Source organism: Taudactylus pleione, unplaced genomic scaffold (assembly GCF_031769625.1).
Source record: "Taudactylus pleione unplaced genomic scaffold, aTauple2 ptg000573l, whole genome shotgun sequence".
NCBI classification, from domain to species: Eukaryota; Metazoa; Chordata; class Amphibia; order Anura; family Myobatrachidae; genus Taudactylus; species Taudactylus pleione.
Genome location: NW_028284975.1, coordinates 406,618 through 550,796, shown reverse-complemented (window position 1 = coordinate 550,796; position 144,179 = coordinate 406,618). Strand labels below are relative to the sequence as shown.

Here is a 144,179-nt window from a genome sequence, read left to right as displayed (position 1 = left end):
TAACTACAGGGGGCTAACTACAGGGGGCTAACTACAGGCAGCTAACTACAGGCGGCTAACTTCTAGAAGGGGCACTACAGGGGGCTAACTACTAGAAGGGGCACTAGAGAGGGCCCTGCATAATGGGCACTACTACAGGGGCACTACTTTAATGGGCACTACTACAGGGGGCCCTGCATAATGGGCACTACTATAGGGGGCCCTGCATAATGGGCACTACTACAGGGGGCATTGCATAAGGGGCACTACTACAGGGGGCATTGCATAATGGGCACTACTACAGGGGACATTGCATAATGGGCACTACTACAGGGGACATTGCAAAAGGGGCACTACTACAGGGGGCATTGCATAAGGGGCACTACTACAGGGGGCATTGCATAAGGGGCACTAGCATAGGGGGCATTGCATTTTGGGGCACAACTACAGGGGGCACTGTATAAGGGGCACTAATTTGATACACAGTTTACAGGTTATAAACTATGTTCCCAATAATCTGGTTCTACACGGACATAAAAACTGTGCAACCTGTCTTGAGCTGAGGTGAGGGATTGGCAGAAGCAGAAAGGAGGGTTGGTGAAGTAGATCTGTCAGGGTGGGATGTAATGGGCATTACTGTTTGGCATAATGTGTATTTGGCATTACTGTGTGCACAATGTGCTATTAGGGGCATTACTGTGTGGCATAATGTGTAAGGGGCATTACTGTGTGGCATAATGTGTTGTATGTGGCATAATCTGTTGTATGTGGCATTACAGTGTGGCATAATGTGAAATAGGGGCATTACAGCATGGCATAAATTTGTTATAAGCGCTTTACTGTATGTCATTATGTGTTATATGTGGCATTATTGTGTGGGATGTGTAAGGGGCATTGCTGTGTGGCATAATGTGTTGTAAGGGGCACTCCGGTGTGGCATAATGTGTTGTAAGGGGCATTCCGATGTGGCACACTGTGTTATAAGTGGCATTACTTAGTGTGTCATAATGTGTACGGCACGTTGCTGTATCATGTAACCACACACCTTAAACGTAGTCTTTGGGTGTGTTTGATCTTTGGGTGGGGGGGGCGCCTGAAACTTTTTTGGCATGGGGGAGCAAAATTTATAGTTACGCCACTGAGCTGAAAGTTCTATTTTTCCCCTTAGTACACTGGAGAAATGAAAGAATGCACACTGTAGGTGAGTCATGTAATGGAACTTGCACAGCTTATTACCTTAGCAGTGTGAGATGTATGGGTCACAATGCTGTTAATGAAAGAGATGTTCCAAACATTCATATTTTTTCAGCATTTTCATAACAAGAACGACTATGGCTCTAGTTAACTTCATATAGACTGCTCTGGTTATATAATTGACCTCCTATGTTTCTTAGACCAGATATGACTTCACTAGTTGTAATAATCAGCAATCACCTTCATCCCTAAATACTACTACTGCCTTTAGAGTGAGGAACATTACGCCACTAGGTTTAATTCTAGTTCACCTGTTGACCAAGGTGCTCTGCGACTGTTGTAACAGCATTCATTATCTGTGTGTGTAAACGGGATCCATCCGCTTGTTCAACGTTCGTAATGTTGACATGCTGGAGATAGCCGTCAGTATGCCAGCGTCTATATACCAGCAGTTAAAATGCAGCTTAAAGCATTTTAATGGTGTTGGCAGTATAGCTAGATATTCTGGTAAAGCAGCATGATTACAGTTATACTGGCAACACTTAAAATGCTTTTGGGTCCATTTATCAAGGATCGCTTTTGCAAAGCAATCAGGGCATGCCAGTAACGGCCCTGATCACATTGCAAAAAGCGATCTCTTCGGCCGGCTGTATCATCCGGGACATGCAGGGACACGGGCTCCGAAAGGAACACATCCCTGCGATGCCTCCGGAGAGCTGCCGGCCAATGCAGGGGGTGGTGTGCATGCACAGTCCCGTGGAGGGTTCTGGCGGATCCCTTGAGCGGCTAATAGTGCGCGGTGTAGCCCAAAGGCTACAGTGGCTAACATCATCTTCAGATGGAGTTAGCTGCCGGGGCCAATATCTGAAATGCATCGCATTCCGGGATGTTGGTAAATTTGGCAGAATTGCATTCCCCATAGAAACCTATGTGGGAGGCGGTTTTCAGCGGCAATGGAGGGATCATAGCAGGAATCCGAGATAGTGATACCTGCTGCGGTCCCTCCTTAATACATCTGGGGGATACTTAGTATTTGAGGTAAACCCCCGAATGGGTGTTTTCAGGGATTTTACCTCTAATGCATTTTGATAAATGAGCCCCTTTAACCTGTATTTTAACTGTTGGTATACTGGTACCGCATACTGGTGACAATCTCCAGCATGTCCACATTATGAATGTAGATATGCAGACTTCATACCTTGGAAATGAGCTGCACTGTGCATGTAGTTCATCTTACAATTTAGATTTGAAATTAATGTGCTATACATTGTTGTGATTTCTAGTCAGCATCAATTCAGATTATACAATTGTATTTAGATTGTCAAGGCTGCCGACACTTGAGACTCCTGGGTGTAGGCAGGCCTACTAGGCACAATAAACTGGGGTGGCTTTAGGAATGACCTTTTCATGAAATCTCAATAGCACGGAATAAAAGGAAATAGAATTTATTCACAGGAGAACTATAATAGCAATGTCTCACATAAAGTCTCTTCAACACTGAGGTTCACATAAGCAATAATGAGTATAGGAGAAAACCCACCATATAGTCTTTAACACAGAAAAGTTAATATGGTAGGGAACCCCGAGTCCAGTATGAGGCTAACACCTCAGGATGGTAAAGAGGAGCTTCACCTGGGTGGAACCCTGTAGTGATGGAGATCCTGAGCAGAGTGAGCCCTGTGATGCGGTGAAAGATGGAGCAGAGTTGAGCCCTGTGATAGATGAAGTCGGAGCAGGGTTGAGCCCTGTGATGAAGTGAGGTCAGAGCAGGGTTGAGCCCTGTGATGCGGTGAGGTTGGAGCAGGGTTGAGCCCTGTGATGCGGTGAGGTTGGAGCAGGGTTGAGCCCTGTGATGCGGTGAGGTTGGAGCAGGGTTGAGCCCTGTGATGAAGTGAGGTCAGAGCAGGGTTGAGCCCTGTGATGCGGTGAGGTTGGAGCAGGGTTGAGCCCTGTGATGCGTTGAGGTTGGAGCAGGGATGAGCCCTGTGATGCGGTGAGGTCGGAGCAGGGTTGAGCCCTGTGATGCGATGAGGTCGGAGCAGGGTTGAGCCCTGTGATGACGTGAGGTCAGAGCAGGGTTGAGCCCTGTGAAGCGGTGAGGTTGGAGCAGGGTTGAGCCCTGTGATGCGGTGAGGTCGGAGCAGGGATGAGCCCTGTGATGCGGTGAGGTCGGAGCAGGGATGAGCTCTGTGATGCGGTGAGGTTGGAGCAGAGTTGAGCCCTGCGATGCAGTGAGGTCGGAGCAGAGTTGAGCCCTGCGATGCAGTGAGGTCGGAGCAGGGTTGAGCCCTGTGAAGCGGTGTGGTTCTGGAACAGGGTTGAGCCCTGCGGTGCAACTAGAATCCAGAGTGGGGTTGAGCCCCATGATGCAATGAAGGTTGAAGCAGGGTTGAGCCCTGTGAAGCGGTGTGGTTCCGTAAGAGTTGAGCCCTGCGGTGTGACTAGAATCCGGAACGGGGTTGAGCCCCACGATGCGGTGATAACTGTAACGGTGCAGTTGACAGCTGTAACGAAGATGGGTTCGATGTCCACAAGAGGGTAGAGGGCCCTGCTCGTAAGAGCTTACATTCTAATATATATATATATATATATATATATAAAAAACAAAAATCAGGCGGCACTCGGAGTCTTCATAAATCAACTACCCTCACCAGAGGGATTTATTGGTCGACGTTTCGGGGTGCACTTCACCCCTTCCTCAGGACAACATAACATGAGGGATTTATTGGTCAACGTTTCGGGGTGCACTTCACCCCTTCCTCAGGACAACATAATATGTTGTCCTGAGGAAGGGGTGAAGTGCACCCCGAAATGTCGACCAATAAATCCCTCTGGTGAGGGTAGTTGATTTATGAAGACTCCGAGTGCCGCCTGATTTTTGTGATTTTTACATTGTGGGGGTGCTGTCCTCCTTGGACGGCACCGGAGCAAGTTTTGGGCTATATAGCCCCATGACACGGAGTGCGGGAGTGCCGGTGCAGTGGATTGTATGTATGTATATATATATATATATATATATATATATATATATGACTGGACTGGCACTCTCTGATAAAGACAACTCCTTGGGTGGTTGGGTGGCCTCAGTAGTAAGATGGTCAGGCTTAAATAAAGACTTCGGCATCCCAAGATTATTGAAAATAACCATACATGTATTGGCATACACAACCAACATTTCAGAGCCACTTGTGGCTCTTTTTTCAAGGCAATCAAGTAAACATAGCCACAGGGGCTCTGAAACGTTGATGCCAATACAAGCATGCTTATTTACAAGAATCTTGGAGTGCAGTCTTTATTTAAGCCTATATATACAGACAGTATATGACTCACAGTGCCACTGCTGGTGCCAGTCGTGGCCGCTCACTTCCCTGAGTCTTGCGGTCACTGCTCTGCCCCATTCCCGGCTTGGTTACAGGGGGTGTGGCCACTCAAACAGGGGGCATACAAGCGGCATGGTTTTGAGACACTGTCCCCTTTTCATATACTTCAGCAATTTGCAGAGAATATTTGGCCATTCAAATCAGTCCCTTCCCCGGTAGAGCTTACCATCTATATTCTCTGGTAACACAAAGGCAAGGGAGAAAAGGGGGGGGGTTACGATACACCCTGGACACTGATTTATGGGACAGTGTAGATATGCAGTTAGAACTGTCCACATATGTGATTATATAATCTCGTTGGGATCTATAAATTATACTGTAAGTGGTGGTGCACCACTTACAGAGAGTAGTGTGTAATTATACAGGGGCAAGGAAAGAAACTCTTAGTAGTAGGGGCACTCAGACCTAATACAGGTATAAATTAAAATGTAGCATTTATTGTAGCAATTAAAATATCCCAAAATTTAGTGAAAATAACAGTGTGAGGGGATACTGTGCTCCAGCCGCTGCTTCTTGCTGTGTATGTCACCACAGTGACCAGAGAGTGAGCGGGCTCAAAGTGCAGTCCCCTCGCAGAATGTAGATAGTAGAGATGAGCGGGTCTGGTTTTCCAAGAACCCTCCGAACATTGAAATTTCGAGTCGGATTCAAGTCTACAGTAGCTCCAGTTTTCCCGCCTAAAAATGAGACAAAACGTCATCCTCCCGCTGTCGGATTCTCATGGGTTTTGGATTCTGTAAAGGTTCCAGTGATCAGCACCATTTTCACTCCAGCTGTGAAGAGTGTACAGAATAGATGTGCTCTATTCTTCTCTGTTGTTCAAGGGTGCAGTGTTGTAGTTGTTCAAGGGTGCAGTGTTGTCTGGCTGGGGCTGCAGTACATAAAGTGAGGAGTGCTGCTTTGTCACTGTCGTCCTGTCAATCAAGGGGCTAGGGCTGCAGTTTACAAATGGGTGCTGTGTCGTCCAGGGGTCCTCTGTCAATCCAGGGGTGCTCTTCACCAGTGTAAAAAAGTTAAAATTAATAATTATCATTCCACAAAAAATTAAAAATATATATATTTTTTTGTGTGTGCTAGCTATGCTTTTATTGTTCGGGGATACTGCCGGCCAGACCGCAGTTTAGCATCCACATATTTGTGACTCTGCAGGTGGCCCATCCGGACTCCGCAGGGGTGCTTTGTTGTCCATAAAGGGTTGCTGTGTTGTTCATCAAGGGGGTGCTCTTCCCCAGCGTGACAATAATTATTGTTCTGTGACACTGTCAGCCAGACAGCAGTTTATCATCCACGTATTTGTGACTCTGCAGATGGTCCATCCACACTACGCGGGGGTGCTTTGCTGTCCAAAAAGGGGTGCTGTGTTGTTCATCAAGGGGCTGCTGCCTCATCCAGGGGTGCTTTTTCCCAGTGTAAAAAAATAAAAGTTACATAAAATTAGCAAAATAAAAATAAGATAATTTTTTCATTTTTGGGGGGGGTGTGCTAGCTACACTATTATAGTTTGGTAACACTGCCAGCCAGACTGCAGTTTATCATCCACGTATTGTGACACTATAAGTCGTAATGCAGTGTGTTATTCTTATTCATAAAAAATATTGTGAAACAGTAAGTGGTAGCAAAGTGTGTTATTCTATTCTTGATCATAAAACATCTTGAGACATTGTAAGTGGTAGTGCAGTGTGTTATTCTTTTCTTATTCATAAAAAATATTGTGACACTGTAAGTGGTGGCGCAGTGTATTAAAAAAAATATTGAGACACTGTAGGTCATTGATATCGCAGTGTAATATTTAAAATAGGTACAAATTGACATGTGTACTGTACCCCACTTCATTTGTGTTTGTTAATATGGAAAACGATCAGTTGAGAGAAGAGCAGGAACCACATACTAGTGCTAACTCTGCTGCCAATGCCAGCAGTCATGATGATACTAGTCCATCTACGTTATTTACTGAAGCTGATGACCAAGGACATACAGGGCTTAAGTCAGGGCATCTAAGATTAAAGAACCAATCTTTTACATTGGTAAATAAAACATCAAAGGGAAAGTTAGCTACAGAAAGACATCAAATTGGCAATATGTCTTTCACCACATGAAGTGGCAAGGAAATGCTAAAGAATTGGCCTTTACTTATGACTGGTGGTGCTGCCTCTTATGATGATGTAAGCCCTTCTCCCTGTAGACATTTAAAAAAATGAAAATCGTTAAGGCACAGGAACCAACTGTGCGCTTAGAAATGTCACAAATCCCTGAGGAGAGTCTAAGGTCCTGATTCAGAGGCGCTCACTATTTGCGAGCGCTCGCTCTGAATCAGGGTGGATTTTCTGATTAAAAAATCTGCCTCCAGTTTGCTCGCATAGCTGTGGGTCACCACCTGCAGCTTGTGCGGGCGGCCTGGCGATGGTCGCGATTATCTCGACCATCAGGCTTGCGACGAGACCCTTGTGGTAGGGTCTCATCCACCGCAAGCCCCAGTGAACTTCCTGCTCTAATAGAGCAGGTGTCACAATTGGTGTCTGGAAGTTACCTGACTCAGGTGATGAACTGGATTCAGCGGAGACCGGCTTGACTGGAATCATGGATGACGTTAATAGCTCTATTGCATAACAATTGTGTAGCAGTGAGAACTGCCTTTGATGGTAAATGACAGGAACAGGAAACTTGTAACGCTGGAGTGGAACACTTGGAGGAACTGGACTGGGACCAGCAGGCTTGCTGAGCTGGACGGGGTACCAGTAGGTAGACTTGGTGTGGCTGGGAAGTGATAAGGAGAATGGTGGTAGCACCAGAGCTACTTGATGCAGCTGGGAAGCCGTATGGAGAATAGTGGTAGCACAGGAGCTACTTGATGTGGCTGGGAAGCCATATGGAGAATGGTGGTAGCACGGGAGCTACTTGGTGCAACTGGGAAGACGTATGGAGAATGATGGTAGCACGGGAGCTACTTGATGTAGCTGGGAAGCCGTATGGAGAATGGGTAGATAACTGGACTCCAGGTATAATGGAGGATGACTGTAACTCTGGTTAGGACCAGAGGGTAACTGGACTCCAGGTGTAATGGAGGACAACTGGATTATCACCGGATAGGATCGGCAGGTAACTGGACTCCACGTAATTGGAGGACGGCTGGTTCACTGGTGTGAACCAGTAGAATTTAGAAATGCGCCAGTTATAGCTATTAGCAGGACTGCTAGATGAACTGGTCTGGGAACCAGCAGGTTTTCTGGGTATGCCAGTTATTGCTGTTAGCAGGATTTCTGGATTTGCCAGGTATTGCTGTTAGCAGGATTTCTGGGTATGCCAGGTATTGCTGTTAGCAGAATTTCTGGGTATGCCAAGTATTGCTGTTAGCAGGATTTCTGGATTTGCCAGGTACTGCTGTTAGCAGGATGACTGGTCTGAGAACTAGCAGGTTTTCCAGATGCACCAGGGGCTGCTGCCAGCAGGAGCCTGGGATACACTAGTACACAGAGAGACAGATATAGCACAATCTGTACACCACAGGAAGTAACGAGATGTTCAGGCCCAGGATGCTATCAGAGGAGGATATATATACCCTCGGTCTGGCAGGAATTGGTGGATACGGTCAGGTGGTCTGGTAGTAGCACTCTGAGTGGTGGAGGGCACAACATGCAGAGGGAGCAATCACCTCTGCAGTACTGAGAGTCAGAACTACACCTGCGATTCCAATCAAAGCTGGCAGTGTTCACAGACAAAGGAGGGCCCAGGTAAATAATCACCGTGGAATGGAAAGCACAGTCCACACGAAGTGTTACAGCCAGTATGATGTAGAGCAGATCTCCCAGGTGAATTGCACACACAGATCCACAGAGCAGATGGCAGAGGTAAGTCTCAAGGCAAAAGGTAAAAACTAGCCAGGGTTGTGACAGCAGGAAGTTCACTACTGACATCATGTGATATGTCAGTAGGGCCGCCCACAAACAGCAGGCGTTCCTTCGGGAATGCCTCCATTTGTGCAGCCACCCCCCCCCCCCCGACCTGCCTACAAAATGTTTTGCTGCGAGCCCCGAGCAAGTGAAGTTGTCACTCGCTATAGGGCTCACGCACGCACAGTGCACACGACGCGCATGCGCATAGATGCCCAACCATCTATGCACTCGCAAGCGGGTCTGAATCAGGCCCTAAGTGTGTGGGAAGGTGCCATGTGTGAGCCTGACCTTTCCAATACTGTACTCAAAGGGGAGCCTCTTTTCACCACTTGTGCATCCTCTGCAAATGTGGGGATGAGCAGCACAGGTCAACATGGTGACATAGAAATTTAGGATGCTTCTGTGGAAGTGCACCAAGATGAGGAGGATAGTTGAGTAGTTGACGATAATAATGATGTTGATGATGAGGATGCTGATAATGAGAAGGATGTTGTTGATGAGGATGTTGTTTGTGTAAATCTGGCCTCAATGGAAACAGTTGTTGCCCATGATAAGGAAAAGCCCTTTGTCATGAATGGGCATGAAACAAAAAAATCCACTTATTATGTGTGGAATCATTTCTCCCCAAATTCGGACAACAACTATCAAGCCATCTGCACCCGTTGTCATGCCAGAGTAGGTAGAGGTAAGGACCATAACCATCTAGGAACCTCCTGCCTGTTAAGTCATCTACAGCAAATCCATCAAAAGTGTTTGCAAAATTCAGAAACTTTGGCTAAAAAAGTAGCAACAAGCAGTCCAGCGTTAGCTATATCCCTTCTCTCAGCTAGATCCAAGCACCTGGCATCTTCACTACCAACACCTTCATCAACAAGATCCTCAATCATGATCGGAAGTAGTCCTGCATCCAATTTGATAAGGCTAACTCAGTCCTCCCCTATCCTGGATTCCTCAGAAGAATTCTTGAGTGCTATGCCTGATGCTGCTGGGAGTGGATCTTCTTCCCAGAAGGGAACCAGGAAGACTACTAGTAGTAGTTCTAAAAACAATTGACTGTTAAACAATCCTTTGCAAGGGGGAGCAAGTATGACAGCAGTCATCCAGTTGCACAGCGGATCACTGACGCCATAACATGTATGCTGGTATTAGATGTGCATCCGATATCCACCATTAGTGCAGTGGGTTTTGGATAGTTAATTGAGGTCCTGTGTCCCCGCTACCAAATCTCATCTAGGTTCCACTTTACTAGAAAAGCTATTCCCAGCCTGTACTGGGATGTGAAAAAAAACTTAATTAGTGTCCTCCAAAATGCCATTGAACCCTCTGTCCATTTAGCCACAGATATGTGGACAAGTAGAACAGGGCAAATGCAAGATTACATGACTGTAACAGCCCACTTGGCGTGTGTATTGTCTTTAGTGGCTCCAACAGCAGCAGCAGCATCTAAGAAGCAGCAGCACATTCAGAGTTAGGCTACTCTGTGTGTCACCGGTTTCACTATGAGGCATACCACTGACAATCTCTTAGAAAACTCAGGGAAGTCATTGCAAAATGGTTTAACCCGTCTGAACTCTCCTCAGGATTTGAGATTTCTGACAACGCCACCAATATTATGAGAGCATTTTAGTAGGATGATTTCTAATATGTCCCATGTTTTTCTCACACAATCAATTTGGTGGCACAAAATAAAAAAAAAATGACAGGGCCATGCAGGAGATGCTCTCTGTGGCCCACAAAATTTCCATTCAGCAGGTGCACGTAGAAGATTACAGCACCTGCAAGAAATGTTGAATTTACCCTGCCACCAGCTGAAGCAAGAGGTAGTTACAAGGTGGAACTCCACCCTTTATATGCTTCAGCGGATGGAGGAACAGCAGAAAGCCATCCAAAGCTACACAACGAACTAAGACATAGGAAGAGGAGGGGGAATGTACCTTACTCAAGCTCAGCAGAAAATACTTTCTGTGTTGTGAAAAGTGCTGAGACCCTTTGAAGTAATCACCTGTGAAGTGAGTTCAGTCACTGCCAGCTTGAGTCAGGTAATTCCCCTAATTAAACTGTTTGAAAAGCAGTTTGAGAAACTGAAGAAGGAGCTGAAACAAAGTGATTCTGCTAAGCATATCGGACTTGTAGATCAAGTCCTTTATGCGCTTCGCCAGGATCCAAGGGTTGCCAGGATCTTAAAATCGGATCAATACATTTTGGCGACTGTGCTGGATCCTAGGTTTAAGTTATACATTGTGTTCTTCCCAGTGGACACAGACTTGAAGAGATGCAAAGAGCTGATGGTAAGGAAATTGTCAGCTCAAGTGGCATGCGATGCAGCGATTGCTCCTCCTTTAGCTTCTCTAGCAAGTGCGGCTGCCAGGAAACAACTAAACTTTCACAAAAAAAGAGCCACTGGTGATGCAGATGAGTCAACAGAACCAAGTTTTGACATCTGGTTGGGTCTAAAAAAATTGCCTACAATTAATGAGACCTCTACCATGACTCCATCTGATATGTTCAAAGAAAGATTGAGGACTATTTTAATGATAGCGTCCAAATAGGCATGTCAGACAGTCCTTTTCATTACTGGTAGGAAAAAAAGGCAATTTGGAGGTCCTTGCACAAACTGGCTTTGGTTTACTTGAGCTGTCCACCCTCCAGTTTTCAGCACAGCTGAGAACTTTGTCAGCGATCGGCGTAGGAGGCTACTTCCTCAAAATGTGAAAAAGATGATGATCATTATCTGCTTATGCCACATCACGTTGGGTCTCCTGTTTTGGGTTTGAGTCAGTACAGTATCCATCACCCCTCCCAGTTGCTTATGCCTCCTACTGACTGCACTCCCTGTGCACCCTGTGCTATGTTCCCAGTGGCGTAACTTCATCCCAGTTATCCGGAGGCAAGATAGATGTTGACCCCCTCCATGCCGACTCTTTTACTTCATAAAATTAATGACACACCCTTGACATCCTTATGAAAATAAGTTGTATTATGTGACTCAGTACTCCCAATACAGTTACAGCCCATTTCCCGCTAACCTGTTACTGCTCACGTTTACCCATTGTTGCAGATCCATGTGACTTTGGACTGCTATTCTGATGCATGCGCAGAGTGATATCTCAATAAATTACGCTTGTACAGTAGTGTAAAAATAGCTAATTCCATCTGCGTTCTTTGTGACCGCAAGACAACACGGAGAGCATTTTAATGATTGCCAGGCAATACAGAGAACATTTTAGTAACCGCCAGACATTACTCAGAGTATTTTTAATGAGTACCATACAATAATGATAGCATTTTAGTGACTGCCATACACCACTGGAAGCATTTTTGTTACTACTAGACAATACGGAGAGCATTTTAGTGACCACCATATAATGCAGAGAACATCACAGCAACCACCATATAATGCAGAGACCATTACAGTGCCCATCATATAATACAGAAACCATCAGTGCCCATCATATAATTTGGAGTATTGCAGTGCCCATCATATAATGCAGAGAGTTGTCACAGTGACCCCCATATATTGCAGACTGTTGCAGAGCCCACCATATAATGCAGAGTGTTGCAGTGCTCACAATGTAATGCAGAGAGAGTCACAGTAATCCCCACATAATGAGGAGTGTCACAGTGCCCACCATATAATACAGAGTGTTTCAGTGCCTGTGATGTTATGCAGAGAGTGTCGCAGTGACCATCATATAATGAAGAGTATCACAGTGCCCAGCATATATTCCAGAGATTTGCAGTGTTCACAATGTAATGCAGAGTGTCCCAGTGACCTCCATATAATGAAGAGTGTCACAGTGCCCACCATATAATGCAGAGTGTTTCAGTGACCCGTATATAATACAGAGTGTTGCAGTGTCCACCATATAATCCAGAGTGTTGCAGCGCCCACCATGTAATGCAGAGACCATCAGCAGTGACCCACATTTAACACAGATAATATGATTACACCACACACACACACACACACACGCAATATTAATACACCTTCCCCACAGCACAACACCTCCTCCACCACATACAGTATTACAACACATCACCTCCCAGGAAAAAAAAAATAGTGAAACACACACACATATATATATATTAAATATGACATATACTATATTCCACACAGTCACACATTTAGAAATATATATTATACCTACCACACACACTTATTTCTGATGCGACTGCTGCAGGTTGCTGATGGGCAGGAATAATCCCATGATTCGTGGGTAAGGGGGCAGAGCTAGCCTTATTGGGTCTGCCCCTGCAGGCGGGCAGTGTATTTGGAGGGCGGGTTATCAGGTAGTCATTCATATTTGCCTGTGGCTGCATGGAGCCCTGAGCTCCTGCTGTAGCTCGGCTCCCCCATGTGATGTCACCACTGATTCCAGAAAATGGAATCAGTTGTGCTGCTTCTGAGTGCTAATGCACAGCAGCTCGCCGCTGCTGGGTCAGTAAACAGCTGACTGCCCGGCAAGCAGCTGCACTGTGCCCAGTGGGTCAGTCCGACTGTGGCTAGGGTCAAAGGGCGGGGGTAGCACTGAAGGCACTTATTGTTAGGGGATAGAGGACGCTGTTTGAGATAATGAAGTGCCCCTTCATTAGTAGTGCCTGGAGACGACCACCTCCATTGTCTCCAGCAGTTCCTCCCCTGGTTCCTAAGTAGTTTCCTATCTGATGTGCCTGAGTCTACTGTTGCTCTCTGCCTGAGCTCTGGAACCCAATTGTCTGCAGACTGTCTGTGATATATGCTGTAAACTGGAACTTATGTTTCTGCCTGTCCATTGTCATGTCTGTATATACAGTAGTTTCTGGATTTTTTATGTAATATTTTGAATTGAAAGATTAATGGCAAATCTGATTGGAGAGTCCACACCAGGATCCTTTTCACATACTATAAAGTATTTTTAGAATATGTACAATTTTTTTTTTATAATTCTTTACTTTAAATTGTCAATCAAAGTTACAAAAGAAAAACAATGGCGTTATGGTATAAAAATAAATAATAATCAGCACAGAGATAATAAAGAAAAAGAGCCTTTGCTCATCCAAGGTAAAACATAGAACAAACAAATGTCAGAAACAATAGACTTTAATAGGTGACTAGTTTTTCCTCAAATGGGGGTGAGAATAGGGTGTGGGAACAAGGAGTAGGATGGGGTACCACAGGGTATGAGCAAATTAACAGTTACAAACCAAAGAAATAGGGTGATTGATAGAGATAAAGGAAATAAGATAGACTAGAGGATACCATCCTCATCACACATGGGTCGTCTAAGAGGGATACAGTGTAGATACGGAGGTAGATGGGAGTCTACCTTCCATCAAGAGCCAGGGAGCCCAAACTTGGTGGAGAACATGGCCTCTGTCATGAAGATGGTAGGTTATCTCATCCATAGTCGCCACATGCCAGACCTGATGTTTAAGTGTGGAGAGAGATGGTGGGGAAGTGTCTTTCCAGTTCAGGGCTATCGGGGATTTTGCCACTGCCAACTGTGAGCAGCTAGTTTTTGGGATCATTTGTTAAGATCCTGGGGAGGGTAACATAGTAAAAATTTTCAGGGATCTTATGCCACAGAGGTTTCAAAAAGGCAATTTAGTAGAGTATGGACCGAGTCCCAAATGTCACAGCCCTTCGGAGAGACCCAAGGATCAGACCCCGTCACTTACCTCTGCAGGTGCTGACCTGCGGCATCTTCCGGCTCCCACACTGTGCTGCATCGGCTCTGACAGGTCCCGCTGGTCTTCTCTCCTAGCGCCGGTGCCTGCGCTCTCCCTGCTGTAGCAGGGCCGGTGTTACACAAAGCTCCGGCAGCCGCTCTCCGAGGGAGGATGGGCATGGCCATCTTGGGTTTGCCCATGTGATGCTGCCTCCTCCAATGAGGCAGCTCCTACATGGTTTCAGCCAATCAGCTTCCTGCAGCCTCTATAAAGGAATTCCTGCTGCAGTAACAGGTTGCCAGTGCAACAGGACTCTTAACCTTGTCTAAGTGGACTTCCATACTGTGCTTCATTTGCTGATTCTTCAGTGCTACACTGCTGTGTGCATCCAGCCATCCTCCATTATACTTGGAGTCCAGTTACCCTCCAGTCCTGTATGGATAGCCAGCTGTCCTCCATTATACTTGGAGTCCAGTTACCCTCCGGTCCTGTCCGGGTATCCAGCCGTCCTCCGTTATACTTGGAGTACAGTTACCCTCCGGTCCTGTCTGGGTATCCAGCGATCCTCTATTATACTTGGAGTCCAGTTACCCTCTGGTCCTGCCCGCAGTTCCAGCCATCCTCCATTATACTTGGAGTCCAGTTACCTGCCAGTCCTAACTGGAATACAGCCATTTCTCAGTAACCACTCATAGGTCCCTGCTGTCTATTAGTTCCTTCATGCAAAGTAATTTAATCAAAAGTCTTCTCCAGAGAGCATCCGAGTCTAACAAGACAGATTCAAGACCCAGCGCGGGAACACAGCCTCAAATTCCTTCACCCGTGACAGTTTGCACTGGCCTGATGGACTCAGCAAGTTGTCAGGGATCTGGAGTAGATTCCTCTCAGGATGTTCTAATGTTCTATCATGTCTGGAAAGACAAGAAACTTCCCAAATACAACTTATACAATTCATTCAGGATATGTCGTCTCGCTTGGATAGCATTCATGCTCTATTGTCAAATCCTGCTCCAGTCAATGCTGAAGCTGTCATTTCTGCTTCTGAGTCATCCCCGCCCTCAGCACCTCCTACTGCTCAACTCCACCTCGCACCTCCAAGCAAGTTCGATGGCATTCCCAAACTGTGCAGAGGTTTCCTGAACCAGTGCGAGATTCATTTTGAGCTCCAGCTGGCCAACTTTCCAACAGCCAGAACCCAAATTGCATACATAATCTCTCTGGTCTCTGGGCAAGCACTTGATTGGGCCTCGCCTCTCTAGGAAAAATCAGATCCTCTACTGTCTAACTACCCTGAGTTCATCTCCATGTTTCGCAGGATCTTTGATGAACCTGGAAGAACCACTTCCGCCTTGGCTGATATTCTACGTCTCCGGCAAGGCAGCAAAACTGTCAGCCAGTATGTAGTTCAATTCCAAACCTTGGCTTCAGAACTCAACTGGAATGAGGACGCTCTCATTGCGGCCTTTTGGAGTGGGCTTTCAGAGAGGCTCAAAAATTATCTGGCTTCCCGTGACCTTCCACCCAAATTGGATGACTTAATCTCTCTATACAATAAGGTGGATCTACGACATAGAGAGCATGCTTTGGAGAGAGGCCGATTCAACCGTGGGAGACCACGCCCAATTCCTCGACTACCTTCTCCTCATGTGGGCGAAGAACCCATGCAGGTCAACTGCTCCCATTTGTCGGCTGAGGAACGACAGAAAAGACAGAGACAGAATCTTTGTATGTATTGCGGATCATCTCAACATCTAGTTAAAACCTGTCCCATCCATCTGGGAAATGCCTCCTAGTAACTTATGACAGAGAGGTTAAGTTAGGAGTTGACTCACCTAGGAAATCAGATTCCACCATTCAGGCTCAGTTGAAGCTTCCCCGAGGTCCTAAAGCTGTACTAGCTGCTTTGGATTCTGGAGCTGCAGGAAACTTTGTGACTACGGACTTTGTTCAAAAACATTGGATTCCCATTGAAGCATTGCCTCGAGTCATCACTTTAACCACCATCGATGGTAGTCGCATTTTTAGTGGAATCATCACTCACCGTACTAAACCACTTGAACTCACCATTGGGGTGATCCATTCCGAGGAATTGTCCTTCCTAGTGATTCCCAAAGCCTCTCATTCTTTAGTTCTCAGCCTACCCTGGCAACAGAAACATTCTCCACAAATTGACTGGTCAACTATGCAGATAACCTCCTGGAGTTCTGTCTCCAACGGGTAGTTTCTGTTCGATCTTCTGCTCTGCAAGTTCCTGAAGGTCTGCCTGAGCCCTATTTGGACTTCCACAACATTTTCAGTAAACAGAATGCCAATACTTTGCCTCCCCATCGAGATTGGGATTGTCCCGTGGACCTGATCCCAGGGAAAACTCCTCCTAGAGGACGAACTTAGTATATCACAAAAAATTTGAGTAAAGGTTTCATTCGACATTCTACCTCCCTAGCTGGGGCTGGATTTTTCTTTGTAAAAAAGAAAGATGGTGGTCTACACCCCTGTATCGATTACCAAGGACTTATTGCCATAACCATTAAGAATCATTACCCACTTCCTTTTATAACCGAACTGTTTGACAGGGTCAAAGGAGCCACTATTTTTACCAAACTTGACTTAAGAGGAGCTTACAATCTGATTCGTATACGTGCCGAGATGAATGGAAAACGGCCTTCAACACCATGGGGACTACGAATGTCTTCTAATGCCCTTTGGCCTTTGCAATGCCCCGGCAGTGTTCCAATTCTTTGTAAATTACATTTTTAGGGATCTCCTTTACAATTGTGTGGTCGTCTACTTGGACGACATTTTGATTTTTTCTCAGGATTTGAAGAATCATCGTATTCAGGTAAAAGAAGTCCTTCTGAGGCTGCGCTCCAATCAACTTTTCTGTAAACTGGAGAAATGTCTGTTTGAAGTTAATAAGGTACCATTTCTGGGGTACATAATCTCCGGAACAGGTCTTCAGATGGATTCCTCAAAATTGCAAGCTATTCTCGACTGGTCCCCTCCTTCATCTTTGAAATCTATACAGCCGTTCTTAGGTTTCACCAACTATTATCGCAAGTTCGTGAAGGGATTCTCCACATTGGTGGCACCTATCACAGCTCTCATCTGCAAAGGAGCAGATCCAGCCAAGTGGACCATAGAAGCCACCTCTGTCTTTCAACTTCTTAAACAGGCATTCATCTCAGCTCCTGTCTTGAAACAGCTGTATTTAACATGACCATTTATTCTGGAAGTAGATACCTCCTCTGAGGGTGTCGGAGTTGTTGTCTCCCAGCGATTCGAAGATGAGAAACTTCATCCCTGCGGGTTCTATTCTCATAAATTCCTGCCAGTGGAGAGGAATTATTCAATTGGTGACCAAGAGCTGCTTGTCATAAAACTGGCACTCGAAGAATGGCGATATCCCTTAGAGGGGGCTCAATATCCAATAACCATATACACAGACCACAAAAATTTATTGTATCTAAAGTCCGCAAATTGTCTGAATCCTCGACAAGCGAGATGGGCAATGTTCTTTTCCAGGTAAAATTTTAAGCTCTCCTATCACCCTGGATCCCAAAATGGCAAGGCCAACGCTCTTTCTCGCTCCATGGAGAGTGGTTCTGAGTTACCCACGGAACAGTTTCGTCCGATCTTGGACCCAACTACTTTTGCTACTACCAATGTGTCCACGATGCCTCCTGTTGGGAAAACATTCATCACTCCTAATCTCTGCAAGAAGTTATTACAGTGGGCACATGCTTCTCGCTTCTCTGAACATTTAGGAATGGACACAACTCTTGAGTTCATCCAGCGATCATATTGGTGGCCTTCAATGAAAATTGACTTAAGATCTTATGTTTCTTCATGTGTCAAGTGTGCTCAGCACAAAGTGCCCTGACAGGCTCTACCTGGGCAACTTCAAACACTAGCCATTATGCTACAGCCATGGACACATTTGTCAATGGACTTCATCTCTGATCTTCCTCCATCTCTGGGCCATAATACAATTTGGGTTATCGTGGACAGATTCTCTAAAATGGTGCATTTCGTGCCCCTTACTGGACTGCCATCTGCCCCATTACTTGCTCAAATCTTCATTAGGGAGATCTTCAGATTACATGGCCTACCCCAGGAAATAATTTCTGACAGAGGAGTGCAGTTCGAGGCAAAGTTTTGGAGGTCGCTCTGTTTGGCTCTACAGGTGAAATTTAAATATTTCACCGCATACCACTCTCAAACCAATGGACAAACCAAAAGGGTCAACCAGGACCTGGAGCAGTTCCTTCACACCTTCATTTCCTCCTTTCAAGATGACTTTATGATCTTCTCCCATGGGCTGAATTCACTCATAACAATCACTATCATACTACTACCAAGTCAACCCCTTTTCTCACGGTGTTTGGTCATCATCACTGGGTTCCAGAGTTCCCTCTACTCCCAGTTTTGGACATGCCCACTGACAAGTTATCTCTGCAACTATTTTCTGACATTTGGAAAAAGGTTCATTCTGCTATGACCAAAGCCTCGGCCCGATACAAGAGATTCACTGATCGCAAAAGACAGGCTGTTCCAAGTTTTCAATCTGGAGATTTGGTCTGGCTCTCTACTCTTAATCTCAGACTCTGAGTTCCTTCAATGAAACTGGCTCCCCGTTTCATTGGTCCATTCCCAATAATCAGAGTTCTAAATCCAGTGGCCTAGAAATTGAAATTACCACCATTTCTTCGAATTCCCAATTCCTTTCATATTTCTCTCCTGAAACCACTGATCCTAAACAGATTCCAGAAGGTTCTTCCCAAAGTTTCTAGTGTACACACTTAACGAGGAGAAGAATTCGAAGTTGAAAGAATACTGGACTCTCGTTGTCGTTATAATCGTCTCCAATATCTCATCGATTGGAAAGGATATGGTCCAGAGGAAAGAATTTGGATAAACGCTTCCGATGTTCCTGCACCTCATCTCATCAAGGCATTTCATGTGAAGTTCCCTTTAAAACCAAAAAAGTGTCCAGTGGCCACTCATGGAAAAGGGGGTACTTTCCGGAGAGACCCAAGGATCAGACCCCGTCACTTACCTCTGCAGGTGCTGACCCGCGGCATCTTCCAGCTCCCATGCTGTGCTGCGGCGGTTCTGACAGGTCCCGCTGGTCTTCTCTCCTCACGCCGGTGCCTGCACTCTCCCTGTTGTAGCAGGGCTGGCATTCCACAAAGCTCCGGCAGCCGCTCTTCAGGGAGGATGGGCGTGGCCATCTTGGATTTGCCCATTAGATGCTGCCTCCTCCGATGAGGCAGCTCCTACATGGTTTCAGCCAATCAGCTTCCTGCAGTCTCTGTAAAGGAATTCCTGCTGTAGTAACAGGTTGCCAGTGCAACAGGACTCTTAGCCTTGTCTAAGTGGACTAACAAGACAGATTCAAGACCCAGCCCGGGAACACAGCCTCAAATTCCTTCGCCTGTGACACCAAAAGGGGCAATAATCGAGCAAGTCAACCATATATGTAACATAGTACCACAACCACAGCCCTGCCAGCAATCAGGTGAGGAGGATGGGAACATTTGTTAAGTCATGATGGGATGTAATACCAACGGTAATAGATTTTATTTGAGGTTTCTTAGCTTTTGGTGAAAAAGGAGCTCTTAGCTATATCCAGTCTGATGTCCTCCTACGCATCTTCAAATAGTTCAAATATATAGTAAGTGTTGGAGATCTATCTCTGTCTTTCAATGAGGTGATGTTCTCAAATGGACCCGATAGAGCCAAATGATCATATTAATGGATCATCTAAGGAGGTACATCATGCTTTCACAGCATGTGTCTGTTTTCATATATGGACCTGTAAAGCTTAGCAGTGTCTCAATATGCGCATGTGTCCTTCTGTTAGCATTAGAACTTCTAACAAAAGTACACATGCACATATTGATACATAGCTAAAAGAGCTACATAATTTTGGTTGGTACTAGTTTATGCTTTAATGTGCTTAACATTATACATATATTTTATATACAGATGTGTCCTCGTGTACTGTTTCCTAAGTTATTACCTTTATTGGCTACTATTTCCACAATCTTGCGTCTTAGGGTCGTATTCAATTAGGCTGCGAAAAGCCATTCTCTGCAAAAAGGTTTCACCAATGACATAATTTTTGCCGATTCCACTTATCCCGGTATTCAATTTGTCCGACTTTTCGCTGGTGCGAAAAGTCAATGCATCAGAACCGCCGAAAAAGTTTCACCTATGAATGGGTGGCGAGAAAAAGTGCAGAATTGGGGTTTTGGGATACAAACTTCTAAAAACCACCCCGCACTCCTTTGACAGTCCCCCAAAGGTAATCTGTGTCAAACATTTTTAAAAAAGTACCTTAGGACACCCCAAAAACGTACTTTCGTTTTGTGAGTGAAAAAAACAAAGTTGGAGGACAAACTTCTACTCTAGTGATATTCACTCTGGGGGGGTCCCCAAGCATGCCTCAGGTGTTTTTTTGATTGCAAGTAGTTGCAGCAGATGGATTTTTCAAGTTTTTTAAAATTTCATATTAGCAACTTTAAAATATGCTTGTACCCATTTTCAAGTACCCCACATTTGATGGGACTACTTATTTTGGCAAAAAAACTCCTAAATGTTATTCTTCACCACCTTCTTAAAAACGCAAAACAGCACCTATTGAGACAGTTTAAAGACCCCACATACCTTTTAACAGGGCTATTCGGGTGTACCCATAGTGAACTCCCATGTCAGAGAATCTTTTGGGGAGTGTCAGGCTGACTTCACCAAAAATGACAGGACTTTTCAACGATTTCATTTTTGCCCGGTGCCGTTTTCGCCGATTTGGAATTGAATACGGGGATAAGCGGGGACGCGTGCGATACTTTTTCGCACCCAAAATATCCGATGTTGGCGATAAGTCCGGCAACTGACTTTTCGCTCCTAATTGAATACGGGCCTTAGATAGCAAATGGTATACTAGGTTTATTGTTGCAAAGAAATTGGTATAAAGTCACAGATTAAGCATAATGTTGCATTGCTGGGGGTCACTTGTATTGGAATTGTGCTGTGTCGTTTTTCCTCGACTTTGCTACATTTTTCTCAGCCTTGATTTATTTTTTTGAATACAGAATAATAAAAATGAACCGCGCTGAGTGTCACTAAATAGTGAAAATGAACTATTCAATATGAATAAATGAATAATACATATGATATCATAAATACTATTGTATTTGTTGTTGTGTGATTAATTACGGCTTAGTTGACATATTCAAGGATTATTTATTGTAAAAAACATATATTAAAAAACATTTTAAAAGGAAAAAAATAGTAATTCTCAATAAATAGAATTTGCAAATGCAAGTTACATAGGAACACCAGAAAGGTATTATATGAATAAAAATCCTTCAGCTGTACAAGATGAAATGTGGGTATCCAAATGATATGAACTAGTAGAGTGTATAGTCACTAGTAAAATAGGGATCCGGGTTATTGTCCAGCTCTTAATATAATTACCAGCCTTTATTGGATCATCACGTCCTGATTGTAAGGATAATATTGCAGTCGGCGTGGTTCCAAAATGATAAAGTCCGCTGGATAGTAATTGTAGATGCCGGTCCGGAGAAGATGATATTAGATCCAAATTGGAATGTAGTCAATGTAGGGGAACGACAAACGCGTTTCGATGTGGAATCACCCACACCTTCGTCAGTAGCAGTATCCCCTTGGTAGAAAACGATAACCTTATATACCCTCTAGGGGTGCCTCTGCAATGCACAGAAAATAAACAAGCCCAAAAACAAGCAACCTTATTTTTTTTACAATCAGGACGTGATGATCCAATAAAGGCTGGTAATTATATTAAGAGCTGGACAATAACCCTGATCCCTATTTTACTAGTGACTATACACTCTACTAGTTCATATCATTTGGATACCCACATTTCATCTTGTACAGCTGAAGGATTTTTATTCATATAATACCTTTCTGGTGTTCCTATGTAACTTGCATTTGCAAATTCTATTTATTGAGAATTACTATTTTTTTCCTTTTAAAATGTTTTTTAATATATGTTTTTTACAATAAATAATCCTTGAATATGTCAAATAAGCCGTAATTAATCACACAACAACAAATACAATAGTATTTATGATATCATATGTATTATCCATTTATTCATATTGAATAGTTCATTTTCACTATTTAGTGACACTCAGCGCGGTTCATTTTTATTATTCTGTATTCATCTTTATAGGAGGCTGACTACCTCATTTTGAACCAGCAGCGTAGTGACAGCGCCGTACTGATTTATCAATTTTTTTTTATATATTTTTTTGTTGTATTTCCCCCCTGAATCTTAAACATTAGGGCCTGATTCACAGTTGGGAATAGAGTAAGAGACAACAAGTACTGTAGGTGTTTACCTAGACAAACCATGTTGAAATGCAAGGGGTGCAAATACATAAATGTTTTTGTATGTGAGGTAAATACTGGCTGCTTTTGCATGTAGCCCACAAATGCTGGATAGCTTTATTTTTACACTACAATTTAGATTTCAGTATGGACACACCCCTCACAAATCTAAATCTCCCAACACATTGTACATCTGCCCCACCTGCAGTGCAACATGGTTTTGACCAAGTTGCACACAGTTACTTGCTCTTTCTTACTCTATACCCAACTCTGAATCAGGCCCTTAGTACACAAACAGTGTACTGTTTCCCTTTATTGTGCTACTTTTTCACAATCTTGCATGTCAGCTCACAAATAGCATACTAGTTTTTTTATCGCAAACTAATTATTAGAAAGTTGCAGATTAAGCAGAATAATTCATGGTGCGGGTTGCTCATATCAGATCTACGCTGTGTATTTTTTCCTCAGACTTGCTACTTTTTAGCTGGGAGATGGTAGCAAATAGCAAGCAAGCAAGGTGAACAGGACAACGGGGAGCCCTGGGGTGCAGCTGCTTGACCAGCCCAGGGTATCGGAGAGTGCCCAGATACAGTTGTAGGCAAATCGCAGCATCTCTACCTTGGTGAGCTTGACGTCCTCCCAACGCCGGTGCTAAGTTTTTTGGCGCCCTCCTACAAACTATAAATTGTGCCCTCATCTTGTTAGAAGGGGAGCAGATGTGACAACTCAGACGCAGAGAGGTGATGCCGAGACTCACAGAGTAGGAAACTACATAGCCGGCAATCTTTGTCTCCAGCTCCACGCTTGGAGCTTGGATTGAGGAGTTTGCTAGTGAAGTGTCCATCATACTGTAGCACCTTTGAATTTGCCATCTCCAGCTAGCTTCAGTGAATAAATGAATGACATCACCGTTGAATTGGTAGCACTTAACAGAAGAGGAGGAGACCGAGAACACTACTAAAAAGGGTAACCTTTTTGGATTCTCACGCTCAATACTTTGGTAACTGCCGGTCTCAATGATTGTTATGAGAGTATCCCATTAATATAATAAAAGGGCCACCCCTATTTAGTGTAAATTTTAGAATAGCTATTTGTTCAGTCTCTGTGGTCTATTCCTCACTATAGATTTTATAGATATTAAAGTGTTCAGTGTCTTAGAGATTTACATTTTACATTAATACATTTTAAGATCATGTGATATGATCCAGTACCATGTGTAGATATGTAGTGGCCTGAATTGTGCTATTGTTTAAGAAAAAAAAATTAATATGTGAACATGAAAGTTATATGTAAGTTACTGTTACTGTGCAATATACAGTTGTACCCAGTATAATTTTGGGATGAATGATGCTGTCCATGTTGTTGTTCTGTATTTAACATTGCGATTCGGACGGGATGTAGTCAGGATGGTGGTGGATGGGATGCCGTACTCCGATATCCTGACACCAGAATCTCGAACATGTGACAACAGAATCTCAAATCTCGGATGTCGGCATCCGGACCGCCAGCATCCTGAAAGTAAGTATTCATCTTACCTTTAGTGTTAGCCCAGGGATGGAGGGGGTCAGGTATAGGCACCCTCAGTGGAAGATTGGGGTTAGGCACACCCTCCCCCCTGGGAGGGTTTGGGTTAGGCACCCCCCAGGGAGGGTTTGGTAGGCTGTGGGGAGAGGGGGTTATTCACCCCTGCGGGGAGATTATGGTTAGGCACCCCCGGGGAGGGTTTGGGTTGGGCTGCTGGAAGGGGGGGTTAGGGTTAGGCAACCCCCCAGGGAGGTTAGGTTAGATTTAGGCACCACCAAAGGAGGGATTTGGGAGGAAAAATTGGGAGGGCTAGGGTACTTACCAGCTGTAGTCGTGATTTTCAACAGTCGGGCTTCCGGCATCTGTATTTGAACCGTTGGCTATTCAGCCGCCAGGATATCATACCCAACCTGATTCGGACTATGGGTATATTGTTTATTGAAATTGTGGTGTATTTTAATACCTATGATGATTGGGCAACTGCTTTGTTATTATTGGGCTCCATTGTCAACTAAGCCAGCCCTCTGATGAAGTCACCTGATGAAATGCATTAGGGCGTGGCTTAGTGGCGCACCTCCTGCTCATCTGGCGTCTCTTCCAGCTCCGTGGTATTTGGGTGTTCCTGCATGCTGTGGCTGTCCAGTGGTGGTCGTCAATGTGGTTTGTGAGCCCTGGCTGGATTCTGTGGAGGACGGTTGGTGATTGCCTAGGTATATATATATATTATTAATTGATCTGTTTGTTTGTTTGTCTGTCTGGTTATGCATTCAGATACCCCTGCACTGATTGGGTTGAAACCAATGCGAGGTAGCCCAGATGGATCCTGGCCAGGTTTGAGGGGGGTTAGGGTCCTGGTCCGACCTACTGTTAGTGTATATCGGGGAGCCTGTTCTGAGCCTTCTACTGTATGGATTTGGATGAAAACTTCACAGAGTGGAAATATTCAATCACAGAAGACATACTAAGGGGGAGGTTGGTGGTTGCCTGGGTGTTTATATACACATATGCTATGTGGTAACCAGCCCACAGTGTACTCATACTTGGTACGAGTTCACTCTAAGTACACACACTACTGTTTTTATATTTTTATTCATTAAAACTTTTATGCACTATGAAGTGCCCACTCTTTTTTGTTTTCCCTACTAGATACTTCACCCGTGGTATCCAAGATTCCTGTTACCAGAGGGGAGCAACGGCCTGATTATTGGATATTGGTGCTTCTTACACTTACATCCCAGTTGTATGGTGTTGGTGGGATGGATATTTGATCTCTCTATTTACAGCTCCAAGGATTACCATGCTCCTGCTGTTATATAACAGTGTATATATATATATATATATATATATTCATTCATTCATTACGAGTCCCTACTCTGTAATTTCTGTCAGACTTGGACCCCAAAATTAGTCAAAAAGCCATCTTCCCAGTGTCGGATCTTGTGTGTTTTGGATTGCATATAAACGTCCCATCATCGTGTTCAGGCGGCATTTCACAGTGGAGATCCGATGGAGAGGGTGTGGGCAGGCAGAGCTCTTAGTTGTGATTGTAAAAAAACAGTGGTTAGCAGCAGCTACATAATTACATGCAACATATGAATTCCATTGCAACAAATGCCTTGTAAAAGCAGTATAGAGAAAAGCAGCAGTATTACTGAACGCCTTTGACCTAAAAAAAAAATATTGTAACACCATGCTGACTTCAGCCGATACACTGGATCCAGAACGGTGTGCAATCTAGCTGGCAGATACAGAAACGACATCTGAGAAACTTTATGCTTGTGTAATAATGATGTATGGCAAAGCGCACTAGAGTTGATACTGCAGCCTCTATATAACATAACTGATACAATTTAATGAGAAAGTTGCTTGAATAAATATACAGGCAATATCATTACTGAGTTAATATAATTATTATCTAGCAGACAGACAAAAATATAGTGGGGGATTGACAGACTTTAATGCTACATTTGTTGCACTGGAATTCATATTCATATTACCCTATATAGGAACATCGTATAAATGTGAACTGGATAGATATTGTGATTGAGACTACAAACATCAAATGCACTGATTAAGGAGAGATCCCTCATTGCATGAACGGCCATAACTAGACAATTAGGTGCATACAATAAATACACATATAAACCATATTAAATGGGAGGTGTCTTTCCCTTTTGTATGTATACACCATAATCTTTATTAGATATGGTCAGCAAAAATAGACACATGCTATAGCTCACCATGGCATGTAATATAAATACATGCTTACATATACAGGTTGAGTCTCCCATATTCAAAATGCTTGGGACCAGTGGTATTTTGGATAACGGAATATTCCGTATTTTGGAATATTTGCATATCATAATGAAATATCTTGGGAATGGGACCCAAATATACACAAATAATACATTTATGTTGTATATACACCTTATACACACAGCCTGCAGGTCATTTTGTACACTATTTTCAATATTTTTGTGCCTTAGATAAAGTTTGTGTACACTGAACCATCAAAAATCAAAGGTTTCATTATATCAGTTATGCCAAAATAAGTAGTATCCTGAGCAGGTCCATATTATTAAAGTATATACTATCTTTCTAAAGTTGATCAATAATCCTTAAGATTGAATAGGATTATTTTGCATTATATGTAATTTTCACGCATGAATGTGTCATACATAGGCCCGTATTCAATTTGAAGCGAAAAGCTGTTTTCACGTGTTTTTGGCGAAAACTTTTCGCCAATGATGTCATTTTCGCCTGTTTTGCTTTTACTCCGTATTCAATTTGGAAGATTTTCCACCTAGGTGGAAAGTCAATGCAATGTAAAAGGCGAAAAAGTTTCGCCTATGAGTACCAGGCGGAAAAAAGTGCAGAATTGGGGTTTTGGGGTGCAATGTTGCGGGAACTCCTATGCAGCCTTCAGACAGTCTCCCAAAGGTAAACTGTGGCAAAAAAAAAAAACACTTAAGGATACCCCAAAAATATCACTTTGACTTTGGGGGTAAAAAAAAAATGTTGGTGGACAAAGATAAAAACTAGCGAACTTGACTCTGGGGGATGTCCCCAAGTATGCCCCCTGTGTTTTTTTCATTGCAGGAGCTTGCGGCAGGTGGATTTTTCACGACTTTTTCAACTTCACTTCAGCAACTTTTAAATATGTTGGCCCCCATTTTCAAGTACCCCAAATTTGCTGGGATAAGTTATTTTCTGGAAAAAAAAACCTCCTGAATACTATTCTGCACCAAGTATAGAAAAACGCTATTTAACAGCTATTAAGCCCTTTTAAAAACACCAAATACCTTCAGCAAGCCAAATCGGGGGGTACCATGTCAGAGAATCTTTTGGGGGGTGTCAGGCTGATTTCTCCAAATGTGACAGGACTTTCCGCCTGTTCAAGTTTCGCCAGGTCCTGTTTTCGCATACTTCCATATTGAATACGGGGTAAAGCCAGCACGGCCACGATACTTTTCTGCCTACAAAAGATGCAATGTAGGCGAAAAGTGTGGGAGGCGGAAAAGTATCGCGGATCCGCTCTAATTGAATACGGCTCATAGATGGTATATACACTATATTGAATAGAAGAAGCCACAATAAACAGGCATACAGTATTATAATTATTTTAGTTACTACTACTATAATTTTTTTTAGATTTCGCTATTTTTAACAAAATATGGATACATTTTAAGTCAATTTAATAAAAGTAAAATTTTGTTTGTGCGCAATAACAGATCTGTCTCAAATCTATTTCGTACTACATAATCTGTGGCAGCACCCCCTATCCTATATAAATATTGACGTATCTAATTTTTGGAAGTGAGGTTTTTTTTCTTCTTCTTTGGAAATTGATAAATAAAATCATAAGTTCCTGTGCAATAGACCCCCTCTCCCCTCCCCACTGTTTCTACAGCACTATGTCTGTGGACTGAGGGAGCATTGTGTTCAAGGAGCACTGAGTCTGTGTATAATTAAAAAACATGCCATTAGGAGCACATTGTGTGTACTGTTTTAAGAGTAGTGATTTTGGGGTCACTTGTTCATTATTATTTTTTTAAACAATTTTTTGTAAAAAGTTTGTGTTTGTTTAGTGCCAGTCATTGGCATTGTGTTAAAAAATAGAAAAATCAATAATCCTCAGTAGGTGCCGTACCAATAATATCAGTGCTGTGATTCGCTGTGTTGTGGTCATTTGTGCAAAAAAAGTTTAAAACATACATCCTTTTTTAAAAAAAAAACGTTTGTTTGTTCAGACAGCCAGGCAGTGGTACTGTGTTTAACAATAATGGTAAGTAGGTGCAGTGCCACCGCATTAATATTGGTGCTGTGAGTCACAGTGTTTTGGTAATTTGTTAACATTTTTAAAAAAAGTTTAAAACATCCTTTTTTAATAAAAAACAAACTTGTGTTTGTTCAGACAGGCCAGGCAGTCATACTGTGATTAACAACAATAACAGTCAGAAGGTGCCATGCCACCACATTAATTTTGGCTGTATGTCGCTGTGTTGTGGTCATTTGTTTAAAATTAGAAAATACAAAATAAATGCGCTTTGTGTAAGCAGAAAATCTCTCTACCTGTGGACTAGATTTATGAGAAAAAAAACATTGAATTATCCCTCATTCTCAGACTCTCCGGTGTACCTCCAGTTATGTACTACAGGGGTGTGTTACCTAATTATGAAGATGGAGGGGGGTAGTATGGCCAGCAGGTAAGCCTCCTAATATTTGTTATTTAGTTGCAATTTTGCAGTGCAACTATTAATTTTCTTGGCATCTTCTTCAACCCTTGTGAGCAATCCATTGTATTATTTAATGTCCTTAATTTAAATTTTCTTAATCAATCAATTTTAATGATCAAATTAATCAATTGATTAGTCAATCAATCAGTCATTTACCTGCCTTCCACTAAATACATGCTCCGCCTTAATTTTCCTGTACTGCCCTTGGGCCTCTGACCTAGTTCTCTATTAATGAGAACATTTTTGTTTATGAATGAGTTTATGAAACTGCCATACAGTTTGCCACTGTTGTGTGGCAATGTGTCATAAAATAGATTTGCTGTCCTATAGTCTTTTAAACTGCCGTGTGTTTGTGCCACTGCTCTGTTACTTCATTTAGCCAGCCAGCCATTGGACAATATTGTGAGCAGTGAGGTGTTCAAAATTGACTGGAAAAATACTGGAAATTAATGGTATTGAGATTAATGAAAGGCAAAGTTTAGTTTTAAGTTTTAGTTTATACTAGGCCATAATTGCCTACTTCCCTCTGGGAGAAGCATGTGGGGGAGATGAAGCTGGCCTTTGACTGGGGTGGGACAGGGCACTTCTTGCCATTAGGCCATGAATTGTGGGTCTACTAATTGCAAGTCTTGCCATAATCCTGTAAATTGTATGTATATAAAGAGAGAGTAGGACCAAAACTATGCCATTCTTATAGAATCACAGCATATTGGCCCTGCCCCTCCCCATGGAGCCACAAATCAGGGCCTTATGCTCCTCATTCTGGCCATTTAGCTAGCAAATGGGCGAGATGTGGGAGAACCACCTACTCTTCCAGCAGTCTGGGGTATCCATGAAAATTTTAGATTCTCCCATACATTCCAGGAGGGTAGGTAAGTATGCACTAGGCCAAAGTTATAAGTGGTGTACCAAAGGAATCAAAATTAAGATTTATATTTTTTTATCTTTTTATTAATGAGCTTGTACAGTACGTGGTCTATAAAGTGGCCCATATTTCCTGATGACACTAATCTATATAGGATTAGAAACACAGAGCAGGCTCATAGCCAGATTATCCATTTCACAACCTAGGCTCCTGCCTAGGGCCCGTTATGACCCACAAATCATGGCCTAATGGCAAGAAGTGAGTGCACAGACACACAGCTATGGTATGTGCCAGCTAGACCAAACCATTGAATTTTGGACCAGCCCAGCCTGCCCCTGCTCAGCGCCCCCTCAAATCTGACTCCTGGGGCATGTGCCCCCTCCTAGTTGCGGCCCTGAATATTACTCTAATCACATTTTAACCTTCACGCATACTTTGCCTTCACACAATAATACTAAGTATTTGCACTTCCCAAAAAAGTGCAATCATTGATAGATGCTGGGAGTGGCAATGCAGCTGAGTAATATTGTTAGTTGTATTTGCAAACTGCTACTACAGTCACACAGAAACCACTTGAGACTCCTCAATTGATATGGATACAACTGGGAAAGTAAGAAATACATTATGATATTTTGGAGCACAGTGAAAATGAAAGATAGATATTTACAAGACTGTTTAATGCAGCATTTGTAAATAAATGTCTAGTAGAGATATAGATGTCATTAAGGTAAATACAGACTAATTACATATAATAAAGAGAAGTTGATGGTGACTGTGTGCAATATAAATATGTAGATTTTATGTTTACTATGTATGTATGTCTCTGTCATTAGATATATAGTGCTGACTATTTGCACAATGCTTTAGAAAACAGACAATTCAAATAGCAGAAGATAAATCTATTTACCTGTCTACATAGCCATAGTATACACAGCTGCTAACTCATATCAACATGTGAGTCCAGACTCTCTCAGAGTCACTATTATGTAATAAGTTTGCTTTGTGCACTAGTATTAATTAGAGATGTGCGGGTTCGGATTTACTCGGTTCTTATCGCCACTTTACCGCAAGTTCGGATTAGTTCGGATTTATTTTATTGGCTATCCAAAACACGTGATAGCCGATAGCCAATAAAATGCCGTTTTGAGATCCGAGTAAAAACGAGTAAATCCAAACCCGCTCATTTCTAGTATTAATATGGTCAAGATTTGATAAGTATCTTTGTCGTATCCAAATGAACATACATATTGTGATAGTAAGTCAGTTTGCTAGGTAAGTCTTGTATTCAATTGTAGATGTACTGTGCTAATTATTATTTTATTACTGCATAAGATTAATTATTAAAGGGTTTTTAAATCTGGTGCAATGAATATTTGGTTTTAACAGCTGTATTTAGAAAAGTGTATGAGTAATGCTGGCCATACACGCTACAATTATCGGGACAATGCGCCCGATATCGGCTGATAGCCGCGATAATTGTAGTGTGTGGGGGGGGCGACCAAGGGTTAAATATTGCTCGGTCGGGCATGCTGGATTGTCCAGCATGCCCGTCCGATGCGATATTTAGCGAGTAAACTGTCGGCCGCATCGGGCAGTGTATGCCCAGCGCAGCCGACAGACAGACATTTCCTGTGCTCCTTCCTACGGAAGGAACAGGGAAATGTCTCCTCCCCCGGGGGCAGAGCGCAGATGTCTGCCGAATACACTGTGAGAGAAATCTCAGTGTATGCCGGCGACTTCTGCGGCTGGCAGCCGGCCATATAAAATGTCTGTCGGTCTGACAGACATTTTATCTGGTAGTGTATGCCCAGCATAAGCAAACATGTTTATTATAATAACATATGAATCTGTACATTGCAATGATTTAGAAATAGACTAAACACTTACAGCATATTCTGTCCAAAGAATATTCATCTTATTCTACTGCTAAGTGTGAATATTTCCATATTTTTATTATATGTGTAACATTTGTGTGAATTTTTTAATTCTAGTACTTGTAGTACACCTAAAAATTAACTTCTCTGCCAAAATCTGGTTACATTGGGTCTTTCCCCATTGTCCAAATGCACCAGCACTTTCCACATCTTCAATGTGCCTCACTCTGTCCATGCTAACTGGAGCCATTCCCTTCTGTTATAGGGGCAGATTCCACTACATTTTTGTGGTTATATGATCACTATTGTTACAATTAAGACTTTTCTTTTTAAGCACCACACTGGGTGTGGATGACTGCTGGAGTATTAGGTTCACTAGTGTACCTTGCTCCAGTGACTTGTGATTACTATTATGTATTGTGCTATTGCATGACACTTCTGTACAATATCAGTATACAGACCTAGGCCATGTTTGTGACTCCTCTCAGCTTTATCCCCATGGCTTATTCCTAACCTGCCAGTGTACTGAACTTTACTTTATTTGTGACTCTCCTTATAACCTATATGAGACTTCAAGCATACCAGAGCATGGTTTGCTGATTTTACTTAGAGTTATTTACCACCAACCTATCATGGTAGTAACCAGTAGTATGGGCTGTAACCTGCATACTGGGCACAGCAAAGTCTAAACCACCCTTAATACTGGTAGTGTAAATGTAATACCACACTTTGCAGCCAGGTACTTGCTGCAAGCAATTGTTGCTGCTTGGAAAATTCTTCAGGGCTGTTAGAGGATCAGAGGCATTTGCTGCTCGAATTCATGGAAGAAGATTAAAGGGCAGCTAAAGGATGAAGTCTTGGCCAAAACATAGGGACAATGGGCTTGGAGAACCACAGAGAACCTGGGAAGGAGGAGGGACTTGAGTTGGTGGTGCACCTTTGGGGAGAGAGGCGCTCGGGAGAGGCGTAGGAGAGTTCAGATGAGAAAGTAAGAGATAATCAAAGAATGAAAGGGAGGTCTTTGTTAGTAATGTGCAAAGAAGCCAGACCCAGAGAAGAGATAGACCTGCAGAGTGAAAACATGCAGCCACATTCCAGCTGTTCAGCAGCCTGATAGTGAAAGGATAGTACCGCTAATATTGAGTGCCAGGGTGATAGTGAACTCCTATTAACTATATAGACTATTTAAAGATCAGTCTTAAGTAGCAAACAACCCTCCAGACAAACACAATCCAGAGACTAGCACTTAGCCCTCCCAGAAATAGCTGCCACAAGCCTTCCAAGTTTTCCAGTGATAGGCTCTGCAATATGACCAAAGGGCAGGCTTGGACCAAAGGGCAGGCTTGGTAATTCCCCGGTGAGCCTCACTGCTTTAAGGCTCCGCCCTTTTCCGTAAGGGGGTGGAGCTTAGCGGGCCGCGATCGGGGGTAGGGGGCAGGCACTGGCAGTTTTGACACATTTTGTGGATACTAGTGTTGAGTGAGCTACTACTTTTTTTTGTTGCTTTTGTTATCCGCAAAGACAGCCTGGCCAAAAGATGACAGCCCGGGCTGTCACCATTCTGTTACCGGCTGCCTATTATGCCTAGTGCTGAGTGCAGCCTGTGGATCTCTGTGCAGTCGGATCACAAATTATGCAACTGGTAATGCCTGGGTCTCCTCTCCTGGTGTGTGATCCCCATCAGAGTGACAGTCTCAGTTTGCATGTGGGCACCTTGGGGATGCAGGAGATACAACGCAGTACCTGTTGGGAGGAGCTGTCAAAGAAGCTGCCAGGAAGGGACAATCTAGAAGGATGAGGAGCCAAACAAGAGAAGCCAAGGTAAGTAAAAATGTGCAGGGAGCTCAAGGGAAAATATGGGAAAACAATGATTTAAGGTGATAATATAAATAATATACTGTATACTGTAATGGGTGCAGGGGGGCCCCGCACCGCACACCCTGCACCCATAATATTACTTACCTCTCTGGAGTCCCACATCAGCACGGGGGTCCGGTGCTGCAAAAACGACTGGAAAATGACCGCCATTTTCCTGTCATTTGCGCATGCGCAGTACAGGGAAAATGGCCGCCGTGGCCATTTTCCCAGTGACCTGCGCATACGCTATAGACTCTGGAGGCACTCTAGTGTCCAGAGTCTATAACTCCGGCGCTGGCCGCGCACAGCTCAGTGCGCTGCTAACCGCTGTACAGAGAGGAGGGGGCCCATATCGGAGACTGCACATGGGCCCCCTCCTCTCTAGAAATGCCCCTGGGCTGAAGTTATGCCATTGTTTCATGCAACCAGTGTCGGACTGGGGCATGAAGGGGCCCTTACAATTCATGATGCAATGCTAATAAATACAAATGGTAAAAGCAAAGTTCTCCCATGTAATGGTACTTTATGCAGATATGAACAAAATGGCTTTACCTCACCAAAAGCAGAATTTAACTTCCCCTCCTAAAAGTGGAATACATTATCTGGGTTGTGGCCTAACTAGTCTCAGTAATGCTCTAGTCTCCCTTAGCCAGTGTAGGACTGGGGCATGAAGGAACCACCAGGGAAATGCAATGGCAGGGGTCCATAGGGGTGCGACTAGCCACTGGGTAGGTGTGGTCATCAATTAGAGGGGTGTGGCAATCCCACAAAGGACACAATATAGTCTTATAATTAGGGATGTGCAGGCTCGGATAGGTTCGAGTTTGCACGTGGAGTTCGGATTTTTCCCTCCAAAAAAACGGAACTCAGAACGAGGCAAAACGTCATCTTACATGGACGAACATCATCATTCCTGGACAAAAGACCAGGAATGATGATGTTCGTCCATGTAAGATGACGTTTTGCCTCGTTCTGAGTTCCGTTTTTTTGGAGGGAAAAATCCGAACTCCACGTGCAAACTCGAACCTATCCGAGCCTGCACATCCCTACTTATAATAATCTGTGTCCTTTTAGTCTACTAATAATATATACCCCCTAGTAAACATATGTGCCCTATTAAGTTTTAGAACATAGGGCCTGATTCAGACCCACTCGTGAGCGGCTGTCCGCTCGCAAGTGGGTCGATGTTATGTACTGAGCATGCGCACGACGGAGGGAGCTCCGTCGTGCGCATGCGCCAGACGCGACGAGCGAAGGAAAGTCCTTCGCTCGTTGTGTCCGATCAAAGGGGGCGTGCTGTCAATGTTGCTTGACAGCACGCCCCCTTTGGTGGGCGTGCCGGGGGCGTGCCTCCCTGACGGGGGCGTTCCCACGGGAACGCCTCCCGTCAAAAGCCGGCCCACTGACATCACTAGTGATGTCAGTGGGAGTGATTTTGGCTCTGATAGAGCCAAAATCACTCCGGAGCTTGCGGTTGAAAACCTCAACCGCAGGCTCCGGCTTGCAATTTCGATGGTCGCGATGGTCACGACCATCGCGGCCATCACAATGCACACTCGTATAGCCTGTGGGTGGTGACCCACAGCTATACGAGCGTCCAGGAGGACGCTCCATTTTCATGGAGCCCGGCCCTCATTCAGAGCATGCGCTCTGCTCAGAGCGTACGGCTCTGAATGAGGGCCATAATGTGCATCTCTATCAGTGTAATACACAGGTTCTCAAACTCGGATATCTCTATCTATCTATCAATCACAAAGGTAAGTAGATGTGAAGGGCATAAGCACCTTCAATGCAGCAGATGACAGCTCTGGGTATTCCTGTTGAACCAAGATCCAGACGTTTGCAAGAGGTTGTTCAGACTATCTCAGCTTCAGTGTCTCACCACATAGGGAGGTCAATTCATTTATCATCCAGTGAAAGTGACAAAAAAGCACTTGCAGTTGCTTCAGCACTGCAGGGATTCCTAATCAGGAAAGTACTGGTGAATATGCTGTTTAAAGGTGGCCATACACAGGACGATTTTTAACACAATTTTGGCAGTTTCTACAGGTTGGACAGACCAATCGTTAGAAAATAGTTGTAGTTTGAGTCTTCTGCGACCCCGATGCGCATCCCCGCCGGCGTCTAGATGGATCGCAGATCAGATGGTTTTGCAGAGAGATCTCAATTGATCGTGTATGATGTGATACACTTCTATGCATCTTATCCTATGATATTAATGATCAATCGTACACCATTTGACCACATCTTTTGAAACATTTCAAGGGAAGAATTTCAAGAGAAATCGTACAACTGATCTTACCAACTTTGAATCTCACCGTGTATGGGGGCCTTAAGGCTATCCAGATGGCTGATGATAATAGGTTGCAAATCATGTTTTGGAAGATCATTGTCATTGTCAAAAAATGTATCCAACAAAGAAAATTCTTCAAAATTACCACTTTCCACACAAGTGTACCACAACGACAGCTTTTTGATCCAACTATCAATCTTTTCAGTGGACAAAAATCTGTAATTTCTAGTCCTTGGAGGGAGGTATTGAGCACATTTAACCATCTAAAAATGTCTGCTTGGTAAGCTAGTATGGTAAGTCAATTGGCATCTACAATTATTTCAGCCAGCAGGGAATCTCTGTTTGAAAGAAAAAGATATACTTCCTCCCTAAGCTTCAACAAATTGTTGAGCACCTTTCCCCATGACAACCAATGTACTTGTGTGTGATAAAGTAACTGGTGATGTTCAGCTTCTATCTCCTCACACAAAACTCTTAACAGGCCTGCACTTGTTAAACTGCTCTTGAAGTTGACTGTGCATACAGCTTCATCAAGAACATTTTTTTTTGCAACTAGGGCTAGCCTATGTATAATGCAATGAGTTCAGAGTGCTTGCGATGCAACAACTTGCACTATGGTCACTAGCCCGCTGTTGTTTTCAGTCATTGCCTGAGCAACGTCACTGCAAATTCCAACACAGCACATTCCATTCCAAGCCAGAATCAGTGACAACAACATCCAAAGTACATAAAGCTGTTCCCCAATAGCACATTGTGGTAGTGGCTGGCAAAATAGAATTTCCTCATGTAGTTTTTCATCATGCCCAATGTTTATGCAGGTCAGAATCTGAGCAGCCCCTGACACATCTGTCATTTCATCAATCTGAATGGCAAAAAAAGCACTTTGCTTAATCCCGGTGGTGACTTGCTCTGTCACATCTCTTGCCATATTGTGAATCCACCTAGCAATAGTGTCATTAGACAAGGGGATCAAATCAAGCTGAGTAGCAGCAGTTTAGCTAAGCTTAATAGAAACCATTTCTTTGGAACAAGATAGAAATAACTTTCTCCAGTGTTGTGCGGTTCACCCATTTTTGCTATCCAGTGTGACACCACAAATCAGGCCTGATTCCATCCACGTTCTTGACACACAACGGTGATATTCGATGATGACATCTAACCTACAGTCTATAGAACTCTATGGCACAGAAGGTTAGGTCACCTTGGATTGGACAGTGTCCACACTCAGAAACCCTTGGATTGGATGGTTATAGAAATATCAGTGACTGATACAGAAAATCCCATCTGTGAAAGCTATATTACAGGCAAGCAAAGGAAAATCAGTGAGTAGTTTTGAGCTCTGGAACTGCTGCATGCTGATGTGTTTGGTACGATGGAGGTTAAGTTAATAAGTGGAAACATATATTTCCTTACATTCATCAATGATTTCACAAGACTGAAACACATCTACTTCATCAAAGTAAAGAGTGACATAGACAAATGCAGGGGGATTTCCATCTGCCTGGAAACCCCCCTTCCCAGCCCACACCATGACAACAATAGAAATAGTAATATAATAGAATTTTACTAGTGCTGCATGTTCTTCTCAGTGATACAAATGAAATAATTAGCACCACCTGTGGATCTTTTAACATGTATCAGCCAGTAGTAAATAACCTGTGCACCAACTAGATCTGGAAAACATTCACTGTTAGGGATGTGCTGCTATAGAGTCCAATATGTACATATATGTCCAGGGCTGTGCTAGGTTATTCTGCTGCTCCCAGACTTGCTCTAATACTCTGGAATGGTGCCCACATCTAAAATAAAAACATTCACCTCAGGCAGGATGGCCCTACTGCCGCATATAGGCCCTCATTCAGAGCCCACGCTCTGAGCAGAGCGCACGCTCTGAATGAGGGCCGCCCTCCATGAAAATGGAGCGGCCTCCTGGACGCTCGTATAGCTGTGGGTCACCACCCACAGGCTATACGAGCGTGCAGTTTGATGGCCGCGATGGTCGTGACCATCGCGACCATCGAAATTGCGAGCCGGAGCCTGCGGCTGAGGTTTTCAACCGCAAGCTCCGGAGTGATTTTGGCTCTATCAGAGCCAAAATCACTCCCACTGACATCACTAGTGATGTCAGTGGGCCGGCTTTTGATGGGAGGCGTTCCCGTGGGAACGCCCCCGTCAGGGAGGCACGCCCCCGTTGACAGCACGCCCCCTTTGATCGGACACAACGAGCGAAGGACTTTCCTTCGCTTGTCGCGTCTGGCGCATGCGCACGACGGAGCTCCCTCCGTCGTGCGCATGCTCAGTCCATAACATCGACCCACTTGCGAGCGGACAGCCGCTCGCGAGTGGGTCTGAATCAGGCCCATAATGGCTTACTGTGATTCCTGGTCCTCTATATGCTGGAATTATGACACACAATACACTTTGTATGACACAAATTAATGCTGGATAAGTGCTAATTCTACCCTCTTCATGGACTGGCCACACACACTCTAAAATCAAGCATTTGGAAACTCCCATCTAGAAATCCTGCATTTGCCACTGAGTGAAGTAATGAACAAGATTACAGACTATGAGGGGTATTCAATATGAAAGGTTAACTTCCCTGGCGAAGTTAACGTTTCATATCAGAGTTTTTTTCTGCGTAAAGGTATGGTGTGCGCTCCCGCTTATCCCCGTATTCAAAATAAAATTAACGAAAACGGGAAACTCCGAAGTTGGATTTGCTTTAAGTTACGAATTTTTCCTTAAAATAATTGTAAGACCCCCCTAAAGTTGTAAAAACATGGGGGAACACTATGGATACCTCAGTTTTAGCCTTTAATTGAAAGTTGGGGATTTAAATAGCCGCAGCATGTGTTTTTTTCCCGACATTGAAGAAGTGATGCAGAAGAGCACTTAGGTTATTTTTTTCGTTTTTTTAAGTGGTCCCATCAAATTTGGGGTACATGAAAATGGGTACTAGCATATTTTTAAGTCCCTAAAGTCAGTTTTTAAAAATTCTGCATTTGTGCACCTGCCGCTATAATTCTATTCTAGAAAACATCTGCCGCATACTTGCAGAATAGCCCTGAACCTATTTCCCTATTGTTTAACAATTTTTTCCCATTTTTTTTTTTTGCACCTCAATTTTTAAATTAATTTTTTGGGGTGTCCCTATTTTTTTTTAAACTTTTTTTGACACAGTTCTTTTCTAAATGTCAATCTCAGGGGTGCAGGCTATTTTTTTTAAGCCTGCACCCCCAAACCCCAATTCTGCACTTTTTTTCGACACCTATTCAATGGTGAAAAGTTATCACCGTTTTTTATCAAAGACTTTTCAAAACTGCGATAAGTCTTTGAAATTGAATACGGTGTAAAACTAAAACAAGTGATATTAACGCAAAAACGTTAAAAAGTGCAATATTAACGCAAAAAAATGATGTTATCGCACCCATATTGAATACCCCTATATAAGAAATTAGTAGATACACAAACCGGTTTATCAGCTAAAAGTCTTGAGCTCTGATAATGGAATACAATATCTATAATCTATTCTTGCCTCATGAACTATTTTTCATTTTGTTCAGAGAAGCATTTAGTTTGATTTATATTTTTTTAAAATATTTATTGCTTTTGAAGAAAACCCTATGCTTTCAGTCTGTTCTTTCTATGAATTGTTTTTTACCTATTGCTACTTAAATAAGTGTATTGGCTACCTTTAGCCATTTTGGTTAACAAAATTTCTCATTATTGCACTTCACATTGCACTTTTTTGGACATAACTGTGAATATTTAATGTGTACTGTATATATACTTTTGCTTCTCATTTATTTATTTTTGTATATCAAGTGTAGAAATAAATTATTATTTTAATTTTATGGTGATATATGTATTATTGATTACATTTATATAGCTGCACTGAAAGCACTTTTACACACGCTATATTGGTTTATACACGTTTTACACGTTTTTGCATTTGCTTATATATTACAAATATATATGAGTCATTGTAATTAAATAGTATGAGTAAGTGTTGGAGAGTCAATTTAGATTACTGTTTCAAACCAGCACTTTTGCACGCTTTGCACTTTATTAACACACAGGGTGGTTACCTGACTACAATTGGGTATGTATTAAAACACGCCAGTCACTTGAACCAGTTTTATTCATTCTATCTAATTATTTAGCATACAATTTAATGCAATAATCCTACTGGTTTAGCTGATACCTGGAATTTTGGAAGGAGTGCAGTTGAATAAATAATTTTGTATATTTATGCATTTTGATCATCTAATATATTTGGGGTATATTCTTGATTGGTGCTATTCCATACATATAATGTGTATATACATATATATATATATATATATATATATATATATATTAGTCAATGCATGGTCTGGCACTCACACAATAAGCTTAGCTCGGTGCCTCCACATTGCCAAAACCTCTGGATATATATTTATATGTGTGTATATATATATATATATATATATATATATATATATATAGGTAGTCCAAAGGAGCGGCACTCAGGGTCTGAAGTAAAATGGCTTTAATGTGGACAAGACAAACAGCTACAGCAACGTTTCAGTGCTCAACAGGTACCGTCATCAGGCTAAATAATACATATATACTGTATGTGTATATACTTTTTTTATTTTTCCTAGAGAATAAAGTGCAAGGCAGCAGTGTTGTGGGAGGCACATAACCCATTCAGCATTGAAGAGATTGAAGTTGCTCCACCAAAGGATCATGAAGTTCGCATAAAGGTAAATATTTAAATTGATGTCTCAATAATTATATAGTAATGGGAGCATCACAACATATATGCTACATAAGTCGCCAAAATGTCCCATTTCATACAGTGAAACATTGAACTTTGCATATTATTGAACATATCTTGACTTCATATAAATACACATTTAAAAGGTTTTTATGTGTAATCTAAAATATGTATGTGTGTATGTTTATGTTTCCAGAACATGCGTTGTTTATTACTTATAAAAAAACACAATATTTATTTATTACATATGGGTCATTTAGTTTACAAATAATAGGCAGAAACTATAGCAATCAATTAAAGATTACCTGTGGATGATTTGCAGTAGCACAGCTTAATCACTGGATAACAAATGTCTGATTGGTTAGAATAGGATATTATACAGTATATTTATTTTGAATGTGTTTTTTTTTTGTCCCTGCCACAGTGGAGCTTACAATACATATTAAAGATCGGCTACAGACCTTAGCAATACTTTTTAACTGTTATGGGGCCTTTATATACAATACTGTGCAAATGTTTTAGGCAGGTGTGGAATAAATGCTACAAATTAACAATGCTTCAAAAGTGTTAATAGTTTATTTTTATGAATTTATAAAATGTAAAGTGAATGAACAGAAGAGAAATCCAAAATAAACACCCAGGTTTTGGGTACACTATTTGCAAGTCTCTGAGTGCTGCCTCACACTTATGGATGATATGTTTGGGGGGCACTGACCACTGAGGAGGGCACCAGAGCTAGATCCTGTGCTAGGCGTGAGTTGGATACAGAAGTGCCAGGGCACATTGTGTTTGTATATATATATATATATATATATATATATATAGATATATACACTGGGAGTCCCCACCTCCCCTGGGATCCCCGATCTAGGCTAACTAGTTTGGGGTGTTGATGCTTTGGCTGGAGGACCCTGTGACAGGGTCCCCTGGCTGTGGCATTACACTCCGACTAGTTTGAGCCCAGTGCTGGATTTAAAAATATGGGGAACCCCATGCCATTTTTTTCTGTGTTTTTAAAACCAGGACAGGCTCACAGTGACCCCAACACATTTTGTCCCCCATATTTATAGAATCAGGCCTGACTCACAGAGCCATGGGGTGGTTATGCTTTTGGGGGGAACCCCACACTGTTATTTTTCATGTTTACTAATTTTTTTACACTATATACACATCCAGCCTACACATATCTCACTCATATGTGCAGGCTGCATGTTTTTGAGTGTTTGGCTGCACAGAAAACATGAGGGATAAAACATGAACACTAACACCATAGAAAAACACGATTCAGCAAAACGTGGTGTTTTCGGTTGTCAAATGTCTCCCATGTTCCTGCAATGCTATGCATGTTTAAAGTCAGGCAATCCCGGACAAGACATGGTTCTTACAATAATGAAATATGTTACTCAAAACAGTGCATCACTGCCTTCACACAGTCTAAAATGTTCAATCAAAGTTTCAATTCAGGAATAGAAAAATCTTACATTAAAACAGGTGATTGCAGTGTAAGATCAAATCCCCTACTTTCTTTCTCCACACACAAAATATTGGTATTGTGTATATGTAACTTTGTCTCCAAAAAAGAACATCAAACATGTGATTAGGTCGAATTCCCTTCTCTGTTCCTCCAAACACAAATATTGATATTGTACAAATGCAACTTTGTCCCAGTGAAAAAACACCTTGGATTAAAAAAACAGAACAGGATAAGTGCAACAGTGTTACAAATAAGGTTACACTTTTTTTCTACATCAAACTCACATTTTAATCATATTTAAAAGCACATAATCAAAACACAAGTGAGAAAACATCTTTGGTTAGCTGGCACCAAAGGTATACCCCATCTAACATGGCCTGATATGTGCAGACTATGGTCCCGGTCACATTTATCAGTACTCCCAGGTCAGCTTTCGGTCTTCCTTTTGGCAGGCATCCAGAGGTAGAGCGTCACCAGCCTAATGCATTTTGGACCAGTAGGTCCTTCATCAGAGGCATGATGACTTCACTGCTCTTTGCCCTATAAATAGTGTTACTGATTAACTAAGTGCCTCCCTTGTGTCCCGCCATGGCTTCCAGTCTCTGCGCAAACATTGCTAGCCAGAAATTACATAATCGCGGATAATGGAACAAGATGGCCGCTGGACTTCCTGTTTGCATTCCACTGTTCAGTCCAAATGTGTTCCATTTATGCTCCTTAATGTCTTTTAATTGGTAAGTATGCTAATTGCATGAACAAATAAAAAAAGCTCCTTCAAATTACATTTTTCTATTCTTTCAAGCAATAATAATAATAATAATATAATAATAAATATATATAAAACACTGAAAAATAATTCACATTAAAAAAGAGTTATATGCGGTTCAGCAGAAAGACAACTTAAAACAATTATTTGGATATCATCATAGGTTCAGCAAAAAAAAAGAATACAAATTGCTTAAAATATACTTAATAAAAAACAATTTAAAAGAGACATATTCTATAAAAAAAAACATTTTGTAAAAATTTTTTAGCTCAAAGTCCCCATTTAACCTTTTAGGGACTAGGGTTTTTAATTTGTATATCCATTTCATTTTGCAATATTAGAGTCTACTATCAAGATCTTCAAATCTCCAAGACGGTGCTATTGTCTGCATCCTCCAAAAATATTTAATATGCATTCTTTACAGTCGTGTTTCGATTTCAAATTTGCAGAAACAGTGTGGTTGTCTAGGCCTTTTTTATATAATATATATATATATATATATATATATATATGTTCGGATAAACAAGCCTTCAAATTTATACTAGTTTTGCCTACGTAGAGTAGGCCACATGCACATTCTAATAATAATTAGATTACATTTTTAGAGTTACACGTGATAAAATTTGTAATTCAATATGTTTTACTATTCACTTTGAATCGATTAGTTTTGCAAACATCCTTCACTGTTATGCATTCTTTACAGTCGTGTTTTGATTTAAAATTTGCAGAAACAGTGTGGTTGTCTAGGCCTTTTTTATATTATATATATATATATATATATATATATATATATGTATATATATATATATATGTATATGTTTGGATAAACAAGCCTTTAAATTTATACTAGTTTTGCCTACATAGAGTAGGCCACATGCACATTCTAATAAATAGATTACATTTTTAGAGTTACACGTGATAAAATTTGTAATTCAATATGTTTTACTATTCACTTTGAATTGATTCGTTTTGCAAACATCCTTCACTGTTTTGCACATCAGGCAAATACCACGTTGATTTAATAATTGACTCTGAACACTAACTCTTTTTGTTTCTTCTAATGCATTTTTAACTAGATTAGTTTTTAATGATGGGAACTTTTTGTAAATGAAATGTGGAACACTCTGGTAATTCTTTACCGATTACAGGGTCCCTCTTTAGTAGAAAATTTGAAAGAAAAGAAAGAACTAATAATAACAAAAAAAATTAGTTCTAATAAATGGAACACTCCGAAGGTTAAAAAGAATGTTTTTAGACAAAATCCTCATTTTGATCAATATAAATCAAACAGATACAATCAAAGAATGGAGAAATGGGAAGATCATGAAAGACCATTTTTAGAAAAATTAATAATAAATGGGGTGATGCTAGTCACTCAGGAGATAATTATAATGAAAAAAAGAACAAATAGAGGGTTCTGGAGGCACTATCATAGGGAGAAAGTAAATCCAATTAAATTACTTGAAATCATTTTCAAGTATTAAGAGAATATAATAACACAGAATCGCCTTTTTTAGATCAAGAGTGGAAAACTCAAGAGATTGTAGGAGAATTTGAAAATAAAAGAATAAAACTAGAAGGGGTAAAAGAGGAGGACTCAAATTGAATAAGCATAGAAAAACTAAAAGGTAATACTTTAAAAGGAATATAAATGAGAGAGAAGTCAGAACCCCATACAGATAATAAGGATTATTGTAAGATATTCAATTTGAGTAGTAGACAATAAACACAGGAAGAAATAATAGTTTTGAAAAAGGACTTAAATTTCCCCCAGACAAGTACTATAAAGCCTTTTGAATTGTAGATAGATATCCAAAAATTAAAAATAAAAACACTGTTACATTTTTTTTATATATTAAAGGAGAAGAGAGAATTGGAGAGGATAGTGGAGTAACCACCGGATCTTTGTTCAAACTCAAATCCTTGTTTTTTAGCCATATTTTATTTTTTAGTAAGGAGGGGGAGTGGTGGTCCTTATGGATAAATGTAACTATATACAGTCAGATTCATAAATATTGGGACATTGACAGAATTTTCAGATTTTGGCCTCTATTCACCACCACAATGGTTTTGAAATGAAACAAACACGATGTGCTTTAACTGCAGACTTTCAGATTTAATTTAAGGGTAATTACATCCAAATCGGGTGAACGGTGTAGGAATTACAACAGTTTCAATATGTGCCTCCCACTTTTTAAGAGGCCAAAAGTAATAGGACTATCAACTCAAAAGCTATTTCATGGACAGGTGTGGGCTATTCCCTCGTTATTTCATTATCAATTAAGCAGGTAAAGGGTCTGGAGTTGATTCTAGGTGTGACATTTGCATTTGGAATCAGTTGCTGTCAACTCTCAATAAGATATCCAAAGAGCTGTCACTATCAGTGAAGCAAGCCATCATTAGGCTGAAAAATCAAAACAAACCCATCAGAGAGATAGCAAAAACATTAGGTGTGGCCAAATCAACTGTTTGGAACATTCTTAAAAAGAAAGAATGCACCGGAGAGCTCAGCAACACCAAAAGACCCGGAAGAACACGGAAAACAACTGTGGTGGATGACAGAAGAATTATTTCCCTGGAGAAGAAAAACCCCTTCACAACAGTTGGCCAAATCAAGAACACTCTCCAGGAGGTAGTGTATATGTATCAAAGTCAACAATCAAGAGAAGACTTCACAAGGGTGAATATAGAGGGTTCACCACAAGATGCAAACCATTGATGAGCCACTAAAACAGGAAGACCAGATTAGAGTTTGCCAAACAACATCTAAAAAAGCCATTACAGTTCTGGAACAACATCCTATGGACAGATGAAACAAAGATCAACTTGTACCAGAGTGATGGGAAGAGAAGAGAAGGAAAGGAATTGCTCATGATCCAAAACATACCACCTCATCAGTGAAGCATGGTGGTGGTAGTGTCATGGCGTGGGCATGTATGGCTGCCAATGGAACTGGTTCCCTTGTATTTATTGATGATGTGACTGCTGACAAAAGCAGCAGAATTAATTCTGAAGTGTTTCGGGCAATATTATATGCTCATATTCAGTCAAATGCTTCAGAACTCATTGGACGGCGCTTCACAGTGCAGATGGACAATGACCCGAAGCATACTGCAAAATCAACCAAAGAGTTTTTTAAGGCTAAAAAGTGGAATGTTATGCAATGGCCAAGTCAATCCCCTGACCTGAAGCCGATTGAGCATGCATTTCACTTGATGAAGACAAAACTGAAGGGAAAATGCCCCAAGAACAAGCAGGAACTGAAGACATTTGCAGTAGAGGCCTGGCAGAGCATCACCAGGGATGAAACCCAGCGTCTGGTGATGTCTATGCGTTCCAGACTTCAGGCTGTAATTGCCTGCAAAGGATTTGCAACAAAGTATTAAAAAGTGAAAGTTACATTTAGGATTGTTTAGTTTGTCCCATTACTTTTGGCCCCTTAAAAAGTGGGAGGCACATATAGAAACCGTTGTAATTCCTACACCGTTCACCTGATTTGGATGTAATTACCCTCAAATTAAATCTGAAAGTCTGCAGTTAAATCACATCTTGTTTGTTTCATTTCAAAGCCATTGTGGTGGTGAATAGAGGCCAAAATGTGAAAATTCCATCAATGTCCCAATATTTATGGACCTGACTGTAGCTGCATTTAATAAACAACTAATGAAAGGTAAAACATACAGGCCCTTTAATTAATTGGTAAAGTATTACCATAGTGTTCACATTTCATTTATAAAAAGGCTCCATCAATAAAAACTAATCTAGTTAAAAGTGCATTACAAGAAGCGAAAAAACTAAAGAAAAGAGATAGTGTTTGGAGTCAAGAATTCCATTGATGTGCTATTTGCCTGATGTGCACAACAGTGAAGGGTGCTAGCAAAACAATGGACATCAAAGTGAATGTTAAAACATATCAAATTACATATTTTATAACGTGTAACTCTAAAAATTAAATCTATTTATTAGAATGTGCGTGTGCCCTACTCTGTGTAGGCAAAACTAGTAGAAATATAAAGGATTGTTTATCTGAACATATATATAATAAGAAAAAGACTAAACACCCACACTGTTTTTGCATTATTTAAGTTGAAACACAACTGTAAAGAATGCAATATTAAATCTTTTTGGGGATACAGACAATAGCACCGTCTTAGAGATGTAAAGATCTTGATATTAGATTCTCCCAGTGTGAAAAGATACAAATTAAAAACCCTAGTCCTCAATGGTTTAAATGGGAAAATTGAGATAAAATGTTTTTTATAGAATTTGTCTTGTTTTTTATATAATATATTTTAAGCAATTTGTATTTTTTCATGTATTTATATAAGTTTTTTTTCTGCTAAACCTAAAATGGTATCCAAAATTTTATTTTAAGTTGTCTTTCTGCTGAACCCCATATAACTTTTTTTAATGTGAATTAAATTTCTGTTTTCCATCTTGTCCCATTATCCGCGATGATGTCTTATCCGGCTAGTGGCGATTGCAGAGAGACTGGAAGCCGTGGCCAAACACAGGGGGAGGCACTTTATTAATCAGTAACACTATTTAGAGGGCAAAAGGCAGTGCAGTCACCATGCCTCTCACGGTTTGGAGGTGCAGCTACTCATCCTGCCAAGGACTTAAAATGGACTCTGCCTGTGAGTGTTCAATAACAGGGTTTTGTCCAGAGCCCCTGCTTTTTAGACCTGGAGTGACTCTCACAGCTACCTTATGGTAGGAACCAGGACCGGACTGGGACTAAAAATAGGCCCTGGCATTTAAAGAACACACAGGCCTACCTTGCGTCAGCATCTGGCTCCTGGCATAGACTCCTCCCCTAACTATTCCTGACCCCTCCCACTTCTTAGTCTATGCTCTTACAAATATAATTAATATTAGAACAACAGACAAGTACCCATCATTCTCTATTAAAATACATACAACAGAGCACATCCTGCTGGAAGTCAAACATTTGGTATTGTGTTGGTTCTGTTAAGTTGTGTAGACACCCTATAGATATATCTGTCCAATTCGTGTGGTGGGACAGAAAATCTGGGAACGTATGGGAGCAAGTAGCAATAGCAATATGCTCCCAGATGCTGGAAAATGGACCAGATTTTCTTTCCCACCAGACAGATTGGACAGATATCTATAGGTAAAGCTGGCACTTCACTGGTGTAGGTCATACACAAAGGAAGGGGAAGGCATTTTCCCAAGCCCTAGTTTAGCAGTTGTAGAAGATTAGATAGTGGTCACTATAGGACTTTTTTAGGACAGGGGTGCTGAACGCAGAGGACACATCTGTGCCACCAAAGCAGAGCTGTAACTGCACATTTTAAGAAGAGCGTTTGTGCTGCCAGGGAAACAGGGAGAGCGCATGCCACAGGGAGAGCACGCGCAAAAAAAATTCAGGTGTGGTTTTCACTGGGAAGGGGCGTAGCCACCTAATTTTTCACATTACGTAACTAAGTAGTGTCCCTTTTTCACATTACGTCACACGGTAGTGCCCCATAGTCACACTTCACTGCACGGTAGTGTTCCTTATTCATGTTAAATCACACAGTAGTGCCCTTTTTCACCTTTCATCAGACAGTAGTGTCTCTTTTTCACATTACATCACACAGTAGTGTTTCATTTTCACATTATGTCACATGGTAGTGCCCCATACTCACGTTACATCACACAGTAGTGTCCCTTTTTCACATTATGTCACACAATAGTGTTCCTTAGTCACATACACAAACATGAATATTTGCACATAACAAATATTATAAAAATAGAAATATAATAAAAAATATATTGTATACAATTAATATTAATATTACATGGATCTGAAGGTTTGAAATAGCAACATACTAAAAGAAATAGAGGGAGACAGGAAATAGAGAGGAGAAAAGGGGGGAGCCAGGAGAAAAAGAGAGAAGGAATTTGGGTAGCTGGGGAGAGAGAAGGAAATAGGGGACCCAACATAGGAGAATTAGGGAGAGCCAGGAGAGAGAGAGGAGGAATAGGAGGAACTGGGGTAGAGAGCGAGAGAATTTGGGGAGCCAGGAGAGACATAGGAGAAATATGGGGAGTGGGAAGAGAGAGAAGAAATAGGGAGAGCCAGGAGAGAATGAGAAGGTATAGGTTGAACCATGAGAGAGCAGAAAAAGGAAGAGCCATGAGAGAGTGAAGGGACAGGTTGAGCCGAGAGAAAGGGAGGAGGAACTGGGGAAGCTAGAGAGACATAGGAGAAATAGGGTGAGCTGGGAGAGAGAGTAGGGATTGGGGAGGCCGGGAAATACATACAGTAGGAGAAGGGAGCTGGGAGAGAGTAGTAAGGAATAGGAAAAGACGAAAGAGCGAGCAGGAATAGGGGAAGCCGGGAGAGACATAGAAGAAATAGGGGGAGCTGGGAGAGAGAAGAGGAATAGGGAGAGACGGGAGAGACATAGAAGAAATAGGGGGAGCTGGGAGAGAGAAGAGGAATAGGGGGAGACGGGAGAGACATAGGAGAAATAGGGGGAGCTGGGAGAGAGAAGAGGAATAGGGGGAGATGGGAGAGACATAGGAGAAAGAGGGGAAGCTGGGAGAGAGAAGAGGAATAGGGGGAGATGGGAGAGACATAGGAGAAAGAGGGGAAGCTGAAAGAGACATTGGGCTCGATTCAATTCAACGTAAATTCAATAGTGCCAGTAATGAGCTTCTGGAGAGCTCAAATCAGCGCGCTGCTAAGCCCGACTAAGGATTTCTTCTCGCATCTCTCCTGGGATGCAAGAAAAAATCTGACAAAAGTACAGGCGCAATGCTATTTTCTGCCCTTAGCGCGGCGGAAACAGCATCGTGCATTCTCCAACCTAACAACGCACAGAATTGAATAGCTCAGGGGGCTCATTCCCAGTGCTATTCAATTTGCATTGAATTGAATCAAGCCCATAGGAGAAAGAGGGGGAGCTGGGCGAGAGAGGAAGAATAGGGGGAGATGGGAGATAGAGGGGAGGAATAGGGGGAGATGGGAGATAGAGGGGAGGAATAGGAGGAGATGGGAGATAGAGGGGAGGAATAGGGGGAGCTGGGCGATAGAGGGAAGGAATAGGGGGAGCTGGGCGATAGAGGGGAGGAATAGGGGGAGATGGGAGATAGAGGGTAGGAATAGGGGGAGATGGGAGATAGAGGGTAGGAATAAGGGGAGATGGAAGATAGAGGGGAGGAATAGGAGGAGATTGGCGATACAGGGGAGGAATAGGGGGAGCTGGGAGATAGAGGGTTGGAATAGGGGGAGATGGGAGATAGAGGGTAGGAATAGGGGGAGATAGAGGGTAGGAATAGGGGGATATGGGAGATAGAGGGTAGGAATAGGGGAGATAGAGGGGAGGAATAGGGGGAGATGGGAGATAGAGGGGAGGAATAAGGGGAGATGGGAGATAGAGGGTAGGAATAGGGGGAGATGGGAGATAGAGGGTAGGAATAGGGGGAGATAGAGGGTAGGAATAGGGGGATATGGGAGATAGAGGGTAGGAATAGGGGGAGATAGAGGGTAGGAATAGGGGGATATGGGAGATAGAGGGTAAGAATAGGGGGAGATAGAGGGTAGGAATAGGGGGATATGGGAGATAGAGGTTAGGAATAGGGGAAGATAGAGGGTAGGAATAGGGGGAGATGGGAGATAGAGGGTAGGAATAGGGGGAGATAGAGGGTAGGAATAGGGGGATATGGGAGATAGAGGGTAAGAATAGGGGGAGATAGACGGAAGGAATAGGGGGAGATGGGAGATAGAGGATAGGAATAGGGGGAGAATGGAGACTGGAGGAATAAGGACAGGCAGCAGAGTTTAGGAATAGGGGGAGATGAGAGGGGAATAGGGGGAAACAAAAAAAAGATAGAATAAATCAGGGGAGACAGAAGAGAAAGTAAGGAGGAGGAATAAGGTGAGATGGGAGAAAGACAGAAGGAAATTAATGGCGGAGATGGCAGAGAGAGATACCGCATGTACAGTAGTTTTGGAGTGTGCAGAGGTTTTACCTAGTGTCACCATATGCAGGCTCCTCTGAATGGCGTGTCCTCCTTCCAGGCAGCCTGCATAGCGCTCCCCCACCCCAGATTCCTTCCCATTGCCATCGGGCTTGATCGCAGTACAGCCTCCCGGGCAGCGCCTTGCTGAGCAGTCAGATTTCAGGAATGCACGGCTGCGTCATGACGCGACTGCGTCATGACGTCATTACGCAATGACGCGGCCGCGCATTCGTGAAATCTGCTTGCTGAGCAAGGCGCCGCCCGGGAGGCTGTACTGCCGGGTAAGCCTGTGCTCAGCCAAAGTGGCCCATTTGGCCATCGGCCCTTCTGGCATTTGCCAGAAGTGCCCGATGGCCAGTCCAGCCCTGGTAGGAACTATCTATATTTTTTATGCTCCCTGCTTGAGCTAATTATACATGCTTTTATGCTTACTCATTTTGTAAGTAATGTATGCATTTTATGTTTGTATGAAGAAAGTATATTTGTTTTTAGATTAAATTCTTGTTTTATATTAAATCTTTTATATTCGTAAAAAAATATTGACACTGTTAGTGGATACGCAGTGTGTTCGTATAAGATATTGTTACACTGTATGTGGAAAAGACAGTGTATTCATAAAAAATATTGTCACACTGTAAGTAGAAAAGGCAGTGTATTTGTAAAAAATGGGGCCCTAGGCAAGATACTGGTTTGGGGCCCTCTTCCTCAAATAATCCTTTGCATATAGTATATTGCAGTAGGGGTCGCTGGAGCAAGATACACACATCATATTATATACACGCATCATTAAACATATATATATATATATATATACATATATATATATATATATACATATATATATATATATATATATACAGTATATCTAGATATGTATCTTGCTCCAGTGACACCTACTGTAATATATGCACAGGTACTACAGTCTTACTACTATATATATACATTTGGCCATCATCCTGTAAAAAAATATATATGCAGCAAACTGTGTATACACACATGTATGAAAGGAATGTGTGTCTGTATGTATATATACATATATATATATATATATATATACACTGTGCAGGGCAGGGGGGCTGGCAGCATTCACACTGGCTGGCTACAGCGGCACAGCCTGCAGTGGGTGGTTGGTTGGAGTAGGCTGCCGCTGACAAGATCAGCGCATGCTAGGGGTGGGGGGGGCTACAATGGAGGAGGGAGGCAACACATACTGTCACTGCAGGGGATGGCTACAGCAGTGCTGGCTGTAGGAGAAGGGGGGTTTGGAGTGGGCTGGCTAAAGCAGTGCCAGGTGCAGGAGAAGGGGGGTTTGGAGTGGGCTGGCTACAGCAGCGTCGGTTTTGGGAGAAGGGGGTTTTCGGAGTGGCTGACAAGTTTTGAGCATGCTGCAGAGAGGGGGGCTGGCTACACTGTGGGGGAAGGGGTGGCAGTGGAGGAGACTGGCTGAGCAACTCACTGTGTCCCCGGGCTGCCAGCTGTTTGACCATGCTGCTGCTGATATAGTGTAAGTGTGTGACTTATCCTCCACCCGGTGCCAGCAACAGCAGGCTACCCATGAACAGATGTCAGAGCGGGAGGCGGCCATGGGCCCATTAGGACCCAACGGGCCCTAGGCAGGTGCCTAGGTTGCCTTAAAGTAAATATGGCTCTGGTGGATATGTGTGATGTTCTGGTTTTGTTGTGGGCCCAGGGTGGTGATAGGAGCAAACACAGAAGCAGATTTAAATCAAAACGTGGAACTTTTATTAAGTGGTTTGGCAGACATGAACAATGGGAGAAAATAAAGTCCAGGGATGGCACTAAAGTGCAAAAGGGAACTGAGGTGAAGCAATGAGTAAAAGTCCAGGTAGTTGCAGATAGGAGCAGTCCAGTAATCCAGGACTTGTGAGGCTGTAATGAATTGCAGGTTGAAGTGAATTTGCAGGCTGTAGTGAATTGCAGACTGAAGTGAATGGATAATGTCCAGGGGATTAGCAAGTGGAGGCCGGGTGCAGGGTAACAGCTGACACAGGTACTCAGGCAAGGGAAAGGCAATAGGAGGAGGCAGAGGATTCCAGCAGGGTATTGAGCAGGTCAGGTAAGCAGGCTAAGGCAAAGATCCAACAGGCAGTAAGTGAGCACAGGAACTCTCTCTCAGCGGGGGCTGAGAAACATGTTGCACTGGCAATGAAAGAGAGCTCTCAACTCCCTTAAATACCCAGTGCTCTGCTGTGACAGGCCAGAGAGAGCATGTGACCTACCAGGATAGGGCGATTAGATCACATGGCTAGAGACAAGATGGATGCTGGAGCGGACGGAAACACTGCCAGACCAAACAAGCCCAGAGTGGCAACATGCCCGCACAGGATCACGCACAACCAATGCTCCCCGCCAGGCACCAGCACCACCACCAGACGCCCCCTGCCATAGCGACCTCACAGGTAATACCCGCCGACCGCTATGCCGAGAAACCCTGGTCGTGACAATATTCAGTGTATTCGTAAAAAATATTATGACACTGTAAGTGGAAAATACAGTGTATTTGTAAAAGATATTGTCACACTGTAAGTGGAAAAGGCAGTGTATTCGTAAAAAATATTGTCACACTGTAAGTGGAAAAGGCAGTGTATTCGTAAAAAATATTGTTAAACTAAGTGGAAAACGCGGTGTATTTGTAAAAAATATTATCACACTGTAAGTGGAAAACAGTGCATTCGTAAAAAATATTGTCACACTGTAAGTGGAAAACACAGTGTCTTCATATTGTGGCACTATTAGTGGAAATGCAGTTTGTAAAAAATATTGTGACACGGTAAGTGGAAAACGCAGTGTATTCATAAAAAATGTTGTCGCACTGTATTCCACATAGGCAGTGTATTCGTAAAAATTATTGTCACACTGTAAGTGGAAAAGGCAGTGTTTTCGTAAAAAATATTGTCACACTGTAAGTGGAATATGCTGTGTATACATAAAAAATATTGACAGTGGATACGCAGTGTATTCATAAAAATTATATTGTCACACTGTAAGTGGAAAAGGCAGTGTTTTCATAAAAAATATTGTCACATTGTAAGTGGAAAAGGCAGTGTATTTGTAAAATATATTGTCACACAGTAAGTGGAAAACGCTGTGTATATGTAAAAAATATTGACAGTGGATATGCAGTGTATTTGTAAATAATATTGTAAGTGGAAAAGGCAGTGCTTTTGTAAAAAATATTGCCACACTAAGAGGAAAAGGCAGTGTGTTCGTAAAAAATATTGTCACACTGTAAGTGGAATAGGCAGTGCATTCGTAAAATTTTTTGTCACAATGTAAGTGGAAAAGGCAGTGTTTTCGTAAAAAATATTGTCACACTGTAAGTGGAAAAGGCAATGTATTCATAAATAATATTGTTAAACTAAGTGGAAGTGCAGTGTGTTCGTAAAAAATATTGTCACACTGTAAGTGGAAAAGGCAGTGTATTTGTAAAAAATATGTCACACTGTAAGTGGAAAACGCAGTGTATTTGTAAAAAATATTGTCACACTGTTAGTGGAAAAGGCAGTGTATTGGTAAAAAATATTGTCACACTGTAAGTGGAAAAGGTAGTGTATTCGTAAAAATATTGTCACACTGTAGGTCATTGATACCGCAGTGTAATATTTTTAATTGACGTGTGTGCTGTACCCCACTTCATTCATGTTTGTTAATATGGAGAATGATAAGTTGAGAGGAGAGCAGGAACTACATTTTAGTGGTGGAGCTGCTGCCAGTGCCACCAGTCATGACGATACTAGTACATCTACTTCATCTACTAAAGCCGATGCCCAAGGGCATACAGGGCTTAAGCTAAGGCATCTAAAATCAAGCAAGCAATGTTTTACATTGTTAAAGAAAAAAAAATGAAAGCTAAGTTAGCTGCAGAGAAAGAAAAAATTGGCAATATGCCAGTGGCAAGGAAAGGATAAGGCCTTGGCCCTTATTTATGACTGGTGGTTCTGCATCTTGTTATGATAATGTAAGTCCTTCTCCCTGTAGAAGTGTCAAAAAAATTAAATCGCTAAGGGACATGAACCAACTGTGTGCTCAGAAAAGTCACAGATCCCCGAGGAGAGTCCAAGTGTGTCCGTGGTTGACATGTGTGAGCCTGACCTTTATAATGCTGTACTTGAAGAGGATCCCCCTTCCACCATTTGTGTGTGCTCTGCAAATGTGGGGATGAGCAGCACAAGTTAACATGTTGACATAAAAATTAAGGATGCTTCTGTGGAATTTCACCTGGAGGATAAGGAGGATATTTCTGTAGTTGGCGCTAACAAGGATGATGAGGATGTTGATGAGGATGTTGATGCTGAAGATGTTTGTGTAAAAACTGTAAATCAGGCAACAGTTGTTGCCCATAGTGGGAAAAATACCGTTGTTGTCATGCCTGCGCAAAGGACCAAAAAATCCACTTCTCATGTGTGGAATTATTTTCACCCAAATCCGGACAACCTTTGTCAAACCATCTGTAACTATTGCCAAGTAACAGTGAGCAGAGGTAAGGACTTAACCAACTAGGAACCTCCTCCCTGTTACGTCACTTGCAGCACATTCATCTTATTGAAAAGGCTTTTTCAAATTCAGAAACTTTGGCTAAAAAAATGTAATTACAATCAGTCCAGTGTCACCTAGCTGCTCCCTTCTCTCTGGATCCAAGTGCCTGCAATCTCCACCACCAACACCTGCATCATCATCAATATTCTCAATCGTGATCAAAAGTAGTCCTACATTATTATTATTATTATTATTATTATTATTATTATTATTATTATTATCCCTTATTTATATGGCACCACAAAGGTTCTGCAGCACCTTACACAGTACATAAATGAGCATGCAAGAAAAACAGTTAATAGTAATGCAAAACAATGCAGGACAAGGACATGGTTTATAAACATATTTGCTTAACACAAGCAGCATGGCCTCAGCAACCAAATGTTGGGTGCCAATTAGGGAGTTAGGAGTAAATGAAACTATAAGTAGGGATAGGAGAAGCACATGAGGGACGAGGACCCTGCTTGTGAGAGCTTACATTCTAAAGGGGAGGGTCAGACAGACAGGGGTGAACAAGTATGACAGCAGACACCCAGTTGCACAGCGGTTTACTGATGCAAACAGCAGCTACATCTAACAAATGCCAGCTCATTCAGAGGCAGGCTACTCTGTGTATCACCGGTTTCCCTAAGAGGCATACCGTGAGAACCTCTTTGAAAAACTCAGGGAAATCATTGCAAAATGGCTTACCCCAGGCTTGGACTCTCCTAGGGGTTTGTGATATCTGACAATGCCAGCAATATTGTGCGAGCATTACATTTTGGTGAATTTGAACACATCCCATGGTTTGCTCACACAATTCATTTGTGGTGCAACATTTTGTAAAAAATAACAAGGGCATGCAGGAGATGCTCTCTGTGGCCCAAAAGATTTTGGGACATTTTCTACATTCAGCAACTGTATGTCGAAGATTGCAGAACCAGCAAGAACTGTTGAATTTGCCCTGTCATCAGCTGAAGCAAGAGGTAGTAACTAGGTAGAATTCTACCCTCTATATGCTTCAGCGGATCGAGGAGCAGCAAAAGGCCATCCAAGGCTACACTACAGCCTGTGACATAGGGAAATGCACCTTAGTCAAGCGCAGTGGAAAATAAATTCAATGTTGTGCAAGGTTCTCAAACCCTTTGAACTTGCCACATGTGAAGTTAGTTCAGCTTGAGTCACGTCATTCCTCTAATCAGACTTTTGCAAAAGCAGCTGGAGAAACTGATGGAGCTGAAATGAAGTGATTCTGCTTAGTATGTCAGACTTGTAAATCAAGTCCTTCATTCGCTTCACCAGGATCCAAGGGTCGTCAATGTCTTGAAATCATCACTATATTTTGGCGACCATACTTGATCCTAGGTTTAAGTCATAACTTGTGTCTTTCTTTCAGATGGACATAAATCTGAAAAGATGCAAAGAGTTGTTGGTGAAAAAATTGTCAGCTCAAGCGGCACGTGACACCACAGCATCTCCTCCTTCAGTTTCTGCGGCTGCCAGGAAAAAACTACATTTTCCTAAGAGACCCACTGCTAGTGGTGAAGTGGATCAGTCAGCAAAAATTAATGACATCTGGTTGGGTCTGAAAGAACTGCCTACAACGAGTGACATGTCTACTGTGACTTTGTCTGATACGGTCACCATTCAGAGAATGGTGGATGATTATTTCAGAGACAGCATCCAAATAGGCATGTCACACAGTTAATTTCACTACTGGTAGGAAAAAGAGGCAATTTGGAGTCCCTTACACAAACTTGCTTTGCTTTACTTAAGTTGCCCACCTTCCAGTGTGTACTCTGAAAGAGTTTTCAGCACAGCCAGGAACCTTGTCAGTGATCGGCGTAGGAGTTTACTTCCCCAAAATGTGGAAAAGATGATGTTCATCAAAATTAATTACAAATTCCACAAGGAAGACCTTTACCAGCAATTAAGTTAAAAGTATACAGAAGCATCTGTAATGGTGTATTCCAGCGGGGACAAATTCATATTGTCTGAAGAAGAGGATGTAAACAATGATGGGGATGATGATGATGATGACATCTGATCTTACCTATGTTGTAAAGCCAATTTGTGTATGGGATCATTGCCACCAATGTCCACTGCGCATTGTCAGCTTGTTTTGTGGGAGGTCCAAACAAACCAATCATTTCAGCCATAAGTGGCAGTCCCTGTCGCTGAAGTGATTGGTTTGTTAAACTGTGAATGTCCTGTTTCATATTTACAACATAAGGGTGGGTTGGAGGTCCCAAGGACAAATCCATCTTGCACCTCTTTTCTTAATGTCCAGAAATTGTAATGGCCACAGACAGCATCTCCTGTATGCCTCTTTCATTGTTTTAAAGAAAATTATGAAGTAACAAATTGATGGGATGGGCAAATATGAGCAGCAGCACAGAACATCTTCCTGCCAGGATGTGTGCAATAAAGTGCAAATACTTTTAATACAAAAATGAGTTGTGGATATTGGTCACATTCATATAGATTTACATGGTACATACAGTGTGTAAAGCAAGCTGATGTAACCTGAAGCACGCCATCTGTTGTTGACAAAAAACTTTCAGTAGGCCCAGCACACACATCACAGAAGCTGGGAGTTCTAGTTCAGCCAGAGAACTACAGGCTGCTTTCCTCTAATGTAAACAGCAAGTCTTGGTCCCGTTATCCCTAACAATCTCCCTGAGTACAAAATAGTAAATGTCTGTTTACAGTATGTTCTAGCAGCACCTCCACAAGCAAGGCCACCTCATTTTTTTTATTAGATCATGATGTATAAAAAATTAAAAAACCTCCTTCAGTTCAAATATGTATTTTAGGAACTGAAGAGCTTGATCCTAGATTGATCTTCCCTGATAATTTATTTTAAAAATCAAAATATTAAATTAATTAAAAAATAATCAATCCTTCCGTCCTTTCCCTGTCTTCAGTCCATAAACATTCCAACTCCGTCGGGCCTCTGACCTAGTTAAGGAAAACATTCTTGGTTTTTAAAATTTCTAGGGGTCATATAGTTTATTAAACTGCCATCCTGTCTACCACTGCAATGTCACTCTGTGCCATGTTCGAAGTGGAGCTGCCACATGTTAGTGCCGCCCACTGCTGTCGCTTAGCTCAGTCAGTCAGCTAGCTGGATGCAACCTTTTTGCCCTTAACAAGATCAGAAAATCAATATTGTGAGAAGTGAGGTGGTCAAAATTGACTGAACGAGTGGAAATAAATGTTATTGAGGTCAATAATAATGTAGGAGCACAATTAAAAAACAAAACACACAAGGGCGCAAAACCAATCCATATCCAAAACAAGAGGAGATACAGATCCAAAACCAAAACACAGGGGTCGGCGCACATCTCTACTGTGATTCTGTATTGAAAAATTTCAATCTCGGGTTCCCGAGAAGGGAATGGGTATGAAATACCACCGGTTCGATTCCCGTCAGCGGCAGCCCGACAAAAGCAGAGTTAGAAGCAGCGGAAACCCGATCGTGGATAGGTGAGTATATACTAACCTAACCCCCCTAACCCTCCTTAGGGGTGCCTAACCCTAACTTCCCCCCCAAGTGCCTAACCCTAATCCCCCCTCTAAGTGCCTAACTCTAACCACCCCCTTCCTCGCTGCCTAAACCTAATTCCCCCGGGGGGGTGCCTAACCCTAAGTCCCCCCCGGTAGCCCTAAACCTAACTCTCCCCCCCGCGGCTGTCCGCTCGCAACGCCCGGCATCACTATGAGTGGGATGCCGTGTGCCGGTCTCCCAGCGCCGGGGAAATGCGGGTTTCTACATCTAGACGCCCGGCATTTCACCATTGCCGGGAAATGACAGTCGGGAAGCCGGCTGTCGGTTTCCCGATTGCTTCCCCCGAGAAGTTACTATTATTATTCTATGATCCCCAGAGTGTATCAGGTTGGTATTTATGATACTACAATGGAAATTTTATTTTATTTTTGCCCCTTGTTTACAACAATATGTCTACATATGGGCAGCTTTAAAAGGAAGATAATAAATGTCTGTGACAGGTGGACGCTGAAGGTTAGACACACACTTGTTATTGTGATCACTAGTCAAATGATTTATATTTGTATATACTGTACTCACAAGAAGCCACAGCCTACATCAGCTGACAGGGCAGTCAAAGCCTCAGATGAGTCACTCCAATGAGGCTGCTGCTCATTATCTCCAGAAATCAGAGGATCATGTGATGGGCTCCTCCAAACAGAGCTCAGCACATGGTCCTCCAGCAATGTGCAGCAGTGTGTCCTGATCCTCTGCATGTAGCTGCTGGGCCCCATTCACCCTTGTGACTCTAGCAGCCTGGACATTGCATGCTGTGGTGGTCGGCAGGCTGGCCCCTTTTACTAATCCTGTAATTTTGGGCTACTGCCTCCAATCCTGGACTTTTTTAGGCTAAATCCCAGGCTCCCACAGATCAGGATCCTTGGATTAGTCTCCCTACTTCTACTGGAAAAAGGAAAATTACACCCAAATATTTTCATTATATAATAGGGTTACCTGTTTTATATTTTAATACACTAAAAACATTGTTTCAGATGTATAATTTGTTACTGAATCATTTGTGAAGAGACCTACAGCACTTTAGAATGAATCAACAGCAAAAAGCTTATTATCAGACCTCCATCATATACCAGATGAGATCCATCATGCCCCTTTAAATGGCATTACAGCACCCTTAGATGCCCTAAGAGACTCCTCATGCCCCTTTATAAGGCATCAGAACCCCCTCATATGCCATCAGATTCTCCTCATTACTGTATATTGCATCAGAGCCCCCTCATATGACATAAGAAATCATCATGCCATTTTATTTGCCAAAGCCTCTTCATGCACCTTTTATGGCAACAGTCCCTCAATATGCCCTAAGAGATCACTCATGCCCCTTTATATGCCACTAATGCCAGCACTCTCTCATGCCCCTTTCTGTTCCCCTACTGCAAGAACATTCTCATGTCTCATTATATTCCACTAATACTAATGCCCCCTCATTTCCCTTATTCTGTATGCTATTAATGCCTAAATCCACTCATGCCATTTCATCTTTATTCTGTATGCATTTGATCAGAGAGAAGCCTGTCATCATATACTGTTTTAGCTATTATATTGAGCACTTGTACCAATGTATAATTTAGAACTCTCTCTCCTGTCTTAATATGTTGTCTGTAACCCAACCCAATGAAAACATTTTGTGGCAGTTCTAGTCCCTGTCAGAGTAACATTCGCTCCTTTCTGCCTTTGTATGCACACAGCCAGCATAGAGTGACCACAGTATACATGGTGTGATGTTTGCACTGGTACCTAGTCAAAGTCTCCAGAGGGGAGATTCCTCCATAACAGTCCTGGTTTGGATGAACAGGACTAACACGGATCTACTGTACAGCAAGCACTTTGTTTAACAACTTTTTTTTTAAATGTTAGAAAATTTATTTTTAAACATAGCTAATTAATTAGCCCCTTTAGCATTATAGTCCCTTTATAGCATTACATGATATACTGTGTCAATATATACCTTCTCCATTATGTCACCAAACCAGGCAGCAGGAAGTGAGCACCATCTGATTCTAAAGGAAGCAGAATCCAAATAATGAATCTCTGCCAGGCTTGCCAGTACTAGCACAGCCATTCATTGACTGCACAGTCATGTGGTGGCCTGAATTTTGAAGAAGTCAGAGGAGGCATGATGTGGGATGGGTGGCAGTACAGCAACAGGACTGAATTTCCGTACCTTGCTGTCCAGGATTGCCAAGCCTCTGGACTCTGGACATATCTTGTGATTTCCAGAGTGTCCTGAGGAATTCTGGAGAGGTGGCAACCCTAGTCCAAGAGTGACCACTCTTTTATCTGTAAGGTGAGAGGAGCAGGTGGGGGAACTATATTGGGTTCCACAGTCTGTATCACTGTGTGACCATAAAATGTCTGTGTGTATGTCTTTGTGACTCTGTGAATGTTTGTGCTGTGTGACTCACTCTTAAGTGCCCCGTTCATACCACTGTCATTAACTGACAATGTGGCTCGTGACCGCTGCTCCCCCTTCTTACCTGTCAGTAGTGGGTCCAGGGAGGCTGCTATTGAGTAGCAGCTGATTCCTCAGCCTGCAAGATGTGTGAGGATGAGCGATCACATTCATCATCCCTACTCCCCCTCCCCATGGCTTTGCCCCTAGCTGCACAGCCCCTCTGCCAGGTTTTTTATATTTTTGTAGGGAGCGTGACCATGACTCCGCAATTGAGCCACACACGATGACAATGTAGTTGTGTCATTACTGTTTTCGGGGCATCCCACCCCACTGTAAAAATGGGTCTGGCAGCCATTCTGCTCGACTATAGGGTTACTCAGAAGGTCGATAATCGACTGATCTGCTACTGATGCTGCATTTTTGTATACAGTCATTTGAATTCGCAGTCATTGGTGGGCATCTCAATACAAATCCCTGCGGCTGCGACATTTGCATATTTTTGCATAGCATCACACAAAATCGCAGCTGCTGTTGCATAAGCATACATCTCTGTATCAGGACCTCTATGCTGTATAGTATGTCACTAGAATGCTCCCAATTTTGGGTGCAGGTAGGCAAAGGCAATGTGATTTTCTTTTACACTGCTAGGAAATATTTATTCTAACCCCGCCATCTTCTCTGTTGCCCTGGGGATTTGCTAAGCCTTGGAGATAAAGTGAATGGAGACAAAGTACCAGTCAATCAATTACTAATTGCCATGTCACAGGCTACGTTTGAAAAATTACAGTTGCGAGCTGATGCGGGGTATTCATGAAAGCTTGGAGAGAAATAAAATGGATAGAAATAAAGTACCAACCAATCAGCTCCTGTCATTTTGCAAACACAGCCTTTAAAATGAGAGTTAGGAGCAGGTCGGTGATTCTTTATCTCTCACAATTTTATCTCTCTCCAAGCTTTCATGAATATCCACCTTTTATCTCCGTTCACTTTATCTCCATCCAAGGCTTAGTAAATAGACCTAAACTAGTTTACATAACTTATTCGTAATACAGTATGTCTTTGAAGTGTTGGAGGAAACCAACATGAACACAGGAATAACCTTTCATAACTAAAGGTGTAAATGCACATATAGATCCTTAAATTAAAAACCGATCAATACTCTAAACTGGCTTTCCCCGAAACCTTCAGGTTTTCATAGATGTGGTGTCAATAATTGCATACTGAAAGGAAAATTACTAATTTTAGGTCGTCTGTTTCCAATTAAACTTTTTTGATCAAGGACTTCTTGAATTGTAGGTCATCTTATTTCATATACATGGTGGAATGTGGTTGCGGCCTACAATATGTAGGCCGCACTACGAGACCCATACACACTAGGTTTCTGGAACATAGGAGGAATTCATAAAAAAAAGCTTAGAACGCATCCACTTTCCAAACATGTAGCCATCTGTCAGGGTGAGAGATTAGAAAAAAAAATCACAATTAAAGCCATAGATCATGTCAAATCCACCAAGAGGGGAGGTGACAGATTCAATGTTCTCTGTAAACGTGAGGCATATTGGATCTTTCCTTTGAAAACTATGATCCCACAAGGTCTAAATGATACAGTAGAACTTAATAATATAGACTAACTGAGCCTGCTATCTCTTGCTATGATTGGGTCCATTGGTCTCATATCGTGCCTCCTTTTTTACACAGATGTGGTTCGTTTGGCATGTTGATGCGTTTTACATGGACTAGGGCAGTTCCATGTTCTGTCATACTGGTGATCACAATTGGTCACGCACTAAGCTAGTGCCAGTATGCGCACATTTATGTAGATGTGTACACACATGTCAGTAGACACCTTTCTTTTGCTCCTGTCTTTCTTGCACCTATTTAGGTAATTACCACTATCTTCTTTTATATATCATACATTTAATTTCAATTATAATGTGTACCTATTAAGTCAGTAATTAATTTATTAAATTAGCTTCGGGCTCTGGATTTTTTACATGGACTAGGGCAGATCCATGTTCTGTCATACTGATGAACTTAATTAGTCACGCACTAAGCACTAAGCAAAATGCATAGATGTGCGTACACATATTAGTAGACACCTTTCTTTTGCTCCTGTCTTTCTTGCCCCTATTTCGGTTATTACCACTATCTTCGTTTATATATTATACATGTCACATTTAATCTCAATCATCATAATGTGTACTTATTAAGTCAGTAATTCATTCATTGAAACAGCCTCAGGCTTTGGATTTTTGACTGATGTGTAGGCTGTCCTACCTCTTTTAATATACAAGTCAAATGGGAACATTACGTTTACTATGGTATGGGTGGATTACTTCAACGGTAAAAAAATAATTATCTGTAGAATTCTATACACGCTTTCTTCAATGGAGTCGATATAAAATGTGTGCTATTGCACATTTTTGTGACATATGTTCATTCCAGTTATTTGTGTATGGCTATTGAATATAAAATATACGTGATGGTTAAATAACTATGAAATAATTATCTATGAGAGATTATAAATATATGGCAAAACCTATTAAAATATATGTCTATTAAAATATTTAAGTCGTAGTTCTGATTAATGACATGTTCTGTACTAGTGTAATCATATCTACTAATATTATAAAAATAACATCTTATCTATATTATAAGGGCACAGTCGTGCCCTTATATTAAGGCTGCATCTAAATAAATGGATTTCTCCATAGAGAATTCTGAAGGGGGGGGCAGGGTGTTCAAGGGGCTATACCTCAATAGCTATAGGAGATACGGATCTGAAATTTGGCACAGCTGGGTAGAACTGTAATTGTGTGTTGCATGCCAAATTTCAGGGCAAAAACATAAAAAATGAGGATTTGAGAGTAATCTAAATGCTCCAACTGTCACATTTTTCTGACATTCTCAATTTGGAACCTTTTTCTGCTGTAGTCTATGGGGGATTTTTGGGAAGGCAAAACTCAGGGTAGGGGTGGAATTTAGACTTGGGGTTTGTTTTATTAGGTAGCTATTGTTCCAGGGTACGTGCTTTTGGGGTTCAGGTAAATTAGAAAGTTACAGTTTTTAAACTATTACCTCAAGAATGCACCATTGTAGAGATAGGACTTTTCAACTTGTTGCGCAGCCGCAGTAGGAGGCTCCAGCAGGTGTAATAACAGTGGCTTCACTTGGGTGCAGCCAGATGGCCTTCGTTTGTGGGCGGTAGCGGGGGCCAGGACCGGGGGGCAGGAAGCCGGCGTTAGGTGCAGTGGGAGCCGGCGGAAAGGCGCAGGGGGGTAGCGGGTGTCAGCTGCGGCCAGAACCCGGGGACAGTAGTGGGCTTCAGCGGCGGCGCGGGCGGCAGTGCGGACGGCGGTGCGGGCGGCAGTGCGGACGGCGGTGGTGCAGCCGCTAGGACCCGGGGGAGGTAGCAGCACACTGAATGCAGGCTCGGATCTGGTAGATCCATGATGCCTGCTTCTGAGTTTAATTAAAAAAAAAGAATGACGTGGCCCCGCCCCCCCGAAGACAACCAGCCCCGGGCTTTGGAGGCCGAGTACTGGTTGTGCTAAATACAGGGAACAAACAATGTAGGGGGTCCCCTGTATTAAGCACAACCAGCACCATGCTTTTCAGAACCTGTCCTGGTTGCCAAAATACGGGGGACAAATTACGTATTTAGTGCAACCAGCACAGGGCTCTGAGCCGGTCCTGGTTCTGGAAATACAGGGGGAAAAATGCATAGGGACCCCTACATCGTTTATCCCCTGTATTTAGCACAACCAATACTGGGGCTCCAAATCCCGGTGCTGGTTGTTTTCTGGGGAGGGGAGGGATGGGGCTACACTTTTTTTTTTTACACATTCAATTTCTAACATAGATGCGTAGATCTCACTGCTGAATTTGTCCATCTGTGACTTATTGATTTGATTTTCTCAGGTGTATACCAGTGAGCCCTGCACTGCACCGCTGCCACTGCTCTGCACCACTGCTGCTGCCGCTACCTTACACGCCTATAGCCATCTCGCACTCTGCACCTCCCAAACCAACCTCCTGTGTGCTGTCCCCTCTTCCACCCTCTGCCGCCCACTGATGCCCCCTTTGCACTGTACCGCTGCCACTGCTGTTGCCGCTACCCCACATGCCTGCAGCCTTCTCACACTGTGCACCTCCCAAACCAACCTCCTGTGCTGTCCCCTCTTCCACCTGCACTAGTGTACCATTTTGTTTCCCTTCTGCCCTGCAGGTGGCCCGGTTTGCTCATCCAAACCCTGATAGTTAATAAATTTTAAAAAAGCTATGAAATTCCATAGACAAAAAACCTTACGGTTTCACATGTCCCATTAAGGCTGCTTAGACATGATCTGAAAATTCACAAAACCTATTGATTTTCTGCCACTCAAACTTCAAAAAGCAATGAAATTATGATCATTAAGGCTGACGCCTTAATTGATGTGTTCCTTGCGCAATACAGATATGGTATGCCATCACACCCTGTGGTTAACGGCAGATTCAGCACTCTCACAGAATGAGATTGCTCTCACTCACAAAATGGTGGAGCTGCTATTTCACAGAATAGTGTGCTCATTGGAATACACACATGCAGTCTATGCAACTGAGGTCAAAGCAGAGAATAGAGCTGTGCAGATGGTATAAAAGTGGTGTGGGTGGGGGGAGGAGACACAGCAGCGTGGATAGGTTAGACACAAAGGCATGTAGAGGAGGGAAGGTAAAGCAGTACAAGGGGGGGTAGCCAAAGTAATGCAGTTGGGTGGAAAACAGTGGTGCGGATGGGGGGAAACAGAGTGGCACGGTTTGGGGGGACAGCGATGTGGATGAGGAAAGAGAGTGGCATGGACATGGAAAGACAGAGCAGTGCAGATGGGTAAAGACAGATTGGTGCAGATAAGGGAATACAGACTAGCACTAACAGGAGAACACACAACAGTAGGGATTGGTGAAGACAGATTACTGTAGATGTGTAGGAAGACAGAGTAGTGCGGGTGGGGGTAGGAGACAGAGTTGCACAGTTGGGGGGGACAGAGTGGTGCAGATGGAGGAAGAAAGAGTGCCACAGAGGAAAGGAAGACAGCGGCGTGGCTTAGGGGAAGGCAGTGGTGCAGAAGAAAACAGAGTGGCACGGATGCTGGGCAGTGCAGATGGAGAAAGAGAGATTGGTGCGGATGAGAGAACACAGACTACCATAGTATGGAGACCACACAGCAGTAGGGATTGGGGAAGACAGATTGGTGTGGATGGGGAGGAAGACAGAGTGGTGCGGGTGCTGGGGGGAGACAGAGTTGCACGGTTGGGGGACCAGAGTAGTGCAGATGGAGGAAGAAAGAGTGCCACAGATGAGAGAGAGACAGCAACATGGCTGTGGAGAAGGCACGGATGCAGGGCGGTGCGACTGGGGAAAAACATTGGTGCGGATGAGGGAACACTATCACAGTTGGGAGACCACACAGCAGTAGGGATTGGGGAATATATAGCAGCATGGAAGCATATAGGGGAAGAAAGTGTACATGCATAGACAGAGTATGATATTTTTAAAAATAAGGGAGCTGAAGGTGTATTCTAAATGAGATACATGTATGCAGTGAGAAGGATGTTGGAAGCCAGTGAGATTGTTTTGGTGATCAAATGGGAAGATTGTGGGCTCTGAGTGGGATGTGGGAGCCACATAACTGCTCAATCCTCAGTTGCATAGACTGCATGTGTGTATTCCAATGAGCACACAATTCTGTGAATTAGCAGCTCCACCATTTTGTGAGTGACAGAAAACTCATTCTGTGAGAGTGCTGAATCCACCGTGTGATGGCATACCATATCTGTATTACGCAAGGAACACGCCCATTAAGGCGTCAGTCTTAATGATCATAATTTCATTGCTTTTTGAAGTTTAAGTGGCAGAAAATCAATAGGTTTTGTGAATTTTCAGATCATATCTGAGCAGCCTTAATGGGACATATGAAACTGTAAGGTTTTTTGTCTATAGAATATATATATATATATATATATATATCATTCTAAATTAAAACATTTTTAATGGTATACACACATCAGATTGAAGGATAGATTAATTGTTTCTATACATTTGGAAGTTTTTATTTTTGTGTTAGTGTTATTGAGTTGTATATTGATATATGGTTACATATATCGGAAAATCCAGTATAGCAGTAATGTACCATAAAGCAGATTTTTTTTGCGGTTTAATTATTGTACTAACTATGTTATAACCAATTGCTGTTTTGAGTAACAAACTGGCAACACATATGAGGTGATATGAGTGCAATACGGAGCACCCTCACTAATTGGTTTTAAACCTTAGGGGGAGAGTTAATAAAGCTTAGAGAGAGATAAAATTGGAGATAAATAGCACCAACCAATCAGCTCCTGTCAATTTACAGGCTGTGTTTGAAAAATTACAGTTAGGAGCTGATTGGTTGGTGCTATTTATCTCCAATTTTATCTCTCTCCAAGCTTTATTAAATCTCCCCATTAGTGCCAATCATGACTCATTTAATGCATGTCCAGAATGAGGCTTGTAACGCATATGAGAAGATGGATGAATAATACAGAGCCTTGGAAACACCTGTTGTGAATTGACGGCATGTCAGTATTTATAGTGGCTGCCGGGACTTGGTACTTTACTATCTGAGGAAGCCGCCGATGGGCTTAAGGCGGAGAAATGCATTATATGAGTGCCAACCTCTGGAGAGGTTTGAGGATGTTGGAGGTCATTCCCTGCTTCATCTAAAAACATTGTGACCAGTGAATTACCACTGCCATATTAAGAACACCTACACTGGGTAAAGCATGTCTTCTTTGAACTAAAAGACTTGGTTTAATATACAAGGGACACCACCAGGGATAGAGTCTTTGAGACATTAATATGTTATACATGCATGCTGTTTAAAAGTCTCCCTGCCGCACACGCCTAACAAATTCCACAGCTTTATTACCTCCAAACCGGAATCATTTATACATCCTCTTATTGGGACTGCTGTATAAAAGCAATGTATCAATTATACCTTTTCTGAGGACACTGTTACAGATACAGTCAGGTGCATAAATATTGGGACATTGACAGAATTTTCATATTTTGGCCTCTATTCACCACCACAATGGCTTTGAAATGAAACAAACAAGATGTGCTTTAACTGCAGACTTTCAGATTTAATTTGAGGGTAATTACATCCAAATCAGGTGAACGGTGTAGGAATTACAATGGTTTCTATATGTGCCTCCCACTTTCTAACGGGCCAAAAGTAATGGGGATATCAACTCAAAAGTTATTTCATGGACAGGTGTGGGCTATTCCCTCGTTATTTCATTATCAATTAAGCAGGTAAAAGGTTGACTCTAGGTGTGACATTTGCATGTGGAATCAGTTGCTGTCGACTCTCAATATGAGATCCAAAGAGCAGTCACTATCAGTGAAGCAAGCCATCATTAGGCGGAAAAATCAAAACAAACCCATCAGAGAGATAGCAAAAACATTAGGTGTGGCCAAATCAACTGTTTGGAACATTCTTAAAAAGAAAGAACGCACCGGAGAGATCAGCAACACCAAAAGATCCGGAAGACCACGGAAAACAACTGTGGTGGATGACAGAAGCATTATTTCCCTGGTGAAGAAAAACCCCTTCACAACAGTTGACCAAATCAAGAACACTCTCCAGGAGGTAGGTGTACATGTGTCAAAGTCAACAATCAAGAGAAGACTTCACAAGAGTGAATATAGAGGGTTCACCACAAGATGTAAACCATTGGTGAGCCTCAAAAACAGGAAGACCAGATTAGAGTTTGCCAAACAACATCTAAAAAAGCCATTACAGTTCTGGAACAACATCCTATGGACATATCAGACAAAGATCAACTTGTACCAGAGTGATGGGAAGAGAAGAGTATGGAGAAGGAAAGGAACTGCTCATGATCCAAAACATACCACCTCATCAGTGAAGCATGGTGGTGGTAGTTCCCTTGTATTTATTGATGATGTGACTGCTGATAAAAGCAGCAGAATGAATTCTGAAGTGTTTCGGGCAATGTTATATGCTCATATTCAGTCAAATGCTTCAGAACTCATTGGACGGCGCTTCACAGTACAGATGGACAATGACCCGATGCATACTGCAAAAGCAACCAAAGAGTTTTTTAAGGCTAAAAAGTGGAATGTTATGCAATGGCCAAGTCAATCCCCTGACCTGAATCCGATTGAGCATGCATTTCACTTGATGAAGACAAAACTGAAGGGAAAATGCCCCAAGAACAAGCAGGAACTGAAGACATTTGCAGTAGAGGCCTGGCAGAGTATCACCAGGGATGAAACCCAGCGTCTGGTGATGTCTATGCGTTCCAGACTTCAGGCTGTAATTGCCTGCAAAGGATTTGCAACAAAGTAATAAAAAGTGAAAGTTAGATTTAGGATTGTTTAGTTTGTCCCATTACTTTTGGCCCCTTAAAAAGTGGGAGGCACATATAGAAACCGTAGTAATTCCTACAACGTTCATCTGATTTGGATGTAATTACCCTCAAATTAAATCTGAAAGTCTGCAGTTAAAGCACATCTTGTTTGTTTCATTTCAAAGCCATTGTGGTGGTGAATAGAGGCCAAAATATGAAAATTCTGTCAACGTCCCAATATTTATGCACCTGACTGTATATCGAGACAGCGCTATATGCACTTTTCTTCAACAAAAAAGGATACAAATTACAAAATCTTCTTCAAATGGATTTATACTTGAACACTCTGATGTTGCAAATATTCTAACTATCTGTTATTCCTTTTTATGACATTTTTCTCTACAGAGTAGAACTGAATGGTGCTATATTAAGTGTAGCTATATATCTATGTAGCATTTATTCAATATATGTGGTACCTTACGTGCTGATTTTTGTTCCTGTCATTTTAATTTATATCTTTTTTTTATATATATATATATATATATATATATATATATATATAATTTTTTTTTTCATTTTATTATATAGTATTATTCGTTGTATAATTAAAAGACACCCCATGACTAACTAGCACCTTACATCTTTTTATATTGTTGTCTGACCTTTTTTGGGGGTGTATCCAGTATTGTGGAGGGCAAGCTGCCAGTAGGGTGGTGCTAATTAAGCATTGTAACGAGTTGGATAGATCTATCTAGGAGGTTTAGCGCTTGGTTGTTTGGCTTTAAATCCTTAAATTAGACCTGACCACCCACTGCCAAAGATCTGTCAAATGTAACCATACACAGATATCAATACAGTCTGGGACGGATTAAGGTGGGGGCAACAGGGGCAGTCACCAAGGGGCCCCACACAAAGAGGGACCCCCACACAGGGTTAATAGGTGAATAGAGAGAAAATAGGAGAATAGGTGTCCAGTGGCACCTGTTCCCGCATATGGGCTGAGCTGCCATGGGTTTGTGTTCTGAATCCAGCAGCACAGTCAGCACTGCTGCATAGAGTGCAGAGTGGTTCATGAGTTCCCTCATCGACGTCACATGACACATCATGTCTGTGACGCTGATCACTGATGTTAGGCCCCAGGGGCCACTTTGTGCTGTATGCAGCAGCATTGACTGTGCCAGAATCATGGGACTCAAGGCAAGTAATTTGCGGAGGGTTTGGAGTAGGCTTAGTGAGGCTGGAATGGGGGCCCCCACAACTTAGTTGCCCCAGGGCCCCCACAAACCTTAATCTGGCCCTGCATACTGTATGTATGGCCAAATCTAAAATAAATAGTACAGGTTTCTTCTTGAAGAATCTAACTAGTAATTAAAGACCAGAGCAATTTAGTAAATGTCTTCATGCCTCTTTCTGACTATAATTTAAAATTCTTTATTTATAGATATTATATACTGGAATCTGTCGATCAGATGAGCATATAACACAAGGACTCAAAAAAAGACAGAAGTTTCCCGTGATTTTAGGTCATGAAGCAGCCGGTATAGTAGAAAGTGTTGGTTGTGGAGTAAATGCAATCAAACCAGGTAAGTAAAACAATTATAATAGGATAGTTCACTTGACTGTGGAACAAAACCAACTAACAGACAATGGTCCTGATTCATTAAGGATCACTATTGCGATCGCAGCTCTGTAATCGCCCGCAGGTCTGCTGTGAAAATATGCTAATGAATGCGATCGCAATGTCGTCGCACTGCCAGCATAGAGACGCCCATTGCCTCCCACTACCACTATCTCACATCCGTAATAACTTGCAGTCCTCCGTATACATCGGTAACATTGAGTACCATCGGCCTCTCACGCAGAATTACAGCAGCTCTGACCTTACTTCGAAATTGCTAACTTCGTTGCACACAGTAAGTACTCAAGCTGTGTATGCAATCGCTATGGCTAATTTATGCACACCCATGCAACGGCATTCAATGGGACATGTACGTCTGCGTATCGCTGACCACCACCATGTCACCATCCCCAAACATTCACTGCCTGTCAATAACTCTGCGATGGCTCTCGGTGGACTCCGTGATCACAGTGGTGCCTTTGCGTATGCACAATACACAACAATAGGCTAACTGCATATATGCTTTAGCAGTTGTGATCCTTAATGAATCATATGACCACAAATTGTTACTCTGAGAAACACTCATTATTATTAACAAATGAGTAGAAAAGCAATAACAATCACTAAAAATGTGTCTTATTGTTATTTCCTATTTGTACTACAACATGTATATATTCAACCTTAAATCTTGTGTATAGAAGTGTCCTGAGCAAATACACAGCAATCATTATCATAACCTCCAAGCCTGTAGATGTTTTTTTCAGATGCAGAATTTACTCTTGGTAAAAAACATACCTCTGTAATGCTAGGGAAGAGTTATATTACACAACAATAGTTAATATAAATATTTGTTATGATATATTATTATTACACAAATATGTATAAAATATATGTACTTATACATAAATGGTGGTGTGGGCCAGAAACTGCGAGAAGGTTCAGGCTGCCTAGAACTAGGGGTGTGCACCGGCCACTTTTCGTGTTTTGTGTTTTGGTTTTGGATCTGGATCTTTCTTCGTGTTTTGGATCTGGATTGGTTTTGCCAAAACCACCCTTCCGTGTTTTGGGTTCTGGGTTTTGTGTTTTGGATCTGTATTTTTTTTAAAAAAAGCATAAAAACAGCTAAAATCACAGAATTTGTTGGTTTCTCTGCTCCTATGCTATTATTAACCTCAATAACCTTAATTTCCACTCATTTCCAGTCTATTCTGAACACCTCACACCTCACAATAGTGTTTTCATGTCCAAAAGGTTGCACCGAGGTAGCTGGATGACTATGCTAAGCGACACGAGTGGGCGGCACAAACACGTGACCCATCTAGGAGTGACACTGCAGTGGCAGACAGGATGGCAGTTAGAAAAACTAGGCCCCAAACTGTACATAATGCAAAGAAAAAAAAGAAGTGCAAGATGGAATTGTCCTTGGGCCCTCCCACCCACCCTTATGTTGTATAAACAGGACATGCACACTTTAACAAATCAATCATTTCAGCGCCAGGGTCTGCCACACAACTGTGGCTGAAATGATTGGTTCGTTTGGGCCCCCACAAAACAAGCTGGCAATTAATGTGTCCCTGCACAAACTGGCTCTACGGAGGCAAGATGTCATCCTCATCCTCCTCATCCACCGATTCCTCACCCTCTTCAGTGTGTACATCCTCATCCTCACAAAGTATTAACTCGTCCCCACTTGAATCCACCACCACAGGTCCCTCTGTACCTTCTGGAGGCTGGTCTCCCTGGAAGAGCTGATAATTCATTTTGATGAACATCATCTTCTCCACATTCTGTGGAAGCAACCTCCTACGCCTTTCGCTGACAAGGTTCCCGGCTGCACTAAACACTCTTTCGGAGTACACACTGGAGGGGGGGCAACTCAGGTAAAATAGAGCCAGCTTGTACAGGGGCCTCCAAATTGCCTCTTTTTCCTGCCAGTACAGGTATGGACTGTCTGACATGCCTACTTGGATGCTGTCACCGATGTAATCCTCCACCATTCTGTCAATGGTGACAGTATCATATGCAGTGACAGTAGACATGTCAGAAATTGTTGCCAGGTCCTTCAGTCCGGACCAGATGTCCAAACTTGGTCCTGCCTGCCCTGCATCACCGCCAGCGGGTTGCTTAGGATACCTAAGTTTTTTCCTGGCAGCCCCAGTTGCGGGAGAAAATGAAGAAGGAGCCGTTGACGTGTCACGTTCCGCTTCAGCTGACAGTGTGTTCACCAGCAGGTCTTTGCATCTCTGCAGGCTTGTGTCGGCCGGAAAGAGAGACACCACATAGGCTTTAAACCTAGGATCAAGCACGGTGGCCAAAATGTAGTGGTCTGATTTCAACAGATTGACCACCCTGGAATCCTGGCAAAGCGAATGAAGGGCTTCATCCACAAGTCCCACATGCCGAGCGGAATCGCTCCGTCTTAGATCCTCCTTCACTTTCTCCAGCTGCTTCTGCAAAAGCCTGATGAGGGGAATGACCTGACTCAAGCTGGCTGTGTCTGAACTGACTTCACGTGTGGCAAGTTCGAAGGGCTGGAGAACCTTGCACAACACGGAAATCATTCTCCACTGCGCTTGAGTCAGGTGCATACCCCCTCCTTTGCCTATGTCATAGGTGGATGTATAGGCTTGTATGGCCTTTTGCTGCTCCTCCATCCTCTGAAGCATATAGAGGGTTGAGTTCCACCGCGTCACAACCTCTTGCTTCAGGTGATGGCGGGCCAGGTTCAAGAGTGTTTGCTGGCGCTCCAGTCTTCGGCACGCAGTCGCTGAATGGCGAAAGTGGCCAGAAATTTTTCGGGCCACCCAAAGCGTCTCCTGCACGCCCCTGTCGCTTTTCAGAAAATTCTGCACCACCAAGTTTATTGTGTGAGCAAAACATGGGACGTGCTGGAATTTGCCCAGATGTAATGCCCGCACAATATTGGTGGCGTTGTCAGATATCACAAATCCCCAGGAGAGTCTAAGTGGGGTAAGCCACTGGGCGATGATTTCCCTCAGTTTCTCTAAGAGGTTGTCGGCGGTGTGCCTCTTACTGAAACCGGTGATACACAGCGTAGCCTGCCTTGTAACGAGCTGGCGTTTCTGAGATGCTGCTACTGGTGACGCTGCTGCTGTTGCTGCGTAAGGTGATACATCTACCCAGTGGGCTGTCACAGTCATATAGTCCTTAGTCTGCCCTGTTCCACTTGTCCACATGTCCGTGGTTAAGTGGACATTGTGTACAACGGCATTTTTCAGGACACTGAGGACACTTTTTCTGACGTTTCTGTACAGTCTCGGTATCGCCTGCCTAGTGAAGTGGAATCTAGACGGGATTTGGAACCGGGGACACACTACCTCCATCAATTGTCTAAATCCCACTGCACTAATGGCGGATACCGGACGCACGTCTAACACCAACATAGCAGTCAAGGCCTCAGTTATACGTTTTGCTTCAGGATGACTGCTGTCGTACTTCATCCTCCTCGCTAAGGACTGTTGGAGGGTCAATTGTTTAGTAAAAGTAGTGGTGTTCCTACTTCCTCTCTGGGATGATGAACGACTCCCAGCAGCAGCAACAGCAGCAGCGGCAGCAGTAGGCGTAGCAATGCAGGATCCTCCAGAGGAATCCCGGATAGGAGAGTCAGTCATGCCAGTGACATGGCCTGCAGGACTACTTCCGATCCTGACTAAGGAGGAAATTGACGAGGAGGGAGTTGACGGTGTGGTTTGCAGGCGCTTGGATACAACAGGACAACGGGATTTAGGTGTCCCTGGACTGCTTACGGTCTTAGCCAAAGTTTCTGAACTTGACAGTAACTTTTTATGAACGCGCTGCAGGTGCCGTATAAGGGAGGATGTTCCTAGGTGGTTGACGTCCCTACCCCTACTTATTTCACCTTTACATATGGTACATATGGCAAGACAGTTGTTGTCCGGATTTGGATAGAAATATTGCCAGACCAAAGAGGTGGAATGTTTGGTCTTCTGCCCAGGCATGACCGTGATGGGCTTTTTCATCCCACGGACAACAACTGTCTCCCCCGGAGCCTGATTTAAACAAACCACATCACCATCAGAATCCTCCTCGCCAACTTCCTCCTCAGCGCCAGCTACACCAGTATCCTCATCCTGTTGTACTTCAACAGTGACATCTTCAATTTGCATATCAGCAAGTGGACTGTGGGTGCTCCTTTCAGCACTTGCAGGGGGCGTGCAAATGGTGGAAAGAGCCACCTCTTCCCGTCCAGTGCTGGGAAGGTCAGGCATCGCAACCACCACCACACTTGGACTCTCCTTGGGGATTTGTGATATCTTCTTAGAAAGCACAGTTCTTCGCTGTGCTTTTGCCAGCTTAACTCTTTTGATTTTTTTAGTGGGAGGAGGGCTTCCATCGTCATGTGAAGCTGAACCACTAGTCATGAACATACTAGGGATCGACCTTAGCCGTTCCTTGCCACTCCGTGTCGTAAATGGCATATTGGCAAGTTTACGTTTCTCTTCAGCTGATTTAAATGTCTTTTTCAAGGTCATTTTCCTGAACTTTGCCATTTGGGATTGTATGTGCCCTCTACTATGACATTGGGCATCGGCCTTGGCAGACGACGTTGATGGCATGTTATCGTCTATGTCATGACTAGTGGCAGCAGCTTCAGCACTAGGAGGAAGTGGTTCTTGATCTTTCTCTATTTTATTTTTATCGGAGAAAGTTTGGTCCTCCATTTATGTTATATCGATTTGATATATACGTGCGGCTAAACACAGAAAATAATTTTTTTTTTGGTTTGGACTGGAGTGTACTTTGTGGGTTACAGCACCCTTTAACGGTCAAGCCAGCCGGCCCTTTACTTATGACACAGACGCACTCTTGGCACTACTTTGTTGATGCACGTGCGGCTACTGCGCACACAATTCACAAACACAGAAAATAATTTTTTTTTGGTTTGGACTGGAGTGTACTTTCGGGGGTTACAGCACCCTTTAACGGTCAAGCCAGCCGGCCCTTTACTTATGACACAGGCGCACGCTTGGCACTACTTTGTTGATGCACGTGCGGCTACTGCGCACACAATTCACAAACACAGAAAATAATTTTTTTTTGGTTTGGACTGGAGTGTACTTTCGGGGGTTACAGCACCCTTTAGCGGTCAAGCCAGCCGGCCCTTTACTTATGACACAGGCGCACGCTTGGCACTACTTTGTTGATGCACGTGCGGCTACTGCGCACACAATTCACAAACACAGAAAATAATTTTTTTTTTGGTTTGGACTGGAGTGTACTTTGGGGGTTACAGCACCCTTTAACGGTCAAGCCAGCCGGCCCTTTACTTATGACACAGGCGCACGCTTGGCACTACTTTGTTGATGCATGTGCGGCTACTGCGCACACAATTCACAAACACAGAAAATAATTTTTTTTTTGGTTTGGACTGGAGTGTACTTTCGGGGGTTACAGCACCCTTAACGGTCAAGCCAGCCGGCCCTTTACTTATGACACAGGCGCACGCTTGGCACTACTTTGTTGATGCACGTGCGGCTACTGCGCACACAATTCACAAACACAGAAAATAATTTTTTTTTGGTTTGGACTGGAGTGTACTTTCAGGGGTTACAGCACCCTTTAGCGGTCAAGCCAGCCGGCCCTTTACTTATGACACAGGCGCACGCTTGGCACTACTTTGTTGATGCACGTGCGGCTACTGCGCACACAATTCACAAACACAGAAAATATATTATTTTTTTAGCACTTGGGGGGGAGCACCCCTGATGGACAGAGCACCCCCTGGACAACACTACAGCACTCCTTTAGGACTGGGACACTGCACAGGACTTTGGAGTGGACACAGCCCCTATGGAGAACTGACTGCACAACACAGTCCAGCCAGCCCCTATGGACTTTGAAGTAGTGGACACAGCCCCTATTAACAACAGCAGCACAGCACAACACAGCCAGCCCCTATGGACTTTGAAGTAGTGGACAACAGCAGCACTACACTACACTACACTACACTACACAGCCCTAACTCCCACCCTCCCTCTTCACTGTCCACAGCCGAGTGAGAAAATGGCGCCGACGCGGGTACCTTATATAGGATCCAAAACCCGCGAGACTCGGAAGGCGGGATGATGACGTTTTGCCTCGATTTCAGATCCGAGTCAGGCGGGAAAAGTCGAGCCTGACTCGGATCGGACTCGGATCGGGGGGCTCGGGGGGGGTTCGGATTTCAGAAATCCGAACCCGCTCACCCCTACCTAGAACCTATTAGGGCCGCTGCTGCAGACTGTGCTCATGCTGCTGATATAAAAATGACAGTTGGAGAGAGGAGTCAGTTATAGCTCCTGAGGTAAGAGTGGAGAGAGGGATTTTGCATTGTATGGGGCAATTCAATTAGTTGCTGCAATTTACTGCGGCTAACTGATACCCCGGTGGGGCTATTCAGTTAGCCCTGAAGCCAGCATTCATTGGGGGATTTTTTTTCACCTGCCTGTTAATCAGACCCATTTTTGCAAAACAGATAGGTCCATGACCTTATCACAGATTCTATATGTTTTCACCCGAAAAAAAGAGCTAAAAAAATCTCGAAAAACTCTATTTTTTTGTGCCCGAAAAAATATCTAGGTTAATTGAATTTATATCAGCAGTACTTATCATTTGTAAGCAATATGTTTAATATTGGTTGTGCTGTTTGATATCATATACTTCTATGACATGTACCTATAGACCTGAGGCCTGTTTCAGAGATGGACGCAATGCCGATGGCATTGATTCTGCAGTTTGAGCAATTACCGGTAATCAGTGCATGCACTGCGCATATATCAAGTTACATTTTCGCAGTGAGAACTTATTCACAATGTGATTGACAGGCAGGGACTGTATGTGAGGGGGGTGGCGACTCAAACGCAGGCGTGTGACAAACATTTTTGGGGCATGTCTCTGCCTGCGACTGCGATCCCATACACAGTCAAAATGGCTTTGGTGTCTCAGTTCCTGCAGCCCTTTTGCATCTTTAGGGTCATTTAGAAGTCCGAAAAACAAACAGATCTGCAACCGAGCTGCATCTTTGTACACAGTCACTTGGATTTACATAGCTTCCGGTGGACGTCTCAATTCAAATCCCAGCAACCACGACATTTGCATATTTTTGTACTGACATGGCGTACATATTCACAGCTGCAACGGCATTAGCGTACATCTCTGAGTCAGGTCCTCACATACCTATTGCAATATCATAGATAAAAAAAATTATCTTTACTTTATATATTATCAACAAAGGTCTCTCCGGTAAATCTATGGGGCATATCCAATTGGGCGTGAGGTTTAGCGAGGTAAAAACCTTGCGCCCCTCACGCCCAATTTAGAAATTCCACGAGTATGCGCGCTCCCTATACCCACGGTATTAAACTCCAAAAATACTGGTTGCAGGGTTTTCAGTTCTGAAAACCCCATGGCGGGAATTTTTACTGAAAAAAAAAAACACCACTTACCTTTCCGGGGGGTCTTCAGTAGTCTCCGCAGCTCCCAGGGCCTCCCCTCTCTCTTCTTACTGGAGAGGGGGCTGCTGGGAGTCTGAGGGGCTGGTGGGAGGAGCAAGGGCTGCAGAGAGATGTAGTTCTCCCAGCGCCCATTCCGGGGGGCCACACTAGTACTGTGGTGGCACACTGACACCGGGACACACACACACACTCGTACACACTTACATACACCACTCTCACTAACATACTCACCACTGCTGAAGAAGAGCCAGCTCCCGACGCAGGATGCAGAAGACATCGCTGCTGGAGGTAAGTAATTATGGACTAATTAAGCTAATTGGATACTACCAATTGCTTAATTAGTCCTGGGGGGGGTGCTGCGGGGGTGTCAGAACAAGTGTCGGTGATTTAACCTAAAATCAACAATTTTAGGAAAAATCATGCTTGCTCGGGTGATGCGTGGAAAAAAACCTCCTGACGTGTGTTTAGTAAAAAATCACACAATAGAATAGCAAAAAACCCACACCTGCAGGAAAAACCTCGCAGATGCAGGTTTTTTGCTATTCTCACAGCTTATTGAATATGCCCCTATTTGTGTCTAATATCTCTCTATATACATAATTGTTGATGGTTGTGGTTCTGTGCTAGAGATTGCTTTATTCTGTTTAGATACTTAATTCTGCCTAGTCATAATGCAATAAGTTGGGCAATAAAAATATACTGTAACTGGTCAAACATAACACATCCTACAACTAAGACATCCTATAACTGTGGATTGTCAATATTATATCTATGCCACGTTTCTACAATTGGTGGCTGAGTTTATTTGGGGTTTCCCCTATTTTTGGTATGATCTTTTTCTTGATTATCACAGGTAATATACTGCACTGTCATTAAGGGCATGATTCTGAGTCGGACATAGTGTTGATGCCGCACGCAGTTGGCCGATGGTTTTCCCGGTTGCATAAAACATGCATCCCGCTGGTTAGCGCTCAGAGATACAGTACAAATTTGGATGCACAGTCAATAAATTTTAGTGGACATTCCTGTTCGGTTGAGTATGGGAGTCAGCTGCGCTCTCATGGGTATAGGACAAGGTGTTGTGGTATGTAGTGTGGACCAGGTGTAGTAATAAGGAGGCGGACAACAATGTTGGAGGCCAAACTGTTTATTGAGTAGACACAGTGCTGCTCCGGTGTGGTCTGGGGATGATGTGGTGGGGGCTGGCGTCTGTAGTGGTGGTGTGACTTGCTCAGGGAGGAGGTAGGTAGACCCTTTCAGGGGGCTTTTTAACGAGCAGTTCTGAATCGGCACGTCTTCCCTGCTGGACCTATGGTAAACAGTCTTGTGAGCAGTCTGGGTAGCTGTGTAACCAGTATGTGTTGTGTACTGGTGAGGCTGCTTCCCACACAGATGAGGGTAAAGTTCTTACCGGTAGGAGCACTGGGGTGTTTAGTTGCGGCTGGGGTATTTCTTGCTCGAGAAAGTCTTCCCTTGTCCTTGCAGGGATGGGTAACTCTGCTGCTGGTACCTCGGTGTGACTCCCATGTCCTGGTGTGAGACGGGACACGTAGGTGAGTAGTTAACCCCCACGAGCCTGTGGGGTTTTAGGTTGCTACTCCCTGGTGGTGCTTTAAGCTGCGTGTAGTGAAAGGTTTCACTCACCCTGCACCATGCAGAAGTGGCAATTGCTGGTGGTGTTTATGGCAGGCCTGAAGTGGTGAGGGTCCTTTCTGTATGCAGTGTCCGCAAAGTCTGCCAGTGAGTTACGTGGTGGTGCTTGTGGCTGGCTGCAGTGAGGGGTGTGCTCACTTGGTCCAGAGCAGGTAGACGGTCGCTGAGGATCCTAGCGGCCTGCCTGGACCAGTGAGTGCCCTTGTATTCAGTGGATACCCTGTAGCACTGGTGATGACCGCAAGTGGAGACAGCTGAGTGGTGTCTGTATGTACGGGGGACAGAAGGTCGCAGCCCTGGTCCCAGGTGCCGGTGAAGTCGTGCTCGGTTCTGGAGGTGAGGAAGGGGTCTGTAGATGTGGGGTCTCCATCGCGTTTCAGCTCATGAGCCTTCTTCAAGGAGTTCCTTTAAGATTACATGGGGGTGGCAAAGCCAACACAGGCATACCACTGAAACGGCAGCATGCATATACTCTGAACCATTCACAATGAAGCCACACTCAGACAGAGAAACTGCACCTGCTATGGGGCTGGTGCAAGATTTGGTTGTGGAACCAATGGTACAATTATGACATCAGAGTGCTTAAAATAGAACTATAAGTACTCTTGATACCTGGATTAAGGGTTACATATGCCCGAGGCAGAAAATGATAAGGGGCCTATTGTGAGGAGAGGAGCTGAGACCAGTGTTGTGTGGGTGTGGCAGTGCCATGTGGATGTGTATACCCCCTACAGTATCAGCACCAATGTCTCCTAAACAACAAAAAATTGCATTTTGTGAGGAAAAATAAATACTACTTTAATCCTTGTGATTTATGGGCAACCATGTGGCTAGCTGGGCGTCTGCTCAGCATCATGCTAACATGAAGATGGGCCTATTTTTAGGTGGAGGCATGGTGCTGTAGTCCCATCTGCCCCATTATTATTTATGCCCTGGATAATTTATTAGATAGAAGGCTCTTTAAATCAGAAGATCCAACCCACGTGGATCAATTTATCTATTGTACTATATCCCACAGAACTTCAATTTGCAATCATTTGAGCAATTGAAAGTTACAGTACACATCAGTAATTGTACCTATATGATTCCCCATGCTTTGGACACGACACTGCTTTCTATTTCTATTATTCACTGGAGTTAAGTAAAGGTACTTTATGAAATTTTGTACAGATTATTTAATAAAGATTAGATTTTAAAAGTGCAAATCTGTCTATTTCAATGACACTTAAAAAAGAGCAAGTTCTGGGAAAAAAAGCTTATGTACTTAAGATTTATATTGAACATTTTAAGAATGCAGGACTGTTGTGTTTTGTTAAAATATGATATTATTAATATTATTAATAATAAACTTTATTTATAGGGCGCCACATGTGGTCCGCAGCGCCATACAGAGGGTTTAACTATAAGACTGTATATGCTGAACCTGTTGTTAAATGTTTTCTGTTTTTCTAGGAGACAAAGTAATCCCAGTGTTTGCTCCTCAATGTGGAGAATGCAGAAGCTGTGTTGAACCGAAGAGTAATGTGTGTTACAAAGCAGAGTTAGTATTTTCCAAGATGTATCACATGTACTTGTTGCTTGAGGCAAGATGCCTGATTAAGAGATGTATGCAATGCCAATATCTTAACAGTTGAGCGTATTTCAGTTGACTGCTCATGCGCCAAGTTACCTTATCAATGGCGCTCACATGGAGAATTTCTTTGCAAAGTCCGGGAACGTTTGAGGGCAGGTTCGAGTGGCAGCAAAAACACAGGAGTGTCATTAATGTTTTTGTAAATAGCCTTTGTAAAGTAATGGTATGTTCACACTTCTTACAGCCTATGTAAAGAGAAAGCAGAAATTCTGTATATTGTTTTGGCTGCCCCCACTTTGACAAAACATTTATGTGTACTGATGATGATCCGATTCCTTAACACAGATTTTGTTTCACCTGTTAGAGTTTTAAATGCATTTTAAAAATGAGTGATCACTCTACCCCCCAATAAAGTAGAACCTTTATTAGATTATGTAACCTGAGCTGGTAACAGTAAAATGCGGTGGTTGAAAAAAGTAGTGAATCCACTAAAATTTCCTTTCAAATAGTCATTAGCATGGAAACCAGCAGTGTAGGGTCCCCTGCCATAGTAGCATCCAGCCCTGGGCTAGTCAACTCCTAGGAGGATCAGACACCCAAAGAAAAAATGCTGATAGCACTAGGGCTTTTTCCACAGTACTGGGTGGCCGGTGAGGGTTTATATTAAAAATAAATGGTTATGGGTTGGTTCAGTTACCTCTTCCCTAGGTATTTCCCCACTCGCTTTCCCTTCCCTCTTTTTCCTCCAGGGCATCACCATTACTCTAGGTTTTCAGCCTCCTTATCTTTCTATTCTCCATTTCATTATCTTACCCACTTTAGTGACTATGGTTAAATTCTTTCATTGAATGTCAAGTGCCTTAATCTTCTTACATGACGGATGTAGTTTAAATCCCAGCATTTCGGGATGCCGGAGCTTAGAATGCTGGCGCCAGAATCCAAACACTATTTAGAGTCCCAGCCCTGGCATTGCAATGGTAAGGTTAGGGGGTTAGGTTTAGGCTGCGCGGGGAGGGGGGGGCATAAGTTTAGGCTGCAGGGATGGAGGGTTAGGTTTAGGGGTAGAATTAGGATACTATCGGCCATCAGAAATTGTGGGGCCCAGGACTGACAAAAGAGGCCACTGCAAGTAAAACCCCACAGTGTCTTCCAAGCCAGCACCCCTTCTGTCTCCCCAGCCAGCACCCCTTCTGTCTCCATACACAGCACCCCTTTTGTCTCCCTAGACAGCACCTCTTCTGTCTCCCTAGACAGCACCCCTTCTGTCTCCATACACAGCACCCATTTTGTCTGCCTAGACAGCACCCCTTCTGTCTCCCTAGACAGCACCCCTTCTGTCTCCCTAGACAGCACCCCTTCTGTCTCCATACACAGCACCCCTTCTGTCTCCCTAGACAGCACCCCTTCTGTCTCCATACACAGCACCCCTTCTGTCTCCCTAGACAGCACCCCTTCTGTCTCCATACACAGCACCCATTTTGTCTCCCTAGACACCACCCGTTCTGTCTTCGTAGACAGTACCCCTTCTGTCTTCCTTGACAGCAGCCCTTCTGTCTCCCTAGACAGCACTCCTTCTATCTCTCCAGCCAGCACCCCTTCTGTCTCCATACACAGCAGTTCTTCTGTCTCCCTAGACAGCACCTCTTCTGTCTCCTTAGACAGCACCCCTTCTGTCTTCGTAGACAGCACCCCTTCTGTCTCCATACACAGCACCCCTTCTGTCTCCCTAGACAGCACCCCTTCTATCTCCATACACAGCACCCCTTCTGTCTCCCTAGACAGCACCCCTTCTGTCTCTCTAGACAGCACCCCTTCTGTCTTCGTAGACAGCACCCCTTCTGTCTCCATACACAGCACCCCTTCTGTCTCCCTAGACAGCACCCCTTCTGTCTTCATAGACAGCACCCCTTCTGTCTCTCTAGACAGCACCCATTCTGTCTCCCTAGACAGCACCCCTTCTATCTCCCCAGCCAGCACCCCTTCTGTTTCCATACACAGCACCTCTTCTGTCTCCCTAGACAGCACCTCTTCTGTCTCCCTAGACAGCACCCCTTCTGTCTCCCTAGACAGCACCCCTTCTGTCTCCCCAGCCAGCACCCCTTCTGTCTCCATACACAGCACACCTTCTGTCTCCCTAGACAGCACCCCTTCTGTCTCCCCAGCCAGCACCACTTCTGTCTCCATACAAAGCACACTTTCTGTCTCCCCAGCCAGCACCCCTTCTGTCTCCTTACACAGCACACCTTCTGTCTCCCTAGACAGCACCTCTTCTGTCTCCCTAGAGAGCACCCTTTCTGCCTTCGTAGACAGCACCCCTTCTGTCTCCATACACAGCACCCCTTCTATCTCCATACACAGCACCCCTTCTGTCTCCATACACAGCACCCCTTCTGTCTCCCTAGACAGCACTCCTTCTGTCTCCCTAGACAGCACTCCTTCTGTCTCCCCAGACAGCACCCATTCTGCCTTCGTAGACAGCACCCCTTCTATCTCCATACACAGCACCCCTTCTGTCTCCCTAGACAGCACCCCTTCTGTCTCCCTAGGCAGCACCCCTTCTGTCTCCCTAGACAGTACCCCTTCTATCTCCCCAGCCAGCACCCCTTCTGTCTCCATACACAGCACTTCTTCTGTCTCCCTAGACAGCACTTCTTCTGTCTCCCTAGACAGCACGTCTTCTGTCTCCCTAGACAGCACCCCTTCTGTCTCCCTAGACAGCACCCCTTCTGTCTTCGTAGACAGCACCCCTTCTGTCTTCCTAGACAGCACCCCTTCTGTCTCCCTAGACAGCATCCCTTCTGTCTCCCTAGACAGCACCCCTTCTGTCTTCCTAGACAGCACCCCTTCTGTCTCCCTAGACAGCACCCCTTCTATCTCCCCAGCTAGCACCCCTTCTGTCTGTTCAGACAGCCACTGCATTCAGCCCTTACAGCCCACAAACACTTACCCTCTCCTGTGTCCTTTGGCTGCTCATCTTCATGCTGTGGCAGCTCCCTCTGTCGTTGGTGATTTTATTTGTACCAGGGAGCTGCATTGCTCTTTCTCTGTCAACGATCCCTCCACTTTACACTCTGTATAAGTGACCCCCCACACATTCCCCACTGATACACACCTATTCTTTCTGTCTCTATGTGACTGGCACATACACGCACATACACCTGTCAGATTTATGCCACACACAATATAGTTCCCCTTACTCACTTACTTATCTTCTTCTTTCTCCCAATAAGCCCCGCTCCCTTAGCTTTTTCCAGCTCCCCCGCTCCCTTAGCTTTTTCCTGGGAAAGGAAACCTATCTCCCTATTGGTTGATGGCAGCCATCTTTCGGTTAGCCCCTGGTGCAGCCTCAGCCTAAGGGATGGCCATTGGTGGTGTTACCATCAATGGCAAAATAACAAGTAACCATTGATGGTAACAAACTATTCTATGGATGACCATTGGTTTCACCAACCGATGGTCATCCCTGTTTTTAAACTGAATGGCACGTAGGCCAATCAGACCTGGGGGCAGGGCTTAGTGGGTGCCGGGGGCGGAGATATGACAGTTATGTATGTACTATGTAGAGTTTTTCTTTTTTTTAAACAAGAAACTGCTATGCAAGTAGTAATAGACTTCTACATTTAAAATTGTTAGAAGACTATTCACAACAATCTAATTAAAATGTAATCAATTCACACAACTGTAGTGTTATAACACTTTCTTTCTTTAACAGTGTGGGCAAGAATGTTGGTTTGATGTCTGACAACACAAGTAGATTTACATGCAAGGGACAGTTGGTTCATCATTTCCTCAGCACCAGCACCTTCAGTGAATACACTGTGGTGGATGAAACATCTGTGGTGAAAATACATGATGATGCTCCCCTGGATAAAGTCTGTGTGATTAGCTGTGGGTTTTCCACAGGATATGGATCTGCTGTTAATGTGGCTAAGGTAAGTGCTGCACTGACTCAAAGGCAACATAACCAAATATCTAAAGGATATGAATAATTTAATAGTAACCAAATTACATTTAAGTAAGTAAGACTCATTTAGGGCAAAAGGTTGTGGTAGAGCACATTTGGAGGGAGGATTTACATTGTGCAATGTCAGTGGCAGCAGTTGTAGAATCTGGTAGTAGCAATGCTTTGAAGGAGGTGACATCGATGAGAAACTTTCAGAACAATATTTTCATCAAATATAGGGGTCTATTTACTAAGCAGTGTTAGGAGACAGAGTGAAAAGTGATAAGTCTGTGATAAAGTGCCAGCCATTCAGCTCCCACCTGCCATCTCACAGGCTGTGTTTGAAAAATGACATTTGGGAGCTGATTGGTTGGTACCTTATCACACTTATAACTTTTCACTCTGTCTCCTAACACTGCTTAGTAAATAGACCCCATACTGTCTTACTGTCAGTTTCACATAATTAATTATTGCTGTATTACATATTTGTTCCTGTGGTTGTGACAGGAGGCCCCGATTCAGATATGTACATAAACCTAATGGTTACTGATGGCAGCACAGACGGTGTAATGGTTAGCGTTACTGCCTCACAGCACTGAGGTCATGGGTTCAATTCCCACCATGGCCCTAACTGTGTGGAGTTTGTTTATTCTCCCTGTGCTTGCGTGGGTTTCCTCTGGGTACTCCGGTTTCATCCCACACTCCAAAAATATACTGGTAGGTTAATTGGTTCCCCACAAAAATTAACCTGTGTGTGTGCGCATGTGATAGGGAATATAGAGTGTAAGCTCCACTGGGGCAGGGACTGATGTGCATGGCCAAATATTCTCTCAGTAAAGTGCTGTGCAATATGTGTGTGCTATATAAATAACTGGCAATAATAATAATAATAAATATCTGATGGTGGGGTACATGTGCAGGACCAGTTTTGCGCATGTGCAGAACATATTTGTTCCTGTGGTTGTGACAAGAGGCCCCGATTCAGATATGTACATAAACCTGATGGTTACTGATGGCAGCACAGACGGTTGGGGGCAGAGAGGAGGCGGAGATCGGGTCTGTTCCACCAAAAGCAGGTGGGTCACCTCCATTATGTGGAAGTCCCAAAGTGGGTTTTTTCGGGTGATACCCACAAATATTTAGCATCCCCCAGATGTATTATGAAGTGATCACAGAAGATATCTCTGATATTTGCTGTGGTCCGTCCATTTCCGACATCAGCAGCAGCCCCCAAGCTCCGGAATGATGCAGCTTCGGATTTACCAAGCTCTGGAATTATGCCCCCCCCTCCAATGCCCGCCATGTATGCGTGCTCTGTAGACTGCACATGTGTAAGAGTCTGGCACAGGAGTGAAGAGCCGTGCCCAGATCACATTGCGTATATGATTATTGATAAATTGGCCTGTAACTTAGGTAATAGCCATTCCAGGTTAGATATATAATGTTTTCTTTCTAGCGATAAGTGTTTTAACTATAAAACTCTATGTGTGTTTAAGTGATACTTTTTAAATTTAGCATAGAAATAAAGAAAACTTATGAATGGTACTTTTACTTACTTATTTCTCCTTTATCACCAATTGTAAACAGCGGCATATGCTGGCTCTGTATAAGAATATGTTACTAATAATCATCTCCTAAATCTAATAAAATATAATATAAGGGCCTTTTGTGCTTGAAAATTCTTACAAGACTAAGCACATTATCAATTCCTGCCTGTCTATACCTTCTAAAATTGTCGCTATTTAGCGTTATGAGACGCACAAGAAATAAATGCTTTCAGACTTTGAGTGTGGTTCCAAAGCACAAAAAGTTATTATTCAATATAAAAACAGATGGTTACAAGCTGTGATCTAAATACAATTAGCGCAAATAAATCATACAGACCCAAGGTACAGTTGTTAAATATGCATGCGCTCTGGACCCAAATCCCGGCATCAATATAGAAACCTCCGTCAACAGCAAAGCAAGAAGACTGGCATCCAGGTTTAGAGAGCCCACATATATACTCTTACAGGGATAGGCAATACAATAGAACAGTTTGGTATGATTCCATTGGTTCTTCTTCCTGGTTCTTCTGTTACAGTATAGTTCATAGGTCAGTTCGTATGGACACAATCCATCCTCCAAAAGGCCGACATCAGCAGAGTTCCGAGCAGCGGAAGCCCGACAGCGCTGGAAATCCCGATCGTGGATAAGTGAGTATCTACTAACCTAACCCCCCTAACCCTCCTTAGGGGTGTCTAACCCTAACTTCCCCCCCAAGTGCCTAACCCTAATACCCCCTCTAAGTGCCTAACCCCAACCCCCTTCCCCGCTGCCTAAACCTAAGTCCCCCGGGGGGTGTCTAACCCTAAGTCCCCCCCGGGGGTGCCTAACCCTAACCCTCCCTCCCCCTAGCCTAACCCTCCTGGGTGGGTGCCTAACCCTAAGTCCCCCCCAGGAGCCCTAAACCTAACCCTCCCCCCTGCGGCTGTCCGCTGGCGGCGCCTGGCATCACTATGATCGGGATGTCGGGCGCCGGTCTTCCGGCGTCGGGGAAATGTGGGCGTCTACATCTAGACACCCGGCATTTCACCCTTGCTGGGATATGACAGTCAGGAAGCCAGCTGCCGGTATTTAGGCAGTCGGCTTCCCGATTGCTTCCCCTCCAACAGCCCTTTGTGTCCTTTTTCCCGCTGCAAAATAAATCTAAGCTGGTTACATTACAGAGTACATTTTAATGTTTAACTCTCTATGGTCCATAGTTTGCAGACACATGTTGCAATCTTCTCACTGATGGTACCGGAAATCTGCAAAGATACAGTGGATCAGTACAACACCAAACACGGTCTGCTTACCATGTACTAAACCTTAGATATCAAATTACATTTATTTCACAACATTAATAATACTGAATAAACCTTGAATATTACACTTTAATGCTAGGGAACCTTTTATGTAAGTGTGCAGTGTGTAAGTATTGGGGTTTTGGGAAAAGACGCTAGTTAGCATTGTGCAACTACGTGTTTGTGGAGTACACCATGGTACGTGTTTTGCAGGGTTGATCATTTTATATGTTTTAGTGACTGTTGGTATTTATATGATGAGGACTTTTAACTTCTTTCTATTGCGTGGGAATCACACAATGCTAAATAATACCATCGCCGTATGTACTTATAATGGGCGAGATTCACTAAAATGCCGCTGGGTGGTCAGTTGCAAAATGGTGTCTCATTGCCATTCGCAAAATGGCGTCGTACAGATTTAATTTTAAACCGATCCTTTCTCAGCCAATTATCGGGCTTCGACAGTCCACCCTCTGATTTTAAAATTAATTTAGGCTAACATTATGACATTATTTAATGTTATATTATGGGATGGCACAAGGTGGTTCTTAAACCATTGATAATGTGTCTCTAGGAAGGGGCATAAAACTACCCTTATACGCACACCGTGGATCTTGAGAGATCATGGGAAAGATGTGGGGATGCACCAATCCTATAAAGGAAGTCTTGAGGGGCAATAGGGACTTACATTATTTAAGATGTTTTAAAATAACATTTTAATAATACATTTTATGCATGTCTAAATCTTATACATCATATGATGGTACCTTCTAGTTCAGGGTTGTAATGCAGTCCTACATTTACCTCAGTATTCATATTGTTACTCCTGACCACCATCATAATTTCATTCTTTCGGTTTGCCTTATCTTTACATTTTCCACATTTCAACACATTAGGAACACACCTGACACATAAGCCAATTACTATGATGACAACCAGTATGAGGATCAGGAGTTTACCTATGCTCGCAATCATTTCCAGGACCCACTCTCCTAGACCTGAGAACCATATCACTGGGTTCAACCATGAAACTCATTCCTCTACTTCAGCCACTGAAGCATTATAGTTCTTTCGAAATTCCCATTTTAACTGCAGAATTTCATCCATCTTCCAGTCTATCACCTCCTTGGGGTCACTTGTATCATTTGTAATGTAAGTGCAACACTTTACTCCAAATTCGGTGGCCAAAGTTATGCAATACCCTCCAGTGATAGCTGTTAAATAATTTAAGACTAATCTGTGTTGCACCAGTTCTTTCTTGTAAGCTTGCAACTCCCTACCTGTATACCTGAATGTGTCATCATACATCTTGGTGATATTATCTATTAATTTAGCAAGATCTTGGATATATCTAAAACTTAGTGTATCCCGAGCGATCCTAGTGGGATCCAAATTTGAAAGCCAGTTGTCTCACTAAATAACTGTGTGGCTTTATGCACATCACCAGGTATCATATTTCTTTTGTCTCTGTGTTCATACTGTGTGTGAAGATATGGTGATGGTGTGTTTTTATGAATACCAAGCATTTCATCATGTGTAAGGGTCATAACTTCTGGAACTACTCTTCCCAAAGAACACAAACCTTCGGAACTCGGAGAGAGCCATTTATACGCTTTCCTTCCACATATAAAATATACATCATCGGGGAGAACATAAGGAATAGTGAACACCAATAACCCACACATTTCCCTAGCAAGTGATCCTACTTCAGGTTCTCCCATTTGATTCATACAAGTTTCTCGATGTAATATATTGGCACAATACCCTTCTGGTACCCTACCAATCATTTCTTTGGTGGAACTTAGTGTATATTTATACCAGAAGTGTCTTCCACCTGACCTAATAGTGCGTAACAGTTCATAATTCATAGGCTCACGATCAGCTCTTAGTGAGAAGGTCATCGTCTGGTTATTCCCAGTCACCTCCCAACTTCCTGGTTCATTGGAGTTGGTGATGTTTAAACATAAAAGTGATTTATCTACTTGGTACTGGTGGAGTTTAAAATGAGGTGGTTTGGACTTAAGACATTTTCCATCTAGTGCATGCCCTCTTTGTGATTCTAAAACCTCAGAGATATTTAATGGGAATGGCACTAATCCTACATTATGCTGTCCTTGGGGTATGTGAGAGCACACCCAACAGTTTGGTTTAAAATTTTGCCCACCATGGTGTGATAATCCTCTAAAAGATACCCACCCCAATACTGGTTATACTTAGGTTGACAGTATTGGATTCATCTCTCATCAATTATGGACCCACAGAACTCACACATACAATAACCCTCAGACGATAGACCCTCACACTGTGTCTGAGTATCCAAAATAGCAGATCTCTTAACAATAACTGTACTGGGTGTGGTCAGATACTGCCCTAGTGACTGTATTGCTCCTTCTCCCGACTACACTCCATTGATATCACCATCAGCTCCCCTCTCCGTCCTCTGTCCTCCATCACAGAAACCAGAGATCCCGAAAAACAACCCAAAATAATGGGGACTCTGGGAGAAAACACAAAGATAACCACAGGAGACCAACCCATCGCTGAAAACAAAGATCTACAAATTTCTTTAGCGCAGGTATCTCTCTGTAACCTTTAACCTTCCCAGAACAGACTCGCAATTGACAGGTTTACGTTATCAGCTTCGATTCCGCCTTGTTTCTCCACCGGTTGGTTGACCTTCTTATAGTGAGTGGAATGGACCCAAGTATCTCTCTCCGCCACCTTCAATGAAGTTGTGCTCGTCAGCAACACCTGATACGGACCTTCCCACCAATCAGTCAAACAACCTGAACGCAAGAAATTTCTGATCATAACGAATTCTCCAGGTTCAACATCATGACAGTTTGTTTCAGGCATATCATGTGACAACAATTTCAGTTTCTGCTGTTGCTGTTTTAACTGTTTACTCATTGTTATAAGATACCTTACAGTTACCTTGTTGTTACCTTTCAAATCTTCCTATGGACTTATAATCAAATGAGGTTGTCTACCAAACAGTATTTCAAAGGGGGACAGATTGAGAGGGGGTCTAGGAGTTTTCCTGGTACTATGAAGGACAAGTGGCAGTGCTTCTGGCCAATCCAGTCCAGTTTCCGACATGATTTTACTTAATTTGTTTTTAATAGTCCCATTCATCCTCTCCACCTTGGCACTGGCTTGCGGTCGGTAGGGGGTATGAAGTTGACTATTAATACCCATCATCTTACACATATTTTGGAAAACATCACCTGTGAAATGAGTACCCCTATCATTCTCAATAATTCTAGGGATACCGTATCTGCATACAAACTCCTAAACAATTTGCTTGGCATTAAATGCAGCAGTATTAGTAGCAGCTGGGTGTGCCTCAACCCAATTAGAAAACACATCAGTGCACACTAATACATACTTGAGATTCCTGCAGGGTGGTAATTGGATGAAATCAATATGTATTACCTGAAAAGGTCCATTGGTCGGAGGAATGTGGGATGGTTCGGAATGGTTTTCCTCAAGCAGGTCAGACAGAACATTGCTCTCTTTTCCGCTTCAGAAGAAAAACCTGCTGCACACCAGTATGCTCTCACCAATTTGCACATACCTTGCTTTCCCAGGTGAGTCAGACCGTGCGCTGCCTCAGCCAGGCTTGGGTAGTACACCTTGAGAACCATTGGCTTACCTTGTCCATCTCTCCAGAGTCCAGAAGACTCTTGCCCACATCCCTTGGACCTCCAGACTGACTTTTCCTGAATGGAACACAAATTTTGCATCTCAATTAATTTCAGCATGTCAGTCGTTTGAAAAGTCATCATTTGTTCAATTGGTACATTCATTTTTAACCCTGCTGCCCATTTTGCAGCTTCGTCTGCCCTGTTATTGCCCAGTGACACCGGATCATCCTCACATGTATGGGCTTTAAATTTAATTACCGCCACTGTCTTAGGCAATTGGATTGCTGTCAATAGTCCTTTTATATGTTTGGAATGTGCAATTGGTGTGCCTGCTGCTGTCATAAACTTTCTCAGATGCCATAGAGCGCCAAAATCATGTACTACCCCGAAGGCATACCTAGAGTCAGTGTAGATATTAGCAGATTTACCTTCCACTACTTCACATGCTCTCTTTAGTGCCACCAGTTCCACCACTTGGGCCGACTGTGGTGGGCCTAAAGGTTCAGCTTCTATAATGACCTCGTCATCTACCACAGCATAACCAGTACATAATTCTTGTGTCTGTTTGTCTATGACAACTCCCATCTGTGTAAAATGTCACATCTACATTTTCTAAAGGTGTATCCCGTATGTCAGGTCTTGCAGTAAAGGTTTGATTCAGATATTCCATACAATCATGTGCATAAATTTACCTGCAGAACTCACCTTTCGCCAGCGACTCACCTCTCTCCACCCTTTGTGCATCATGTTGCACATATGGTAAATACGTAGCTGGATTTAACGTACTGCACCTTTTGATGGTGATGTTTGCAGGTGCTATTAAGGCTAGTTCCCATTTTGTGAATCTAGCTGAGGAGACATGTCTGGTTTGGGCAGAGTTTAGCAAAGCAGATACAGCATGGGGAGTATAGACAATCATATCATGGCCTAGTACCACATCCTCACTCTTACTGACCAATAGAGCAGTTGCTGCTACACTTCTTAAACACGTTGGGAGTGATCTTGCCACAGTGTCCAATTGTGCACTGTAGTATGCTACGGGCCTACTGGCATCACCATGCATTTGTGTGAGGACACCTGCTGCACAACCATCAGCTTCCATACAATACAAATCAAAAGGTTTTTCATAATCAGGTATTCCCAATGCAGGTGCTCTTGTCAGACTATTCTTAAGATTAAGGAAAGCCTGCTCTGATTCCTCTGTATGTATGACACGATCGGGCTTTGAGGAAGAGACTAAGGACCTCATTCAGAGTCGGTCATTGCGGCCGCACGGTCATACGCCACTGATGTTTGCTAAACTGCGCATGCGTAAAGTTCGCAATGCGCATGCGCAAACTAGCTGCTACGATCAGAAATTTCTCTCTCCTTGGACACAGCCAGGTCGGTAGTTTGAGTGACAGAATGAGGCGTTTGTGGGTGGTAACAGGGGAAGGTACTTGAAAACGGGGGAGTGGAGATCCGAACGCAGGCGTGCCTAATTATGCGAACGGCGTTTTATGGGAGTACATAATTAACAAAGTAGTGTCATGGCACACGTGACATGGGTGGTTTGTACACTGACCTGATCGTAGTGCTTAAGAGAGGGTATGGTCAACCTTAAGCTCTACAACCAGTTCCGATGGTTACCGATGGTCTCGATTAATCCTTATATGGCTGGAGATGATGTGTTAAGCGTATGAGAAGGGGGCGTATTTTTTGTCTGACGGCCGCATCCTCCCCTTGGTCGGCCAGCTAATGATCCGATCTTAAGGACACAACTTGCGAGTGCATCATTTGCATATCCGGCCCCTTTTCCCTTACGACCGTGCAGCCGCAATGATCGACTCTGAATGAGGTCCTAAGTCCTGTAATGGCAAGGCCAAAATAGAAAAACCTGGGATCCACATTCTGCAGTATCCACACATTCCCAAGAAGGTACGAATTTGCTGTTGATTCTGCAGCAGTGTCATGTTCTGTATGGCTTGGATTCTGTAATTTGTCAGATGTCGTAACCCCTGGGTTAGGCAATGTCCCAAGTATTTAACAATGGACTGGCATGGCTGTAGTTTGTCCTTTGCAACCTTGTGTCCTGTTTCCGAGAGATGAAGCAATAAAAGTTTAGTATCATTTAAACATGACATAAATGAATCAGAACATAACAATAAATTGTCCACATATTGTATTAGAACAGATCCATTGGCAGGTTGAAAAGATTGTAAACAGTCATGTAAGGCCTGGGAGAAGATACTGGGGCTGTCTATGAAACCCTGGAGCAATCGTGTCCATGTGTATTGTACACCCCTGTATGTAAAAGCGAATAGGTACTGACAGTCAGGATGAAGAGGTACAGAGAAGAAAACAGAACAGAGGTCAATGACAGTGAAATGGGTTGCATTTGGTGGGATCTGCATAAGAATGACAGCTGGATTTGGCACTACGGGAAATTGGCTCTCTACCACCTTATTAACCCCTCTAAGATCTTGCACCAGCCTATTATTCCTACCACCACTCTTCTTCACAGGAAATATGGGACTGATGGCTACACTTGCTGTATGGACTAAAATTCCCTGCTGTAATAATCGCTCAATTATGGGATAAACCCCTAACTCTACCTGCTGTTTTAATGGGTACTGGGGAATTTTTGGAGCTTGCCTACCACTTTTTAGATTTACCTTTACGGGAGCTACATTTGCCATTAATCCAGTGTCCTGTCCATCCTTGGTCCAAGGTGAATCTGGAATTTGGGATAACATTTGATCTACCTGAGATCGATTTTACCTGAACCGGTAGAGTGATACATTATCCTTTGGGGAGTGTCCAACATATCCTTCACCTCATGCGCAACTCTCTCTGGGATATCTAGAAATATACCATCAGGGGTACAATATATGACACATCCCATCTTACATAACAAATCCCCTTCCCAGTAGGTTAGTAAAAGCCGCTGCAGCCAGGAGGAAAGAATGCCTGGTATGCAATGGCCCAATAGTGACCTCTGTGGATTTGGTTAAAGGATAATATTGCAATTTACCTGTTACACCCATTGCTTGAACTGTCTCTCTGGTCACCTGTAAATTAGCTGGAGATTTTATCACTGATCTGATCGCCCCTGTGTCTACAAGAAAAGGATATTTAGTACCAGCTACATCAACCATCATTACCTGTTCTTCCCTAGTACTTCCCGTTAACCTATCTGTAGACTACAGGTATGACCTGACCCCTAGCGTTCTCAGTCTCCAATACAGCATTTAAGGCTACAATTGGAGCTGGTGACTGTTGGAAATTTTGTGTACTCTGTGTATATCCCTTATGAGGATATCCAGATACTCCCTGGTTAGGGGGTCCTACCTTCTTCACCTTACAGTTCCTACTTAAATGTCCCACTTGGTTGCAGTTAAAGCATGCACCTTCGTGAGTGGGGTGGGTGAAAGGTTTGCTGTGTGGGTTGGATGGTAGGGAAAGATTGTGGGTTCGGATATGGATTTTGAGGATAATATGGTGGTTGTGGATAGTACGGGTTTTGTAGCTGTGTGTGATAAGTGGGGTAGGGTTGTGTTGGCGGTGGTCCTGAACTGGTGAGGACGTGTAGCTGTGCAGGTGCATGTGTTTCTTGTGGCTGTGATGTTACAGTCATTCCTTCTAGAGCTTGAATACTAATGGCGATTAGCTTCTCGCTCTGGGTCTTTTTGAGGATGTTTTTATCATGTTCAATGGCGGATTCTATGAGTGTGTCTACAGTAACTCCTCTCCAGCCAGGTAGTGAGGTCTGAACTCGGGTCTTTAGATTGCCTTTTAGACCATCCATAATGATCATTCCCCTGTGATGAGTGCTATCTTTAATATCCTCTATCCCAGTGTACTGGGTGATAGCCTGCAGAGCTCGGGAACAATAATCCTCTGTAGATTCACTCTCTTTTTGTTTTATGGTGAAAATTTTACTCCAGTTAACTACTGGAAAATATACACCCAATTGAGTTATTATGCGGGTAATGTTACCTTGGTTACTCTCGTCTGTTAAGGGAACATCTCCATCCAATACGCAATCCGTGATAAACTTTTTCACGTCGGTATTGTGTGGATGACAAGCCCTTAACACCACTCGCCAATCTTTATTGGTTGGCTCGTGAGAACTACCCAAATTTTTCAAACATTTTTGGCATTTGGCTAATTCCTTTTTAGGATCAGGGAAATCATTCATTATGGAATTTAGCTCCGCTCTTGTCCAAGGACAATGCATTGCTACCTCCCTTGTGGGCACTACACCGTTCGCATCCACATTCCCATTTGGAACAGTTATTGTCCGGATGGGATGCAGACCAGCCGCACTGCTACTTTTGACCTTGTTACCTGGCTGGGGATTTAATCTATTACTGCTACGAATGTGGTTAACAATTTCCTCTATGGGTGCAGTGGATGTTAACACTTTCTGTACTATCACTGATGAAGATGGGGCCACCACTTGTGCTTGTTGTGATGGAGCATCTAACATGTGTACAGCATGGGAAATGGCAGACATGACAATAGGCTCATCATCCGCATCATAAACATTTTCTTTGTGATTACTCAAGAGAGGGTACAAGTTACTTGTTACATTTTTATGTGTTTTTATGACTGTACCTGTACCCCCATCGCATAGGGCAGTGGTGGTGAGCGTGAACCACTGGCAATACCTTCTGCAACGCTACCTTGCTGCACGTGCGCGCTATTTCACGGCGCGCACGCACGCAGTCCAGTGCTGCGTGTGCACACTCCTGTAATGTGCTCGCAACGCTAGCTTGCATCGTGTGTACACCTTTAAGCCATGCATCCCCCTCATGCTGCCACAACTTTAAACAATCGTTATATTTTACCTTTTTCATTCGAGAATGCACCCTACAGATGCTATCTTGGACATTGTTCAATACCTCCTTATCAAAGCTGCCAATTCTGGGGAAAGGTCTAACACTCTTCATTGTCATATTAAACCATACATCACAGTACCTAGCTACATAAGCACCGTACCTAGTATGCATAATATGCAGTGCCGACCCAAGTGGCGCTTCCAACAGCAGCACATCATCTAACATCTCTACCGTTTGCTTGGCTCCCATTCTGGGAGAACTCTAAGCTTTTCAATATACATTTAGACTGGTGAAAGAAAGTCAAGATACTTTCACTTTACTTGTGGACGATATTAACAGGATGCGCCCACACACCTATGGAAGAATAATCAGGCTGCTTCCATGCACCTAATTCCTTTTTGACTACCTTTCAACTGCTAGCATGTAGGCATTCCAATAACACCTACCCTTTTCAGTGATTTTGCCAACCCTCTACTCAGTTCGCAATCACAATTTAGCCACAACTATGCGATTCAATTACAATGCTCTAACAACCCTAACTGATCACTGAATACTGTAATCACACTGAGAGCCGAAACTACAACAAAGACAACAACTACACCTGCTTATATGTATAGACTGTGGTATCTACTACCGAGCCACTAGGCCAACACCAGGCGCCTAGCACTTAAGGGTCCTATGATACCCTTAACTAGGGAACATGTTACCCCTACCAACAAATATTCACTGTTACACACCCTTTTCCTGCGCAGAAAAATACACGTTTTCCCAGACTATGGCAACACTGATCAAGGTATTTACAACAATGCTATCTATCAATGCAATCTCAACGGCTTTGTTTGAAACACGTGGCAGCAATACAGGAAATACATATACGCTATTGTTCGACTAGTCGCATACACAATAATGCGACTACTACACAAAATGTATTATTACTCTTACGCTATTGTGCGACTTCCCCTTTTTAACATAAAAATCTATCAATGAAGGAAAACATACTTTTTCCTCCCTTGTCCCTGGATTCTAATCAGTGCTCCTTAAGCCACAGTAACGGGTAGCGGACTCTCAGCAACAAAGTGGTAGCATATTTTCGAAGGCACAATGCATTCTTTCCTGCTATGGCGCCTCCACCCTTTTGCTGAGAGATCGCTGACCAAGTGTTACCAAGTGACCGATAGTGTGATTCATACTGCGAGCCCCCAACTATCGATTCCTGCCGGTCTATACCTTCTAAAATTGTCGCTATTTAGCGTTATGAGTCGCACAAGAAATAAATGCTTTTAGACTTTGAGTGTGGTTCCAAAGCACAAAAAGTTATTATTCAATATAAAAACAGATGGTTACACGCTGTGATCTAAATACAATTAGCGCAAATAAATCATACAGACCCAAGGTACAGTTGTTACATACGCACGCGCTCTGGACACAAATCCCGGCATCAATATAGAAACCTCCGTCAACAGCAAAGCAAGAAGACTGGCATCCAGTTTTAGAGAGCCCACATATATACTCTTACAGGGATAGGCAATACAATAGAACAGTTTGGTATGATTCCATTGGTTCTTCTTCCTGGTTCTTCTGTTACAGTATAGTTCATAGGTCAGTTCGTATGGACACAATCCAGCCTCCAACAGCCCTTTGTGTCCTTTTTCCCGCTGCATAATAAATCTAAGCTGGTTACATTACAGAGTACATTTTAATGTTTAACTCTCTATGGTCCAAAGTTTGCAGACACATGTTGCGATCTTCTCACCGATGGTACCGGAAATCTGCAAAGACACAGTGGATCAGTACAACACCAAACACGGTCTGCTTACCATGTACTAAACCTTAGATATCAAATTACATTTATTTCACAACAGTAATAATACTGAATAAACCTTGAATATTACACTTTAATGCTAGGGAACCTTTTATGTAAGTGTGCAGTGTGTAAGTATTGGGGTTTTGGGAAAAGACACTAGTTAGCGTTGTGCGACTACGTATTTGTGGAGTACACCATGGTACGTGTTTTGCAGGGTTGATCATTTTATATGTTTTAGTGACTGTTGGTATTTATATGATGAGGACTTTTAACTTCTTTCTATTGTGTGGGAATTGCACAACGCTAAATAATACCATCGCCGTATGTACTTATAATGGGCGAGATTCACTAAAATGGCACTGGGAGTGAAAGTTGCAAAATAGCGTCTCATTGCCATTCGCAAAATGGCGTTGTGCAGATTTAATTTAAAACCGATCCTGTCTCAGCCAATTATCTGACTTCAACAATGTTTACATGTGGAGAAGTCATACCCACACTCTCTTTGGCAGCACTTACACCACTACAAATCCAGACCAAAAATAGGACTACAATGAAGCACAGTTCAAACATCTGTATTCTGGGCCTGAATAGGAGACGGAAACTATGCTGCCACTGCCGCAAATTTGTACCCAGCGGCTGTGCATGAATATGTAAGTGTCATAACTGTCTGGATTTGTATTGAGAGGCCCATCTGCAAATTCTCAGATCTAAGAGAATGTGTACAAAGATGCAGCATCGGTTGCAGACTCTTTGGTAATCGGCCTTCTGAGTAATTCTGTGGTCGAACAGAATGGCCACATGGACTGAGACGCTGGAGCCATTATTTATTGCATACGGGATTGCAGATGCAGCCGGTAATACACTCCAAAAATGGTTGTGACATTCCTGAGCTTTTGCAGTCACTCCCTGTAATCTCCCCCATATGCTCGTTGACTGTCAATCACTCTGCGGGAAAATAGTCGCTGCCACTGCTGACGGTAATGAAACTTGATGCATGTGCAGTGTCACCTCAGACCCATGTGCAGTGTCACCTCAGACCCATGTGCAGTGTCACCTCAGATGCATTTGCAGTGTCACCTCAGACACACGTGCAGTGTCACCTCAGACTTATGCACAGTGTCACATCAGATGCATGTGCAGTGTCACCTCAGATGCATGTGTAGTGTCACCTCAGATGCATGTGCATTGTCTCCTCAGACACATGTGCAGTGTCACCTCAGACGCATGTGCAGTGTCACCTCAGAAAAATGCAGATTACAGATATTTGCTCAACTGCATAAACATCGGCAATGCGTCCATCTCTGAATAATGGGCCTGATTCAGACCCACTCGCGAGCGGAGGACCCACTCGCGAGCGGCTGTCCGCTCGCAAGTGGGTCGATGTTGTGCACTGAGCATGCGCACGACGGAGGGAGCTCCGTCGTGCGCATGCGCCAGAAGCGACGAGCGAAGGAAAGTCCTTCGCTCGTTGTGTCCGATCAAAGGGGGCGTGCTGTCAATGTTGATTGACAGCACGCCCCCTTTGGTGGGCGTGCCGGGGGGTGCCTCCCTGACGGGGGCGTTCCCACGGGAACGCCTCCCGTCAGAAGCCGGCCCACTGACATCACTAGTGATGTCAGTGGGAGTGATTTTGGCTCTGATAGAGCCAAAACCACTCCGGAGCTTGCGGTTGAAAACCTCAACCGCAGGCTCCGGCTCGCAAATTCGATGGTCGCGATGGTCTCGACCATCGTGGCCATCACAAAGCACGCTCGTATAGCCTGTGGGTGGTGACCCACAGCTATACGAGCGTCCAGGAGGACGCTCCATGAAAATGGAGCCCGGCCCTCATTCAGAGCGTGCGCTCTGCTCAGAGCGTACGGCTCTGAATGAGGGCCAATGTCCTCTATGTTGAATTGTGAATCTGGTAAACTTAATTCAATTATGTGATCAGATAAAGGTACCTGGGCAAGGATACATTACATTCAGTCATTATTGAGACTAAGGGATATATTTATTAAAATGCTGTTTTTCTAGATTCACTGTAGATGTTGCCGATATTAACCAATCAGATTCTAGCTATTATCTTCTAGAAGTGCTAGGAAAATGATAAGTAGAATCTGATTGGTTGCTATTGACAACACCTACACTTCTAAAAACACACACTTTAGTAAATATACCCCTAACAATTCTATAAACAATTCTCTAGTTTTAAAACATTTCATAATCTTGAAACCCACAAATCGTCTAATAAAATATCTTGAACTTATTATTGCAGGTCACGGCTGGCTCCACATGTGCAGTATTTGGATTGGGAGGCGTTGGTCTCTCTGTGATTATTGGATGTAAAGTAGCCGGAGCTTCCAGGATTATCGCTATTGATGTAAATAGTGATAAGTTTGTGAAAGCTAAAGAGCTGGGAGCCACTGAGTGCATCAACCCAAAGGACCACAAGAAACCCATTCATGAGGTGCTGCTAGAGATGACTAATGGGGGAGCTCATTATACTTTTGAGTGCATTGGAAACACTGATATCATGGTTAGTAACTAAAAGATTAATTATATTTTAACAATAACTGATTTTTCTTCTAGTCCTGGATTTAACTCTAACTTTAATAATTTTTTTTCTTCCTGCTATATAATACCCCTATCACATCGCAAACCTGTCTCTGACACAGGCTTTTGATCGGGATGTAGTTGGCATCCCGGCATGCCGATGATCTGATTATTAGCGCTGAAATCCTGACCTCCGGCATCCCGAAGGTAAGTATCAGTGGTGATAGGGGGAGGTTAGGGTTTGGGGTTAGGCACTAGGGTGAGGGTAAGGGTTAGGCACCGGGGAGGGAGGGTTAGGATTAAGGTGTGGGGAGGGGGAGGTTAGGTTTAGGAACTAAGGGGGAGAATAAGTTTAGGCACTGTGGAGGGGGTGTTAGGTTTAGGGTGCATGGAGGGGGAGGTTAGGGTTATGTACCGGAGAGGGAGGGAGGGTTAGGGTAGGGGTTATGGTAGGGGTTAGGAAATCACTTACCTTGGTTCCCTGTGGGTGTCAGGATTCTGGCTGTCGGGATGCCTTTGTGGGTATTCTGAGCAGCGGTATCCCGACAGCCGGGATTTCATACCCAACCCTTTTGAACACGGGTCCAACTTGGCTGTGACCCAGGTCAGACCCCTTTTCACCTCACCTTCAACCCAGTTTATTCCCAGGTTGGCCCCATTCACACTGAACCCGTGTCAGCCCTGTAAAACCCTATGGATGGCATTAAAAATTTACTTTTTTAGGCTCACAAAGATAAGATCAAAAAAGGTAACAAAAGGGAGGGGTGGGGACTGCTCACAGCATTGCAGGAATCATGGCTGATGGAATATCACTGTGTAGCCCTGAGTTCATGAGTGTTTGTGCTTTACTGCTATTTGATTCAGCCAGTGAGAGCATGACAGTATAGTGTACAGTTCACTTTATTATTATTATCCTTTATTTATTTCACTTCTTCATCACTCCAATTAGCCATCACTGTAATGACAGTAGTGTTATTAACCCCTTTCAGACTGCCAGAATGCTGCCTCTGCTGTTGTCTGCAGTGTGCTGCTTGTGTGTCTGGCTGCTGACATAATCAAGTGAGACCTAGAAACATCAAATCAGCATTGTTTGCCGAGTCCCGGGTTGCATAACCCAGGTAGGGCCTGTTCACACTGCACTTCAACCCGGCTTTTTCCCGCGTTCAACCCTGCTCGATTGCAGGGTTGAAATGTCGGATCACCCGACCTGGGAATTTGTTTGGTATTGCATTCACACTGCACCTCAACCCGGGTCGAGCTGGCAATATCCCGGGTTATTTATGTGATGTGAAATGGGTATAATTTGGTAGCATGTAAGTGGTGCTCATCTTACAATGTGGTCTATTGTACAAAATGGTTATTACTTAAAGCAACCAATATGATGCATATCTTTCATTGTCTAACTTGCAGTAGGCAGGTGATAGGTCAAAGCTAATAATTGGCTGCTGTGAATTACACTACATTTTCCCTTTGTACAATGCTAGTACATTTCTGTGTGATGCATTATAATCTTACTAAACACACTAGAGTGATAAGGCTGCATTATAAACTGTGTAATATACTGGCCATTGCATTCACTTAAAACAATCCATCACTATGATACTTACTGTAGACCAGGACAGCAAAAAACAACACACTCATAACTCTTCATTTTAGCTACAGTAAATAATTCTCACACCAATCAAAATACTATTATGAATTTCACGCCAGTGCAGCCATAGTTTCACCATATCAAATGCCATACCTGATTTTTATACATTTTTGTCAAGATGTTCAGTTCATTGATTCAAAAAGAAATCATGTCATTTTTGGAATGCTAAAACAAATCAACATAACATTACATGATAACATTGTGTATGGAGCCTAAAGCTTAAATAGTTTGCATTAGAAAAGTGTGATGTTTACATTACATTGTATGATCTACTGCATGTTGTATATTTGTAGCACTATGTGGTAAATAATTTCCACATTATTCACATTAACATGTTGATTTTATTTTTATATAATTAGAGCTCTTTTGAACAGTTGTAGTAGTTCAGTGGTTTACTGGCTGCACTGTAATGGTGATTATGAAAGTTTGCACATAGATAAAAAAATAGGGTAACCTATATGGTACATACCATTATTAATTATATTTAAACCTAATTGGAATTAAATGTAAAAAATTTCCAAATATAATTCTGATACGAGGTCATCCAAAGACATGTGTCAGCTTCATGAGGCCAATGTTCAGATTGCACCCACAGCCACTGCAAAAAATAATGTTTTGTACATGCAGTTTAAGGATATATGCAGACTAATATGAACCTACAGTATTAGTACAAGCAATCAATATACCACACCCATTATTTCATTTACATGGGCTGTTTATGGTAGGATGGGGGATGCTCACTGTTTCATTAAACAAAGAAATCAAGCTTTAAAATGAAGGGAAGAGCAATACAACTTCAAAGTGTAATGTCATAGACTCGAGATTTCAGAGAGGGGTGTTTGTCAGACAAACAGTAGAGTCTGGATCAATCCTCTTTGGTTCTCAGCCTCAACCCTCAAGTTGTCCCAACAGGTCATGGCTTGAGGATATCTGTTTGTAGAAACAAGTGGGTATATTACTGACCCTGTAAATATCCACAAAACATGTTGGTGGTACTTGAGGACTGGAATTGAGAACTCCTGGTTTAGAATGTTAAAAATAAATCACAGCACACCAGTTAAGGACAGTTTAATAAATAACACCATTACATACAGTGATTTGGAAAATGTAGACCACTAGACTACAGTATGTCAATAAATCACCAGTAGAACTATCTCACCTCCCCGACCTCTGCCCCTATCTCCTCACTTATCTCCAACTGTCTCTCTGCTATTTCTTCCTGGAAGTCCCAGTGCTTTCTTGACCTCCACATGTCAAACTGAGCTGATCATCTTCCAACCGTCATTAACATTTATTTCCAGTCATTTCCAGTCAATTTTGACCACCTCACAATATTGATTTCATAAGCTGCATACACACACAACGATTTTTTGAACGATTATCGATCAACGACATCGTTTAACGATAATCGTTTGAAAAAATCGTTCACTTTCTGAGTCAAATAATGAACGATTATCGTTCATGCGCGTTCACGTTTGTAGTTTGTAGCTCAGTCAGACTTGTCAACTCAACGATTTTCATTAAGGGAATATGCAAAAATCGTTTGTAGTTCAAAAAATCGTTCATTACACTTTAAAAAATCTGACAGAAAATCGTTCATATAATCGTTGGTAACAAAATCATTGTGTGTGTATGCAGCTATACAGTTTAGGCCAAAAGGTTCCATCCATCTAGCTGGCTGACTAAGCTAAGTGACAGCAGAACATCTGGCATTCAGCTTCCAACATGGCACAGAGTGGCACTGAAGTGGTAGACAGAATGGCAGTTTAATAAACTATACAAACCCATAGGAAGTTTAAAAACCAAGAATGTTTTAATTAATCACAAGAACTAGGTCAGAGACCCGAGGGAATAGTAATATGTTTATGGACTGAGGACAGGGAAAGGACAGAAGGATTGATTAGTTTTTAATTTATTTAAATGTTTTGATTCTTGAAATAAATTCTTAAAAGAAAGTTCTACAATTCATGAAAGACATCTGTGATCTGGAGGAGGTTTTTTATACATCTAATAGAAATGCTTGTGGAGGTGCTGCTAGTACACACTGTAATCAGATGTTTCCTTTGTGCTCAAGGAGGTTCTTAGGGATAATGGAACCAAGACTTGCTGTTTACATCAGAGGAAAGCAGCCTGTAGCTCTACGGCTGAGCTAGAACTCCCAGCATCCATTATGTTTGCCAGGCCTACTGGAAGTACCTTGTCAACAACAGGTGGCATGCCTCAGGGTACCCCAGCCTGCTTTATGCACTGTTTGTAACATGTAAATAAGTATGTAATGTGACTAATTTTTGTATTAAACATATTTGTACTTTATTGCACACATCCTGGCACCAAGATGCTCTGTGCTGCTGCTCATACTTCTGGTCTCTCTCATGACAGACATTATCTGCATTATCCAGTTATTCCTCTTAGAGTCACCTACATACAAAGGAGGCAGGCGTTTCAGCTGAACTGTTATTTATAACAGGCTTTCAATTCATAGGGTCCTGGGGCAACCAGTTGGGGATGGGAGCAATGAAAAAACTGGGCACACTTGAAAATCTACCATGTTTTGCCCACCCATTCAACTTGGTGGTTCAGAATTTAAAAAAAATAAATAAAGGGGCATACAGGGAATGCTGTCTGTGGCCATAAAAATTTCTGGAATTCATCAACCGCATGTAGAATATTTCAGTAGCTGTGTCAGTTCAATTACCAACATGCACATATACAGTAGGAAAGAGAATGGCACTGCAGTGACAAAAACAGGATGGCAGTTACCAATAGACCTTTGCATCTTTACTGACCTGTGTCTGTTGGGTAGAAAGACAAAATGTATGCCTTAAACCTAAGATAAAGCATGGTCGCCAAAATATATAGATCCAATTCTAAGAGCCTAACAAACATTGGGTCCTGGCAAAGTGAATAAAGGACAATCTACAAGTCCAACATAAGTAGCAGAATCGCTTTGTTTCAGCTACTCCTTCATTTTCTCAAGTTGCTTTTCAAACAGTCTAATTAGGGGAATTACATGACTCAATCTGGCAGTGTCTGAACTCACTTCACTGGTGACCACTTTGAAGGGTTTCAGCATTTTGCATAACTACGAAAGTATTTTTCACTGAGCTTGAGTAAGGTAAATTCCCCCTCCTCTTCCTATGTCATACTTCGTTGTGTAGCTTTGGGTGGCTTTTTGCTTTTCCTCCATCTGCCAAAGCATATTTAGGGTGGAGTTCCACCTTGTATCTACCTCTTACTTGAGCTGGTGACAGGGCAAATTCAACATTTCTTGCAGGTGCTACAATCTTCTACATGCACCTGTTGAATGGTGAAAATGTCCAGAAATTTTGTGGGCCACAGACAGCATCATCTGCATGGCCCGGTCATTTTTAAAAAAAAATATTGCAGCACCAAGTTGATGGTGTTAGCAAAACATGGAACATGTTGGAATTCACCCAGCTGTAATGCTCCCACAATATTGGTGGCATTGTCAGAAATCACAAATGTCAAGCAGAGTGCAAGCGGAGTAAGCCATTTTGCAATGATTTCCCTGAGTTTTTCTAAGAGGTTGTCAGTGGTATGCCTCTTAGTGAGACTGGTGATACACAGAGTAGCCTGCTTCTGAATGAGCTGCTGTTTATTAGGTGCTGCTGCTGTTGGTGCCACTGAAGGCATTACACCCACCCAGTGGGCTGTTACAGTCATGTAATTTTGCATTTGCTGTGCTCGGCTTATCCACATATCTGTGGTTAAGTGGACAGTGGGTACAATGGCATTTTGGAGGACACAAATTAAGTTTTTTTTAATTTCCCTGTACAGGCTGGGAATTGCTTTTTTAATGAAGTGGAATCTAGATGGGATTTGGTACAGGGGACACAGGACCTCAATTAACTGTCTAAAACCAACTGCATTAATGGCGGATATAATACCAGCACAGATGTTATGGCGTCAGTGATCTGGGTGACTGCTGTCATACTTGATCCTCCTTGCAAATGATTGTTTAACAGTCAATTGTTTTTTTGAACTACTACTAGTAGTCTTCCTGGTCCCCTTCTGGGGTGAAGATCCACTCCCAGCAGCAGGCATAGCACTCGAGGATTCTCCTGAGGGATCCAGGAGAGAGGACTGAGTTAGCCTTATTAAATTGGATGCTTGAAGATGGCAGGTGCTTGGATCTAGCAGAGAGGGGGGAGCTAGCTGATGCTGGACTGCTTGTTTCCTTTTTAGCCAAAGTTTCTGAATTTTGCAAACACTATTGATGGATGCGCTGTAGATGACGTAACAGGGAGGAGTTAAGGTCCCTACCTCTACATACTTTGGTTTTACAATGGGTACAGATCGCTTGACAATTATTGTCTGGAATTGAGTAAAAATGATTGCACACATATGAAGTGGATTATTTTGTCTTATGCCCAGGCATGACAATGGGCTTTTCCTTATCATGGGCAATAACTGTTTCCACTGGTGCCTGATTTACACAAACAACATCCTCATCATTAACAACCTTATAAGCATCAGCTACAGATATCCTCCTTATCCTGGTGCAAATCCACAGAAGCATTCTCGATTTTTATGTCAGAATGCTCACTTGTGCTGCTCATCCACATAGTTGAAGAGGACGCATAAGTGTTGGAAGGAGGCTCCTCTTCAAGTACAGTATTGGAAAGGTCAGGCTCACACATGGCACCCGCCAACACACTTAGGACCTCATTCAGACCCGCTCACAAGTGGGTCAATGTTTAGGCCCTATGCACGCGCATCGGCCGCACTGCGCGTGCGCAAGCCTCAGAGAGAAATTCTCACTCCGGAGCTCACTACAAAAGGGGCGGCTGTCGATGTTGATCGACAGCTCGGCCCGTTTTGTAGGCATGGCGGGGGGTGTTTTCACAAATGGAGGCATTCCTTAAGGAACACCTGCCATTTTGTGGGCGGCCGCACTGACATCAGCAGTGATGTCAGTGGGGAGCTTCCTGCTCGATCAGAGCAGGAAGCTCCCTGGCGCTTGCGGTTTCCGAGACCCAACCTTAGGGTCTCGACGCAAGCTCCAATGGTCGCGATGGTCTTGACCATCGCGACCATCAACCTGGTCAGTCGCTAAAGCTGTGGGTGGTAACCCACAGCTTAGCTAGCGACCAGGAGGCCGCACTTTAAAAGCCAAGCGGCCGCCCTCATTCAGAGCGTCCGCTCACATTTTGAGAGCGCCTCTGAATGAGAGCCTTAGACTCTCCTCAGGCATTTGTGGCATTTCTGAGTGCACAGTTGGTTCCTGTGTCTTAAACATTTAAATTCTTTTGAAATGTCTACAGGGAGAAGGGCTTACATCATCATGAGGCAGAACTCCCACCAATCATAAATAAAGGCCAAGGCCTTAGCCTTTCCTTACCACTTCGTGTGGTAAAAGGCATATTACCAACTATATTTCTTACTGCAGCTAACTTTCCCTTTGATGGTTTCTTTACCAATGTAAAAGTTTGTTTCTTTAATTTTAGATGCCATAATTTAAGCCCTTTATGCCCTTGAGCAATGGCTTCAGTAAATGATCTAGATGGACTAGTATCATCATGACTGGTGGCATTGACAGCAGTTTAGCACTAGTATGAGGTTCCTGCTCTCCCCTCAACTGATCTTCAATATGATCAACAAACACATACAAAGTGGAATACAGCAAACACATCAATTTGTACCAATTTTAAATATTACACGGTGGTATCAATCACCTACAGGGTTACAATATTTTTTATGAATATTACACTGTGCTACCACTTACAGTGTCACAATACGTCAATGAATATTAAACTGCGCTACCACTTTTGTTGTCACAATACATGTATGAATATTACACTATGCTACCACTTAAAGAGTCACAATAAGTGTATGAATATTACACTGCGCTATCACTTATAGTGTCACGATATTTTTTATGAATATTACACTGTGGTTCCACTTACAGTGTCACAATATTTTTCATGAATATTACACTGTGCTACTACTTACAGTGTCAAAATATTTGTATGATTACACTGCTCTACCACTTAGTGTCACTATATGTGTATGAATATTACACTGGGCTACCACTTGCAGTGTCACAATACATGTTTGAATATTACACTGCGGGTCCACTTACAGTGTCACAAAAACTTTTTATGAATAGTACACAATACATCTATGAATATTAAACTGCCCTACCACTTACGCTGTCACAATACATGTCTGAATATTACACTGTGCTACCACTTAGTGTCACAATACATGTATGAATATTATACTGTGCTACCACTTACAGTGTCACAATATTTTTTATGAATATTACACTGCTCTACCACTTAGTGTCACAATACATGTATAAACAGGGCCGTTTCTAGGGGCAGGCGACCCGTGCAATCGCACGGGGCGCGCTGCCTCCTACCCCTGCTGTAGAAACAGCATGTTAACTGCCGGGCGCCCGCTGAGATTCAGTTACCAGCGGGCGCCCGGCAGAGCAGAGCAGCCGGAGACGGAAGCTCCTGCTTCCGGCTCCCACAATGTGCACTATGGGAGGACGTCATGACGTCTTTCCCATAGTGCAGAGAGAGGAGCAGCCGAGCGGAGCGGACGCCAGAGCTGGGGCCAGAGCGGGGCTGAAGGTAAGTGTTACTGTTTTGTTTTTTTTTGTGTGTGTGCAGGCAGCCTGGACAATACTTGGGGGGAGGCACTACTACTGGGGGCACTTCTGCTGGGGGAGCCACCACTACTGGGGGCACCTGGGCACAGCTACTAGGGACATTACTCTGGGTGCACTTCTACTGGGGGAGACACCACTACTGGGGGCACCCGGGCACTACTACTGGGGACATTGCTCGGGGGGCACTTCTACTGGGGTTATTGCTTAGGAGGCATTACTCAGGGGCCAGGGGCACTTCTACTGGGGGCACTACTACTTGGGGCTTTTCTACTTGGGGCACTACTACAAAGGGAGCATTACTATTGGGGGCACTAATACAGGGGCATTAATACTGGGGAATTTATAAAGGGGACACTACTACAAGGGGCATTACTATTGGGGGCAATACAACTGGGGACACTACTACTGGGGCACTACAACAGGAACAATTACTATTGGGGGCATTACTGATGGGGGCATGACTACAGGGGACATGACTACAGGGGGCACTACTAATGGGGGCTCTGCATAAGTTACACTACCACTGTGGGCACTGCATAAGGGGCATAAATACAGGGGACACTGCATATGGGGACAACTACAGGGGGCACTGCATAATGGGCACTTTTGCCTGAGAGCCAGTGGGGGGGAAGCCTAAGACCTGTCGGGATGGAATGGCAAGGGAGGGGGCTGGAATGGTAAGGGAGGGGGCTGGAATGGTAAGGGAGGGGAGAGAATGGTAAGGGAGGGGAGAGAATGGTAAGGGAGGGGGCTGGAATGAAGTGTGTATTATGTGAATCATGTCTTTTCAATGTGTTTTATGTGGTTCTGGATTTAATAATGTATTTGAGGTGGATGTGGTTTTAAAACGTAGTTTATGTGCCTCTGGCTTTTCCAATATATTTTATGTGGAAGTGGTTTGTTGCAGTGTATTTTATGTGGATCTGGCTGGGCTCGCTCCCAACGCGACTAAAACCGGGTGTGATGCAAGGTCATACTTCTGCAAATGTCACACCACAGGCATGCACACAGAAATGCGGCGTGGGCTTGTGACAGCTAGGCCACACCCCATTTTTTGAGCGCGCGCCTCCGGCACGCGCATGCTGTCTATCTTTTATTTAGCTCCATATATTTTTCAGCGCTTTGCCTCTGACAGGTTAGACACCCTTGTACTCAGTAGTCACGGTGGCTGTCATTCTGTGGTCTTTCTAGATCACGCTCCCTTACTGTGATACCACACCCCCTCACGATGACGCCACGCCCACTCCACAATATTACTGCTTCGAGGGGGGGGGGGCGCATTTTGACTGCTCGCACTGGGAGCCTCAGACCCTAGAAACTGCCCTGTGTATAAATATTACACTGCTCTGCCACTTAGTGTCACAATACATGTATGAATATTACACTGCTCTGCCACTTAGTGTCACAATATATGTATGAATATTACACTGTGGTTCTACTTACAGTGTCACAATATTTTTCATGAATATTACACTGCGCTACCACTTACAGTGTCACAATACGTGTAATATTACACCGCGGTTCCACTTAGTGTCACAATACATGTATGAATATTACACTGCGCTACCACTTACAGTGTCACAATATTTTTTTATGAATATTACACTGCGCTACCATTTACAGTGTTACAATATGTATATGAATTCCACTTACAGTGTCACAATACATTACACTGTGCTACCACTTATAGTGTCACAATATATGTATATTACACTGTGGTCTGACTGGCAATGTCACAGTAAAAAAAAGTACACTGGAGTACAGCACAAAAAGAAATATATATTTTTTTAAATGATGTTAATATTATTAGCTTTTTTTACAATGGGCACCCTTGGACGATAGAGCACCCAGGGCACACTAGACCGACAGAGCACCCCTGCAAGACACAGCAGCCCCTTGGTTGATGAACACATCACCCAGAGCACTCCTAGACTGACACAGCACCTCTGCAAGACTTAGCAGGCTCTTGATGAATGGACACAGCACCCAGAGCACCCCCAGACTGACAGAGCAGAGCACCCCTGAAAGATACAGCAGGCCCTTGATGAATGGATACAGCACATCTAGATTGAAAGAGCAGAGGCACCCCAGCAAGACAGCAGCCCCTTGATGGACGGACAGAGCACAGTGACAGCACATCTGTTCAGTACACTCTCCATAGCCGGATTGAAAATGGCGACGATAATCAGGGACCTTTATAGTTTACTAAACCTACGAGAATCCGACGTGGAATGTTTTGCCTCATTCTCAGATCCTAGTCAAGACGGGAAACTGAGTCGGACTCGGATTCACGCTCGGATCGTGAAATTCGTGCAGGTCTGGTTCTCTGAGAATCGGAACTGCTTATCTCTAGTTAAAACCTCAATATGTTTTCTTAACTATAATTTGTTCCTATAATACTCCCTAACACCAGGCTAATCTTGGGAGTCCTGCCTGGGAGGGCTTTCATAGGTGCACAAGGAAACAAGCAGGTTAACTGATTAATATCTGTAGCTAAATTATTGCTGAAGAACCACTGTAGAATAACAGCTCCTAGCCTTACTTTCTGGTAGCCTTAGGGAAAGGAGGCAATGTCTGATGCCAGAGTATTATAGTCACTGAATACTTAAAACTCTAGCTGATATGTAAGATGAGTTTATAGGAGATTGAACAGACTGCTCTCTTAAAATCTCAGCAAGCCCTAATTATATGCTACTATACCCAGTGTGTATGGGCTGCTGCTGTCTGTGCTGCTCTGTATACTCTAGAAATTTCTCTCCTAAGGTAAAGCTAAAGCTCAACACTGCCTGTCTCCCTGTTTAATGCGGTGCTAACTGAGCACCAGCCTTAGATGTTTTCTGACTAAATTATAATATCAGTGGCTGAAAGCATTTTGAGCGTTTGATATTGTATGTGTATATATATATATACATATATATATATATATATATATATATATATACATATTCCATAGACAAAAAACCTTACAGTTTCACATGTCCGATTAAGGCTTCTGAGACATGATCTGAAATTACACAAAACCTGTTGAATTTCTGACAAACTTCAAAAAGCAATGAAATTACAATCAGTAATACAAATATGGTATGCCATGACACCATGTGGTTAACTACAGATTCAGCACTCTCACCGAGTTTGCTGTCACTCACAAAAGGGGTGGAGCTGCTAATTCACAGAAATTAGTTCTCATTGGAATATACAAATATGGTATGCCATGACACCATGTGGTTAACTACAGATTCAGCACTCTCACAGAGTTTGCTGTCACTCACAAAAGGGGTGGAGCTGCTAATTCACAGAAATGAGTTCTCATTGGAATATACACATGCAGTCTATGCAACTGAGGTCTGAGCAGAACATAGAGTTGCGCAGATGGGATAAGAGTATTGGGAATGGGGGTGAAGACAGAGCGGTGTAGATGGGGCAGACAGAAAGGCATGGAGAGGGGAAGATTAAGCAGAAACACTCTCTATAATGGCGGATTTGTGAGGTAATAGTTTAAAAACTCTAACTTTCTCAATTACCTAAACCTCACCTACCCTGGAACAATAGCTACCTAATAAAACAAACCCAAAGTCTAAATTCACCCCCTACCCTGAGATGTGTTCCCAAAATTCCCCAACAGAGAACAGTAGAAAAGTGGTCCTAATTAAGAGTGTCAGAAAAAACTGACAGTTGGTACTTAGATTACTCCCAAATCCTCATACCTGCCCGTGACGAATTTCAGCTCGGTACTTCCAATAACTTTTGAGGTGTAGCCCCTTAAACACCATGCCCCCTCATGAGGGTTCTCTATGGGAATGTTTGATACTGTATATATTTATTGATACTGTATACATATATATACACACACACACAGTAGCAAATGTAGTTTTCCAGACATTTTGTCTCTCGGACTGCTCCTTCCTATTCGATAAGGTTATAGAGTGCATGCACACAGTGAGCCTCCTCCAGTGCTCTTTGTGAATGTGTGAACTGTGTTTACCCATATGCTTACACGCTCTATGTACATTTTTGGCACTAACTATTAGCGGTGAAAGTGAATATGTTGGGGCTCATGGACAGCATCTTTTCAGAACAGCTGTCCCATAACTAGAGTAATGGTGAGTTTCTCCAGTACTATCATAATATACAGCCATGGCCAAAAGTTTTGAGAATGACACAAGTATTGGTTTTCACAAAATGTGCTTCTTCAGTGTTTTTAGACCTTATTGTTAGATGTTACTATGGTATACTGAAGTAAATGACAAGCATTTCATAAGTGCCAAAGGCTTTTATTGACAATTACATTACGTTAATGCAGAGTCAATATTTGCAGTGTTGACCCTTCTTTTTCAAGACCTCTGCAATTCGCCCCTGGCATGCTGTCAATCAACTTCTGGGCCACATACTGACTGTTGGCCACCCATTCTTGCTTAATCAATGCTTGGAGTTTGTCAGAATTTGTGTGTTTTGACTTGTCCATCCGCCTTTTGAGGATTGACCACAAGTTAGTAATGGGATTAAGGTTTGGGGAGTTTCCAGGCCAAGGACTCAAAATTTTGATGTTTTGTTCCCTGAGCCACTTAGTTATCACTTTTGCCTTATGGCAAGGTGCTCCATCATGCCGGAAAGGCATTGTTCGTCACCAAACTGTTCTTGGATGGTTGGGAGAAGTTGCTCTTGGAGGATGTTATTGTACCATTCTTTATTCTTAGGCAAAATTGTGAATGAGTCAACTCCCTTGGCTGAGAAGCAACCCCACATATAAATGGTCTCAGGATGCTTTACTGTTGGCGTGACACAGGACTGATGGTAGCGCTCACCTTTCCTTCTCTGAACAAGCATTTTTCCAGATGCCCCAAACAATCTAAAAGGGGATTCATCAGAGAAAATAACTTTATCCCAGTCCTCAGCAGTCCAATCCCTGTACCTTTTGAAGAATATCAGTCTCTCCCTGATGTTTTTCCTAGAGAGAAGTGGCTTCTTTGCTGCCCTTCTTGACACCAGGCCATCCTCCAAAAGTCTTCATCCTGTGTCATGCCAACAATAAAGCATCCTGAGACCATTTATGTGTGGGGTTGCTTCTCAGCCAAGGGAGTGGGATCACTCACTATTTTGCCTAAGAGCACAGCCATGAATAAAGAATGGTAAAATCTGTTTTTTTTGTTGGCCAAAAAACATATTCACCTGGTGAGAATTTGTTACATTATGTTGAGTAATATAGTATAAAATAAATGCTGAAAGCCATCTGCTAGGATAAGGAAAAACTATGAATGAAGGATAAGGTATTTTTTTAAATCCAGGTTATAAATGTCTTTGAAATATTATCTTTGGTACTTTATGAACGGATGAGGTGCACACTAAAATGGACACTATAGTAAAATATGCAGTATTGTTATATTTTCAGTATTTAAAAAATGAGTAATAACCTTAATTTTGTACTTAATTTAGCAAAGCTATGTGGTGCATTTAATATACAGAATATTTGTGATTATTTTTATAATAAAGGATTACTGTTACATACAGTACTAATTTCCTTCAATATATTTTGTGAGGCTTCCACTTTGATTTTTGCACCTATAAATAATATACACTTACAACTAAACAATGTCTTCATTTGTTTTGATGCTTCATCAATGTTCAATAATTATGCACTAGATACAATTTGGAGTTTGGCATTCTCACAAATAGTAATTGAAAGAGAAAATCATGTGAATCTGATACATAAAAAGGGGCAGACTAGATGGGCCAAGTGGTTCTTATCTCACGTCAAATTCTGTTTCTATGTTTCCTATATGGAAATAATGTGTTACCATCTGTGTTTACTTTACATGCAAAATAAGGGAAAGTAAACTTCTATAAAGCAGTGATAGCCGGGGTGAAGTCCGGTCTCTTCCTGTTACTGTAAAAAAAAAAATTATTTGCAAATTCTGGGTCATTTAAGAACACTCACCACTATCTGACATTAGGAGCTGGATTCAATTAGCTGTGAAAGCACGCTACCTCCCTTTAGCTTATTTCTGCTTGTAGCCTGTGGAGGTGCAGGCAGAAATCAGCTACCATGATGTGCTGATAAATGCACTTTATTACTTTGGATTATAGAATAAAGCATTCTCCCAGTAGTTTATACTCATGTCTTTTTTTGCACAGAATCTATACTTTTGCTGTCATTCCTCACCTTGTATTCTTATTCCATGACAATAACGTGCTAGTAGACTATAGATCTAGTTGGACAAATCTTACCTGTATCTTCTGCCCTCCGCCTTTGGTTCCCTCACCATAGATACATTCTTTCATCTAACTACACTGCTTTTTCTCTTGCCAAACAAACCGATATAATTTCTCCATCCATCTATCTGTCTGCCAATATATATTCTCAATGACAAAGTAACTTACACACAGCATGCAATGTATATGATATGAAATAATTCAAAATTGATGATACAATACAAATGAATCACTCACTGATGTGGGCTTCCAGGTTACCCATTGCTCTGATTTGTATAGCTTTTTATATACTGTATGTACTGTTAGGATTGTATGGTTCCTGTTGGCTTGTATCATACCACTTTTGTGTGCAGGTAGTTGTGCCTTCGTTGTAGTTTGCAGATTCAGACACCTGGTGTGGGGGAAGGTTGGCCCTCATGGGGTCCCTGTGTCTAGAATTCTCTTGTTTGCAAGTTTGCAGTTCACTGTTAACTAGTGGGGGCGCTGCATAGTGTGTTTGGCTTGTTTCACTGACAAAATCTGAATGCATGCTTTGTACTGTTTGAGGTTTGCTGTCCATTTTGGATGCTTGATTTACATAATCTGATGTGCGTTGCAAATTAATTCTGTGATCCAAGCTCTGCGTCAAGCACATTGATCTTCCTTATATTAAGAAGTTCTACAGACTCTAAGAATGCTGCTTCAGTGACAGCAGCTGCTGCCTCCTTCTCTGCAGTGAGCTTCTCACTAATTGCTTCTAGGCCTTGTTTCTCCATAATTCTTTCTGCATCCAGATGTGACCTCTCCATATCTCTTTCTACATTCAGACGTGACCTCTCCATATCTCTTTCTGCATCCAGACGTGTTCTTTCTGCATCTCTTTCTGCATCCAGACAAGTTCTTTCTGCATCCAGACGTGACCTCTCCATATCTCTTTCCGCTTCCAGACGTGATCTCTCTATTCCTTTCTCTGTTTCTAAACGTGATTTTACTATTTTCAATTGCATCTCTTGTTCAGCAAAGGTGACCCGCACTTTTGCAGCTTCCGCTTTTGCACATGGCATTATGGCTGCATTGCTGACGGATAAAGATTTGGAGGAACTAGAGACTTGGGACCTTGTGTTGTATGAAGATGTCGTTTTCTGTGGCATGATGATGGAATGGAAATGCTTGACTGTGTAGAGGCTCCTGTATTGTAATGTGCAGATAACTGAGCTGACACTGTAGCAGGTCTCTGAGTAGTCAGGGTCTTGGGACTGTTGTTAGGCTGTTTGACTGTGCTGGGACTGTTGTCTTGCCATATGCAGGTGGCTGTACTGACAGTGTGAAATTCCTGTGTAGTCAATGGTGGTATTGCTGAGCTGCCACAGTTAGACTGTATAGAAACTCTTGTACTGTCATATGCAGATATCTCTGGCTGGCAGTGTAACAGATCTGTAAGTCAGTATGTCCCACTTGCTGACAGAAAATGTTGCTGACGAAGTCAGATATATGCATCACACGCTGGGAGCATCTGATGTTTTACTGTACAGCCCTGCTCTAAGGGGGTCATTCAGACAAGCGGGTCGATGTTCCCCCAATGCACATGCGCACGATGGAGGGAGCTCCGTCGTGCGCATGCGCGAGACACGAATAACGACGGCCAAGCCGTCGTTATGGGTCTCGCACTAAAGGGGGCGTGCTGTCGATGGTGACTGACAGCACGCCCCCTTTAGTGGGCGTGCTGGGGGCGTGGTTGCCAGACGGAGGCGTTCCCATGGGAACGCCTGCCATCTGAGTCCAGCCCCACTGACATCACTAGTGATGTCAGTGGGAGTGATTTTGGCTCTGATAGAGCCAAAATCACTCCAGGGCTTGCGGCAATGAGACCCTACCACAAGGGTCTCGTCGCAAGCATCTTTTTGGCCGCTCGCATATGCTGTGGGTGGTCACCCACAGCTATGCGAGCGGCCAGGAGGCCGCTCCATTTTAAGGTAGGAGGGCACTGATTCAGAGCGAGCACTCTGGTCAGAGCGTCCGGCTCTGAATCAGGCCCTAAGTGTCTGACAAATTTGGAGCAGCCAGCATAACCAATACTCTATCTTCCAATAATCCAGTCAGATGTGATCTGAAGAACTGAGTTTATTATTCGATAGAGGAACTTGCGTAATGTGATGAGATGAGTGATGATAAGTAATGATAAGTGATTTGATGATGATAAGTGATGACAAGTGATGTGATGACAAGTAATGTGGTAAAACTGTAAACAAACAATGAAATGCAATTTCTATATGTACATGGGAATGCAAGGCAAACATACACATAACATGGGATATGCAGACAACATGAAACATACAGTATGCAAATTATAGGCTACAGTGTCACATAGTACAGCTAACATGAATAACATAACTGGCTAAGCAGATCTATGGCACAGTTGAAGCTTAGAACTCACCATTGGATGCTGTACCAGGTTGAGCATATGTAATGATGACTGTCTGGGACCATGTGAAAAAGGAAAAAAGGAAATGGCTGCTTACAGCTCCTTTAGCCCAGAATGCATTGCTAGACTGCTATGGAATGCTAAGAAGGTCAAAATGGATCAGATTTAAACTGCTGCTGTCCTGACCACTAGGTGGGGCTGCTAATGTGAATTAGTGCAACATAACAAACCCTACGCTGAAGGCATGACACCACAAATTTAAACTCTAAGTAGGTAACAGTAAAAACAGTTCAGACACTGGTCTGAGAAACAACTTAGTCTCTCCTTGCTGACAGATCTTGACCTCGACCTTACGAACTTTTCTGTCCTTGCTCGGGAACGTCTTGGTGACAATACTCAAAGGCCACTGGTTACGTTGTGACTGACAATCTCTGACAAGCACAATGTCATCAGGTTTTAGGTTGGGTTTGGCAACTTGCCACTTGGTCCGTGGCTGCAGGGTAGAGATATATTGTCTTTTCCACATGTCCCAAAAGGTGTTTGCTAGGCTTTGAACTTGCCTCCATTGTTGTTTGAATAAGTCTTTGTTGGTGAACACTCCAGAAGGAGCATCGATAGTTCCGCTCTACTGAGTAAGAAGAGTAGCAGGAATAAGTAGAAGCGGATCTTCTGGGTCATTAGAAATTGAAGTCAAAGGTCTAGCATTGACGATAACTGAGACTTCAGCCATGAAAGTTGTTAAACTCTCGTGAGTAAGTCTTGCAGTACCTACTGGTAGGAATATGGAATCAAGGATTCTGCGTATTATGCCAATCATCCTTTCCCATGTACCTCCCATATGAGAAGAATGAGGCGGGTTGAAAGTCCATGTATAACTTTGTTCACTGAGGTATCTCTCCACACCTTTAGTGTCGATGTTTGAGTGAATTTGTAGCTTTTTGGTTACTCCAACAAAGTTAGTACCTCTGTCAGAGCGGATGTGTTTTACAGGGTCATGGATTGCAATGAAGCGTCTAAGGGCATTGATGAAGCTTGAAGTGTCCATCGATTCTATAACCTCAATGTGAACAGCTCTGATGCTCATACAAGTGAATACAACTGCCCAGCACTTGCTGTTTGCACTTGCTCCTTTTGTATGTCGTGTGACGATAGTCCAGGAGCGAAATACGTTGAGAAAGGAGGGTCTGTACTAAGTCTGTCTGCTGGAAGATTAGCCATCTTCTGAGTTTGAGAAGTACCACTAAGTCTGCGACAGGTAATACATTTGAAAATTGTGTTACTTACACACCTTTTCGCTCCAATAATCCAGAACCCAGCTGATCGTAGAGCTCCTTCAGTAAACAGTCGTCCCTGGTGTCTAACTTCATTATGACAGTGCTGCACAATTAAAGAAGTAACGTGGTGACTTCCAGGCATTAACGGATTTTTCTCATTTGATGTTAAATTTGCTTCTTGAAGACGACCTCCTACTCTCAATAAATTGTTTTCATTGAGAAATGGGTCTAGCCTTTTTAAGACGCTGTCTCTGGGAATAGGATTTTTATTGCTAATGCAGTCGATCTCTCTTGCATAGGTTTGGTGCTGCACAACACGGATGAGGTTCTTAGATTGTTGTGTTTCTTCTGCTGTGTAAATATTTTGACAGTGATGCCAACCTTTACATTCAGTCGCTCTTAGAGATGTGGCACATTTAAATGAACGGGCTATATGAGTTAGGCAGGTAATTGCTCTAAGAAGTGATTTCCAAGTTGAGAATCTTTGGAATCTGTGTGGCTCAAGTTGACAATTTGAGATCATGGTATGGATCGTTGTCACTTGTGGACGGATTTCCACATCTGTATCTGCGTCTGCTAGCTCAAATGTGTCACCTACAGTATTGTTACCATCTGTTTCATACAAGAACTCCGGTCCTCTGAACCATGAAGTGTCTTTAAGAAGACTGGCTGAGACAGCTTGTGTAGCATGATCTGCAGGATTGTGGGCAGTAGATACATTGCCATTGTTTTGGATTGGTGGACCTCCTGATCCGTAGCACGCAGTTGCTGACGTAAACATGGAATCGCCTTGTCTCATTGCAGATGTATCCTAACACTAATTTACTGTCTGTGTAGAATTCTGCTCCTGAGAGTTCAATTGGCAACTCAGATGAAATGAGCTCAGCTAATTCTACAGCTAGCACTGCAGCACAAAGTTCTAGCCTGGGTATGGTATGCTCTTGAAGTGGTGCTAACTTCGCTTTGCCCATGACAAACCCAATATGACACTGGCCTCTAATATCCACAATTGTAAGATATGCAACAGCGGCAATTGCTTGGATTGAAGCATCAGAAAATACACAGTCTCTGGTTTTGTACTTCTGTAGAAGGCACAGGAGCATATGAATGTGTAATATAAAGGTTGGTTAAGGTGGACAGAGAACTTTTCCACTCCTCCCACAAATCTCTTTTCTGAGGAGACAGTGGCGCATCCCAGTCAGATGACTCGCAGGTTAGGTCTCTGAGCAAGGCTTTACCTTGGATAGTGACAGGAGCAGCAAATCCTAAGGGTCATACAAGCTGTTTATAACAGACAAGGCACCTCTGCGGGTGTAGGGTCTTTCCTCACTGTTCACTTGGAAGGTACAGGAATCGGATTTTAAGTCCCATAAGAGTCCAAGGCTATGTTGAGCTGGTGGAGAATCGTTTACTAAATCTAAATCCCTTAAATCACTGGTATGATCTTGAAAAGGGAAGGCTTCCATCACTCCTTTGCTGTTGGAAGCTAATTTGTGAAGCCTGAGATTAGAGCAGGCAAGCATTTCCTGAGCTCTCTTGAGGAGGCTGATTGCTGTCTCATCCGTTGGCATAGATTTTAAACAGTAATCTACATAGAAATCTTTTTCCACAAGTTGTCTAACATCAGAACCATACTCTAGCTCGCCCTCTTGAGCTGAACGTCTGAGTCCGTAGATGGCAACTGCAGGGGAAGGGCTGTTACCAAAGATGTGTACCCTCATGCGGTACTCTGCAATATCTTTAGAGGGGTTGTTGTCTCTGAACCAAAGGAATCTTAGGAAATTCCTGTCACTTTCCCTCACGAGGAAGCAATGAAACATTTGTTGAATGTCAGCTGTGAAGGCAATAGAGTCCTTGCGGAAACGTATGAGTACTCCAAGGAGTTTGTTGTTAAGGTCTGGTCCTGTCTGGAGAACATCATTTAAGGAGATGCCTTCGAACTTGGCACTGGAATCAAACACGACTCTGATCTGACCTGGTTTCTTTGGGTGGTATACTCCAAACATTGGTAAGTACCAGCATTCATCTGTGTCTTTAAGAATGGGATCTCTCAGCATGATCATTCTCAAATATTTTGTCCATGAAAGAGAAGAAGTGATCTTTAATTTCTGGTTTCCTGTGAAAGCTACGTTTTAGTGAAGAGAAGCGTTTAAGTACTTGTTCTCTGTTGTTAGGTAGGCGCCGTCTGTATGTTTTAAAGAGTAGAGGTGCAACCCAGCTGTTGGCATCATCTTTGACTAGTCCCTTTTTCATTATTTCCAGGAATAGATTGTCCTCTATGGACATTGCGACTTGGTCATCCCTTTTTGTTCTTTGGAAGACTGTGCACCCCAAATCTTTTGGTAGCTGTTACTAGGAGTCTATGACAGTGCAGTGTTGTAGTTCCTTTGAGGAAGTGATTGTGACATGTTTGAAATACAGAAGGGCGTCCGTTTTCTAAAGTACAGGTAAGCATGCTGTTGGCAGTAACTGGTTTATGCACATTTCCAAGACATACGTCTCCTATTATGACCCATCCTAGGTCTAATCTTTGAGTATAAGGAGCATTGTGTGGACTTAATCTGACTTCTGACTTTGTGGACTTGTAAGATATCTCTCCCAGTGATTAGAATTATCTGTGCTAGTGGGTCCAGTTCTGGTATCAGATGTGCTATACGTTTCAAATGTGCATGATGGATAGCTGCGTCTGGTGTAGGGATTTCAGACCTATTATCAGGGATCTCATTGCATTCAGTGATAGTGGATAAGGGAAGGCGTGTCTTTCCGTCTAAGGACTCGACTTGATAGCCGATTGCTCTTCTCCGCATTGTCTCAAAACTCCCTGCACAAGTCCTTAAGGAGTATGGAGTGCTGGGTCCTTTGATGTTAAAGATCTCAAAGAAGGTTGATCTGGCTAGAGACTTGTTACTTTGATCATCTAGGATTGCATAAAGTTTAACGGCTTTCTCTGGTTGACCATTGGGGTAGACTCTGACTAAACAGATTTTGGAGCAAGATTTGCCACTAATAGTGTCTTTGCAGACTTCAGTACATTGTGAAGTATGACTGCAGTAGTGTCTCTTTGCTCCACACTGAGCTCCCCGCCATGCTCTGTGTCACCATAACTGTGTTGTAAAGTCAATGGGGAAGGTCCAGGGTGTAGAGCTGTGTTGTGTTCTGTGCTGTGACATTCTATGCAGTTAACACTAACCTTACAATCCATGGCAAGGTGGGTTGTAGAAGAGCAGCACTTGTAGCAGATGCCATTTTCTCTTAGGAATGTTTTGTGGTTCTCCAGGGACTTTTCTCTGACGGCTCTGCATTTCAGGAGAGGATGCGGTTTGTTATGCAGGGGACCCTGCTTGGCAGGATCTTTATCTTTGTTCTCTTGACGAGTAGAATAGGTAGACCTGTGGGAAGATTCTGTATAATGCACATTAGTCTTGTGAACTGTGACTGACATTTTGCAGGGGTTAGGAAGAATAGGGGTTGAGCTAGTCAGTGTAAAGGCAAAACTAGGATCATTCCTGGTCTTAGGGCCTGATTCAGAGCTGAATGCTCTGACCAGAGCGCTCACTCTGAATCAGGGCCCTCCTACCTTTTTTTGGAGCGTCCTCATGGACGCTCGCATAGCTGTGGGTTACCACCCACAACTATAGCGAGCGTCCATGATGATGGTCGCGATGGTCTTGACCATCGGGCTTGTGATGGAGACCCTGTGGTAGTGTCTCGCTGCCGCAAGCCCTGGAGTGATTTTGGCTTTATCAGAGCCAAAATCACTCCCACTGACATCACTACTGATGTCAGTGGGGCCGGCTTGAGACGGTAGGCGTTCCCATGGGAACGCCTCCGTCTGGCAGGCACGCCCCCAGCACGTCCGCCAAAGGAGGCGTGCTGTCAATCAATATCGACAGCTCGCCCCCTTTGGTGCGAGACCCTGAGCGATGATGAGCCCGTCGCTCGCCGGGTCTCGCGCATGCGCACGACGGAGCTCCCTCCGTCGTGCGCATGCGCAGTGGGGAACATCGACCCGCTTGCGAGCATCCTGCCGCTCGCGAGCGGGTCTGAATGACCCCCTTAGTTTGTTGGTGCACAAAAACAGAGAATGGTGGAAATGGCACGTTGTGCCGCTGCTTATATTTGGAAACATGGATGAGCCATTGCTCCTGCAGATTGTAAGGTAGCTTTTGCACTATAGGGTTAATGCCTCTGGCTGTGTCAAGGAAGGCAAGTCCTGGGAAGTCAGAAAAACTTTTGCTATCGGCGCTAACAATAATATACTGCAAATTTATGTGTGTGCAGCAAATAAAACAAGGGGATTTTGTCATGATTTGATCAAAGCACTCAAGCCTGCAGCCCAGCATCAAGGGACCCCATTTTTCTGCAGGTCCCTAACACTAGCATATATGCCTAGCACATCATTACATTGCAGTTAAATGTACTCACCTCCTAGATACAGAGGGACACATCTATACAGGGCTGGCTGTTAGCCACACCCAACTAGGCCTTTTATAGCCTTAATTGAAAGCTGCCATGATAGCACAAGGCAAAATTTTGAAACAAAACAGAAAAGAAATATGCCCGCGCTCGGTTTTACCCATATCATACATGGTACCAGCAGCATGGCAATATTAATGCCATATATGTATACAAAACAGAAAAACTTTTTCTATCGGCGCTAACAATAATATACTGTAAATTTATGTGTGTGCAGCAAATAAAACAAGGGGATTTTGTCATGGTTTGATCAAAGCACTCAAGCCTGCAGCCCAGCATCAAGGGACCCCATTTTTCTGGCTGTGTCAAGGAAGGCAAGTCCTGGGAAGTCTCCCTCACACTTGGCTACTTGAAGCTCCATTAGTAAGTCACTTAATTCTCTCAGTCTCTGATAGCTTTTGTTAGGTAACCTAGGGAAGTCATCAATTCTTTTGAATAGTGCACTCTCTATCATCTTCGGTGAGCTATAGCACTCATTAAGTCTATCCCAGGTCATATTAAGGCCATTTTCAGGGTGGTTAATATTGAGCACTCTTAACCTTCTAGCATGTTCAGTGGATTCATTCCCAAGCCATTTAATTAAAAGGTCTATCTCTTCGCTATGTGAAAGGCCTAACCCTCTGATTACATTTTGGAAAGAGGATTGCCAGGCTCTGAAGCTCTCAGGGCGATCATTGAACTTTGAGAGTCCATTTGTGACCAGCTTACGGCGAGCAAGAAACTTGGCAAAGTCTAATGTGTCTTGATTGGAGATGCTGTTTGTGCATTAACATGGTGAGTAAATGGTGCGTGGTCATACCTGTTAGGATTGTATGGTTCCTGTTGGCTTGTATCATACCACTTTTGTGTGCGGGTAGTTGTGCATTTGTTGTAGTTTACAGATTCAGACACCTGGTGAGGGGGAAGGTTGTCCCTCATGGGTTCCCTGTGTCTAGAATGCTCTTGTTTGCAAGTTTGTTGCCTAGTGGGAGCACTGCATAGTGTGTTTGGCTTGTTTCACTGACAAAATCTGAATGCATGCTTTGTACTGTTTGAGGTTTGCTGTCCATTTTGGATGCTTGATTTACATATTCTGATGTGCGTTACAATGAATTCTGTGATCCAAGCTCTGCGTCAAGCACATTGATCTTCCTTATATTAAGTTCTACAGACTCTAAGAATGCTGCTTCAGTGACAGCAGCTGCTGCCTCCTTCTCTGCAGTGAGCTTCTCACTAATTGCTTCTAGGCCTTGTTTCTCCATAACTCTTTCAGCATCCAGACGTGACCTCTCCATATCTCTTTCTGCATCCAGACGTGTTCTTTCTGTATCTCTTTCTGCATCCAGACAAGTTCTTTCTGCATCCAGACGTGACCTCTCCATATCTCTTTCCGCTTCCAGACGTGATCTCTCTATTCCTTTCTCTGCTTCTAAACGTGATTTTTCTATTTTCAATTGCATCTCTTGTTCAGCAAAGGTGGCCCGCACTTTTGCAGCTTCCGCTTTTGCACATGCCATTATGGCTGCATTGCTGACGGATAAAGATTTGGAGGAACTAGAGACTTGTGACCTTGTTTTGTATGAAGATGTTGTTTTCTGTGACATGATGATGGAATGGAAATGCTTGACTGTGTAGAGGCTGCTGTATTGTAATGTGCAGATAACTGAGCTGTTGTCGTGCCATATGCAGGTGGCTGTACTGACAGTGTGAAATTCCTGTGTAGTCAATGGTGGTACTCCTATTGCTGAGCTGCCACAGTTAGACTGTATAGGAACTTTTGTGCTGTCATATGCAGGTGGCTGTACTGACAGTATGAAATTCCTGTGTAGTCAATGGCGGTACTCCTATTGCTGAGCTGCCATAGTTAGACTGTATAGAAACTCTTGTACTGTCATATGCAGATAGCTCTGGCTGGCAGTGCAACAGATCTGTAAGTCAGTATGTCCCACTTGCTGACAGAAAATGTTGCTGACGAAGTCAGATATATGCATCACATGCTGGGAGCATCTGATGTTTTACTGTACTGCCCCGCACTAAGTGTCTGACAAATTTGGAGCAGCCAGCATAACCAATACTCTGCCTTCCAATAATCCAGTCAGATGTGATCTGAAGAACTGAGTTTATTATTCGATAGAGGAACTTGCGTGGAAATGATAAGTAATGTGATGAGATGAGTGATGATAAGTAATGATAAGTGATGGCAAGTGATGTGATGACAAGTAGTGTGGTAAAACTGTAAACAATTAAAAGCAATTACTATATGTACATGGGAATGCAAGGCAAACATATACATAACATGGGATATGCAAACAACATGAAACATACAGTATGCAAATTATAGGCTACAGTGTCACATAGTACAGCTAACATGAATAACATAACTGGCTAAGCAGATCTATGGCACAGTTGAAGCTTAGAACTCACCATCAGATGCTGTACCAGGTTGAGCATATGTAATGATGACTGGGATCATGTGAAAAAAGGAAATGGCTGCTTACAGCTCCTTTAGCCCAGGATGCATTGCTAGACTGCTATGGAATGCTAAGAAAGTCAAAATGGATCAGATTTAAACTGCCGCTGTCCTGACCACTAGGTGGGGCTGCTAATGTGAATTAGTGCAACATAACAAACCCTATGCTGAAGGCATGACAATATATATTTAGGCTTCATAGGATTCTTCCCCAAATGTCCCATTCTCACCATTCCTATATACTGTATGTGTCATCTTAGTTTGTGCACATACGGATGTGCCCACATACACCTATCCTCCGTGCGCTACAAGTCACGCCACACATAACATGGTAGCTCAGTGTGACTCGGTAGCACTTTTTTTACCTTCAAATGTGTCTTATTTGCACAGCGATGCGTATAGATAACAGTTAGCTTCTGCTGATTACAATGATATGCGGCATGTGTGTGACTGCGGGTGTATCTGTATACTAAACACTAAGTTACAGTGTTACTGCCGCTGATTCTGTAACATAGCATTTTGAATGCATATGTAGTCGCACACAGAACATAGACATGCCGCATATCATTGTAATCAGTAGCTGCTTGTGCAATCTATTCCAGCATTCGATATGATTTACCGCCGGCCGCATGGTTCAAATCCCGGCAGCGTCCGCCGGCTTCCTGAATGTATACCCTATTCCCATCGTTGTGCGAATAAGATGCATTTTAAGGTAAAAAGATGCTCGCCACTACCGAGTCACGCCATGGCATGGCGAGACTAGAAGGGCTGTTTAACGCGCCAGGAGGCTAGATGTATGTGGACCCATCTGTATACCTCAATTCTTTATTATTCCCATATATCAGTGCCATATCATATGCTAGTATTCCCATATCTATTCCCACATTGATCAATATCACTTTCATAGCATAAATCATATTGTACCCACTTGTCTGTGTTTTGTATGTGTTCATCCTGGTTTACACAACCACATTGTTTCAATTGAGTTTGCTATGTGACTGGGGAAGACCAGGAAATGATAAAGCAATGGTTTCTGCCTATTCAAAGAGCCATGCAGACAGGCATAGAACAGATGGCTTGCATTTTGTATAGGCTTGTGGGTGGATCATGGGCCTGATTCAGAACCGGACGCTATTTGCGGACGCTCGTTCTTAAAAAGGGGCCGGATATTTAAATTGAGCGCTCGCTCTTTGCGGTGTGTTGACGCCTCTATGTCTGAGCGAATGTCCGAAAAATGCGCTCGCTATTTTGTAAAGACACCTCTTTGCCGTTCGCATCACACATCATCTCCGTTATTTATTAGATTAATCGGGAACATTGATAGGCATCTGAACTGCTCGCAGTGCTTGTGGTAGGATTTACTTCCCGCTATCACTGCGAGCAGTTCAGGCTAAAAGACAACCAAGTGACGTGGTCGATGACGCTCCTTTACTAATTATGCACTCCCATTAAACGCCCTTTTGACCGTTAGGCACGCCTGCGTTCGGATCTCCACTCCCCCGTTTTCAAGCACCTTCCCCTGTTACCACCCAGAAACGGTACATTCTGTCAATCAAATTAGCAGCCCCTCATTGTTTTACGAGTGCACGATTTCCGACCGCAATGACTGGTTTGCGCATGCGCATTGTGAACCATATGCATGCGCAGTTGTGCGAACATCGCTCAGAGCGAACGAGCGCCCCCTTACGAGCGGCTCTGAATCAGGCCCAATATGCTATAGCAAGTAGACACTTTCATTCATATAGAATTTGGATCCCACATGCCCTGACAGAGTCTGGAAAAGGATACAAAATGAATCCCACTAACTTATTCATTACGAATCATATGTTCAGTGAATGAATATATTAGAACTATTGTTTTAACAGACTTGGGCAGCTCTTCTGTTCTTCTTACCTCCCAGGATGAAAACCGATGGGTGAGAGTGAAAGGACCAATCACAAACAACAATTAAAAGAATGCAGCTTGTGATTGGTCCTTGCCTCCACTTCCAATATAAAGTGGTGAGGTGTGTTGTGTCTGTAGTCAGTCTCTTTAGAAAAATCCTATATTTTTTTTTCGGCTTGGAGCATTTACATCTAAAATTTGTCTCCCAAAATCCTTTTATGACAATTTCCCTCATTCACTTATATAGCTCAAGTAAATAGATTATGCAGTCCAGCTCCTCCCAACTGATTACCTCCTCCCAATCCTGCCTCAAAGATTTGACCCATGCTGCTTCCCACCTCTGGAACTATATCTCTCTCTCCCCATCAGAATCTCTACCCAAAGCTGCAAATGGCTCTCAAAACCCACTTTTCTATTAAAGCCTTCTAGCTTTCATCAAAAGGCACCTCTCTAAACTCCTCACTTACTGTCTCTCCCACTGTGTCTGCCCTTTCCCATTAAATTGTAAGTTCTCAAGAATAGGACTCTCTATCTATGTGCTTTTCTCTTCATCATGTAAACCATAATCTCCTCCCTATTGCCAACAATGGCACCAAACCTTTGGGTTCAGCTGACGCTGCTCTTGTGGGTATCATGACTGCATGTGCTGCAATGTTTATATAGCATATATCCATTTCCTATGCAATGTGTCATACTGTACTGTAAGTCTTTTGCATTTTTTTCTTGTTTTTATGTATTACTTCTATTTTTGTACTATGTAAGACACTACAATCCACTTGTGGCTCCATATAAATAAAGAATAATAATAATAATTCTACATTTTTAATTAGTAAACAGCTTATTTCATTACTTTGACATGGGTATGTATAGTTTAGCTCTTCAAAGCTCATTTTTTACCCTATATTAATATACTAATTTTCATGATTGATCAGATTGCCTAATACTGATAGGGTAATTTAAGTTAATGCATAGCTGCTGTACAATGTAATGAAATGCAATAGGGAAATTTTGGTTACACACTTGTATGTAGTATGTCTCAAAACAGTGTTACATATGCAGTATACAGCAAACTGTCTTGTGGTGTATTGGGTAGATAATTCTAAGAAGCAAATGACACATATACTTCTTTTCAACACTCTCTTGCACCCTTTTCATGTAGGTAGAATAAACCTAGGGGAGAGAGACAAAGTTTATTTTGCTTTCTTAACTTTTATATTTCAAACAGACTTTATATTTCAAACCAGAACCCTAAATAATCAAAGTAGAAACAACCAAACTTTTTCTCTGTGTATTTATGCAGGTTTCTGCGCTTCAATCTAGTCACTTCAGTGGTGGAACAACAGTTATTGTTGGAGTGGCTCCTTCACAATCAACAATCTCATTTGATCCAATGCTGTTTCTCACAGGACGTACTTTAAAAGGAGCTATATTTGGAGGTATGTAATAGTGAATTATAATTGCAAATGACAAATGATGCAATTTTTTTGCAATTAACAAGAAATTTTTTCACAGCAAATATGATCAGACACTTACCATAAAACAGCACGTGCCTTCTACTTACTCTGTAATTAGCCATGTGCACCTCACACATACATGCACGTCTACTCAGACACTCACAGACATAGAATTACACAGGGGCTTGGTGGTAGAAGAAGTCACATAGGGAACAAAGTTATGTTTTACCTTCTTTAATAAACAAGTAAACAGGGTTAGAACAAGATAATGTAGTCCCTATTGCGCAAAATACCAGGAGCAGCAAAAAAAATCCAGATAGTATCACCAATACTATATAATAATCAATCAAAATACAAAAAGGAATATGTGCTCCTTCTAGGAAAGAAAAATCGAGCAAATTATTGTGAAAGTACCATCCAGGGGTAAATAATATCCACCAAAGTTCCAGATTTCTTTAACCAAATTTCTTCAGAGATCGAGTTAACTCTCCTCCTCCACGTTCTCTTGAGACACCTCTGCTAATGTAGACCAGAGCAGGTCAGTGCTGCAGGTGCAGTGCTGCCTCTTCTTCCCACCTGAGCAGGCTGGTGTCAAGTAACATGGAACCATCACAGAGACGATATAGGCCCTCATTCAGAGCCGTACGCTCTGAGCAGAGCGCACGCTCTGAATGAGGGCCGGCCTCCATGAAAATGGAGCGTCCTCCTGGACGCTCGTATAGCTGTGGGTCACCACCCACAGGCTATACGAGCGTGCAGTTTGATGGCCGCGATGGTCTTGACCATCGCGACCATCGAAACTGCGAGCCGGAGCCTGCGGTTGAGGTTTTCAACCGCAAGCTCCGGAGTGATTTTGGCTCTATCAGAGCCAAAATCACTCCCACTGTCATCACTAGTGATGTCAGTGGGCCGGCTTCTGACGGGAGGCATTCCTGTGGGAATGCCCCCGTCAGGGAGGCACGCCTACCAAAGGGGGCGTGCTGTCAATCAACATCGACAGCACGCCCCCTTTGATCAGACACAACGAGCTAAGGACTTTCCTTCGCTCGTCGTGTCTGGCGCATGCACACGACGGAGCTCCCTCCGTCGTGCGCATGCTCAGTCCAGAACATCGACCCACTTGCGAGCGGACAGCCGCTCGCGAGTGGGTCTGAATCAGGCCCATAGTCTTTTGGGTCATACTGGTTCCATACTCCTACTGCCAGATCTTGTGAGCAGGACCACTACAGAACATTGGAAGGCAATATCCTCAAACACTTTAGCACAGCATACCTACACTCACTAACTCACTAAGGCCCTCATTCAGAGCCGTACGCTCTGAGCAGAGCGCACGCTCTGAATGAGGGCCGGGCTCCATTTTCATGGAGCGTCCTCCTGGACGCTCGTATAGCTGTGGGTCACCACCCACAGGCTATACGAGCGTGCATTGTGATGGTCGCGATGGTCGAGACCATCGCGACCATCGAATTTGCGAGCCGGAGCCTGCAGTTGAGGTTTTCAACCGCAAGCTCCGGAGTGATTTTGGCTCTATCAGAGCCAAAATCACTCCCACTGACATCACTAGTGATGTCAGTGGGCCGGCTTTTGACGGGAGGCGTTCCCGTGGGAACGCCCCCGTCAGGGAGGCACGCCCCTGGCACGCCCACCAAAGGGGGCGTGCTGTCAATCAACATTGACAGCACGCCCCCTTTGATCGGACACAACGAGCGAAGGACTTTCCTTCGCTCGTCGCGTCTGGCGCATGCGCACGACGGAGCTCCCTCCGTCGTGCGCATGCTCAGTCCATAACATCGACCCACTTGCGAGCGGACAGCCGCTCGCGAGTGGGTCTGAATCAGGCCCTAAGTGCTCTATCATTTAAAGCTTTTATGTTAGTGTTAATATTACTTATTCAAGTTAAAATAGAGCATTTTTAATACACTACTCCTGTCCTTTATATTGAATCTGATGGTCAAATGAGTTTCCCAAGATATTGATTAAGCTATAGAGTCTTTGACCTGCATTTTTTTGCATTCTGTCATCATTAATAGCTGGCCTTTCACTCAATCTTCACAGATTACATTTAATGTATTTTATTTCTAGGTTTTAAGAGCAAAGACTGTGTTCCTAAACTAGTTTCAGATCTGATGGCAGGCAAGTTTGAGGTGGATAGATTGCTGTCTCACAAATTGCCTTTTAATGAAATAAATAAAGGTTTTGAACTTCTGCGCCAAGGGAAAAGGTATGTTTTTTGCTATAAATATATGTATATAAAATAGTCTAAAATTAGCCCATTGCAGTATTTTACATGTAAGCTGATATATATTATAGGCCTCGTTTAGTACTGAAGGTAAGTCCAACTCTCATGGACAGAGGGCCTAATTCAGACCCGCTCGCGAGCGCTCGCAAGCGTGTCGATGTTGCCCAAGTGCGCATGCGCACGACGGAGGCGGCTCCATCGTGCGCATGTGCGAGACCCAAATAACGACGGCTAAGCCGTCATTATGGGTCTTGCACCAAAGGTGGCATGCTGTCGATGGTGATTGACAGCACGCCCCCTTTGGTGGGCGTGGCTGTCCAGACAGAGGCGTTCCCATGGGAATGCCTACCATCTGGGGCCGGCCCCACTGGCATCACCCGCAAGGGTCTCATCGCAAGCCCCATTTTGGCTGCTTGCTATAGCTGTGGGTGGTCACCCACAGCTTTGCGAGCGGCCAGGAGGCCGCTCCAAAAAGGAGGAGGGACGGCCCTGATTCAGAGCGAGCGCTCTGTCAGAGCGTCCGGCTCTGAATCAGGGCCAGAATTTCTTGTAGTTTTATCACAATTCCCAACATTTCAACATTTGGATTTGGGACATCTACTGGGTGGGGTGTGGTCACGTGAAGAAAGGACATTGTCAAATCTTAGGGCGAGATTCATTAAGCCACAGTTAATTACTATGGGTAATTAATCCCCTTGCCCTATTCAGTTATAGCCCGCGATCAACCCTGCAGGCTGCAGTTAAGATGGATTTCTCAGCTCTCATCTTAACTTGCTGCTACATACTCCTTCCTCCCTGCCCACCCCATCTGTGTCACCCGTTTGTCTGTCCCTCCCCTTTAGAATGTAAGCTCCTATGAGCAGGGCCCTCTACCCTCTTGTGCTTCTTACTCTACCTTTATCTCAGGGCCGGCTCCAGGGTTCTGAGCACCCTGTGCCGGCTCTTGAGAGCGCGAGGCCAAATTTGGGGGCGTAGCCTAATAACCATAGGCCACGCCCCTGTGTAACATTATTTGGAGGCGTGCCCGCATGGCACGCCTCCAAGTAACATCAGGCTAGGGGTAAAGCCCAGCACTCCGTCACTGGTTGGGCTTCCCCCAGCCCTCTCCCATCATCCATTCACTCTCTGGGGGTCCGGCACCGCTGCACAGGCCACTTCCACTTGGAACAGCGGGACAGTACTGTCCCACCGAAATTGGGATGGTGCGCACTCTACGGGTGGCACCCCTGTGCGACTGCCCTGGTCAAACACCCCTAGAGCCGGCCCTGCTTCATCTACTTCTTACTCTCTACCAGGGAACCTAACACTAGGTTGCTTTGCATTGTTGCTTATCTGGGTGTTATGGTCGCAAATGTAGCAATGTATATTATCCATGTCCTGTATTGTATTGTACTGTACTGTAAGTGAATGTAAATCAACCTATTTGTTTATGTACTTTGTAAGGCGCTGCGGAACACTTGTGGCACCATATAAATAAGCGATAATAATAATAAATTCTGTTCGAGCCTAAGGAGGCTCGAACAGAAATCCGAGTTAAATCCCCTGATTGCGGATGCCACAAACATGTTAACCCACAGCACCAATAACATATCCTATATAATATTACTAATGAACATTAGCAGATCATTTATCATGCAAGGAAAAAGGGCTGTGATTGAATAGCCCAGTGGTTCCCAAACTGTGCGCCGTGGCACATTGGGGTGCCTCAGAATGGTGGTCCAGCACCAAATCAAATTATTAATGGTCAATTTAATGTAATTATGTGGACAAACAGAAGAGCAAAGCTGTCTACCACCACATAACTGAACATAAGGATGACAGGTAATCACAATTTACTTCACTTTACTAATTTTTTTCTGAATTTCTCAATAATAAACTTTTGGCTTAGGCGTGCCGTGAAAACATTGCTGTTACTCTAGGGCGCCGTGATTCAAAAAAGTTTGGGAACCACTGTGTTAAAGCCTGAGGCTACCACCCTTTTTCCGGCACAGTAAATTACCACATCTAATTTAACCCAGCATTTAGACTCTAGACTAGGGGTGTATTAAAGCCTGAGGGGGCCCGTGTGCGCTGTATAGTGACAAGTATTTTAAGTGGAAATGTAAAGAAACATTAACTCACTATATCAAATACAAATAACTTTGGCTAGAATTAATTATGTTATGTTCTGAAATGTTATAATATTGTCATAAATTTTATTTAGAAACTATTTAAAAATGTTAATACTGTTATATATCATAGCAAGATGTAGTAATACTGTATTTAATGATGTAATATGAAGATGACAGTTGTCTTCTCTTAAGCAGCATTTTTACTTGTGTATGTGAGATCAGTGAAAGCCATTCAAGTTAAATACAGTACATTGAATGGAACAAGAAGCGTTGACAAGACCATGCTGCAATGTTACAATGTAACACGAGCACAATGCACAAGACAGATGTATACTAGTAGGTATGCCTACACTGAAAACTATAGGGGCTGATTAAGCATGCAAGTCAGCCACACTGTCCCTATCCACCTGCTTGTGAAAGTGCAGCAGCTGTCATAACTAACAGTGTACTGTACATTTGAACCTTGGATCAAGATATCCATTTCAAAATGTTAGTAGACACATAACATCAGAGTACATGAGGCCTTATAGTTATATTTATCATCTGTATAATTAATTGGAACTTGTTTTACAAGCAAATTTTTCTGTATAATATAAAACTCAGCTAATTGTCAAGTTAAAATAACCCAATACACAACATCCTCTATTCTATCATATTCTACTGCTTCTCTTTGAATGTCTATAACTGATATTTTTTTTATTTTATATTCACAGCATACGCACAGTGTTGCAATTCTAAAAGCCTCCAATTTCAGCTGAAATTTCTATTGATTACTCTGAGGTTGAAATGAAAAAAGCATTTTTAATATATACTGTAAAAAAAATTTTTCAGCGATTTCTTTACTACTGTTTTTAAAATCAGGGTGTTTTAGCAAAAATGTTTGACACATTTGTTGGTCTGCTTTAAATGCAAGACCTTCATTTTAAAACATGGCTTTGTGTACATTTTTAATTTGTGTCTAAATTGTGTTCCTATAGCCTACTAAATTCACTATGATGCTGATATGACTTGATTGTTGAATCAGTTAAAATGTAAAAAAAGACCTGTAAACACACACTTTCTGATAACTGTTTCATACTTACTCATTTTATCTGCTAGTGGAAATACAGTGAACTGTCAATTTGCTAAAAATTACGTTATCATTTACAAAATCATTATGATTAATCTCAGTCTCCCAAAAAACTTCTGTATTTTCCAATACAAATATTTTATGTGATTTATGTGTACCATTTCTATGTATCATAACATAAAACAATAAAATAATTACCAAAACCTGGTTTTAAAAATATGTTTTTAATATGTTAAACTAATGCTTATTAAAGTAAGCTTGCCGCCAGGGTCTTTGGGGACATTTAACAAAAATGTGACCAATTAGATATTTCCATTAATATTTATCATTAACCTTGGAAAATTACCTCTTCAAGCTGGGTACGAGTGCTATAATTACTAAATAATTTTTGAATTGTCTATCCCAGAGTATTAGTCATTATAAGTAGAGCTGTGCGCAGACCCTATGTTTTGGTTTTGGTTATGTATTAACTTCATGTTTTGGTTTTGGCAAAACTGCCCTCACAGGTTTTAGTTTTGGATCTGTATTTGTTTTTTTTTAAATTATAAAACCTGATAAAATCACATAATGTGGACCTGTTTTTGTTCCTACAGTATTATTATTTATTTTTTTTGCTAATTATTTTTATTGAATACCAAGACAATATACAGTCAGGACAGTGTATAACCTCAGTAAAACAGATAGCATATACACTGAACCACAAACAGATCATCACAATCATTTGGTATTATTGGAAATACACAAAACCAAAATATTAAATAAAAAATAGCACACGGAAAAGAGAAAAAAGGGGGGAACGAAGAAAAAAGAGAGAAAAAACCTCCATACCATACTGTTTCTATTACCCTGTTCCAGAAGGGCAGGAGCAGGAGACAATCCCACCAAATATGCAAAGGTGTTCCCACCCCCTTGTTGCACCTCCAGCACGTGTTCGGGACTCCTGGGTACATTTTAGCAAGTAGGCTAGGGCAACGGTACCAGCGGGAGAGGACTTCATAATGTGTTTCCATCACCAGCATATTTGAGGAGCTAGAAAATGTATTTCTAAATATCTCTGGCCAGTCGCCTTCCACCAGACCTTGTAGATCCATCTCCCAGTCACGAGTGAATTTAGGCCTAGTGGAAAAGGTATGGTCCACCAAGATCTTGTAGATAGAGGACAAAAGATGGGAGGGGTATGATTGAGAGGTACACATGTTTTCAAAAGGAGTAGTTCCCCGATGATAACCCGTGAGGGGGCCTAGGCTCTGTAAAAAGTGCTTGATCTGAAGATATCTCCAAATCTCTTTATTTGGTAAGTCCCAATTAGCTTGAATCAAAGGGAAGCTAAACATGCTTGATGCATCCACTAATTGGTTTACCTTAGAAATCCCAGACGCCCGCCAAACCTGGAATGTCTTACTTGGTATTCCTGGAGGGAAACTAGGATTTCCAAATAAAGGGGTGAGAGGGGAGGGGGTGGAAGAAAGAAGTGGTTGTGAACGCAAGTGACACCAGCAAGAAACAGTAGGACCTAAAAGGGGATGAGATAAGGATGGAAAAGCTGAGAGTCAGGGCAGCTCCATACTAGGAGTAGGTAGAGATGCAGCCTCAATATCAACCCACTGTTTCCTATCCAGGGACCTGCCCCATGCCATGATTCTTGTAAGTAAAACTGCATGGTAATATGAGGGAAAATGGGGCAATTGGTGGCCACCCCTGAGCTTATTTCTATACAAAATTTCGTGCTTAAAATGAGGTCTACGACCTGTCCAAATAAAGTCTCTGACTATACGATGGAGTGCAGTGAACCAAGAGTGGGGTATCGCAATAGGGATGGTTTGCAGGAGATATAGCACCCTAGGGAGTACGTTCATTTTGATAACGACTAAACTCCCCATCCATTAAATCTTATTACGCCAGGTAAGAAGATTTGCTCGAAGTCTGGCTAGTAATGGGGAAAATTAGAATGAAAAGTCTGGGAAAGATCTCTATGCAACATTACTCCGAGGTATCTAATTTGTGTCGGGTGCCATGAAAATTGGGAAGCAGCCTTCACGTCCCGTTCCTACTATTGATTCCTAATAGTCGCTAGTCGCTATTTAGCGCTGCAAGTCGCTTAAGAAAGAATTGCTTTCCAGTCCAATCGTGTGGTTCCAAAGCACAAAAAGTTATTTATGTAAAGAAAAAGTAACACAGTGAAATATTTAACAACTAGAGTAAAAAGCAATAATAATGTACAAGCCGATACACACACATGCACACTGGTCCCAGTATACAGTCATCAATCCAGAAGCCTGCGGTAATCAAATAGGATGTATGTACACTGGAGTCGGGTCACAGCTTATATACCTTACAGAGTTCTACGTTAACAAAGGAACTAGTTTACAGGTCTCTATTGGTTCTTGCTTCTGGATAATCTGGTCATTGGTTGATTCATACGGTGTCATCAGGGGCATGGCTCAATCCTCAAACGGTCACATTGTGTAGTTTCCCGCCGAACAACTGGTTAATACTAGCTACAACACTGCATACTGATAACATTCTATGCAATAACTCCCTATCACCCATAACTAGCGGACGCAAGATGCGACTCATTTGACGATACGAATGGAATTCTGCAAATAAACAGGGATTTAGTATGATACCAAACCCAAACATGACATGTCCACTATATTCTAAACCTTAGATCTCATTTAAGTACATATTACATCATAATTATTAGCTAAAAATACCTTTAATAACACTGGTTATTAACTATAATGTGTGGGAACCATCTTGCACATATGCGTCCGCATATGTGCGTCTGTGAGTTGAAATAGCAGCTATATACAAATGAGCGTCCATGTGTAAGTATGTGCATATGCATGAGCGTCCGTGTATACAAGTATATATACATTTATATGTGTGTGCGTTATGTGTATCAGTGTATGTGTTTGTTGTGAATACGCAGTTTAGCGCATCGTATTGTGTGACACAAAGAGGGTCATGGAAACGCATCGTCAGACCATAGACGATTAGATTGTCAGATAATAATTGCACAACGATCATAACCAATTATTTGACTTTGACAGTCCACCCTTTGATAGCAAACAAATTATCACCTTCTATTCTTAACCTACTCAGTCATGCATAATAAATTATTATTCAATGTTCTAGACGGTGTGACAAAATTTGGTCACTCAACCATCAATAGTGCGTTTCAAGAGAGGGTAAAACAACCCTTATACGCACTAAGCGGATCTATAGGGGACCATTGGTAAGATGTGGGACCTCATCGAACATATAAAGGAGGGTTGGGGGAACTGAGACTACATTATCTAGGATGTTTAATGGAACATTTTCAATATTTTATCATACATGACCAAGCCTATTCACATGTTATTTATCTGATGGCACATTCAATTTCAGGACTGTAATGCAGTTCTTCATTAACCTTAGTACCTATACTATTACCACTCACCACCATCATGATCTCATTTCCACGATTTACCTTGGTGTTGCATTTTCCACATTTTACCACAGTAAGAACACATCTGACACATAAGCCAATTACTAAGATGATAACAAGTATAAGAATAAGAAGCTTACCTACTCTAGCAACCATCTCCTGTACTCACTCTCCCAGACCGGCAAACCATTTGACAGGGTTTAACCATGAGAACCATTTCTCTACCTTTACCTCAGTCTCATACAAGGAAGTGTTAAGGTCCTTCTGAAATTCCCACTTCAGTTGTAGGATTTCATCCATTTTCTGGTCTATCACCTCTTTGGGGTCATCAGTATTATTGGTGATGTACGTGGAACACTTGACACCAAATTAGGTGGCCAAAGTCACACAATATCCATCAGTGACAGCTGTCAGGTAGTTTAACACTAGCCTATGTTGTACCAATTCCTTTTTATAAGCCTGAAGCTCCCTACCTGCATACTGGAAAGAGTCAACATACATCTGATGTTGTCTATTAATTTAGCCAGGTCTTGGATATAGCTAAAATTCAAAGTTCCCCAAGTGATCCTGGTGGGATCTAATGCTATCAAAATTTGGAAGCCAGTTGTTTCACTAATCAACTGTGTGGCTATATGTTCTTCACCAGGTTCATTTCTTTTGTCATGATGTTCATACTGTGTGTGTATGTATGGAGGTGCTGCAGTTTTATGGATACCAATCATTTCATCATGTGTAAGGGTCATGATTTCTGGTAATACCCTTCCAAGATAACATAAACCTTCAGAACTCGGAGAGAGCCACTTGTACGCTTTCCTTCCACATTTAAAATACACATCATCTGGGAGAACGTAAGGAACAGAATGCATCATTATCATTGAACACATTATTCTTATAAAGAATCCTGATCCCAGTTCCGCCATTTGACTGGTACCCGTTTCTGTTTGTATAATATTTGCACAGTACTTTAGTGATACTCTGAAAACCACTACTGTATCATATCTACGTGTGTACCTATACCGGAAGTATCTGCCGCTTGCAATAATTCTACGTACAAGTTCAGAATCGATAGGCTCATTATCTGCTCTGTGTGAATAAGTCATTGTCTGATTGTTCCAGGTCACCTCCTAATTTCCTGGTTGTCTGAAATTTGTGATATTTAAGCATATCAGGGATCTATCTACCTGGTACTTGTGGAGCTTAAGAGTAGGGGGTATAGATATATTCAATTTCTTGTCCACCGGTCTTCACCATGCAATTCAAGTACCTCTGCTAACTTTAATGGGAATGGCACTAATCCCAATTTACTCTGTCCTTGAGGTACTTGGGAAGGGAACACACCCAACATTCAGTCTGGTTTAAGACCTTACCCACCAAGGAATGATAATTGTCTAAAGGATGCCCGCCCAAATACAGACTACTCTTGGACTGGCATCATTGGATGCATTTCTCATCAATTAGGGATCCACAGTATTTGCAAATACAATATTCATCAGACAATAACCCCTCACACTGTCTCCGAGTTACCTGGCTAACAGATCTCTTAACAATTCCTAAACTGAGTTTGACCGTATAGCGCCCTGATTGTTTTATCGCGCTCTCTTCCAACTCCACTCTATCGACATCACTATCGACCTCCCTCTCCAACATCTGTCCTCCGTCACAGAAACAGGAAATCCTGAAACAAATAAAGATGAGGAGAACCCTGGAAGGAAGTAAAGACACAAACACAGCCTGCCACTCCATTGCTGGAATAGTGGTGTGCACACACCTCTAGCTCAGGTGTTTCACTGCAGTTTCTAGCTCTCCTGGAACAGGCTCGCAATTGACAGGTCCACGTTATCTGTCTCGACTCCACCTTGTATCTCCTTCGGGTGGTTGACCTTTCTGCAGTGAGTGGAATGGACCCAGGTATCCCTTTCTGCTACCTTCAACGATGTGGTACTTGTCATCAACACCTGATACGGACCTTCCCACCGGTCTGTCAAACAACCTGAGCGTGAAATTTCGGATCATAACATATTCTCCAGGTTCAACATCATGACAGTTTGTTTCTGGCATATCACGTGACAACATTTTCAGTTTCCTTTGCTGTTGTTTCAGCTGCCTACTATTTTTCTAAGATATTTCACAGTAACCTCATTATTACTCTTCAAATCATCCTGTGGACTTATAATCAAATGAGGTTGTCTGCCAAACAGTATCTCAAAGGGGGACAGATTAAGAGGAGATCTGGGAGGACTAGCGGTAGGGCTTCTGGCCAACCTAATCCAGTTTCAGCCATGATCTTACTCAGTTTGTTCTTAATAGTACCATTCACTCTCTCCACCTTGGCACTGGCTTGCGGTCGGTAGGGGGTATGAAGTCTACTATTGATACCCATAAGCTTACACATGTTCTAGAAAATATCACCAGTGAAATGAGTACCCCTATCATTTTCTATGATTCTAGGGATACCGTATCTGCATACAAATTCCTGAACAACCTTTTTAGCAGTGAAAACAGCAGTATTAGTGGCAGCTGGATATGCCTCTACCCAATTAGAAATTACATCAGTACAAACTAATACATACTTGAGATTCCTGCAAGGTGGTAATTGAATTAAGTCAATTTGTATTACCTGAAAAGGACCGTCTGTCGGAGGCATATGGGATGGCTCGGTAGGTATTGTCTTCCCGACATTTTTCCTCAAACAAGTCAGACAGGACATTGCTATCTTTCCAGCTTGAAAAGAAAAGCCTGGTGCACACCAATATGCTCTGACCAACTTGCACATACCTTCTTTTCCTAGGTGAGTCAAACCATGCACTGCCTCAGCCAGGCTTGGGTAGTATGCCTTGGGAGCAACAGGCCTACCTTGTCCATCTGAACACATCCCTTTGATCTCCAGACTGCCTTTTCCTGTAGGGAATACAAATTTTGCATTTCAATTAATTTCTGCATATCTAGTGTCTGGAAAACCATCACTTTATCAGTTGTTATATTTATGTGTAACCTTGCTGCCCATTTGGCAGCTTAATCTGCTCTGTTATTGCCCATTGACACCGGGTCTTCTTCGCATGTGTGGGATTTGCATTTGATGATAGCTACTGCCTTTGGTAGCTGAATTGCTGTCAGAAGTCCTCTTATGTTATGTGAGTGTGCGACTGGTGTGCCTGCTGCTGTCTTAAAATTCCTAAGACGCCAAAGAGCCCCAAAATCATGTACTAACCCGAAGGCATACCTTGAGTCAGTATATATATTAGCTGATTTACCTTCTGCCAGCTCACATGCTCTCCTTAATGCCACTAGTTCAGTCACCTGGGCTGAGTGAAGTGGACCAAGTGGTTCAGCTTCTACAATATCCTTGTCATTTACAACAGCATAACCTGTGCGTAATTCTCCTGTCTGTCTGCCTGTGACAACTCCCATCCGTGTAAAATGTTAAATCTACTTTTTCTAATGGTGTGTCACATATGTCTGGTCTTGCAGTAAAGGCCTGATTCAAATACTCCATACAATCATGTGTGTCAGTATACCTGCAAAACTCACCTTCAACCAGAGACTCACCTTCCTCCATCCTTTGTGCATCTCGAGGCACATATGGTAAATACGTTGCTGGATTTAACGTATTGCATCTTTTAATGGTAATATTTGCAGGTGCCATTAGAGCTAGTTCCCATTTTGTGAACCTTGCTGAAGAGACATGTCTGGTTTGGGCAGAATTCAACAAAGTAGATACTGCATGCGGTGTATAGACAGTTGTATCATGCCCTAATACTACATCCTTGCTCTTATTTACCAGAAGAGCAGTTGCAGCTACACTTCTTAAACATGTTGGGAGTGATCTTGCTACAGTGTCCAATTGTGCACTGTAGTATGCTACAGGTCTGCTAGCGTCACCATGTTGTGAGGACACCTGCTGTGCAGCCATCAGCTTCCGTACAAAATAACTCAAAGGGTTTTTCATAATCTGGTATTCCCAAGGTAGGTGCTCTTGTCTGACTATCCTTAAAGTTAAGGAAAGCCTGCTTTGTCTCCTCAGTGTGTATGACACAGTCGAGTTTTAAGGATGAAACTAATTCCTGCAATGGTAATGCCAAAATAGAAAAACCTGGGATCCACGTCCTGCAGTATCCACAAATGCCCAAGAAGGTACGGATTTGCTGCTGGTTTTGCGGCAGTGTCATCGTCTGTATGGCCTGTATTCTGTCAGTTGTCAAGTGTCGTAGCCCCTGGTCAAATACTGTCCCAAGTATTTGACCTTAGTCTGGCATGGCTGTAATTTGTCCTTTGCAACCTTGTGCCCTGTTTGTGAGAGATGAAGCAACAACAGTTTAGTATCATTTAAATATGATGAATAAACGAATTAGAGCACAACAAATCATCTATATATTGAATGAGGACAGACCCATTGCTTTGTTGAAAAGATTGCAAACAGTCATGTAAAGCCTGAGAGAAAATACTGGGGCTATCTATGAAACCCTGGGGCAATTGTGTCCATGTATATTGTACCCCTCTGTATGAAAATGCAAACAGATATTGACAGTCAGGATGAAGAGGAACAGAGAAGAAAGCAAAACATAGATCAATGACAGTGAAGTGGGTTGCAGACGGTGGAATTTGCATGATAATGACAGCTGGATTGGGCAGTACGGGGAATTGGCTTTCAACAACTTTGTTAACCCTCCTAAAATCCTGTACTAATCTATAACCCCTCCCTCCAGCCTTCTTCACTGGAAAAATGGGACTATTGGCTGGACTAGCTGTACAAATTAAAATCCCCTGTTGCAGCAACCTTTCAATTATGGGATAAACTCCTAGCTCCACCTCTGGCTTTAATGGTTACTGAGGGAGTTTTGGAGCTTGCCTACCACTCTTCAAATTTACCATTACAGGAGATACATTTGCCACCAATCCAGTGTCCTGTCCATCTTTGGTCAAGAAGGAACCCGGGATTTGCGCTAACATTTCCTTTACCTGAGATGGACTTTGTTCTAAAATGGCAGAGTGCAACATTAACCTTTGTGGTGTGTCCAATATGTCCTGTACCTCATGCGCAACTTTTCCGGTATATCTAGGAATATACCATCAGGGGTACAGTATATGACACATCCCATTTTACACAGCAAATCCATTCCCAGCAGGTTAGTAGGAGCCGCCGCTGCCAGGAGAAAGGAATGCTTGGTTTGCAGCGGCCTGATAGTAACATCTGCAGATCTGGTTAGAGGGTAATGCTGTACCATCCCCGTTACTCCCACTGCTGCTATGGTCTTGTTGGTAACCTGTAAATTAAATGGAGACGTTATCACGGATCTGGTCGCCCCTGTATCTACAAGAAAAGTGTGTTTAGTACCTGATATGTAAAAAAAAAAAGGCAAAAAAACCAAAAGAAAAGACTCGTATGATTTTATAGAAAGTGAGATTAGTTGGTGCACACCTGGAACCATGAATGTAAGGCTTACATAATAATTAAAACAACTTTTATTTGACTCTTTATAAATTGCATGAAAAATTGATTAAAATCAATAAAGTA

At 43.0% G+C, this 144,179-nt stretch overlaps 1 protein-coding gene across 1 annotated transcript; it reads left to right on the top strand.

The window, feature by feature from the left end:
• The first annotated feature begins 36,989 nt into the window (after positions 1 to 36,989).
• LOC148481553 (alcohol dehydrogenase 1-like) lies at positions 36,990 to 134,906 on the top strand. The gene is made up of 9 exons (XM_088453258.1): positions 36,990 to 37,076; positions 40,267 to 40,368; positions 70,928 to 71,069; positions 81,685 to 81,772; positions 85,518 to 85,737; positions 101,105 to 101,365; positions 129,665 to 129,800; positions 131,901 to 132,039; positions 134,882 to 134,906. Exons 1-9 carry the CDS (start codon positions 36,990 to 36,992, stop codon positions 134,904 to 134,906), a joined length of 1,200 nt encoding a protein of 399 aa, XP_088309384.1.
• Positions 134,907 to 144,179: the final 9,273 nt, after the last annotated feature.

What these genes read in the sequence shown, in the direction of transcription:
- LOC148481553 (XM_088453258.1), top strand. Translation starts at nt 36,990, where the DNA reads ATGGAGGTTAAGTTAATAAGTGGAAACATATATTTCCTTACATTCATC. An exon ending in AATGTGTGTTACAAAGCAGA is followed by an intron (nt 81,773 to 85,517) that starts GTTAGTATTTTC and finishes TTTCTTTAACAG; the next exon opens with TGTGGGCAAGAATGTTGGTT. An exon ending in TTGGAAACACTGATATCATG is followed by an intron (nt 101,366 to 129,664) that starts GTTAGTAACTAA and finishes GTATTTATGCAG; the next exon opens with GTTTCTGCGCTTCAATCTAG.